At 37.7% G+C, this 144,179-nt stretch overlaps 2 protein-coding genes across 3 annotated transcripts in view; both read right to left on the minus strand.

Moving 5' to 3' along the window:
* Nucleotides 1–41,403: 41,403 nt before the first annotated feature.
* LOC139708940 (uncharacterized) lies at nucleotides 41,404–100,707 on the minus strand. Of its 2 annotated transcripts, none has more exons than XM_071620907.1 (4): nucleotides 100,450–100,707; nucleotides 49,535–50,003; nucleotides 45,440–45,629; nucleotides 41,404–44,337 (listed from the first exon to the last, which is right to left on the minus strand). In XM_071620907.1, the coding sequence occupies exons 2-3, from the start codon at nucleotides 49,874–49,876 to the stop codon at nucleotides 45,480–45,482; spliced, it is 492 nt and encodes a 163-aa protein (XP_071477008.1). In that variant the 5' UTR covers nucleotides 49,877–50,003; nucleotides 100,450–100,707; the 3' UTR covers nucleotides 41,404–44,337; nucleotides 45,440–45,479. The 2 variants fall into 2 exon arrangements, with proteins under 2 accessions (XP_071477008.1, XP_071477009.1); XM_071620908.1 differs by lacking the exon at nucleotides 100,450–100,707 and adding an exon at nucleotides 95,104–95,217.
* Nucleotides 100,708–126,176: 25,469 nt separating this feature from the next.
* Nucleotides 126,177–144,179, minus strand: part of LOC139708941 (adenylosuccinate lyase-like) — an 18,128-nt gene continuing 125 nt past the window's right edge. The window contains exons 2-10 of the mRNA XM_071620910.1: nucleotides 142,621–142,824; nucleotides 138,320–138,444; nucleotides 136,832–137,050; nucleotides 136,109–136,199; nucleotides 133,916–134,133; nucleotides 131,568–131,658; nucleotides 130,164–130,253; nucleotides 128,547–128,723; nucleotides 126,177–126,334 (exon numbers count right to left, since the gene is read on the minus strand). Coding sequence (XP_071477011.1) covers nucleotides 126,248–126,334; nucleotides 128,547–128,723; nucleotides 130,164–130,253; nucleotides 131,568–131,658; nucleotides 133,916–134,133; nucleotides 136,109–136,199; nucleotides 136,832–137,050; nucleotides 138,320–138,444; nucleotides 142,621–142,824 — 1,302 coding nt within the window. The 3' untranslated portion in view covers nucleotides 126,177–126,247. The remainder of the gene's footprint in view (nucleotides 126,335–128,546; nucleotides 128,724–130,163; nucleotides 130,254–131,567; nucleotides 131,659–133,915; nucleotides 134,134–136,108; nucleotides 136,200–136,831; nucleotides 137,051–138,319; nucleotides 138,445–142,620; nucleotides 142,825–144,179) is intronic.

A 144,179-nucleotide genomic window follows, 5' to 3' on the forward strand; every position in this document is an offset into this window, starting at 1 on the left:
ATCCGGCGTATATTTTGCATGCTTTGATCAGTTTCTAGTTTGTTTTAGTAAGCAGGCGAGAGGGGGCTGAGGGAAGCGAGAGCTAATGAAGTCGGGTTTGACATTGCAGCATTACGGTAGCCACTAAGTGCGGCCACTTAATGGAAATTAACGCGCGAAAACACGACAGAAATTGAAGATGTAGGAGGCTGCTCTTGACCATGGCAGCAGCTGATGAGCGAGGGCTACTCTCAGGTCAGAGGACAATTCTGTGATTAGGTGGTATCTGACGGCGGTTGCATCTTTTGAGATATAATCTGAATCGAGAGCGGATTCAGTGAATTAATGTTAAAAAGCTACTAGAATTTCATAACAGCTTTCTGCTAGCTCGGCTTGGGTGCTGAAAACATGTGCGTTTTGTTTAGTTTTCCATTCTGAAACCTCTTGAATTTGTATACCTTAATTGTTGTAAAAACACTCTCACTTTAAAAATCTAGAAAGGAACATTACAGTCATGATAATATTATTATAACGACACATCCCGTGTATTGGTATAGACGAGGTTTCAATGACGTCATTAAGCCATGCTCAACTTGCCGAGGGGCACAGAACTGCGTATGGCGGCCTCTCAGCTTGACGTCATCGGAACCTCGTCTATACTATTTGGACAGTACCACGTGCTAGTCAATTTTCGCTTTAGTCATAATGTAAACATCATCACTCGCCCACATATATACACACAGACATAGACCTAAAGTTGTCCAAAGTAAGAGTAACTACACTTATTGCATGAAAGCGGGGGAAAGCGGTGAACTTTTATTCACCCAAGATTTACACTCAGCAGGTTTGTCGTGGTTCGAACCATTAACCTTCTTTGTCTGAACACCCAACCAAACAATGTGGACACGAATCAGCATCATCGGTACGCTTTGGCTGACCCCTATACTTCGTGCGCTTTAAAATGTTCGGCACAAGGTATAAGTCATATATACCACCATGTGTTGTAGCTCTGTAGTCCTGTTTGAGGGATACTTTTTGTAAGACGCCCCCTACACAGGGTTGCAATAAATATTTGTGTCCTGTCTTAAAGAACTAGTCCAGGCAAAAAGGCTCTTACAATAATTGGGTCGCTTTTATCAACAACAATAAAAGCAAATAATCAATCAATAAATTCAGTTCAACTATATTATTAAAAAAAGAAAAGAAATAAAATCTATGTATTCGAGTATTACTTTTTTATGTGTCTATTGTATTTCTCTTAATGTGTGTTTTGGTTAGTTTGTTTTTTTATGTATTCATTCGACTGAATTTTACTTTTAATTTATTTAGATACTTTTGTTACGGTGGTAGCTGTGCATGAAACTTTGTTTTTCTTGTTGTCTCCACAATCTATTACATTTGTATTATCAAAATGAATTTATATATGTTTGTTCCTTTGTCTGATTTTTTTTAATCCGTTTGAATGAAATAAATACGAATTCAATTAAAAAGAAATGAAATCCCCCCCAAAAAAAAACCAACAACAATGAAAATTTGTAAAGTGGAATAAAACCATGGCGTACGTACGTCATGTAGCAAGTCTGTTTGACTCGGCCAATGAACACTCCTCATGTGTAAACAACTATTAAAACGACAAAATATGCGGCAAAAATAAAGAAAAAATGAAAAGGAATTTGTTTTGACATATAGGTAGTTCTCATAATTATAGACTTATAGCAAGAACTGTTGGAGGGTTTGCAAACCCTGCACTAATTTGCAAACCGTTTACATCGCTCATATTGATAAAGTTCTAAATATGAAATTCGATTATTTCTATGTATTTTGGTTATTACGCACTCCATACACAATTCTTATTTTCTATTATACATTGTACCACAACCTTCGAGATAGACAGGGACATTGTTATTTATGAATAATATAATGTTAGCTGTGACAAGAATTAAGTGACGTGCATGATATATGATATTTATGTGTTTCTTGGGCACATCCCTCTATCACTGACATCGTTTATCATCGTAATAAATGTAATTTTGAGCATTAGCACTCGACATAAACAAATGAGAGTGGGGGAGTTAATGCAGATGATGCCGTCCTTTTCAAATGTTGTCTTGACACCTCGGAGCGAGACATTACTAAACGCGAGGCATGAAACAATTCCAATTAATGTCAAGATGCTAAGTGAATGGCGTGTATAAGGGGCGGGTATTGATGACATATAAACTAGGCTGATTGCTGTTCGCACCGTACCAAGTACACACACGAATCAGTCTTTTAATTTCAATAATTTGTTTACATTTGCGCCCGATTTCACCCATCGCCGTGTGTCGTTAATTCTGCGCAATGAGCCGTTGGTGGATAATGAGGGTTGTCCCGAACTGATGGGAAAAGGGGACGGGACGGGAACGGCCACGGAGACCGTGTGTCCCCTGGCGAAAGCCGCGGGCTTGACTGAGGGCGTCCCCCTGGGAAGAATTTCTCATCGCTTGGGGAAAATACACGGCGGATGTTTATCATAAGATGAATTAGAGAAGGTCAAATATCACGGGCGACTTATAGCATCATAACGTGAGGGCACAAATTTAAGACGCCGAAACAGTTCATATTCATGAATAATGATTACTGCGAGACTTGAATTTATAAATCTAGAGATAACGACAGTTTTTAATTTGACTATCAAGCTTAATTTGTAGCACAGATTCAAACATTGACGATAGACAAGGGGCCAGTCAACTGAAAACTGACGTATACAATGCAACTTTGTTTTTGATAACTACACTTATATTCATTATCATTGTTACTTTAATAATCCTTATCAGGCCAGAGGAGAGGACTCATTCGCCTTCAAAGCATTTTGAAATGAATCGTGATTCTCATATCAATGAATGAATCAAAGTATTCTGATATTATGCTCAACGGTACGAAAAATATATTAAGACAGAAAGACGAGGATACAATGAGAATATAAAGTTACTTTCATAACTCTTTATCAAGCGAGAGAGCAGTTCGCTGTGGACAAGTTTTTAGATGAAGAATGATTCTTGTGTCAGCAAACGAATCAATTATTTTTGTTTCATGCTGAAGGAAATATAAGAAAAAATATGAATAATAGATTAAAGAAAACATAAAGAAAGACAAGAAGACAAGAAGAAAAGGTGAGGTGAGGAACTTTTCTTAACCTCTTCAAAAACTTACTTAACCTAACACCTAGGTCAACGTAAGCTTGTACTCATACGGTGTTTGAAACTTTACGTTTTACCATTTGACGTTACCAAAAAGTATGAGCAATCTGAAAGACGCTCATCTTAGTTTCTGCGTCATGGGAGAAAAAGCACTACAATAATACTGACTTATCTTATCCCTACCTGTCTTTATAGCACGGCTGATGGGGAAAATCCTTTGAAGGACAAAATCTTGTTCGGCGAAGTTAGTATCGTCGTCAGAGACATGCGTCTTTAAACGCCATACCCTCTTTTACCCTCCACATGAAATGATTTCTTTGTGCAGCACGATGTCTACAAGAATCGCCTTTCTTTCCTTAAGAATATACGAGAGGTGCCCATCATTCTGTCAATACATGCAGTAAAGTATGTTGCTCTGTCGGTTGGAGCGTTGGTATACGGATAGTTAGGTCGTGAGTTCGAGACCCCTGACGGTCATCTGAATCGCCTGTGACAGACTGTGAGACTGCCGCACCGGCCTACCTTTCTGCCTATTCGGGGAAACTGCTTAGATGATAAATATACAGCGGGGTTCTACAGTATCATTGCACTCGTGAAGGATCTTACCGCCTTATTCACTGAGTGACCCAGAAACCGGAATACGATCCGATCGTAGGAAGTAAGCTTACAATAAAATATTACGGAAAAGGGCTGCGTTATTTTGTGCATTGGACAAGTCCCATGTACATCGAGAAATCCCTATTTAAAGTTTGATGAAAGTGAAGGTAAACAAGTATCTCATCTCCATAGATTTCTGGTGCACGGTGACAGGAATCTATATGCAAGTGGAACAGTTTAAATGATGCAGTATTGCGCCGCGAGAATTTAAAGAATTACTCAACTTGCCGATCGCGGCCTGGCGGTGGCCAGCGGTTTCATGAATTATTGTCAAGGGGAGATCTAGGCGCGACCTCCCCTCTTCATCTCAGGGCAAATTAGCCGTGAATATTGCAGTCGCTTGTCTACAGATTGGCAGATAGTCAAAGCAACACTGTGTGGATGCGTATCAAACTAATATGTATGGACGAGGTAACTTGCTTCAATCATATCTATTCTTTTCCTGGTTACAAACAAAGAAAAAAAAAGAAAAAAAATATTTGTAGGTAATTATTCCAATTTAAACAATAATTTGTTCTTTTTGTTCTATCGTGGGGTACATTCTGAATTGATGTCATGCAGTGTAATGGCTCATGCATGTAGTAAGTGAGGATGGTAGGCGTAAATGTCGCTATCTACTGCATGGGTGATGTCCGTTATTCAGAAGGTTCCTTTTCCCGAAACATACAAATTTCCTATACCTAGATGTTCGTTAAAGGAGACCTTCGGATGATTTTTAGGCTTTTACATTCGAACAACCATAAATTGGTTATACTGGATACAGAGTTTCAGAATTTAAGAATAGTGATTGGGATGAGGAATAAGAATGTTTTCAGAATTTATAACAAATCACAATGAACAAGGATGATGACATAACAACTTCACTATAAGAATGCATGAGTGGGGGCTCAAGGAAGCAGAACGAAAGAAGAAAACATGCGTAAATTCTACACAGGTAAACCTGTTAAGCAAGCGATATTGTAATGGAATTACATTTCTTCATTTCTGAAATATGTGAGCCTCCCATATCATCATCATCCTATCGGAGAGTGTTGGTCTATCTGCTCCAAGACCGCAATAGATTCCACAAATCTATATGGCTGTATGGAGCTGTTGATTTATGTATTGGATCATGGATAATGTGAAATCATGTAAATCGTCTGGGCATCCCCTTTGAGTTAAGTGAAATCAGGTTCGATAATCCAAACAATTGTGGGACTCCTATATATTATCGTCATCGTCCTTGTTCAATGTAATTTGTTTAGGTTGTTTTTTTTTCAGAGTATCTTCCACCAATCTATACATGGGACTCTTGAATTATGTACTCGATCATGGATGATGTGAAATTATGTAAATCGTCTGGACTTCCCCTTTAATCCTTAAATGAAATCAGGTTCGACAATCCGAACAATTGTCGCGGTTTTTTTTTTTCGGAAAGTTCGTTGTTCCAAAGGTTCTTTAATCCGAAAAGATACTCTTCCAAGCAAAACAAAATGTTTCCCAAAGTTCTTTACAAAAGATTTGAATGGAATAGCGATACTGATTTCCGATCATTCGTCTCTTCTCAGACCATTCAGCTTCTAATGATCACGCTCTATTTATACTTGAGAAATCATGCATTCTGCTCTTGCAAAAGTGAAAAATTCACTATAAGCAAAAGCGATGAGGGTGAACACGTTTTTCATTAAAACGCACAAGCAGACCGAAAAAAAAACGGAATTTGTATACTCGATGAATTCAGAACACCAGTAACTAATTGTTGGTTTTCTCTGCACAGAAATCATATAGCAATAATACCATACATATTCCATTGACACATGTCGTGTTTTTTACAGCAAAAACAGATGGCTGTCCCCTCTTACTGCCAAGTTTTATGTACATTTTCAAAACATTGCTCTATGATTAAATCATAAATTAAAGAGAAAAAATGATTGAAGAAGGAAATATCAAGAATCTATATACCCCAAGATAACATTATGCTCTCAAACAGAGTGCAAGGAAACAGAAGAACCATTTCCATTTCATCGCACAAGCAATTTTCCGTCGTTTTCTCTTAGAGTGTGAAGTATGCTTTCTTGATGGAAATAGATCAACATCATGGAATTCTGAAGGGCTTGCAAAGACATCCAAAGAGACACGGCTTAACCTCAACACATAGAAGTCAGCTCAAGTTCCACAGAAACGCTTCCACCCACAACTGTCTCCCTCTATACCGAACATCTACAATCGAGACGATCAAGTGGTGACGATGCGGTGTTCCATTAAGCTAAACTTAATTATTGATTATACCGCAGTGTCAAAAAGTCTACGGCCTTCTAATGACGGGTCTGCAGCTAGGAGCAGGACGTGTTGCCAAGCCCGGCACCCTTACTAAAGACCTCATTACTCCCCCGCTCTCACCGCTCCGTCTTTCAGACCATCCAGCACGTGCCAAAATTCATTACAAACTAGCGTTATGCATATCCCAGCTTTCGCCAAACGTAATTGACCATTTGCGTGTTATCAATAAATGAATATAAACTCTTTTTATCGGCGACAAGAGAGAAATGGCGAGAAATGGAGGAGAACGGGAACGGGAACTTGCAAACCTTTCTCGCTTTTGATGTTTTCCGTGTAAGGTCGTTAGACGCATTTCTCCGCTGCATGATGTTAATTCGCTAGTTACGTTAACTTAAAACGAGACTCTCAAAGGCCACAATGCCGACAAAATCTGAATATCATCCCGTGCTAGATATTGACAATCATTGCATGAAATGAATATCTCCGCTGAAACATTAAAAAGAAATAAATTGCTTTGTGGAGGGAAAAATACCAAAAGGGTGGTTAAAGAAAAATTGAGACAGAGAGAAGAGAAAGTGAAGTGTAAAAAAAAAGAGCAGGGCCAGGAGAAAAAAGAAGTGAAAAAAAGAAATTACACGCATGAGAAGTAGTTATGACAAGGCGAAACTAGCTCTACGAAGGTGGAAAACTGTATAAGAAGAGATAAAAAAAAAACGCCTACAAAATGCACTCATTTAGCTTGACCCAAAATTGGTTGAACGGGTGATGTCTGTATCGTTAACATATTTTGCCGTCTTGATGTATTGCTGATATTTCAGTTGAAACTAATAAGCCCTGATAATTTTTGTCATCTCGCTTTATGAATATAATCTTGCAAATTCACGGGAACGAACAGTTATTTGACATGCAATTTGTCTCAAATCATCAGGTTGGTGTTTTTCATTTTCATTTTATTTTCTTATCTGTTTCCCTCCTCATATTCTGCTCTCTCTTGTTTGTCCTTTGCTGCTGAAATTGTCTGATTTGATATAACGCTGTTATCTCGACTTTGTATTATTGGAAGACACACTACGATATCATCGTTGGCATGTAATGAACGGAGAGATTGCTATATATCCAGGGCCATCGTGTATTATTATGTATTCTTTATTCATTTGGGTCGTTTTAAACAGGTCTTTCTACTTCATGTCTTATATCATTCTTTCATCTTATTACTGTCAATGCCTTCAACTGTCCTGTTATTTGCTGTTGGTTGTATAATGCTATAAATAATCTATACTTTCCTTGGTGTTAATGTTATTTCAAGTACTGAAGTGAAGTATTGGACCTTTCTGATAAATCTAATCGCTTTGAACAATTAGTGAACGGTCGTGACGAAATATTAATGTTCTTTAATATATATCTATATTTTTGTTATTCTCCGTTTTCTGACCATCCTCGTTATTTCCGTCTCTGTCTTGTGTTGTGTTTATCGCGTTCCTCTTCTTTCTCTGTAACCTTCTTGTTCTATCTTTGCTGTTTATTTTTCCCTCATCTATCTGTTTCTTTTGATATGTTGCTATACGTTAGATTTCAATATCAAAATGTGGGGGTTTTTTTGGTCGGTATTTTCCCCTCTCCATCTCGTTTGCTCATTTTCCAGTTGAAATTCTATTAAAGTCATTATTATTTGATCCATATACTCTAATATAGAAACAAGTTGTTTCAATCTTGCAATCATTAATCACCGTTCATGGTTTATTTTCCTTAACTTTTTGCAGTATTTTTAAACTCATTTTCCTGTCAAAATCGACTTCATTTCATTCAATTCACTTCAAATGAATTACGACGTGAATAAACTGAGTAAAATTCCGCATTCCCCAGAACCAAAGATGTGAGAATCTCCGTACATGTATACTGCAGTGCAACAGTTTTCAATTCTCTTTCGGTCGCTGTGGATTAAGGGATTTTCATTGCATGATTGAAGAATACATATGTGAATTTTCATCTGTGAAAGTAGAACCATGACCATTATAATGTTTCATTCTTCACACGCAAGAAATGTCATATCATGAAACTAAATTGCTCATTTCTGGGGAAAAGTAATAATTGGGCCGAAAAAGGAATAATAATTTCCAGCATGATAAACGCGTCAGATGTTCTAACCAGGTTGGTTTTATGACTGCAGTTGTTGTTGGGTTACTGCAAAAATGTCGTTGTTTAAATACAAAGAATACTTATATGTGCATGTCTGACATGTCTGATAGATGATCGAATTAAATCTCAAAGTTTAAGAAGGATGTGTTTTATCAACATATAGTGTGCAATGTTATATCCTTTTTATGGCATTTCATACTGTGTTTACGATAATTGTCCAGACTTCATTGCTTTCTACCTATAGAGAACCCGAACAAACTGTATAGCACAGACGGAGCAGATGATTTCGTCTACAGATGAACATGACTTTTAAAAAAATATGATATGGAATAGAGATTCAGTCAGTCATGGCTCAAGGATTCGGCCTTTTAACAAACTTCGCGTCGGCTGAAAACTAGAAGGGCTTTATTCACAATATTTGAGTATATTGATATATTGGTAAGATGTTGTAGGGTTCGATCTCCTCTACGTAATGGTGGTCAATTTTAAATTATTTTCTTTTTCAGTAAAATGTTAAAAATGAAAACCACAAGGCGCTATTCCCCTGTTTGGAACAATGCTTATAAATCTACTCGTCACTTTTGACTGAATAAACTTTTTATTCCATGAGAATTGATTGTTTCGTTTTGATTTACGCTCACATCTTAGAACGCGATAGCGCCCTTCTGTCATGGTTCTAAGCTGACGTTGATTGATTGAACAGACAATATCACCACACATTATAACAACCTTTCTGCACGTGCAAAGTATCTTGCTACAAAGCACCTTGAAACTGAGCCACAGAGTAATTGAAATATCAAACTTTTGAATTTTTGAAACATTATGTGAAATTTCCTATTTTAGCTGAATTATGTACATTGGTACTTATTTGTTGTTTTCTTGGCTTGTAAGTTTGCATATTATAAACAGTAGATGAATACGCAGAAAACATTAAAAAAAAACGTATATCGATACATACATGCATAATATAGTGTACATAAACACAGACCTGTGTATACGCAAATAATCATAATGTATATCCCGCGATATACTTGGTAATCACATTAAGTTTGAAATGCCTCGAGCTAATGTTTCTTTGAGACATACATATAATTCAGCTGGGTTTCTTCAAAGGTGTTTTTGGTGAGTGTGGGTGTGTGTTTACCTTTCCATGTCTCTTCTACCCCTCTCTTTCTTTCTTTCTTTTTCTCTCTCTTTCTTTCTCACTCTTTCACACACACACACACACACACACACACACACTCTCTCTTTCTTATTCTCTCCTTAATAAGCTTGTCCTGGCGTACCCATGCAGGTTGGCAAATCTCGATTTTTTTTTAACGCTGTTTTTTTCTCTCTATTTTCTTTTTTGAGATGGGTAGCAATGCATCATATTCCTTCCATGGCGAGGAACATCAATGCAAGCATCCGGTCTCTCTTCTGTCGTTTCATGTTACCGCAAGGGCGACTTTCACGTTCCAAATCTAATCTGCAGAGAAAAGAATCCCTTCTCCTTCTTTCAATCCCGCACAATTACTGATGGGCCCTGCTTGCGCGTCAAAAGCGGCTAGAATTGTCCCGGAACGCGCATCAAAAACTGAAAGCGACAATGTCATCTACTTTCTAATCCACTTATAATACAATCTGCGATCCTCAAACAGTAACTACATTTTTCCCCTTCATGCTAATGCGGGTATAAATGAATTTCGACGCGGGGGTATAAGGAGCAAAGCGCGAACAATATTGCTGACATGTCTTATGTTCGTATTTAGACTCGCGCCAATCGTGAGGGAGAGGGCAAGAAAGTGTGGGAGAAAAAATACGGAGAGAAAGATGAAGCACAGAAGAGAACTAGAGAGAGAGAGAGAGATAGCTATAGACAAGCGGAGAGATATACAAAAATAGGAGACATAGAGAAGTAGAGAGAGATAGAGATAGGGATAGACAAGCAGGGATATAAACAAAAATGAAAGAGATGGGGAGAGATGATAGAAAAAGAGGGAAGAGGAGGAAGAAGAGAGTGAAGAGAACGGAGAGGAAAGCCCGTGGGAGGTTCTCCCTCTCCGTTTCCTCATGCTAACCGTCACCTGATGTGGAGCAGGGCCGGGCAAATTCAATTACGGATGTAATTATCCCCACAATTAGGATTTGCTTGAATCGAGAATCGACTGGTGCTGACTTTCTCGTTTGAGCATTCGCCAAACACGACTCCATGCGCCGGGGCCCATTTATGAAATTACTTTTTTTTCCTTTTTCTTTTCGGAGCGGAGGGATGGCTGACAGGACAGGCGGTTTGGAGGGTGGGGTGAATGCTGGTAGCTGGTAGCTGGCTGCTGGTTGCGGTAGCTGGTTGCTGCATAGCTGGTTGCTGTTTGCTGGTTGCTGTAGCTGGTTACTGTTGCTGAAGCTGGTTGCTGGTTTGCTGGTTTGCTGGTTTGCTGGTTTGCTGGTTTACTGTTTGCTGGTAGCTGGTTGCTGGTTGCTGGTAGCTGGTTGCTGGTTGTTGTTTGCCGTAGCTGTAGCTGGTTGCTGGTTTGCTGGTTTGCTGGTTGCTGGTAGCTGGTTGCTGGTTTGCTGGTTGCTGGTTGCTGTAGCTGGTTGCTGGTTGCTGGTTGCTGGTTGCTGGTTGCTGGTAGCTGGTTGCTGGTTGTTGTTTGCCGGTTGCTGGTAGCTGGTTGCTGGTTTGCTGGTTTGCTGGTTGCTGGTTGCTGGTTGCTGGTTTGCTGGTTTGCTGGTTTGCTGTTTGCTGGTTGCTGGTTGCTGGTAGCTGATTGCTGGTTGCCGACCGGATTGGAATAGTCCAGAGAGAAATACGTGTCTCAGGAAATATCTTTACTTTGAAAAATGTACTCATAGCTACAATGAAGCAGCAATATACATGTATGATTTATGATGTAACATACATGATAAAAAATGTGTGATAATTTCACAATGATTTATCATGATATTGTTGTATTTTATCTCAAGAAACAACGTGATGGCAATTGATATCTAGTTCCGTTTTTGCCATTTTATGAGAAAAAATTAAATAACTTGTTTTCTGTTAATGTGCCCTCTCTTCTCTCCCTATCTCTCTCTGTCTCTCTCTGTCTCTCATGCTTATGCATGCTCATGCATAATTTTATATGTACATATGCACAAATATATATAAAGTTGTGTAAAATATGTGTGCATTTAATAATTACATACACAATGTGTCTATGATTAATACATAAAATATAAAATACAGAGAGGTGCGACGCGTCATAGGGGATTTACTCTCTGTGAACGATGTTTTATGTGAGACTTAACACAGGAAGGAGTTGTAACTTACTAGCTTTCAAACATGACAAACAGATTGTTTGAGATTTTTTTAGCCATTATGATATGATAAGACTGGCATTTCACTGTGAAGATCTCGAGGACTGAAGTACGATTGATTGTACTGAGCTCACTTTCTGAGAATGGTCGACATCATGCAATGATTTCTGCCACTCCTCTGAAAGAATTATGATGTCTTGAAGCCGGATGAAATAAAAAGACAAGAAATAAAAGGCATAGTTCCCTCGCCTTCCTTTAAAAGATGAGAAAGCCACCGACGGTTTGACAGAAAAAAAAACACCTAGGCATCGTCCACTTTTATTTCATTACAAACAGAAAAAAGTCCGTCTCCTATTTACCAGCGTTTCGAAGTGCTGACAATAAAATTTGCGGAATTTTTCATTTCATCTTCAATTACCGGATTAGAGCATATTTGACAAGCAAACAAGGGAGGAGAACAGATAAGACTTTAATCCTACAGGGTATAGTTACAATACCGATATAGTGGTCAAATTTCGCTCGCGTCGCTCCTGAAAAGAGCGATGGGACCAGGACAGCGGTGCGCCAAGAATGGAGGTAAGAGTGAGAGATGGATACATAGAAATAGATAGATCGAGGGAGAGATGGAGATAGATAGATAGATATATATATAGAGAGAGAGGGGGAGGGGCAGAGAGAGAAAGAAGGAGAGAGAGCGAGAGAGAGAAGAGCAACCTAGAGAGTGAGTGGGTGAAAGTGTGTGTTTATGTGTGTGTGTGTGTGTGTGTGTGGGTGTGGATGTATAGACATAGAAAGACAATTTGAGACAAGAGTAGCAAGAGAATAGAAGGCCTGTAAATGCTCGTGTGTGTGTGTGTGTGTGTGAGTGTTCGTGTGGGTATGTGTGTGCGTGTGTGTGTATGCGTGTGTGTGGGTTGGTGTGGGTGTGTGTGAGTGTGTGTGAGGCAGAGAGAGGGAGAGTGGGGAGCAAGATGGAGATGGGGAGGCAGGAAAGAGATGGTTGAAGAGCGATAGCATTGAGAAAAGAGAAGAGAGAGAGAGAGAGAGAGAGAGACAGGGAGAGAGATAAGGAGAGATGGAGAGAGATGAGAGACAATAAAATGTGAGGCAGACAGAAACAGCCTAAAAGGAGAAAGACATTCAGAGACACTGATGGAGTAACGATTAGAGAAGTCTGAAAAGGAATGAAAAAACGCCGATTCGTGACATTATTGTTTTTTTTTCTTCCTGCCATACCGTGGAATATACGATCTTCAAAATCTGAAGGCTGCTTCAGCGACACACAATGCGTGCGGCAATTAGTATAATTGCAGGGTCTTGACAGGTTAGAGCGTGTATTTTGCCATTGTCAATTTCTTGTTCTCAGATCTCCTCCTCCTCCCCCCCCCCCCCCCCTCCCGCCACTTACCCCGCTCTCCCTATTTCGCCTTGCACAATCGCGAATGAAGAAACATGAACTCGAGACTCAGCGTGGGAATTGAAACAAACATTTCAATTTTCCCGACTGACTGGATGTAAACTCTAATTCTCTGTCAGCTTCGAGTTGGCTATGCCAACGAAAGCTGTAAAATGTATTGGCGGATATAGAGGGGGCGTGACGGGGCGCGCGCCCCCGCTGATTTTTTTTTTTTTTTTTTGTTAAAACGAGAGAAATAAAAAGAAAAAATGAAATGAAACCCGGAAGTAGCACCAGAAAGATTTTTTTTTTTTTTTTTTTTTGCGCCCAACCCCTTTGTGGAATTCCTGGATCCGCCCCTGAAATGCGACGATTTTCTTTAGAGTATGAACAGCCCAGTAAAGAGTTAAAAGCCAATTGTTTCAGTGTTCCACTTTAGAAGATCAATGCACATATTATGATTTAACATCAACCCTACCTTTACCAGCTAAAATTCATACACTATTGTGAAGCGTAGCCAAGCAAGTTCCCTCTGAACCCTATAGGTATAATGTGTGTGACAAAATGTGCTGTGCACGTTCTCAGGCACTCTCATCTCCAGTACGTTTTCCTTCTTTTTTTTTAACTTTATGTGTTGGCACGCTCTATCAGATTGTTTGCCATAAGTTCATTATATCATGCTAAGTAATACATAGCCCCTTGCCAACTACATTTTAATATTTTCTGCTTTCTACGACTAATGCTAATCACTCTGAACTATCCATCCTAAGGGTAAAGTCCGGTTACCATGGATGCATCGACCCATAAAAAGAGACTGCACATGATATTTTTGTACAGTAACTGGGAATTCAAACAACGTCGCTATAATTCAGTATCATCATTGGTCATATCGTAAACATGGTCATCAGACATTATTAGAAGTCCGTAAAGTGGGGGAAAGGAATATATAATATACAGTGTATATATATATATATATTTCTGTGAGTCCTTGAGAAAGAGAAAAACATTTAGCAAGAGTGGTGGGGGAAAAAAACTCGAACGATAGTGGTCAAAACAGAGCATTTAAGGAAAGGAAGAAAGGAGAACTCTGGCGGAAAAAAGCGATGCAATACCTGCATGACTGACGGCAGACAAAAATACATCTCAATCTGCGTTTGGCGCCAATTGTTGGCAGGAAGAAACAATATTGTCTTGATGTCGTCTGCTGAGTGAATCATACCTCGCCCTCGGCCATCTTACCGTTATGATTACCCCGCCGTCCAAGCCAACATCCATATTTTCGTAAACTTCTTCTCTCTCTCCATCTCCCCCCCCCCCCTCTCTCTCTCTGCGTGGTGGACTGTGCAACAGAAGAATGAGACACAAGCGGGAAGCCTCCTTCTCGTCATAGCAACCGTCGCCTGGTCCGAGGCTGCCAACAAAGAGCAATGAAAACGACTGAATCACCTTAATTCGACGATATAAAACAAATAAAGATAAATGGATACGGCAGTTAATGAAATTGCTGCTTGAATAATGAGCAATATGTGAGTTCCTTCACCGTCTTTTCCTCTGTCTTCTACTCTTTGTTTTGAGGGGGGATTGTTTTATTATGTTTGGGCGCTCGGAAACATTAAAGATATTTTTCCTGAATGAAATGGAATATGACTTTTCTAACTGCCGTCGGGACTGCGCCGGGAATCCGAACGATAATGGCAGAAAGGCATGACTCCAATTTAGGACGCATAACGATAAAGAATGCATTTTAAGAGCCAAAATGAAGATTGATGTCTTTTCGCCGAGAGGTCGGTAGGAAGGGAAGTCAGTCAAGCGTGACGAGCTCAGCTGACGCGTCGTAATGGATTTAATCCAAGTCTGTCTCGACAAACATGACACAAAGAAGACATATAGAGGAACATCTTTTATTTCTACAGTCCATGTAAAGTACAATGGCTATATGACTCAAACATTCGTAGTCAAACATGGACGTCATTTAACTCTGGGAGTACCAACAGCTACCTGTATCTGCACCTTTAGTAAATCCATTTTGGGACGATAATACGAAGAGGGTTTAACCCTATGGATGAACAATATTATTTAAATCCTAACAAGTCGATCTTGATTTGGTCCTTCCACATTGTTGAACTAGGTGAGTGCCGTTGGAAAAATGAAAGTGTATACGCATCAGGCTTATGAGTGTTTTGTTATGCACGATGATCCTAGACAATAGACCACAAAAATAAGACGACGCAGTCATCACAACGCACAAGCACAAAGGCATGAACAAAATGATATAAAAAGGTATCCACACAATAATAAACACGCACTCGCTCGCAATCATGTTATAGTACACACTAACTAGCTGCGAACGCATCTTCTGTTTTCACATATATATGTAGCATTTATCATGACATTGTGCTGGATGAGTTTTCAGTTCCACGCTGTACAGTGGAATTGGGTGCATTTACAATATTCATACTAATCGTGGGGTCAGCATGGGAAGATATTTTGATAAAATTGATTTGAAATTTTTCACATTATACCTCAATTTCATCTACTGACAAAGTGCATTAAATTTTCCACCCACCGTATATACCATATCAATACATCTCTCAAAAACAATTAAAGCAACGTCGAATGAGCACTTTTGCAGTTTTACATTACCAAGAAAATAAGTATTTTGAAAATGAACAACCAAATTAGTTGATGATTTCTTTAGAACTGTGTAGACACATGGATGATTATCTTAATAAGTTCATCTAAGGTTATTCTTTTATTTGGAAAGCACTGTGGACTTTTGTTTGACCGGAATCAAACGCTTCAATGGATATTGATGATATTACTGGACCAATCTTGTAAAGCTATACATTGAAAAAGCCATGGACAAAAAAAAAAGAAAAAAAAAACGTATAGGAACATGATCCTATATAATTTGTCATTGTCAAGTTGAGGCAACTTTTGTTTTGGAAAATAAAAACAAGTTACAATTCACAAGATCTTAATATCCTGTGAAAGTGGAGGAGCCTTTCAGAATGTTGTTGTCATATCCGGAGGAGCAATTTTCCAACTAGAAAATAACTAAATTATATGGGCTCAGTACGTTATTCTTTTTTTTTTTTACAAAATAATCATCACTCACGCATTTATTATGCATTGATTGAATAGATGGCTGTGGGTCTGAATAATTGATCATTTATCAGTTGGATGAGTTGATTAATAAGTTTCTCTTTTTTATTTCAAAATGTGGAATTCTATCGGGGTAATGAATTTTTGACTGACGTACCGGTATGTTGAATAGGTAGATGTAAATGTCATGGCTCTATTTCTGGTACTGAACCACAGCACAATTTTTGTTTCTCTCTTCTATTTTTTTTTTCAATTTCTTAATTCTTCAAGGGACACGGAGCACAATTTTCATAAAGTACCTAATACAGTATAATAACGCAAAGTACATGCTATCACATGCGAATGATTTGGGTCTTTGTTGTCATTTTCTGGACGCAAATGAATCTTGGGTGATGAGGATACATATCCCAGACTAATTTAGGAGAGAGAAAAAACAACAACAACAACAAAATGATATATAAACTACCCAAATATGTACCACCTGAAGATTTCGACGTTTAATAGTGTCGCTGAGAGCCGATTATAATCAAACTAATGGTTTTGTGGTAAGGTTCCTCCCTTCCTCTCCCACATACCAGTCTGGTTATTCCGACGGAATTAGCTGGGTCATTTCCCTTCATTGCATGTACTGTCATTATAGTAATTGTATTTCAGATCTGAGGGCAGAAAGACACACACACACACACACACACACACACACAAACACACACACCTCATCACCTAACACACACACACAGACACACACACAGGAAGAGAGTATGGAAGACTTGTATATATAGATATACATTTCGAAATAGAGTGAGACGGGGGGGGGGGGACACAGAGAACAGGAGAGAATCACTAACGAAACAATTAGAAGTTAATTAATTACTCGTTTTCTTCCACCGACCCAAATTTGATGATTCAATAAAGTGGATCACAATGCCATCAATACAGCCATTCACCTGATTATTTCCTTCCGCTAGAGATCTCCATCTACAAAATAATCTCATGGAAACCTCAAACCGTATCGACCTTTCTTCGTTTCTTTATACGAATAAAAAGACCACTTTTTAATTTGACCAATCTAGTTGCCATATCATTGTTTTCTCTGCACTAGCTCACCAAAATGGACTGAATTGGTAAATTAATTGCACGCCAAATACTAAGGAATATCATGAACTATTAATCCTCTGAGTTAATTAGACGTTAACAGTGGAATTCTGGAATATATGGAGTGACAGATGAAACAGATGAATTGGTCCTTAGCGGGTTTTTGTTTTGTTTTTGTTTATGTTTTTGTTTTTGTTTTTGTTGTCTGGTTGAATGAAACTCATGCGGACTTTGGCTTTCATTTCATTTCATTTCATTTCATTTTATTTCATTCTTCTCCTTTTTCGAACAGAATATAACACAGTATAAATTAGGAATCATATCACAATCGTATACATATAACTTGCAAATGATATCAAATGATACAATGATAATTCATACAATGATACAATAATAATTCATTTCTTCAGATATATCTCCATGTTACCACTTTTCATTCAAGCAAAATCAAACACACACACACACACACACACACACAAACACAAACACACACACCACTCAACACCCAATGAAGAGAAATATATTTTGAAAATATGCTGGGTGATTTTTTTTCCTATTTATTCCACTCCCGTCTTATGCGTTTTTGTTTTACTTATATCAACAAAAAATGAAAGTGAAATATTTCACACAACATATAACCAAAAAAAGCGAAAATGCAATCAGAATCAGAAACTTAACGGATGGACATGGAGAAGTGGATAGAGAAAGGAAGAGAACAGAAATAGATAGAAAGAAAAAAGATAGAGCGAGAGGGAAGAGAGAGATACGCCTATTACCTGTGCACAAATCTTTACCAGAATCTCTTACCTTTCATTGACGTTCAATTTCAATTTCAATTTTAAACTATTTTCATTTTTCACAAAGAAAATTAGTCAAATATGACGAATAGACCGAAATATGTTATGGAGCTTGGATTTACAACATTACTAACATGCAATACAACTGTCAGTTTATCAAAAATTTAAATCTAAGTAAAGATGCCAGAGAAATACACTGTTATATAGGAAAAACTTTGTCCGCTCCCACAAATTATCCAAAGGTTGTAATGTAATTTTCATGCAGTCTTTTGATAAAGTTGCCAAATTTTAAAACCCACGTACTGTTTCCTAATACTGTTAATGAACGAACCAATGGTAGGATTGTTATGCAATTACGTCATCATCTTATTCAATTTGAATGCGAAGAGTTTGAATTAAAAAACCGATGCATCCATTTTTATCAATTTGAGATATTTGAGATAGAAGCTGCTGAAAAAACGAACAAAGTGATTAAGATTTACGTGATCATTTTAATAATATCTTCAAAATATTTCCGGTCATGTAACTATTGCAGTTTCATTGCAAAGATTTGATTTTCTGTACTTCAGTTTCACTTCATATCATTTGTCCACTAGTCTTGTACAAACAAAAAACAAACAAACGTAATATATTACTAACAACTTAGCCTATTAGTTACGAATTATTCGATGATGCCTTTTACTTTGAAAAAAAAAATCTTGAAAATATGGCGTTTATTTATTTTTGTATTCAAACTCTTCACTTATATGCAAACATGAATATCATAATAAGCTAAAAATATGTCAATTACCTCACCCTTCAAGGAACATAAATTCGCTACTCTGTCCGTAAGAATATACTTTCCTTTTCAAAGACAATTTGAACATTAAGTGAGATTCCCCTGAGATAGAGCTCCGTCAACATCGTTTGCCTGCCAACCTCACCCCTATGCCAATCATCAAATGGTTGCCTAGCAACCAAGCTCTGCATCACCTCGCTTAATCGTTCGGATCATTCACTTGGACAACGAGAGAATACAAAACAATGGAACTGTAATGCCTGACCTTGGAAATTACTGAAAACAATCACGTGTAATTCACAATCACGATAATGGTCCTTCTCGTTATACGCCTCATCAACAAGCGCAATGTTTGAACCAGATAAATGACACAACTTTGCCTTGAACGAATATTGATAGAATAATAAAGAATAAAGGGAGCGAAAGAAAAAGACGATGGGAAAGGAAAGTAAATATATGAGTCCTGACAAGTCCACGAGGTGAAATAGTTCTTGCGAGAGACAGGTAACGGAAGATTTTTGAGTTATTGGGGATTAAATTTGCATCACACTAATGAGATGATTAAAGATTCATGCCGGCATTATCGCGCCCCAACCGGCACAAAAATAATCGGAGAAACCGGTTCTGGGACCCACCCACACGCATGGACGCTAATTACATCCGTGGCATTGTACATGCTGACCTTTGGTGATCTGGTACATTTAGGGTAAGTGAAAATGTACAAGCCACACCCAAACACCCGTGTTCCTTCTGTTTCCCCTTTAAACCCACCCCCACCACCTCCATCTGGCTCCTCCCTGTACTGAGATGGTGCACGTAAAGTAAGGGTTGATAATTACGTCCTCAGTGACACGAGCATTCCATGGTCAAATCATATGTCAGTATACCCTTTATCATCGGGATCATTGCAGAGAATGGCGATACATATATCGTTACTGTAATGGAATGATGGAAATGCTAGGCGATATATATGCATATAAGTCTATCTTTATAAGGGCAAACAAAGGGAAACTGACCAGAAATGAATATGATTTATTAGTGAAAAATTGAGCCAAGAAGTAATGAGATTCTATTGGGATTATACATGTATATCTTTGGATTCACATTTGAAAGGCAATGTAATAATACGGTAATTTTATTGAGGAGACACTAGACATAAGGAGACAATTTCTGTCTCCTTAACGTTTTCAACTATATTCTATCTCATTCAATTCAATCCATGCTTACTGCTGATAATGTTTAGTACACATTTCCCATACGCTGGATCCCTAAAGCTGGATCATATATATATATATATAATATATATATATATATATAATATACTGTATATATATATATATATATATATATAATATATATATATATACTGTATACATATATATAATACATATATATATATATGTATATATATATATATATAGATATACTGTATGTATATATATATAATAAGTGTCCATAGTTTGACAATGTGCTGTCACGCAATCTATATAAATCTGTCATATAACAGGGGACGGCTGTAACTATACTTTGATCCTTGTTCTAACAGAAGTCAGATTTTCCTTTTAATCCTCATTCCTTCCACTCTCTCTCTCTCTCTCCCTCTGTCTCTCCTTCTATCTCATTTTTCTCTGTTCATTATGATGTGTATCATTGTGCCTATTTTAGTACTCGGGATATGAGTAAGTCTGTCTTGGAAATGTTTTTGCTTTCATCTCGTTATACCGAGCATTATGCTAACTCTGGTCTAATCCCCCTTAAATGTTCGTGCCCTATTTAAGGGCTGTCAAATTTCATATGATATCAATGTCAACTGAGACCAGTCAGCTATGACATGCGCGTCACGTTATTGTGGGCGGGGCCCCATCGGCTCCACGTAATCCCTGCGATGAAGCGGGGATATTCATTGTCGCTTGATCCATACATGCAGTATTCACTAATTAGCGATCAGCCATCCACTCGTTACTTCTCTGTAATACCGAGGTTTCGAAACTCACATGCGATTCGTCCATAATTACATCACATATACCATAACCTTCAGTCTGTGTTATTATACAACAGAAATGATATGATATTCGTCATCTCGAGCAACGCTACCATAGTCCCTTTACAGCAACCGCGTGTGCAGTCTTTTGTAAAAGAAGACCAACGGAACTCAATTGATTACAGCATCTTCATATGCTGTTTCTCTAAAGAGTAGAAGGAGATTCTTTAAAACGCATTTTTAAAAATCAAGTCCAAATTCTATGTTATGCACCTACATTAACCGTAACATATCTAGAACGATGCCAGAAGCTGACACCCACAACAAATAAGAGATTGCTTGATAACGTGACGATTACAGATAACAAGGTGAAATATCTCATCGACTGTTATGGACTATTTTACCTTAGCAATGGTATCTATTATCCATAAATTTCACTTATGTTTTGTAATGTCGATATAATTATGCACTTATGTCTTACGAAGAGAAACGTATTTAAATGTTTTGTTGGAGATGGAAAAAATGAATGAGTGAATGAGTGAACGAATACTGAAAAAAAAGTAAGCAAACAAAGTTTTATATTTTACAGTTAGGACTATGCGAAAACACGTCCTCTATCAATTGGTATAACATAGTTGTTATCTCTATAAAAACTCACATTAGATACAGGATGGCAATACGAATATGGAATTTTAATTTAGCACGAAGTTGGTCCCAAACTTGGTTCAAATCCAATCAACAGCCGAAGCAAATGCGATGCCTATACAGACGGTCACACGATGAACTATATACATCAGACGTGCCGGAAGGCTACACGAAGATGTGAATTTTATAATAAAATGAACCTTCACAAGATCTTCGGGCTGTATTTTGTTTTTCCAAATATTTTGCCGCCGCTCACGAAGTTGCTGTCGGAGCCTGACAAAATTTGTCGACGGTCATACGATGGCTTAAGATACCCTCACGAATAGCAGGAAATTTTATACGATCAGAGCCGAATTTGAACATTTCTTTTACCTCGTGTTCATCTTTGCTCAATTTCGGCACAATGTGACGTCTGTATCACGGCCGAAGCACAGCGTCTTAAAACCGAATAGGTTTATACTGTCGAAGTTCGACGCGATGTAACAGTATCTGCATTTCTTCCCAGTAGAAAAAGTTCGAAGCACATGTGACTGGAGTCAAAGGAGAGTAGACCTTATTCTCACAGGGTGTCCGTGGATGGTCATTATTTCTGAAGGTGAGAAGTAACTTGCACAAAATTTGACTTTTATAATGATGAATAATACATAATGGTTAAGTCAATTAAATGCATTTAATTTAGGTCCTGGAGTAGCATATAAGAATTTCATGCCTTGGCTTTGAAACGCTATTTATTGGTCAATTAAGCTCTAATTATAAGAATAATTTGCACATCTCTTAAGATGACATATATTCTCAGCGATGGGGAAAAAAGCCCAATGCATGTAAGCCATTAATATGATATCAACTAACAAATTTGGGAGCGTATTTACGCGATCCATTGCATTCTAATCATAACCATCGGTGCACACAGGGCGGAATGATGGAAACGACACCTCGTGGTCCGTCCCGTCTTTTAGCGAACGACTGATAATTATTCGTCACCTTCGCAAGCAAAGAGACATCCTAATAATGCTGCAAATTAGTACGAAACGAATAGTTAACTCCGTCTCTTGAGTGCCCAGATATAACGTGTCGACTTCCAGGCAAACCCCCCGTACGCAGCGGACCATGAAAATGGAAGGGGGAAAATGAGTTCAATTTCAAAACTACTTAAAGGTCTGATTTTGCCTTGATGAAGGCTTGGACAAGTACAATGACAATTCATTCATTTGAACGATTTTCCCCAATTCATGGAATTTCGTGGGAAAATAATTATATAGTGTTTTGATTTTCTCGGTCTTATTTGTCAGATATTTCTCTCAAGGGTGAGCATTACAGTATATGAAATTTGAAACTTTCTCCATTGGCATACGTTCTGTTTGGTATTGATTCGGTTTGCGATTTGAATTTCCTGGCATTCCGCTGGTATCCGATTGCCGTTTGTATACCTCATCAGTTTAAGATCTCTTCTCCAAAATAATTGACAGGTGCGCACTTTAACATATGACCTTTCGAATAGGCAGATATTCTATACAAGCACTATATAGGAATATTTATAGCTGTGAATAGTTGTCTATCAAATACTATTCCATAATATTTGTACATTACAATATAATCCACAAATGTTAGGGAACAGTAATGGCTAACACAGGACTGCGTACTCTTCTGTTAACGATGAAGTTTGCAGGGTAGAGTTAGGCAATGCCATCATAACGGCACCATAAACAATGGGCATTATACTGTCGTTTATGTGGTATTCATATCTTCGTTAGATGGTCCCTGCTGATCAATACATTTTATTTTATTCTATATTTTTTGGGGGGCAGGGGGTGCTAACAGAAAGATGTTATCAAAACAAAATACATGTCCTTCTCATCTTCGCCACGTAGATTGGGATGGGTGTTAATCAAATCTTATTCAAAATAGATCACAAGACATGACTGGTTATGCTGTGCCCATTATGATATTACAGACGAGCATGCTACCTTTAACCTGTCACCTAATCGTTGTTGTTTGTCCACTTGTTTCTTCGCATAGTTGCAATGACAAGACTTTTGCAGCCGATCTATGTCACAACGCAATGCATTTTGTGAGAGCAATGCTGAGTACCTATTTACTTTCTTATTTCTCCCGTTTTTGCTTTCATTTTCATTTTTTCTCCCTTTCAGAAAAGGTCATTATTCCGCAGTAGCCATAATTATTATCTTGTATACCATCGGTTTTGTCTGTAACGTAAGTGACCTTTGTAAAACTTTTCTTTAAAAGCGAGGAGAGGGATATAATTATTGCGATATATTATAACAGTAATATTATGATATAATAATATGATAATGATGGGGATGCTTCGTAGCTATGACTTGTATGCGGCTACAAACTCAGGCAATATTAGTAAAATGAAAAAAAAAAAGATATGTTCAACATTTTACCCGGATATCTTCATTAGTTGCTGTATTTCAAAGGTGGGAAATGAAATTGGTGAGCTACACCCGTCAACCAAACCAGTACATGTATCTCTAAGAAAAACATCAATATTTAAAAAGTATTCCACTTAAAATGGATCTCACACTCGAAGACGGTTATCATGTAGTATCCGCAATTCAGTCGTAAACATGGCGCTCATCTTTCACGATATTTGATCTATTTGCGTTTTTCTACGATCTCTATGTACTGTATAAAAATGACGTGATATTCGTTATTCCGAAGGTTCCTTAATCCAAAAATGAAGTTCAAGTTCAAGTTCAAGTTGATTTATTTCATTTCCAACAATGAAATGTTCGTATATACAGATGTCAGGAAATCAGTACAACAATGCGATAAACATAATAACATGTAATAGAGACACGGGTAAATTATCAACAGAGATACATATAAATGTTATGTCATTATGGTAAAGGCAGAAGCAAAATTGTTGGAAGTGGAGGGGACTGCCAAAAAGCAGAGCTTGTAGCATGCAGTCCCCTCATAAAAACAGAACTGAAAAAAAATCTAATTGCAAAAAAAAAAGACAATTTCCCTAAGAGATAGAAAAAAAGACAGAGTAATACACACATACATGCACACACAAGGACGCACATTAACAAACACAAGGCGGCTCTCTTGTAAGGAAGAAATGATGAGAGGATAGAAAGATAGCGAGGAAGGTAGTAAGTCCGAGGTGGACAATATAGGGGGCGGGGAGGAGAAGGAAATGGTGGGTCATAACCAGGGCACTGGAGGCACAGAAGCACGGGCTCGCTGAGGTACAAAGAGTAGTAAAATTAAACCGGAGCAACAACAATTTTGAAAATCAAAAGTAAAGAAAAGAAAGAGTAAATTACTATGTTGCATACGAAGTATTTAAATAATTCTTCAACTTTAAGGAAAAAGTAATAAAACTTAAAGCTTCTTTTATATTATTATCAACAGAATTCCAGAATTTTGGTCCAGAAAAGGAGAATAAAGATTTTGCAAAAAACCGTCCTAGTCAAAGGCAAATGATATTCATGGGATTGACGGGTTGGATATGCATGAACAGTTTCATTTTCAAAAAATATGGAATCAAACACAAAGGGGAGAGAATGATTGGTGAGTTTACATGAATTGTCCTAATTGCAAATGATATAAGTCATAAATTTTCAAAATATTATTTTCGTGAAATAAATCATTAGTATGACTTCTCCACGATTGGTGACAAATGATACGAAGAGCTTTTTTTCTGTAATAATGATATTCTTTCTATATAAGTAGAAAAAGTGTTTCCCCATGCGAGTATCCCATAATTTAAAACAGGTAGTATCAAAGTAGAGTATAACATAAATAGTATATTTATTGGAAGATAAAATTTAACTTTGTTTATAACACCTATATTCCTTGAAGTAACACGACATACAGAATCAATATGTAAATCCCAGGTGAGTTTATTGTCCAGAATCAAGCCTAGAAATTTGACGGAAGAGACTTCTTCTATGATCGTGTCTTCCAGGAAAATATTTCTCGGTAAATTTTCCAGCGAATAACTGAACATCATGCATTTAGTTTTTTTTTTTGCGTGTTTTTTTTTTTTTTTTGCAAATTAATTGACAGCTTGTTCGCTCTTATCCACTGAAGTAATTTCATTAATTCACTGTTTAAAGTATCAATTAATCGATCAGAATCAGAATCAGATTAAAACACATTAGTGTCATCCGCAAATAATAAGAAAGAGAGGATGCTCGAAGAATTTGACATATCATTGACATAAAGAATAAATAAATGAATGAATAACTGAATAAATGAATAAATGAATTAAGGTTCGTCATTCTGAAGAACACAAAGTCTGCATTCCTAGATGTTCGTTAATCCTTGCATTATTGCGGGGTTATTCCGAGGTTTCGGTAGGCCGAAGGTTCGTCAGTCCGGAAAAAAAAAAGTGTCCTGACGAAACTTCGGAATGCCGATCATTCGGAATTACGGGCCAGGTCCGTTAGAATAACGAAGAATATAAAATTACCATGTTTAGAAGTTAGAATGTGCCGTTTGTTTGAAAGCGTTCGACAATATGAATAGGAATACTAACAGGAATATTCTGCTGATATAGAAGAAAAACCTTTCAACGATGGCCATATAGTCCTTTAGTTCCGTACTATGACCCTAAGTCGGATGATCCCGAGATTGAGCCCTGTCCGGAGCTCATATCCTGGTATTATTTATCATATTTGTATGTGTGGATGTATTATCCATGACAATCTGAATTGTTGGCCCAGATATACAGAGTGGGTCCTCACGATTCTGTGGCAATAAAACAGGGCCCTCTGGAGACAAAAAAAAGCAACAACAACAACAAACAAACCACCCCTGTGCTGACACTGAGCAGGCTATCTTGGTGAATTAGATATAATTGTCATAACATCTCAACTTAAGTCATTATACATAATTATGATAATAGGAAACGAATAATATGTTGTAATTTGACAGATAAGACAGTAAGTAGAACGAGGGGGAAAGGAGACATAAAATTCATCAAAGAACAGGAACGGGTGAACATAAAAGCTTCATGCTAGCTTTTAAACCGTTTAAAGATAAAGACTTTCCTAAAGAGGTACCATTTTCAGGAAAGCTCCTGAATAACGTATTCAAGTCAAATTCAAGTTTCGTCAAATTAGTCTTAATCTGATGGGTGCTTCTCCAACAAAGTGGTCATTATCATAGCGCATATTTTGTATCGTACATTCTAATTGAAGAGGACGACAGCCAAGCATCACATCATATACCGATGAGGTTGAAGGGGCTGGAGTGTCAACTGCCTGTAATTATTGAAAGAGCTGTTTAGTTTGAATTCGTACTGTGTTTCTATTTTTTTTTTTTGCGCGCGCGCGCCCGATGTCACCACGAAATTTGGTATTTAGCGCAATCTAAACATTTACTTTAGAAGCTTCTTCTCTTTTCCTCATCTGACATTCAATTGAAACAAACAAATCGAAACCAGCGTACACATAAGACAGTACAAAAGTAACTACACTCCAATATCCAAGGAGGATGGAGCACCGTAGCTGGCGCACTATCACTATTACCCAAGAATGTGATATCCGTTTTATAGTGAGAAGACATTCAAGCAGAGCGTAAAGATGAACCATTTTGAAGGAGAAATTATTGATGAACCTGTCGTCGGCTTAATTTCTATTATTTGTTTACGAGAATCAACTGCAAAGAGAGAGAGAGGGCGAGAAGTTTTTCCTCTTGCAGTTCCATGATTGGGCGTGGCACAATGAGATAGCAAAAATAATTACTGCCAAGATCCGTTGAGAGTTACACTTGTAGGCCTACATTAATCTTGTCATGATTCATTATTTCATTATAGATTATGCTACAAACCAGTGCATTATGTTGATGTATAGCCAAATAGCTGCTTTCTGAAGTAGAGTAGCGAAATAGACACATGATTAGATTGAATTATGTTTTGGTTGTTAAATAGAGACAACTTGCTTATGATGTGTTCTGATCGTCCGTCAGATAACGACTCAAGATCAATTCACATGCACGTATCGTCTTTGACGTCCCTGGCGCGCTGCCGAAGAATGGCGATACTGTTGCTCCGTCTCTCCTCAGACGTTACCCGCGTTTCGAGTGCCACCGGAGATGAGTCACCGAAACTGTGAGGACGCTTCATGCTGAGGGGGCTACAGACGGCATTCTGCGCGGACGGTGGCGCGGAGAGATCACCCACCGGTGACAGCGCGGAGACCGCTGCTGGCAGGGACTGAGAGGGTGTTGGCATGAGTGCTGGCACGATTTTCAGCTGTGGGGGCGCTCTTAGGCTTGGCAGGACCTGATTCATTGACGGACGCAGGTCTGGGCCGATTCGTCTTGCGCGCTCTTTGTGGAAAGAAACCCCGTGTTTGAGGTACGGCTGAGGAGTGGAAACGGACGCCAGAGGGTGAGGCGCGTTTTGCAGATGATGGATGCTATGGCACTCGCCATGATCGATACTGCCGTGTGATCGTGACCTTCTCCTCCGGGAAACGCTACCTTCTTCCGTCGTTGCCATAGTCACGAGGGGTACCTTAAGGTCCCTCTTCGGAGATGTCGTGGTGTCTTCGTGTATCTGACCAGAACTCGATTTCGACTTATGCTCCACTTCTTCATTAAAACCATTTGATTTTGAGATAATCTCTGGTGGCTGCTTCTCGCTATTTTTCTCATGCTTTCGCCATTTGGCCCGACGGTTCTGGAACCACACCTGTGGTACGAAAAGAAAATGCAGCAGCACCACGACCATTATAAGTTTTCTGTATGAATATTATTTTTTGTGAAGAATGGAGACTAAGCAATAAAGTTAAGTTGAATTTCAGTTTGCCCGTCCCTGAAGCAAGTCAATATTATGACAATACAACAATTAGTATTTGACACCTTTCAATATGCAAGCAATTCAGTCTTTACCTATTTTTCACCAAGAGTTGTTAATGGTTTCAATACTTTACAAATTACCTCGTAGCATTCAATCGCCTTTCCTGTAGCAGTAGTGTCGTCATTCCTTTCAGCAAGCAGTTGTCTCAACCAGTAACACCATCGCTATTACTATTGTACAAATACTATATACTACCACCACCACCACCAACACCAATACTACCACTTCTACTTCTACTTCTACTTCTACTACTACTACCACTACTACTACTACTGCAGATACTACCGTAACTGCTATGATTGCTCGTATTCATTGCATTTGTTTCTACAAGACCGTATCCAATGAGTATAAAAAATTACTCACGCGCACACACACACACACACACACAGAAAATGTGTTACTCTAAACCTTCACCTCATTTCCATACGATCGCTAATGCTTGTAAAACTATCACTGATCTCAAAAATACTGTCTGCATTTCGTTTTGCCGATATTAATTGTGCACTATAGATTGTGTCTGGAGAATAGTATGACTGATTTATGTTTCCGTAAATTGCATCATCACGTTAAGTACAGCCGGTAAATCAAGAGTTGATGCAGTTTGCTGTACCTTCGACGGGATGACAGTATTTGCTCAATGTATTAAATTGGTCGCGAATATTATCAATCAGACAAAATGACGAGCTCGCGGGACTATGGGGGAGAGAGAAATTTCGTCGTCAGCTGTTCGTAATGCAAACCCGGCACCATGGCAACTGTGCTACGCGCTCCCGCACGGCATCGGCGTGCACAGGGAAAAGTCTAGGATCGTAGTCTATCGATGCAGACTTTTGACCAAAAATTATGCCCTACTGGTAAAGCACCGTTGTACAAATTAAAGTGCCCTACTGGCAAGCCACCGTTGTACAAATTAAAGGTCTTGCTTCGATATTCGAACTGCAGTGAAATTTCAGGCACTTCTACTCTACATGATAACTGCGACACTCTGTTTTCCAATTGTAAATATCTATTATGAATAACCCCCAAAAATGAACTTCCAGGAAATAATTATTACAGAACGGCTAGATTATTTATACAGACAATCAGGAAAACTCTGATGATTTTATGTTGCAAACTATTACTTCTATAATCATGGTGGTTTCCGATGATATAGAGAATGCCAGAAAAAAAAAGGTGGAAATAAATAAAAGAGATTATATTATCTATGGCAACATTTCTGACATGAAAGTTTATCGTTAAAGAAGAATTCAGTTAAAATCTAGTCTTAACAAAAGGTAAAATTATACGGCCAAAATTTGATCAAAATCGGACTAAAGGTAAGGAAGTTTTAAAGGTAAGGAAATTTTAAAGATTCCCTAATTTTTGTAAAATATTGTTCTCGAATTTAGCAGCTGATATGAATATAGCAAATCAATTTGCTGATGACGTCATCACCTCACATATTATTTTCATTAAGAATGTACAAAGAAAAATCCAATTTTTCTGTTATCAAAGAGTATAATAAAGCATATGTTTTTCCTGGCTGAATATCCTCAAAACAACTAATGATCAGTCAAATGTGTCAGGATTTGAGAGCGGGGCATAATTGCGTTTGAACAAAACGAAATAAACAAACAAGCAGAGAAACAAAAAGAGTCTGGAAATTGCAAGGTTCATGTGCAAATGTTAAGGCAAGTTGTAAGGCAATAACATCAACTTACTCTTTGCATATTCATATTGACTGTTCAAGAACTGTTCTGTGACTTCATAACTTCCCTAATTTTATCCGATTTTGATTAAATTTTTACTGTCGGCCTTGTAAAATTTTACCTTTTCTTTTCAGACTAATTTTAACTGGTCTGGAATTGCCATTTTAAAAGTAGTCCTACATACGACACAACAATACTGATGGTTCGTCGGTTTGCTTTGTTTTTGTTTTTTGTTCTTGACACACTACGAGCCCTCCCGGGGAGCCCTCTAAGGATTTCCCGGCAAACTACTATTGTAGAACTCATCTTTACATCATACAATTTTTTTTTCATTTTCTTTTTGCTCTTTGGTTTACGCCCTGATGAGAAAGAGCGACTTGCACTGGGTCTGCGTGCGAAGACTAGACACACGCGTCCCAAACAACCAGCTGGGTAATGCGCGATAGCGGAATGCCACACGGAGCAGGAGGGGGAAAAAGAGAAAAAGAAAACGAAAAAACGAAACTCTGCGATCCGAACGGTTTGCCCTTAATTGATTCGATTGTAAACGTTACAGTTGGTAAGAGTAGCAGGGCATACAATCAATTACACGAATTATCATCAAATTGCATAGGGGCCGTTAAGTGCTCACGATTCGATTACGGACCAATCCACGCGCTTGGGCAACGCTTAGCAGCGCAAATATTTCGTCTTTATCACTCCCTGGCTTGTCATCTTTGTACCAAGTCGTATTTTGTCGCTACTTCCTTCAAGCAGCGGGCCTTTTTCTCTGGTCATACAGTGTGCAATATGATGATCTTTGATATATATGTATAACAATTAGGGACTTCATTATAGGGACATAATTATGATACATGTATCATAGTTTTGTTCATGAAATTGCAGTCAAAATTGCTCATGAAATTGTGTACTAAGTCTTGTTATTGCAGAAGGGCATGAAAAAAAATATTTGCATTAATCTATGAAGACCGGATAGAATTTGTGCCAGTGTCATTTTACCCCTCCCCCCCCCCACATTATTCAGTTAGCTCAATATTTATCTTGTTATTTAATAAAAGGAGAAAAACTTTATCACTTTCATTAGAGTCATTGCAAAGTTAAAATGAATGAGCAACCAACTGGTATAGGGGTAGACTGGTAAGTAACTATTGAAGAAGAGTTAACGTTTACTGATTGGTTGCTGTCTTGTTTATTTTGTTTGTTTGTTTGTTTTTAAGCAACGGTTCAAATATAAAGTGTAATGTGATCGCATCATCATGTCAGCTTATTCCAACTTGTAGCTTTTCAATTAAAAGAAAAAAAAATCTTTTTTGACTTACATTGTTTTGCCTTTAAACCTATATTTTAAAGACGAATTGAGAATTTTGAGCTGTTGATACTGAGACCTAACATTAGCCACGTGTTTTGTTGCCTGTTGTTGTCTGAATGCAAAGATCGAAGATGGTCCGTCGAACAACCGAGAACGATGACTAAGTTGGGGGCTAAATTCAGTCTGGAAAATAGCATTAATATGAACGCGTGAGTGAGAAATCTACGACATGGAACAGGCTCATTCACACGGGTGAAAACAAGACGTCTGTTTCCACAGTGTTAACTCGGTTGCGCTTCTCAAACCTTACACGTACCCACGAGACATACAACTCACGAATCATACAACCCACGAGTCATAAGCCCTAGAGTCATACACCCCACGAGCTAAACACAAAGATAGGCCCACGGACACTACATCGCGGGACTTAATGTACAAAGTGTCAGTCTTAGTGGGCCTTTTTTGTCTAGTGTCGGTCTCTTGGGTCTTTTTTTTTTTGCCTACTGTCGAGCTCGTGGGCCTTCTTTGCCTGCTATCGAAATCATGGGCCTTTATTTGCCCATATAGTGTCCAGCTGGTGGGTCTGTTTTGCATAGAATCGAGCTCGTTTGTGGGCTGTATGACTCGTGGGTGTTGAGCTCTCGGGATGACCCCGTAAGCTCGACTGCGAGATTGTTTTGTTTTGTTTTGTTTCTGTTTTGTTTGTTTGTTTGTTTGTTTGTTTGTTTTGGTTTTTTTTCCATGTGTGTGTCTGTGGTCAGCTAAAATGCTCACCTGAACTCTTGCTTCCATGAGGTCGAGTCGCATAGCCAGAGCTTCCCGCATAAAGATGTCCGGGTAGTGGGTGGTGGAGAAGGCGCGCTCAAGTTCGTCCAACTGCCACGCGGTGAAATTTGTTCGTACGCGCATTCGACGAGGTTTTCGCATGGACGCGCTCGTTGGATGACCTTGAGGAGAGGACGGTATCAGCGCGTCCAATCGGTGTGACGTCACAACAGCCAAGTCTGTAGTTTCTTGTCGAAGAGAAAAAGAGAGGAGGAGAGGTATTTTACTTAATTTAAGTATTTAAGAGAGAGTATGAAATAAGATTTTTTTTTGGGGGGGGGGGGAGGGGGAGAGGTTTGTTGATTTACGTTTTGTTTTGTTTTGTTTTGTTTTACAATTTTGGAGTTACTATCTGGTGCTATATAGTGAACTGTTCCAAAAGCTGGCTGGATTTGTTCTCATCTGCCAGCGATATGTGAAAAAAAAAATCTATTTAGATCATTATCATACATAGTATTTTTTAACCGATAGAAAGATAAACACTGTTCAAGAGAGGGAGGGAGAGAGAGTGAAGTATTGTAGGAACGAAATTTAATGATCTAATTTTCTAATCTAAAGGTTCATTATTTGTCAAAGTCGCGATTTGGTAACACAGTCGTAGGGGTGGTTTTCTTGAAATCAAACTGCACTTTTCTCGTATCAACACACTATGGTAACAATGCAATACCGTGAAAGTATCCCACGTTCACCAGATAATGAGACCGTGACAGAATTATGATAATTATGATCTCAGACGATTTAAGACACTGTGTATATATCATACGTGTTCTTAGGATAGTATGTATCTCTGCAGAATATATTATATTTGTACCCATCATTCTTAAAACTTTATTTGATGCCCTAGGTTTAAGCGTTATGAAAACGATGTGCTTACCACCAAAAAACAACAACAACAACAACGAGGAGAAATGCAGCAAGTGGGTGACACTGAATGGTCATTCTCAAAAAGTATGCACTGAGAATTTATCTAGACCACAGTGTGCTGATAATGGTTACTCACTAGGAAATCACGGTACTCACGTCATTAAACTACTAGAAAATAAACTTCACTCATTGAATGATTGCACTATGAAAATAAATAATCTTGACGTATCCCTGTAAGTATTTTATAAAATACCTTTCTGTGCTTACATCACCATGCACTATGCGCACCAAATTTATTGAACGTACCCCGTAGTGCTGGTCAAAGTGTGTTATTTTAAAACACTGTTATTTTGACATTAATGCACTGTAGCAAACTCTTAAAATCAGTACTTTGGAGCCTAAATTCTACAAGCTTCTGCTTTTTAGTTGGTTCTTCATTACACGTTTTATATTCATATTTGCTTAGATAGGCCTACTGAGTATTTATTTCCCTCTCAAATTGACTATTTATGTGTTCCTTCTCTCTTAAATCAAATGGAGTGTAAAAAAGTATGAAATGTGGCATATGGAACAATATATTAAAGAAATTAAAAGAAGCACCAAATGTGTGATCATACATTTAACGTAGTATACAAACGAGCTCTCATCCCTTTGTGTCGAAACGCTTTTGACCTTTTCAACAGAGGTGAAGTTTTTAAGTCTCATATTCATACGTATGGGGGAGTAATGAGGTGGGTGGGGTCGTTAAACGTCAACTTCGCACAGCTACATAGTCATCTCAGCTTCTTGATTCATCTTGACATAATAATGATCGTCTTTTATATTATACAGAAAAAACAGCCCAAAAAAAAGAGAAAAAAAGGCCTCTCTGTTTCTCACAATTCGTAATTTGCACCAAGTCATTACGTCATAACTATAGTAACATGTTTTTAGTGTATTGTACATCAGAAAAAGTGGTATCCAGTACTTTACTCAAAATTTAGAACATCCTTTGTCTATCCTAAAATATGGTTTGTTGTTGTTGTTATTGTTGCTGTGCCCCCAATGTCCTGTACGAGAATAAAATGAACCCCAAGGATAAACTAAATTCTAGGCTTGATTCATTGGCAGATAATGATCATTGGAGTTACCTTGAACGTGGACTTTGCCCCTGAGGAGCAAATTCGGCCCCGCCTCGCCACTCCTTTTCCTGGAGGAGCCCCCATCGTGCTCCGGTAGGCTCTCTGATGCGCACTTTCCGATGCCGAGAAGTCTCTCGATGCTGAAACTTAATTTTGACGTCTCCATCCTCGGCTTCGATCACGACTTGGTGACGAAAAACAAAAATTAGTTTTTGTTCCCTAAAAATGCTGCACAATGTTTTAAAGATGACGTGTCAGAGGAGAGGAAGTATTGTCTCTTACGATTCTTGAAAATTGTTGCCATGCAGAAGGTGATATCTTCGCGCTCAAACGTCCTCAACTGACTAAAATACAAAAGTGATTTAATTGTCAACTTCCCCTTGAGAAAGAAGAAGTTAAAGGCACTGTATATAACTTAGCAGAGTGGGATAAGCGTTGTAGCTGAAAAATGAGACATCATGGACTCGCTATATCTTTGACCTCCATCCGTTTGTATGCGAGGAGAAAGTTCTGATGCTTGGTGGATCTACTGGCCTGTCTTTATAGGCGTGCATGGCGGATGATGATCACAAGTCTTGTTGCCTGGAGAACTAGGAATGTAGGCTGGCCTCGCTATGCTGAGACGAAGAGTAAGGAGTGGGGGAGGGGTGGTTTGGAGTGATGGAGGCACCATCAACTGGTGCATCTGACCACGAGTTAAGAGAACTGATGAAAAATCAGTCATCACTTGGACATTTATTTCCTTATTTCGTCAGTTCAGAAACGGGCGGTTATCAAGTATTATCAATAAACATTTCATGCTGTAGCAAAATAATAAAACAAAATAAAATAAAACAAAAATAGAGTAGGCCCTAAGGTAATAAAAAAAATGAATGAGTTGAATATATAATGTTCATTCACATGCTTCACCATACTGATGTGCAGACTGATAAATCGTACACTTGCTTTTAACACACCATTATAGATTTATCATTGTGTATTTGTTTAATGGTATCTTAAATAGTTATGATGGTTTTTGAAAGCGTGATTCGGGCGAGGGAAAGGCACTGTTCTTTCATTGAATACTGTAAACAAGTAATTGTTATTGAACGCTTTCAGCTCTTCATTTCGCTCTTAACAAGGTTCTATGAAAATCGAGACCCACGTCAATTTGTCTTATATTGAATGTGAACTATAGAGTTAGTAAAGCCTGTTAAATAAATAACTATAAATAAATATACCCAATTGCATAAAGATATCTAAGTAAATGTAATTTCACCCATGCGCAGAACACCCTGAAATAAGTAACAAATCTTCGAAATTTTGGCAGCGATTTAGAGTGGGAAGTCAGTTTGTTCAAGGTCTACAATAATAACGAGAGGAATTAATTTCTGATAAACAATCCCCCCCCCCCAAAAAAAAAGAGCACCTTGCAGAAACAAATGAAGAGAGACACTTCTAGTTTTTGTCAAAGTCGTTGGACCACTCTAGCACATGTCAATGACACTTACTGTGTGCCTCATTCTATCTCTTTTTTTTTTTTTTTTTTTGCAGTTTACTCGCCATTGAAATGTACTGTTTTTTCAACGTCATTTTTCAGCGTTTCGTTTATCATTGCTTTTGTTTCTCTTCTTGCCCAACTCCTGATCCCAACCACTCAAACTGAAATGCTAACTTCATATGTCATTTCCTGACAAAATATCTCCGGGTATAGTTCTGTGGTTGCGCCTTTCGACCACTCATCCCAACATGCCCAAGTAGAAGCATTTCGGTGATTTCATCTCGGAGGAATTTTTCGCCAAAAACCAATCAAAACAAATATGACTGTATAGTTTTGAAAGCTAAATTCGCCATCATATTTTTTCTGCTCTCCTCCTCTTTCCCTCTGTTTTTCTCTTTGTCTGTCTGTCTGTCTATCTGTCTGTCTATCTGTCCTTCTCTCTCGTATGAAATTCCTTTCCCACGGCTAATGTCGCTAATGACGTTGCGACGTTAACTTCGCCTACTGTGTGTGGCCACACGTAATCCTTTAAGTGTCATAATTTGATCTGGATAGTTGCGCTAATTGTCCATGTTCTCCCGGCAATTATTCCTCGCGCGGCAGGTGGTGAAACCCGTCACTATCTGATCTGTTTGGGCATCCGATCAGTGATGGGTGGAGCTATAAAGAGGCATGGGGACGAAGGCGCCATATTAGATTTTCCATGTTCGATAGAAACCTTTCAAGAATAGAATAAATAGATTTGATATCATACGAATGACTAATGAGAAGGTATTCTTCTCACGAATTAATTTGGGTCAATCTTTGACGGGACATTCCAAACGGGCAATTACCTGATATCATAAGAATGTCGTGTGCATACATTGCTCAGAACGCATTTTCGTTTTCTTTTTTCATTTTTTTTTTTGTTGGGGGGGGGGGGGGCATATCGGAAAAAATGTTGAATTTGATCGGTCTTTCTTTTTTTCTTTTCTTTTGTGTGTGCGTGTGTGTGTGGGGGGGGGGGATCTCAATCAAATACGAAACTATGCTGTCTATAGATTTAAAAGTAAGAGCCATTTTATCAGAAGTATCTGCAATGCCAGAGATCGTATGGATATGATATTTCATCCGTTTCTTCTTGTATGAGAAGATTAGTTCATATGCAAAACAATGCAAGACATACCATACTCTGAAAATAAATAGAACGCTGGGAAACAGTGTGCGAGCGCAAAGATGAGGGGAAGCTTTTTGTTTAGTTTTGTTCTACTAGTAGGCCCCTAAGTAGGTCGCTTTTTTAAGGAAATGCGTGTATGTGTGTATATTTGTGTGTGTGTTGTGTGTGTGTGTTTGTGTGTGTGTGTATGTGTGTGTGTGTGTGTGTGATGTGTATGAGGATGTGTGGGGGCGCGAGTGCGTACGTGCGTGGAAAAAACTTACTTTTATTAAAAAAGAAATAGCCTGTTACTTTATAAGATGTCTAGACTATAAAATCTATTCAAAAGTTTGTTTGTTATTGCTTTTTAGTTTAATTTAGACTTCATTACGGAGAAAAGAGTGTGGCATGGAGAAGTATGCTAAATACACTTTCAGGTAAGTGGTAGTTTCATACTTCAGAACAATTATGATATAGCAAAATTATTTGTAAACGTGCCTGTTTTCTATCGTAGTTATGTTACAGGCACTGCAAGATTTCGAAGATTCGCAAAGAGTTGAGGACAACATGAACCAAGTAATTTCCAAAAACGTATGTTAAATCAAAGGGGAGATGATATGTGTTGGAAATAATTAACTTTATACAGGAAGATATCTATAAATTATAACACTGCTTTGATTAAGAAGGTATTAGACCTATTGCTTACTTTCAGGGGTTGGTTTGAATAGCAGGGATATTGCCAATGTGCAGCGTATCAGTGGTTGTAGTTTGGAAAAGTATTGATGATTGGTTGATGATCAGGTCCGAAGCACTCGGAAAAGTTGCTATGTTTTGTGGTTTTCCATTGAGAAATATTTATGAATATTTCGTGATAGGTTTACAGAAAAAACGTACACTTTGCAAGTACAAGATAAGTTGGTTACTATAATTTTCAATTTGATAGAAAAGTGATCAAAGAAATCATATATATGTATATACAGTGTATATCATATATATATATATACGTATTTATATATATCATGTATATCTTATGTATTATGTATATCATATTATACATATATATATGTATATATATATATAAAGACAAGAAGTAATCATTAAGAATTCAATTGTCGAAAATGAAAACAGTGACATTTTCATGTAAATTGGTTTTTGCATATACTTGTACTTTGATAAGGTAAAGCTTGTAAGACAGGAACGTTCGATGATGTGTGTGTGTATGATATATATATATATATGTATATATATACATATATATATATATATACACACACACATATATATATATATATATATATATATATATATATATGTATATACTATGTGTGGGGGTTGTATGTGGGATGAATAGGTTAGTCTGTATCATAGTCATGTGAATACTGTGGGGGTGGATGGTGGGAGGAGTTTGACTGGTAAGACAGATTATATTTTGATTACTGATTTCATTCTTTACAAAATGGTCCTTATGTCATGAGGTATGTAAAATTTCTTTAAATGAGTAGTGATGGTACCTAAATGTTCATTTGTCTGTTTCATGCTAATTCAGAAATTAATAAATGTTTATGATTTATGCAGTGATTGTGCGTGAAAGGGAATCAAAACTGTTGAAATTTAAATCAATTTATCTTTGCAATTAATCGTTTTCCAAACAGTTGGAACCCAATGTAGTTTATCTCACCATGTTACTTTACCGTACAATTCAGAGACACAATTATGATACTCAGTGGCTATAACAGTTTTCTTCTGAGAAACTCTGAGGACACCACAGAATAAATAAAATGAGGACAAAGCTATGAGAATTAATCAATTAAGCAAAAATGTACGAAAATGAAAAAAAAACAGAAATGACGCATGCCAAATCACGGTGCGAATTAACGGGGTATGTAAGAGTCAATTTGGGAAACGCTCGATGAAATTGACAAAGACGGTTGTTCACCTAAACAGACGTTCCTTGTCTTCTAATTAACTTGCACTTATCAACTGCTTCTAGTTAGCACGCAAATAAGGTGGAATCTATTTGTCCCCATTGTTCAAAAAGAAAGTATCAAACTTGTGTAAAATCCTTTGGTTGATTCGTTATAGCTTTTTTTTTTGGAAAATTCATCACTCTTATGTCTGTTATCTACAATATCATCTGTTCCTAATGGTAGATACATTGTTTTTATTGACAAACGACTACTTTCAGGGCAATCAAGTCCTTGTTTTTAACACACACAAAAATGCATGTAAATACCATACCATCTCAACACCATAAGATAATAAAGTGAAGCATGGTACAATGCAATACAAACCAGTGCCATACCGCATGTGTTATCCAACGATGGAATGGTCTCAGAACGTTGATGGCCTGCATCCAACGTGCCTATCTGATACCATTTCGACGGACAAAAAAAAGAATATCGCAGGTGTGTCGCGAAACCGCCGCCGGGCCGCTGCACTCTCTCCAGCGGGTAATTTGTCTTGGCTGAAGGGTGTTGTCGGTCCCAGGGGGGAACCACGGGTTCACGGTCTCGCGTTGCAATGACGGCGATTCTTCAGAATAATCCGATAGTTTTCCTTTATATGACAGTTTTGGTTCTCATTTCATCTGTAAGAGATGGCTGTTTCTCATCATTCTGTCGAGGTATTTGTTCTTATTTATATATATGTATATATATATATATATATATATATATATATATATATATATATTACTTATATTCATTTTTCGTCTGTGTATAACGTAAAGCAATCTTAAAGCAAAAAGTGGTATTACCTGCCATTTAGTTTATGAGTTAATGTGATGAGTACATAGGACCTACATACAAATAATGTAAACCTGCTTGTTAGACTAATTCTAGTTTCTTTGATTGATTCAGAACGTGATGATTGTACAATTTAATGTCACTGAATAAATCACACAAAAGAGGACAATGAATACTGTATAAAACTTCTTGAGATGCTATTATAATGAAATACAACACCTTATATATACCACAAGAATTAAATCAAGTGAAATGATACACGATCATTTCGTTTGATGGTTATACTGAAGAAGGAAGCAAATTACATGAACATACCGTCTTTAAAGGGAACGCAAACCCAAAGAGCAATGTGGATTGAGTGAAAGCAGTAACATTAGTAGAACACATCAGTGATCAGTGAAGGTTTGAGGAAAATCGGGCAATTGATGCAAAAGTTATGAATTTTTAAAGTTTTGGTGTTGGAACTGCTGGGTAAGGAGACTACTAGAGGTTATGACGTATGAGTGGACCACAATACAAAGAAAATATAAAGGGAATTCAATAAAAATTCATTTTTCGTGAAAATTACTCATTCTATCAACTTGATACTGACATATGTTAGGGGTAGCACTTATTCCCCCCGCTTTCTGAAAGCGGTTAGTCAAGTACTCTTACATTTTGCTAGAAAAGTGAATTTTTGTGGAATTCCGTTTATATTTTCTTTATATTGTTGTCCACTCATACGTCATAACCTCTAGTAGTCTCCTCATCCAGCGGTTCCAACACCAACACTTAAAAAAATCATAACTTTTGCATCGATTGTCCGATTTTCCTCAAACTTTCACTGATGTGTTCTACTAATGTTAATGCTTTTACTCAATCCACATTGCTCTTTGGGTGTGCGTTCCCTTTAAGCACAAATAGATTACGTGCCCACCTCTCTACGTGTGTGTCTGTTGGTGTCTGTCTGTTTCTGTCTGTGAATAAACAACTGTTTGTGTTCTGTCCAATGCCAACAATGTGTGGGAGTGGCAGTGGACGCGTTACTGACGGAATTTTCATACATGACGTCACACAGCAGTATCGAAGCAATGTCCTCTCTTTCCCTTATCTTTCAGAGACAACATGACGTCACCTGACGTCATGCCTGAGCTATATTTGCACGGAGTTTACACGATACATGACAAAGAGACGCAAAAGAATACTTCAGAATAAATGAGGAATACGCTTATCGCCAAAACATCGTGTCGAGATTCTTTTCTTCAAGTTTCGGTACACGCCTCTCTCGTAAAATTTAGAGTGTATTATCTGAGGAAAGAAAGCAAGCCCACTCATACTGGCGATTGCGCACTTACTTTTACGACGCCAACAGCTGAACACGGTTACAATACCAAAGAAAACCCGAGCACAAATACAAATGTGGATTGAGTGAAAGCAGCAATATTAGTTGAACACATCAGTGACAGTTTGAGGAAAATAGGACAATCGATATAAAAGTTATGAATTTTTAAAGTTTCGGTGCCATCATCGCTGGAAAAAGAGACTATCACACTTCATGACGTCATTTTGGACAATAATTATAAAGAAAATATGAAAAGAATTCCCTTAAAATTTTATTTTTCATGAAAAGTACACATTCCATTGACATATTACTGACATATGTTAAGGGTAATGTTATTCCTAAAATGAGAAAGTCAAGTCTCTTATTATTCTAGAAAAGTGAAATGTTTTTTATTTCATCTATATTGTTGTCCATGACGTCATGAATTGTTGCATAGTCTCCTTGTCCAGGGATGACGGTACCGAAACTTCAATGCAAGACTTTTGAATCGATTGTCCGATTTCCCTCAAAATTCCACTGATGTTTTCCAAAAACATTGCTGCTTTCACTAAATCCACATTTATGCTGTCTGGCTTTCGGTTTCTTCAAATGTTTGTGCATCTACTCACACGTCAGCCAGACGCATCAAAAACAAAACTTTCCCACTTGCTCATACCTACAGACAAGTCAAACGCACACGTACGTCTCAAACATCCAAACGTAGCTAATTTGTGTATTCTCACAGTTAAAACTTGCTGGTAAAAATGCAGATCAGAGATATCCGAGATCTGACACGATGAGTACGGTCTTGATCCAGATTGCGGAACAGCTTTATTTGCAATATCTATGGCTATTTCAAGTTGCTCCCACGCTTTACTTTACACTTTATGCTTCCTTAAAACATCGTCTGCACCTGTAGTCTAAGTTCAAGGCATTGTCATTATCTACATTTTGCAGTGAATTGGCAAGGATGAAAGAAAAAAGAAGAAAGAAACACGTCCCAAACAGCTGACAGTTGTGAATATTCATGAGATAGAAGGGAATATGAAAACTTACGTTCGCTTTGCAGTAAAGTTTCACGACAAGTAGAATAATCAATTAGGTAAGGAAAGAACACATACTCCAAGAGGCATTCTGGAAATCTTGGCGAATCATAGTTTCCCTTTCCCTCTTTGCTGGGAAAATGTTTACTAGATAGTCACAGAATGCTAATTCCACATTTTTGCTTTATTCTTATCTCATTATTCAGCGTTAAAACATCTTGAAGCTGTGGAACAATCATTCAACGATCTCCAATGACGATGGGAAATACTAGTATTGGAACGACGAAAACTTTAACACACTTTTATTACAGCAATGAGGTACGTAAATGATAACGTTGTCTACTGAAAACAAAATTATACAGAAACTTTTTATATGTCACTCTCTAACTCCTCTTACTCACTACATCATATGTTCACATGCATGCTCTTCTTCAAGTATTATTAATCTATTTGACGAACAAATGAACAAACAAAGCGGAATAAAGTAAATGAGGACGGTCACAAATAAAGACTTTTACAAAAATAATATGATATTCGAGTCACTATGGTAGATATTTCCCTGTGCTGCTTTCCATAAAACAAACTCACCACAACACTGTTCAATTCAGTCGACATTCCTTTGTACATTATTTTCATTAAATCAACACATGGCTACGCTAAAGCAATAAACTTTGCAAATATGATAAAATAAAAACCTCATGCACTACGGCGGCATATAAATTTTTCACATACGTGATGTACATAGATGATGCAATGCTACACTCAAAAGAAAAATATTATGAATACAGTTTGAAGGCTAGAGCGAAGGAGTAATTTACACCTCTAAGATATCATTAACTTTCATCATTATTGAATACTCCAACCAACAATGAATCTAGCGATATACTGCGGCTTGCATTACACTGTATTGCTATAATCATATTCATTAACCTACAAGATAGCCATAAACTCCCGACGTTGTGTTACTGTTGAAATTCAGTGAACATTATAACGATGTTTTCAAAGACAAAGGCATTTATCACGAAAAAAAAACCACTTCAAATAAATTATGTTCATCATTAAAACTGCGCGTATACTATTTTTTTTTGTATTTTTAACTTTTCTCTTTTTGTACAGATAAGAACGGTGCATGCATATTCACACGGATTACAAAACGTGTTGAAACGAGACAGCTGACTAAAGATCAATTATCAACTATTTTTGCCTACTTTCGTTCCAAGACAATTATATTCATTTACCAAAGAGATATACAGGTATGTTCTTTTTTTTTCATCAAAGAATGAACATTATTCTTCAAGTATACGAGCATAGAAACCAGAGGAAAGATGCGGAATACGATACCCAAAAACATATCCCAGGAAGATCAAACTAGATAATATGGAAATCAATTTAATATTTATGAAATTGTCCAGAAAAATATCAGCCGGTGCATGAAGAGCTACCAAGGGCACAGATAAGGGAAGTAGAATAATTATAAGATAATTCCCGTCTTGAAATAGTCCTTCGTATTTTGCAGATAGAGGAATACAGAGGGCTATATAAAATTTAGAACATGTCAGAGATTGATGTAAGGGCACACTTCAAACAGAGAGTGATTACCATACATTATTGATAATTGATTGGTTGTCTCAGTTTTGCTCCACTCTCTCCGTTGGCTGTTTTTCTTTTTACTTCACTTTCTTTATCTCTTCGTGTTACCATGTAATAATCTTTATTTTCAATTTCAAGTGTGTGAAGTTGTCTACTTTATGTTATTATCAGGCTTTCCATCAGAGAAGCGCCTACATCTTTATGTATTTTTTACTCCCAAATTCTTTCATTCTTTCTCTATCTCGAATTTCTTTCTTTATCCTGTTCTTTTAATTCTTTCATAATCTATTATGGATGACAATGTCATGATACAAACCCCGCTACCCTATAACTAGAGAACAGACTGGATATTACACCTTACACTTTGTTAACTTTGTATCATGTACTCTTGTCTAATGAGGAGAAATTTCTCTTGCGTAGCATAAATGCTTCCCCCCCCCCCCCCGCTCTAAAATTGGCCTGTGAATTAACTAGAATTTAAACATGGCTGAACAACCGTTTGGACACTGTAAGGACATGAGTGAAAAGATAAATGTGCAAGATGCATTTTTAGAGAATGGATGAAATATGGAAAATGAGACAGATCAAAAGGTGACAAGCATTTAGTGAGAAATCGTTAACGTAACTATTGCTAAGTACATGTATTCCCACAATCTAATGTGATTTTTTTTTCTAACAATTTGAACAAAATCCAGTTGACATTATTTTGGCGATATGAGTGCCATCAAGTCTTGTGTTACTTTTAAACGTTCTAATTTGCTTAATTTTGCCCTATTTTCCCCGACATATTTCGTCTCAAATACAGATACCTATAGTTAACCTTTAAGGTAAGTCCGATTATGTTAGCCATAGATATTTCATGGAATGTAACAAACGGTTTTCAAAATTAATGTATCTTATCTTATTGTTATGCTGCAACACAGAACATCTGAAATGAGATGAAAGCTTATTCTTAGAAACGCTACGATGATCTATACTGTGTCTCCCTCGCAAAACCATCGTAGTCAGTGTGATTTAGGCTGACGTGACACTTTTCTTTTATGGTTGACAGGCGCCATCTGTTGTCCCCTGTGTTTGTATGTGTGTGTGGAACCTTGTGGTGTGGTACTGGACCCTAAAAACAAAAACGGGAATATATAGATAAGTATAGGTTAATCGAAAGATATATTATGACTGAATAATATGAATGACATATTATATACTAACCATAAATAATGATTGACAAATATAAATTCGTGTAGAAAGATAAATAGATTAAGAAAATTCAATCTAACAACTTATGATCGATGATAAGCAACGATAATAAAAATACACCATTTGATAATCATCATTCACCTCATTTGTACCATTATTATTTTTTATACATACAGCCGAAAAATCATGAATAACATTTTTTTAAACTCTTTTATGGCAGAAAAAAAAGGAAGTTTCATCTGTCTTTTGTACACCCTAAATGAAAAATTTGTTGTCAAATACTAGTATTTTCTTTGAACTGTTTGGCAAAAAATGGCTAAACTTCACAAATTCATAACTTACCCTATTTTTATCCAATCTTGATTAAATTTTCACTGTTGTGCCTATAAATATTACTCTTTCTTTACGGCCTATCTTCAACTGGTCTGGAATTCCCCTTTCAATAAAGGAAAAGTCATGGCGATTTTCATAAGTTTTCATCGTGTAGTACATAAATCGACAGCTCCATGAATAGATTTGTAGAATTCATTGTGGTCCTTGAGCAGAAAAACAAATAGTCTGAAAAGCCCAAAGTAAATTACACTGAACAAGAATAATGCCATAGCAGCTTTAACATAAGAACACATGACTGGGAGCTCACCATAAGAATGCATAAGTAGAAGGCTCACATATTTCAGGAATGTAGCAATGTAATTCTATTAAAATATGTACCGTTTGCTTTTACCAACACGGTCACCTGTATATAAAATTTATGCATGCTTTCTTCTTTTGTTCTACTTCCTTGAGCCCCCACTCATGCATTCTTGAGGTGAGGCTGTTATGTCATCATCCTTGTTCATTGTGATATTGTTATAAATTTTGAAACCGTTTTCATTCCTTATCCCAATCATTATAAATTCTGAAACTCTGTACCTAGTATAACCAATTTATAGTTGTTAAAATGTAAACGTCTGAAAATCATCCGGAGTTCTCCTTTTAACTGGCCTGGCATTAGTAGCACAATGTCCCATCAATTATTATACCTTCATGCGTTCTGGACGCTCGTTGTTGCTTAGCGCCATCTTATGGTTGGTAGAAGACATGTCCCACGGCGCTGTACTTGCATCGAGCTTGGTACTTCCTTCCCGGCCCCACGCAGTAAGTGTGTCGGTTGCACTTGCAGCGGAATGTCTGCTTGAACTTCAGCTTGCACACGCCCTCAACCTTACATGGCTGTAGAGTTTCATAAAGCAAAAAGAGCAGACGCAACGGGTTTCATAAAACAAATAGTACGTAAACTTACTACATTCCCGATTCTGATTGTGTATGTTTAACCGCTCGACCCTCGCAAATATTTTTTTTTCTTTGAAATCTTCGACTGTCTCCTATTTCCTCCTGCGAGATGCACGTATAATCCCGTTTCATCACTTTTGTAAGGTATCCTTTTCCTGTTAAGGGAAAAAGGAGAATTCCCGACAGATCTCCGGAGAGAATTCTGCCGATTTTGATATTCAAATCATCGATGTTCAGGTTCTATATTCGCAGCAGGAAGATGTGACTAATAATGCCAAAGATATGTATCATATGGACTCAAAGGAAGGGAGAGAATTAATTAGGAGAGCAATTAAGCGACAGGGGAGAAAAATACTATAAAGTCAAGTACTGGGGATAGGCCTACATGAGAGTAACACCTTCTCCGCAAGGCAGAATAATATTAAAGAAACCACAGGCACATCAAGATGAGACAACGAGAGAAGAAACACGGAATGGGGTATAGTGCAACAAGAAGGTACAGTAATGAATCGCCACGAGACCATCAAAGAAATGACGACCTCAAGAGGCGGGACAGAATGAGAAGGAATGCAGAATGTGAATAATGAGACAAAAGTACACGGCACGGGGACAGACACGAACTTACGAGGAACGACAACATCCGGGAAACGTGCACTCAACAGGCGGGAAAAAACAAACACGATAGTAACAGAAATCGCAGGGCGAGACGAAGTGACAAAAAGAAAGACTCATGCAACCGCACAAAACGTGAGAAAAATACGTGTTAGACAACTGGACAACGTAAGAAAGAACAATCATGGACGAATAATAGACCGGACGAAGTACCTGCCCAAGATTTGTCTGCGCTCGAAGCCATTTCGATAGTGGCCCTCGTTTGTATGGTATAATCATGAAGGGGTTTCCCTCGGGACAACTACTTTAATACCGCAGGTGTTATTGTCCGTCAAAGGCAGAGACAGCCAAATTGGGTATAGTAATGTTCAACATAATGACACCTGGCCAGTAATAAAACTGTCATCTGTTTATATTCGAATATATTAACATGTTTCTTTCTTTATCATACAAGCCCTTTGAAATATTTCATCACTGATTGCATTTTGGAAGGGAAAATAATGATTACACTGCAAAGTGCATTCTCATGACCCAATGAGTGAAGTGTAATGTAGCGATTGGTTGCACGTCACGCAATGTTTATTCATGAGACATCCATCTGTAGTATGTGCAGCATGACACATTCACACATAGGACCTGTACTTGCATTTCATACGCAACGTACACACACACACACACACACACACATACATGCACACACATATACGCGTACATCTGCATACTGAGTAATATGATCGCTACACAGGTATGAACATGGGTTGAAAGAGCAACAAAACAAAAAATCAAAAATAGCTGACTAGAAATGACAGATTTTTCGTACGTTTCACGTCCCTTATTCTACAAAAAAAGAAGGAGATAATTTTCAAACAAAGATTTTGCAGCTTGCGGTTACTATCTTCTTATCTGCCGTTTGAAAAATCATGTTCAGAATTTAATGAGATGCATACAATATGCACCAAAAAGACGTGGTATGCGTGGCGTGCCTTTACTTTGCTGTCGTACACGCACCAAGAGGCAAGGGCGACCGTCATGCTTGGGAGGGCTAAGCGAACCCCCAAACGCGGCGATTAAAGGCAATAATCTACCCAAATTCTCATCAAAATATTCCACCGATCTTTGCCTCATTTCTGTAAATAGCAATAGAAGTTCTGTAACAAACTGAGTATAAGGTGTGAGTATAATTGCTACAGTTTTGTTTGACAATAACAAAATTTCTATACAATTCTTATCTGGTTTGGAATGACTAGAAAACAGTTAAACTGTGACAAATTAAAAGCTAATTTGATGTCATCATTGCATTTGATTACTATAACATCACAGGTGAAGCTTACACTTGTTTCGTATATCAAAACTATGTGTTTAAAAGTGTCTTTTATGATGGTATGATTTATAACAAAAGATGTCTCAATAACAAGCATATATTTAGTAATTACATCACCTTATTGCACATATCTTTGAGCAGTTTATCTCATTAGTCCAACACCCTTTATTTTCTTTTAATCGGTGAAAATAATAAAATCAGCAGAGTATGGATGAGATGAGGTGTTACACAATTACAACGTATACATCATCACGTCAAAAATTACGGTTTTTATTTTTCAAATTTGAATCGTTATTGCATGTCCTGCCTCTGCTATTACATAATCAGTGCTACTTCTAATAATAGTGATATTATCACTTTAATGTTTTTCCTATAATCGCTGTTTTGCTCATTGTATTATTATCATTATTATTGTTATCATTATTATTATTGTTGTTGTTATTATCATAACCTTTATTTTTATTATCATTAGTGATATTATAACTATTATCATAACTATCCCAATCGTTATCATCATCAGCATCAACCTGTTTTGCCATACGATAGGAGCCTATGTGTGAACGGCGATGCCACAACAAGAAGCTCTTAGGTATAGTGCATATTATCTCTTTGCATGCGAACCCTAACGAGCAGTTGTCACTTTGAATTATTATTTCCATAAAGCTAGGTACACCTGTATTCATGGCCTGGTAGCACCTGAGGGACACGAACAGAGTGTGTTCGTAAGGTGGAATTGACGGTGTCGCGCTGGTTATGTGGAAAGAACTTCACTGAAGTGTGTAGTGCTTTAAAGGGCAATTGCGGACCAGTCAAAAGTGAGTCTGGAAAGGAGAAGTTCTAAAAAGTTTATAAGCACAATAGTCCAATTGTGAAAATTTGATGAAACCAGGGTAAAAATCAAGAAAGTTATAAAATTGTTAAGTTTCGGCAATTTTTGCCAAACAATTCTCGAACAGCTTATTAATGAGTGAGCTGATGATGTCATCATTTCACAATATATTGGTTGAATAACTTAAAATTAATGAACAGTCAGAGCTTTGAACCCCCCCCCCAAAAAAAAAAATAAAAATAAAAATAAAATAAAATCTGAAAATGTTGAGATTTTTGCACAAACTATAAATGGCACGTTGAGAGCGATGACATCTTCAACTCGCTCATTTGCATATACATACTAGATGTTCAAAAATTGTTCTGAAAATTAACGAAAGTTCATAATTTCATAACTTCCTAATTTCTTTCCAATTTCGGTCAAATTTTCACGAATGCATTTTTGTAAGACTATAGTCTGGAGTTGCCTTTCAAAGCGCGATGGCCCTCCTATTATGCACAAATTGGCTTCAGTGAAGGGATTGAAAAATCAGCCATACAGAACAATAGAAATTTTGTTTGTTTACTGTTCAGAGGGAGACTTATGAGGTCATTACATCACAATATGGCCTGATCCAATTTGAATATTTAGTTCTGACTTGAAGATCTATATCCGTTTGTAGAATTAACAAGATTTTACTAAGCTTTCGCTTAACTATGCAATTTATCAGATTATCCTTTCTATGTTCATTTGAAGTTCAATTGAAGGTAGAGATGAGTTTCACAGTAAAGCAGTCCTGTAAATATTTTAATATTTTTATTATCAGCTAGCGTTCGTTCATCTTCAAACCTCTGAAGTAAAGTTAGTGACAATAGCTCAGACTTCTTGGTTTAATGTGACGAAAACAGTCAGTGGAGCTAGGTATACGAAAAGTCTCTCAAAAATTTAGAAGATAACAAGGCGGAGACAAAGTGGTTATTTACAGTGTATTGAAATCCGTGTCATCGGAATTGCTCTGGCAAAACTAAAAGGAATTGAAGACTAGACAGAGATGACAGAATGTGAATCATATTCTTGAGATGTCACAAAAGAAGGAGTGTTTACCAGGAATGATGTGTAAGCTGTGATGGACCTGTCTAGCGAGCTGATCCCCACGAAGTTCTTGTTCCATCGCGCGCCTCTCCTGGCCCGTTCGTAGTATTCGAGGAGCCGGTCCTGCGCGCTGAGCCCATCGTCCTCGTCCTCACCTCCCTCCTGGTCGATTCCTTCTTGGCCGGCCACCATCGGGGAAGGCTCGAACATGTCCTCTAGCTCCTCCTCGGTCATGAGATTGGTCAGGTCGCCGTCGTTCTGGAAGTCTTCCTCGTCGTCGGCGAACGGGTAGCCAGACGCCAGGGCGAGAAGGGCGAGGCTGAGGCACAAGAGAAGGGCGGAGTTGGGCGCCATTTCGTCTGTTCGTATCCTGCCTAGTAGTAGCGAGTTGGAATGCTAGCTGAGTGGTACTCCCGTTGACTTTGACGAGTCTCCCGGATGACAAGCACTTTCGTGGTCTTGGATCAACCTAGATATTTCCCTGAGATCGGGATGATTTGTGCCAGAAGAGAAAAAAAATAAGGAAATACATGTTATTTAAAAAGAAAAGAGCGGAAGAAATGGAAAATAATCTTTTAAGGATAATGAGAATGCGATTCATGGAAGCACGTACGAACTATCACACACCTCCACCACCTGAAAGCAGTAACCCTATGATTTTCAAACTCTTCCCATAATCGCAAAAAGTATAATTAAACAATATGATAGCAATCCCTCATATTTGGGGTAGCCGATTCTATGTTTATAAATCCATCTCTCCGATTCCCCGGAGGGTCCTGTGCCAGTACCATTATTCCAAGATTGCCAGGTACCCATTTCATAGACCTGGGTGTGGGGTACCGTATCAGGGAAATTACCCCCCGAGGACAATTAACCCCGGCTAAATAGTGGTTTGTGGTAAGGTTAGAATAAAGATTAGGGTAAAGGTTCATTTATTTATTTATTTATTTATTTATTTATTTATTTATTTATTTATTTATTCATTTATTCAGTTTTCTTTACCCAGGGTAGCCCCATCAGTGGTTTAAACATTGTTATCCTAGGGAGCCCTGCAACAGAATGACAAAATATAACAGTTCAACAAACACAAAATAACAAATCAAGGACATTCCTTTTTACATCATAACATCAACACAATATCAATACTCTATATAAATGAAGAAATGCAAAGTTAATCCTTGACGCTAATAATACACAAACTCATATTATATGAGAAAAAAAATAATACCTTAACATTAAACAGGAATATCAAAAATACCTGAATTCTACCCCAAGTGAGATATGTATGCTCTTACGAACGCTTAGGTTTAGGGTTAGAGCAGGGAGGTGGAAGAGAGAGTTAGAGTTTGGGTTATAAGGGTTTAGGGTTAGAGTTTGGGTTAGGGTTCGGATAAGGTTCGGGATTAAGATTAAGGTCAGGGTTAGGGGAAGGGTCTGGTGTAATTGTCCAGGGGGTAATCGCCCTAGAACCTTGGGGCATATTGCGGGCTAGAAATCTTGCCTGGATATCTTGGATAAACGAACCTTGTTAAATTTTCGGATTAACAAACCTTCGGAATAACCAGCTATAAGGACCGGGCAAGATTCGAAGACATAATAGAAACGATTTTTGTTCAGAAGTATTGATCCTTATCGACTGTGTACAACAGTGTTACGACGTGATACCATATAATGTAATAATACTATTATAAGACATAACAGATGACTCCATAGAAGAAAAGCACTTCTGAATGGTCCATCACAATGTTTCCTTTTAAAGAATATCTATTTCGATTTATTCATACAGCTGTATGTGTTTGTTTCTTATTCGGCAAATAAACATAGCGGCTGTCATGAATGCGTTCTTGTACTTCTGCAAATTCTTTGACAGCCAAAGACCGGTCATCACTTGATGATTTAAAAAGTACTTTTAATCCCGTTCGTAAGTGACTATCTGATAGTAAATCGTCGCTCATTGACGCAACAGATGGGTTTTCTTACAGTATTTACGGTATCTTCCGTCATCTAAAGTTCAATTAAAGCTTTTTTCCCCCATTTTATTAGCCTATCCCCGCTCTACGCGAATTCGAGATTGGGGTTGCTAACTTGATGTTAACCTATTCTATACTCATCTCTTACAATACCTTATGCTCCATCAAGATCTAAAAATGTTACATGAACTTAATTATAGGTAAGCTTGCATCATAGGAAGCTCAAAATGACGATTTAAGCGATCAGATTGCCCCAACCATTCAGATCTTCAAGTATCACAGAGCATGTAGTTCTACGTAAATCACAAAATGGGAGTTCTTGTTCGTTTTCGCAGGGATAAAACGTTTAAAAATCTTCCAGAAGTCTTGCTTTATCCTTTCAAATTAGCTACCCACTCCAATGGGCTTAGCGACCACTTTGAGATCAGCGAATGCAAATTGCTTTTGACCAACGCAAAGCTCCTAATGACAAACGACATCCTTGTCGCTTAAACCATTAATATTTTAGAGAGAGCTTTGATGGGTCCCTTGCACTGTTAATGTGCGTGATATGATCACATGTATCCCCATTGATCGATAACCATGATTATTCAATAAATTGACCCAGAAAGTATACATCATTCTTTATTATTCTTTCTTATCATTACCAGTTCTCGTAAGCTTTCGCATGACATTTGCTCTAGAGGACAGTCGGTGAGTACGTCATTCATTCGTTCAGCGAACGACAATAAAAGGTCTGTTTTATATTCCTCCTTTCCATGAAGGTTCTGTCAAAAGGAACAAGTAGGTTACGACAACGATCGCTAAAACAAAGTTTCAAAAAAAGGGCTACGGTCTTTTTAGAGTTCCAAGCCGTCGATTCATGGACGTAACAACATTACATGCTTGAATCTATATATTGCTTAAAGAATATTTCTGGAATGATTTGTTGACAAAATTGAAGTGTCGGAGAAGTCCGGAAAGTAAACATTGTAACCATTAAACGATTGGTGGAGATAAAGAAAACTAAATGAAGACAGAGACATAGATGGAGAAATTTAGGGTGCACGTCACGAGACCGACACACACGAGTCATGCATCCCACGAGTCATACAGCCCAAGAGTCATACTACCCACGAGACATACAGCCCACGAATTATTACAAAGTTTACGACTCGTATAGCCCACGAGCTAGGCACTAAGTGAACAAGGCACGAGAGCTCGACATCAAGTAAAACAGGTCCATGAGCTGTACGGCCCATGAGCTGGACACTAGTAAAAAATGCCCACGAACTCGATATTACATCTTCTTCTTTTTTTCTATGTTGTCGAGCTCTTAGGCCTTATTTGCCCATAGTGTCTGGCTTGCTCGTGGGCCTGTTTTACTCGGTGTCTAGCTCTTGGGCTTTATGGCTCGTGGACTGTCTGAATCGTGGATGTATGAGTCATAGACCATCATTCAATGTCTTTTTCACCAATATATATAGTATCAGTAATCAACCCATAAAATTTAATATTGAACACACCAGTAATCACTTGCCATTGTATTGTAATACTCTCTTAAAGGGATTGTAAAGTTTTGGTTGAGACCCAATTTCAGGTTTCTAACATGTTTTGGTGAGATAATGAGAAACCTCTTATGAAATATGAAAGAGCATGTAATTTCATGAGGAAATAAACGTTTATTTGGTGAAAATTGGTTTTGAAATGGCTGAGATATCCAAAACAGAGCCATTCTAATAAAGTGTGGGACCCACACTTTTTTACGATCTCTTTGTTTTACTTTGTTTTTGGATGTTTCAGTCATACCAAACCCGATTTTCATCAAATAAACTTTGAATTCCTCTTAGAATGGTATGTTCTATACTATGTCATAAGTGTCTTCTTGGTATCTCGCAAAAAGTTAAAAGCCCAATTCTCATCTTCACCAATACTGTACCATCCCTTTAAACATAAATATCACTCTACTATAGTTAACCGACTTAATACCAATGTCAAAATTCCATCGCCATCGCAAAGTATAGTTTTGGTTGTGAGTAAATCCTTTCTAAGCCATTTTTGCCCAATAGAGGATCAACGAAACAGTGAACGCCACTCAATCTGTCTCGTCTCGATGCCCACGAGGAAGAAAAAAAGGGAAGGTGTGATTCTGGGCTCTAGCTTTGCACGGCATTTTGTGAGTCATACTTGCAGACGAACAGGTCCCATTATCAAAACGTATAAGTTGGAAGAGCTGTGACGTCAGCAAAAAAGAAGATAAGCCTCTTTAAAGTGTCAGTAGGAGCATGATAACAGAGACTGCCTGTGCAGGATGTGATGATGAGTAGATATACAATTCGGAAACCTCTTCGCGGAGGAACAACTGAACTTTTCCATTACCGTTGGCAACCTGTTCTCATGCATCCGGGGTCAAGAAAATTCCGGGCTAGCGGTTAAGAGAGAGTAAAGCCACATAAAAACAACAACAACAGCAGCAAATAATCATGCGCGTAGACCTGCGGAACCTACCAAAGTCAAGGCCATGTAATAAAACAGCGGAGAAAAGCTTTTATAAGAGCACTGTTAGATTGTATCACTGCGGGATTTTAGCTTTTGGAAACGACGCGCTGACAAAATACCGATACTTTCACTGAAAAGGCATCTGTCGATCGAAAGATGGGCGCACTGAGTGTTGGCGACACAGAGTGAAGTCGCTGAACCGGAAGTCGATTAGACGTACTATGAACACAGGGGTCAATCGATCGGCGTCATCACTCTACACTGACAGAGTGTTTTCTAATGTGATCCGATCTTGGTGTCCTCCCCGACAGTAATTTATATTCAGCAGACTAAATTATGAGTGGATCCCTCGTCCAGTTTACACCGCTGCTTAAACGTTCGGGATATCAATTTCTCTGTTGCGTATGTGCCACATCTGTTCCTAAAATGCGTCAGATTTAACTCTTTACGCGACACGCCGTTATATTATTGACATTCCCGCCGCGCAGTGACAGCCAAAATGAATTTTACATGTGATGAACCATTTACAAATAGTGGCAGGCAGTGCATTCTCGACCATTTTTTTCTCACCATCTATGCTTGCTTCGTCAGTTTATAATGTCCCACAACGGGTTTCCCCGAGTGACACGCAGGGAACTGATATTTCAATGACAAAGAAAAAAAAAACCAAACAAACTACACATCCCCGGAACAGACACTCTCCTAGAATCTTGAGTGTGATTAAATATTTCTGGTAGAATGCCTTTTGTATTACGTTTGTATTAGCAAATTTGCCAACAATGCATTTGTTTGTTTGTTTGTTTGTTTGTTTGTTTGTTTGTTTGTTTGTTTGTTTGTTAGTTTTTATCTCCTCCCATGAATTAGATGGTGAGATTTAAAGAGCAATGAATGTTTTCCTGAGTGACATACAGAGAATAAGAATAAATACAACGCATTTTCGGAGGACTTACACCCCATGCAGGCATTATCAGTGGTACGAAACAGCGACATCATTATCCCCACACAACAGTGGGATGGAACCACGCCCAGTGTCACTACAGATACTCCCCCCAAATATCGTACGTCTACCATAACAACACTTTTTCACCATCATTCACTATGAACATGAAGATTACATTTCTATCCTGCTCCACCAAACCACCAATCACAACCAAGAGCAAACCTCCATCACTAGACCGCCACATCATCATCATCATCATCACCACCACCACTGTCATCCACCTTGATGCCTACTTCATCACTTATCGAAATCAGCACAATCACCACTGTCACCAATGCAAAAAAAAAGTCATCATCATCATCATCATCATCAGTGCTACGGTGGTCACATTAAGCAATTCACTATCACTTCCAGTTACAAACGTGATACAGTCATGTACCACCACTTCATTATCAAATGCGGTTGCCACCACAACGACCATCACAATACCAGCACCATGTACTCTTCAATCACTGTGACCTCCCACCATCACCAACATCAACATCCTCACCACCATAGACACACACACACAACCCCTCACACAACCCCTCCCCTTTGCTGGGGGAGGCCCAAGCAAACCAAAGAAAGACATCACCACCACAGCAAGGGCTACCACTAGTTTGGCAAACATTTTTGCATTCCTGTCCTGCAATCACAATTACTAAACAATTATTAAGTACATGTACTATTTCCACGGGTCATGAAGGTCTGAATCTTACTTAATCTTGTTTGTCACCCTCGTCATTCTATGTCTTCTTAGTCCAGGCTTCTGTTTCTCTTGACTAGGGCTTTTGAGGAAAAAAAACCAAGACATTTATTTTTGTCCCTCGTTGTCACACATCAGCATTTTATTTACGTTTATGACATAGCCCTTTCACTTATGTCATGATATCAATATTGATGAGCGCTGTCCCTATGGAATCATAATGATTCCTTTTCTCTCCCTTCATCTTTATCTTTGTTTTGCATTTCTCTGTGTGTGTGTTTTTTTTTAATAAAATCATTCAATGTTAGTAGTAGGCACGATTTGGGAGAATGGTGGCTGAGAAATATCAATTGATTGTGTTCTTGATTCTCCTTGAGGCCGACGTGAGAACATTTTTCTTACATTTCGTCACTGGTCCATGCCAAGAATTTAATGCGAAGCGGCAATGGTGCAAGGAAAAGTAGGAGAATACAAATCACCCCCAATAACATATTTGAGGAGGTGACAAAAAGACACTTGTTGGTATGTCAAGGGAGCGTTGTTGAGACATGAGACGTGTTGTTGAATTTCAATTGCTAGTGCAGATGTTACTCTTGGATGAAATGATGATCTTCTGTAATGAAAATGAATGTATGAAAAGATTAAAGAAAAAACATCTTTACAAAAGTTCTTGCTCTTTATTCTGCAAAGTTCTGCTTTGATGGTAGTTGTATCAACTAATTCCTGTCATGACTTGTCCTGTCACTGGGACATGTCCCTGAATATCAAGCGACACTGCAAAGAAAAGGTCTTCATTATGAATCGTAATTAGATCGTGGAAATAGTTTGTTGTTTGCTCTTTGGGAGATCACGGGCGAAGGTTCCTCTTGTTTTAATGAAACAAGGGGGCATGTATCATAAAGGTTGTTGAGAAAAGGAGAAAGTTCGTCTCCGGAAACGGGCCTTCTTGGTCATGCAACTTTCGTTTTGTTTCGTTAATCTCTTTTGAATAATAGGAGAGATAATATTTTTCTTTAACTTGTTCTAACAGATCTGCAGAAAATTATTAGAATGAAATTAGATTCAAAATTTGTTATTATATGCCTCCATACGGCACCACACTGCATGATTTTCTGTCATTCAAACGACCTTAGGGGGATGAATTGTTTCATAATTTCTATCGAATGTGCTTTGTGTATTTCACTCTTTTCAAACTTCACAGTGAAAAATTTGCAGATTTGCATTTTTGTCTCATTGGCATGCAAGATGTCATACGGAGGAGTGATGATAAGGAAGTTCTTGAAGATTTATGAAGAATTTATCAGAAGAATTTAAAAATCAACCAGCCAAGGAATTGTCTATTTGGTCATGTCGTGTGCTTTATTTCGTCGCTTCAGGCATAAATCACATGAACCGGAAGCGAATGTCCTGTATGTGGTCATTACGTGTTGTATAACAATGCGCTCCCATATGTGCGTCAGTGGCAACGATACCATGCAAAGATACTGTGTTGTAGCTCCATGGTTCATGCGTGCCTTCATACATGCCAGTTCGCGCCATCACAGGAACCCAGCTATACAAGGTCCCTCTGCCCCTCGGAGCGACGGTCATAGAGAAACTTCGTTTGGAGCACTTCTCGCATCATTCTCCGCCACTATTGCTTTCTGTCTTTTTTTTAACAGCCTTGACATGTAACATCCTGAACACGTCGCTCTCTTCTACGCCCCTTGGGACAGTATTCACCAAAGGGGAAGTTTTCATCTACGTAAAAGTGGTGGGAAAAATACAAAAGTGTTGTGAAAAGTGCCACGAACCTCTATGACGAACATGATACATGGCATGGATGGATGGATGACGTCTGCTTTAATATTACACGGAGGATTTTGATAAAGAGCTATCTTTTTTAACGCATATTGCATATTTGTTCTACTACACCCTAGGTTATAAGAATTAAGAGAGCATGCGTAAATCTGAATAATTTCATCAAATGAGTATGGCATTGCTTCGGGTGGCTGTAGTTGTAAATTTCGTCTTGAATGCTTACCTTTAATAGCAGATCACTTTACCATCTATATTCAAATCTTCTGCATACCTTATGACAAAGGTTCTTTTTGACATGCAAAACGCTTGCCTGAGGTCATCACACATAGCACTATATAGTAATTACCTCGAAATGAATTGCGGATTCCAAAGAAGCAATTAAAATGGAACAGGTGTATTGATTAGCCGCGTTTCCAGGTCCTTGGGGGAAAAAATCCATAAGTATGAGTGCATTAATAAAAGGTCTACTGAATTAGAAGTATCTATAGTCTACTTTTCCGTTATCTTTCCGTGTGTCCGAAGTCTGCGTGGCGGTTCTCTTTAGCCTGCACAGTATTCAAAAACTGAATGAATTTGTTATTTCTTCCCTTCTTGTTGGCTGTGGTTACTTTAATGTTTCTAGCCCATCACGCGCCAAATGACAATTCTTTGACCATTAGTTGCCTGACTGTTAGTAATTATCGTGATCTTGAAGACCATAATGTACACACTGTTGAATGTATAAACAATTAAAAAAATGGAATCAAATAAAGAGGAAACTCAGTCCCGTGCCTGAGCAATCAATGATCAAGCAGTAACTTCCCTCATTGATTATGCCCGACTACCAATTAAAGAATAAAAACAAATCCCAAGGCTCATTTGCCATGCCAAATGCAATGCCTACCACTCCCTCTGGATTCATCAAAGAGTTGCTCATTCTTAACATGTTAGAACCTTTGATATCATTTTCTTTTAGACAACCATTACAAGTAGTGTGAGCTGAAATTTTTAGTAGTCAATTTTCCTCCCTTTTGACGTTGTGGCTCTAAACCCCTGGTTAATACAGCAGAGTAATCTCTTCTTTTTTTTCTTTTCTTTTCTGTAATCCTGTGCGTTGTTTGGTATTTACGTGGCACGTGCGATACTCGCCGTCGTAAGGCGCTCTCCTATACGTTTGTAACTGCAGAGTGCGCTACTGTCTTGTGCGCATGCGGAATAAAGCCAGTCTTCTATAAACCAATAGATGAATGGGGGAAAAAAGCTCCTAAAATAGTGCAAGGGACAGTGGTAATCGGCAAAGGACGAATAAGCCTCGATAAATCAAAGCTTCCGCCTAGTTCCGTAACTTTATATCGCTAGTTACTCATCAGCTGTCAATGTTTCACGAAGGGACTGCAGGGAATAGGCGACGCCTCTTTCAGATCTACACATAGGCCTACTGTACACTGTACTTTCTTACGCAAACTGCAGTTCCATCGTTAACTCGTATCAGCACAATCATGTAAGTACTATACCGTCATACTCAGTAGATGGTTTTTTCCCTTTTGTGAAGCACTGTATACATGATGTATGTTTTGCCCATTTTCTTTTTTTCCTCTTTTTAAAGGCTGTCGTATCTTCAAGCTACATGCTTATTTGACGACAGTCTTCTGCATTCACACTCCAAATACATGTGCCATAATTCAGTCAGATCATTTGATTCCCAATTGACGTGTTCTTTTATTCTTTTCTTCAATCTGTACACGTATATCTCAGTTACGTTCGGATGTACACACTGTATGTTTTATTGTCTTGAATGTAAAAAGAAATTACTGTATTTCATTTGTGATATCAATGCAGAAAATTCCCAATAAATTCATTTGAATTGAAAAAGAAAACTGCCACGCAACCTTCTACAATGAACCCTACTTGTGCTTTACTCGGCAGATAACCAAATCAGATGAAGCCGTAACGACATGGCAAATTAGTATTCATGCACAATAATATATAGCTATTTTTACGTTGCGTTGCCAAATATGACGAAAAGAATACGTGATCCCCCTCCTCCTCCCCGCAGGTGCAGAGAACGGAGAGCTCCATATTTTGGAAAATTTAATTGAGAATAGTTCGCGTCTCAAATAACCCTTGATTAACCGATGACGGATATGTGTCCAAATACGATCGGAGCTCCACACCCCATAACTGTAATAACCGAATCTCCCTGCAATTGAATCGGAGGACCATCACGATTGGGGAATACCTCATAGAGCGCAGACGACTTCCCACGTTTTCTGGGCTGCATTTGACGCGCGTATATCTGGCGAGAACGATTAGATAGTGAGAGTGAGTATCAATTGTGATGTCATCGATATATTTAGACCAGGGGGGCGAGAGTACACCCAGAACCGGTGAATGTCACGATACATTTCAGCACATTTCATCCACCGGGAGTTATAGGTTAATTAGAGCGAACGAAATGAATTCCCATTATCCCGTTTCATCTCCCTCAACCCCTGAATGTTGCACGGAAGAGGAGAAGACTAGGTCTTCCCCGAGTTAGTAATTCGACGTCTTGTCAGAAAAGCTGTCGCCCGAACACAGACAGACAGGAAAAAAAGGTGAACGGCTGAAATCATAGTTTCAAACGAATGTGACACTCTAAAACACAATAAATGGTTAATGACTGGAGTACTCTTTGACATTGATTCATATCGGCAAATATATCGAGTCATATATCTTTCTTTCTACAACATTAAATCTCTCACAGAAGGGTTAGATAAAAGAGAAGGGGAAATAGAAAGAAATGGGATAAAATACACCGATAGAGGTAATGCGGAAAAGAGAAGAAGAAACAGTAGTAACAAAAACAATTACAAGATCCACTACGAGAAAATAGGAAAATTCGATGAAGGCCGTGCAGAAGAATAGAGAAATGGATTTAACGAAATAAACGAAAGGTGAAGAAACGATTAATTAATATTTTGAAATTAGCATACAGACATTTCATAAAAGTAAAAGGATAAATAATGTGTCATTATTTCTGCAATTGAAAGTGTCAAAGACATCCATTAAAAGTTCATCGTATAACATAGACTGGGAGCCGCTGTGGGTAAGCGCATGTACAATTGTTAATGGGCAATGTCATTGTTTACTATACAGTTCGATGTCTCCACCTCCCTGGATTGTGTTAGCTCAAGGGTGTGTGTGTGTGGGGGGGGGGGGGGAGTGTGATATTATGTGAGTTCCCCCTGGAAACAAGAACCGGAAACCCATCCAGGCCCTGTAAAGTCACTCTGTCGTTTTCAGCTCGACCGGTCCGTCTCTTCTCCGCTCTCCTTCCTCATCGCTTTGACAACGTTTCTCGATCTCTGATCCAGAAATGCATTATGTCCTTGTCTCGTCGGAATTAAATACGTTTGCTCTCGTATGACATTAGGGTGCATTAGCAAGCATCAAGTGTCTGCTAACATAGATGCACTTTTCATCGCACATTCGAGACTAGAGTCTACATTTGTGAAGCAAACAAGAGCCATTCTGCTCTATCCCACGAGTATCGCGGACAAAACTCGGAAAGAAAACAAATTTAAGTGCATAAAGCAGGCGTCAACTTGTGGACAGTTATAGCCAAAACCACTTTAATTGTCATTATTTTTCTCTCTTTTTTGTTTAATACTCCGCCAAAGGCGAGATATTGTCCCTGTATCAGGTTGTATTTGCATGGTACAGTGAACGTTTGGAACACGGAAATTTGTAGTTTGATATAGGATAAGAATGAAATGTGATATACAATTATATTGCACCATTTTATATGTAGCACAACTTATTCAAAATAACGGGGGCTCAGATCTTACATGCAATGATCATCAGTCATTCTATTTTGTAAGCTATGACGTCAAAAACATAACTGCTTCGAAAAATAGAAACAATTAGCGAAGAAATGTAGCATGCCGCGTGAGTTGCCGATGAGCATTGTGTGTGCGTTGAATAATTGTTCAATGTGCATATGGATACCCATTCGCTATACACGCCAGGGACCCTCCATTTTAATCTGTTTGAATAAAAGCATTCTCGGGTTGACATCTTCCTATTATGTATATATATATATATATATATATATATATATATATATATATATATATCATATAAAGAGAGAGAGAATGAGAGAGAAAAAGGAAAATGAGAGAGAGGAAGCGTGGTGTGCAGCATAGACAAGAAAATGTAAGAATCTGCAGAACGCCAGGGATCTCACGAATTGTTCGAATAAAAGCATTCTCTCTTTGATCCCTTGCCACTCTCGTTTTGTAAAAACCTAAAGAATAAAGGTGAGGAGGGAAAGGACAGAGAGGGACCATAAGATAATAAATGCCCGTCCATATATAGCCAAGCAGTTGACCGCTCAAGACACCCTCCGAAAACACTCGAAATTAATACACCGATATGCCGCGATGATTCAAATTACCTACACCCTCGTACGCAGCAGACGACGCTCTCAATTACACGGTTGGTGATCACGTGATGTTCACCTCCGAACGTGAGCTGATGGCGCCACTGGCTGGCGAACATTTGAATGCCCTAATGAGTCCTCGGTCACGATGTAATACCGTCCGTAGCATCCATAGTGGTTTTTTTTTTCCAGCCCCTGCGCGATCCTTCGCGGTTTCCAAAGCGCCCATCCCTCCTTTTGGCTCTTCGAAGACTTGCGAATGACCGCCGCAAGTCAAAGAGATCAGCACCAATTTGACCGGAAGCCGAAGGATTTACGCCCGTGCTACGACTGGTCATTTCTCTTTCGCTGCAATTCAACGTTAAATTCTAAATGGTCCGTACCGATTAAACATGGTGTCAGTGATGTAGTATTTTGAAGTATTATGTTCAGTTTCTCAGAAGACTTGTTTCATAATTGAGTGGTTCTGTCACAATTTCTTCATCTTATTTTTTTCGGAGCCGAATTTTACGGGCGTAACTGCGAGTGTATAATGAGTTTGCTTTGGTAGTTTCCCTAGAGTATTATGTGTGTAAGACGCAGGTAAAGTCAGTCGTTAAGTATTCACGTTCTATTTATGAAAATCCTTCAATACTTTGTAATTTTGTATGGAATAGAGATCGAGTTGAAAAAAGTATTAGCTTTATAACCATTGTTAACTTGCAGCATTTGCAGTTACTATATCAGCCACGCAGCATCCAATAGGCTCTGCGCTAATGAATCATCGCCATGGTAACTACATTACTGAGCTTAATGTGGCAAATGAAAGCTCCTAAATGAGTCTTTAGATATGCTTTCTTTCAGTAGATTCTGTCATTTGCGCACATAATCAAAGACGATTTGGATATATAGTCAGTATCTATCTTATATTGTTGATTAGCTTTTATAAAAGCACCGCCTAGTTCTTACATGAGCTGAACACGACTTTATGCTGACTGTTGTTCTTAGACTAGTGTTTGTAATATGTTTTCAAAGAAAAAATTTGAGAAAAAAAGTCGTATCAGAACAAAGTAGATGAGCAAAATGGGAATAAAAACAGCCAGACACACAAAGCATCAACTTTAATGAAGTGCATTGTCGAAGAGCTTGTGAAAATACAATCATCATGATCATACCGTTTCCTCTTTTATCACATCTTCTCATTGTTTATGAATTTGAATTTCAGAATTGATCTGAACATGAGTTTCATTGCATCACGGATAATTTGTTTTTCTAGCTGGATAGGTCTAGTTAATCCTGAATAGATCGTTTCAGCACTAGCTGAGTTTTTCAAGAGTAAAACTGCTCGTTCGTGTCATTACCGCTCTGACAAGAGATCAGTTCGTCGAGGGATTGACGAAAAATGCCGGATCATACTCTTTCATATTAATGAAAGACACATTGTCGCCTTGTTCAAATAAAACACAATTAGAATCATTTCGCTGTTATTAAGCGGTGGTGCTAAATGCAAACGTGTGAATGTGGAAACGATATCGTCTGCAGAAAGTGACATTTGATCCTAATGGAAAGAGATGTATGTATACGACAACTCGGCCAAAGACAAACAAAAGCCAACTTTTTTTTTAATTAACCACCAGTTCTAATCAAGGCAGTAATCATAAAGGGTCGCGAAAGGTTCGCAATGATGAGCCTTTATCAATCTCACTCGAGTATCAGTGACGGGAAAGTGGTTTCGAAATCTCCTGAGTAATTACTGTGTACAGAGATACAGCAAATTAAAACAAAGTGCGTCATTTTATATCTCACATTATACAGCGTAATATAACGCGTTCTTTCTACCAAAGTAAAACTAGCTATGGAAAATTACTGCCATTAAAGCGGCATTTACATTTCGACTATACACAATTATAATATATATATATATATATATATATATATATATATATATATATATATATGTTCAAAGCCTTCTTAAGGTCACAACTTTAATGATTAAAACATAAATATTACCAATCAGTGCTAAGGTTTGAAGTTAACCTATTGCAAATCTGACAATCCCTCGAAATTATGTAAGAGCATTCAATTTGAAATCAATTGCATTCAATATTTCTGATAGCTCCACTGTTTTTGGACGGCATTTGTCAGTGTGTTGTGATAGCCTCTGTAGTGTCTCAGACATGACAAAGATCCCACGTATGGTATTTCCCCGTTCTGTAACTTGTGTCTGCCACTTTAAATTCATTTTCAATCCATGTCACGAGGACTAAACACGGACTAAAAACTCTCATTAGTGTTCCAGGCTTTTATTAATGTTCACTGTTCAAGGGGCAAAACAAAAGTAATTGCCAGAAAAACAGTAGCCAAAGTGACAAGCCTTTAACAATTACACGGTAAATGTAGCCCTGCCCCCTTTGGCGGGTGATTGAGACACCAAGTAAATTGAAATGAAAATGACCCTCGAATTAATCTTTTGATGCAACATCACAAGGTATGCGCAAAAAACATCAAAGGTTTAGGCTTCGGCAGGTATTACTATCAATTTCAATAATTGTCCTATCAGTAAAGCGGCACACTTGAATAGCCTGGTTTTGTTATCTTTATAGAGCAAATATTATATTCCAAATGAATTTCCTATGTTTATCATAGCTGGGTTTGAAATCTCCCAACCAACTCCATGGTTAAAAGGTTGCACTCGAAGCAATAACGTCACAGAAACAACACTTCATAAGCCTAATTGCAACTCGCCTGTGTGTATTTCGTAAGTGTAAATTGATCTTTTATGTCTTAAGGGCTTGACACAATCACAAACTAGTGTCCAGCTTTGTTAATGTTGTAGCCCTTGTGATGTACGGATAATGGATTGCTTGATCACTTTATTGCCTGCAATGGAAACTCTTCGTACACTAGATAATGAATGTATACGTCCCTGCTTTTGTTATACCTTCATACTGCATAGACCTATACACAAGTGAAGTCCTTTGCGGTCACTTATTTCTTTTTATCTAAATTTGAATCTAAGTTTTACGACGACAAAGAATGAAATAAGTCCGATCAAATGAAACGAAACATACGGTTATTTTGGGTTGTTCTGTTACAAGAATTTTGCGCCGTGGTAAAAACAAAAAACAAAACAACAACAAAACAAAGCAAAACATAACAACAACCAGTGCATCGCTTAATTTATGTTCAATTTGATGGATCAATTTCGGGGGTTGCCAGGTTTAGTCAACTGTTTGATTTTATTGGCCGACCGTGATCATTGATCACGACATGAGTTTAATTACGGCTTGGATCGGGCTGGTTATGCCTCGTAATCGCGCTGTCGAATCATATCCGTCACTTTTGAAAGACATTGCGTTCGTTCAGTATATCGTTTGGGACAGATGTTTTCTACCAAATTGAGGCATTCGTCAACCGCCAGAATCAGAGAGTGACAAACCATATAGTATTGAACATCTCTCTTCAGTTTACTCATAGTCATGAATGCGACTGTTTAGCAGTGACTGTGGATGGAAACGACTGCCAGCCAAAATATCAGCAGAATATAGTGAAAAAACCTGAAAGATGGCAAAAAGTTTCATTTAAGTTAGATGATCACAGGTTAAAGACCAGTTTGATAAACCTTCGCCGACTGAGTCCAATTATGTTATTCAAGAAAAGTTAACCTTGATCTGAAAGAACAGTGAAATTCTAAAAGAAATGTGAATATTGTAAAAGAAATCGAGCAGAGGAGAAGACTTTCATAGCACATTATAGAGTGTAACTCATCTCATCACTTTCAGCAAGTGCAAGAAAGTTTCGAACGCAGCGCTAAAGCAATAAGAATGCTATGGTTGAAAGAGTTTGAACGAAGTAAAATTGAGCAACCTACTCACAGCATCGTAACGTGTCAAACGTTTATTCTATATTACAATGTTTGATGTGCATTTAGATGTGAAGTTTCTATAGATATTTTTTTTCACAATTATTTGGCAAATAAAACGATCTGTGCGTGCCATTGACAGTTTCGATTCCTTTCAGCTAGTGCAAATTATTTGTTTCTCTACTGGTATGCAATTAAAAAAGATATCTATATTCTTTCGTCATAAAAATCCTTAAAGTTGGCACCGTCATCGGCAAACAATTTCACAGAGCATAATATATCACAATATTCGTTAAAGAAATCATATATCGTTTCCATTTATTTTCTTATTTTGTCACCTCCTTCATGTGAAATCATGCCAGTGAAAGACAAATGAGAACAAAACAAATCTAAACAAAGGATAGCTATTAATCCCAGTAAAAATAATAATAATAATAAGAATAATTTGTCTACCATTGTCTCTATAGACAGATCAAAAAGGCGTTGGCAGAGGGACAGACATACAAATGATCACACAAACACGCGCCCATTATTTCCAAGAACTTTCCTTCAGGGAAAAGAATACCCGAGACGAAAAGGATATCAGCCAAATTTATTACCAAAAAAAGATAATTTCCCTATTAGGGACGCTTTTCCTACCGAACCTGGAAAAGGCATTTTCTCTCAATGGCGCCATAAATTTCAATTAATCCCGATTTCGCTCTAATTATGGTGAGTCTGCGAAAATCATTCACCAATTCCTTCAAGTTTGAAACACGCTCTAATTTTTCCTATTTTTATCGAGAAACTGTGAAAAAGATAAGCGATTGATTATTATACATTTTGACAGGTCTTGGTAAGAAAGGCACGCTGCCTGTAATTCGTTAGATCACAATGAGTGTTCTCATTTCCCTTAATTTTTCTTTCCCCACGGACAGCAATAAACAACAACATCAGAGGAAACAGATGTGTTTCTCTTGGCTGTTTCTAAAATAAGTGCGCACATTCTTTGAGTAAACTTTAACACTTCATGCAGTAAAAACCCTTTTGAGATGGCCATAATCATGCACGCATAACGAGACATACACAAAATGACACGGGGACAATCAATTCCATATCTGAGCTATCATCGTCATTTATATAAAATAAAGCAAAGCAGCATGTCGGAAGATGTAGTTATGTCTACGAGTAAATTGAAGAAATATTTAAGAGAGCGTCATTATGACTACAGCCTAGCTTGGATGTTGGCCAAAACAGAATAAAGAGAGTATTTTCTTAAACAATGTTTTCTCATACATCTATGGAAACTGTGGTATACTTTATGTTACAAGTTTTATTTGTAGTATTATGTTATTATTTTGTAAATTTAAAATTGGGAGCTGAGAAGGGTTGAAGTAGTTTGATTTATATAGGGTTATAAAGAATTGATATATTGTATATGTGTTATTAATTTGTAAGGTGTTGTTTGTTTTCATTTTGCTTATCATAGACGTAATTATGTAATTGTGATGTAAACTATGTGTACTGTTACGATCATTTTGTTGCAATGCAATGCCAGTGGAAGCCAAATTTCTATGTCTGACATAGACCAATAAAGAAATTAAATGAAATGAAATGTTATACATGTATAACATGATAATATATGATATAATATTATATCATTTTATATCGTATCATATCAAATTATCATATTATGTTATGTCATATTAGTTTAGTTAAGAAAAGGGGCAAAGGAGTATGTGCGAAGGATTATACTCGCTTGGTTGCGGAGTCATTTTGGAAGATGATATGTGTCTATGTACACATTAAGATGCGGGTGTGTGTGCATGTGTGTGTGTTTGTTTGTGTGTGTGTGTCTGATCTTATGCGTGTGTGTCAATCGTGCAAAATGATGTAAAGGATTATATCGATGCGATATTTTGTGTACATAGGGGTTAAGATGTCTGTTTATGGCGGATCTTTATGTATATCAGGAGAGTGAAGATTGTTACTCATTGCATGCAAAATTAATTATGCAAAAATCTTTAAGTAAACACACAAAGAACACTATAAGTTGCCCTTTGCTATCATGATCAAAGTTTGCAAGATATTCTCAGGATTTTATGAGTGGGGAAAATCTTTGATGGCTACACAAGATGTAATGAATAAGTCCAGACTATACAGACTTACGATCAGAATACTTGTGGTGCGTACATGCTCGGACAAAATGGATAGCTAGTACTACTACTTGGTTCAGTGATATAATGGCATTGCAGCGGTACTACCGAAGATGTTGCCCTGCTTAACCAGGAGACCATTATTTTCGTTGTAAGCGCTTCTCAAAATCATGCAGCATTATCTATTTTTTTTCGAGACAAGGAGCACCTCATACTGACAAAGGGAAAAATCATATGACACAGCCTCAACTTTCCCACTCAATTTAAACACTAACCGGATCAGACGCTGCTTGCATTCACCTGCCAGGGAGGTGAGAGTCTCATCTCCCTGCCTTCACTGGTCGAACAAGTACATTTGACGTGGCTTGACAGCAGATTTCAGAAAGATACTTCATCTCTCCAACAAGAAGAAAAATGGTGCCGCAGCGGTAAACATGTGTACACGTGTATTTTCAATGTGAGAACATTGATGGATTATCACTTTCAAGGTTGCCAATGACATCGTATATATCGCGCATTATCTCTCAACTTTTATCCTATTAGTCCTTCTAGATGAAAACAACATGTCATGCACTTCATTCATTAGATATATTGCCTTTCCACCTTTCACCCATTCCATACCTAATACCAGTCTGCATAATTAGTTCAGAAAATGGCGGCTTTTTCTATTTTACTCCTTTGAGGGAAGAGCCCATTTAGGAATGCTTTTTGTATCCTCTGCTCATTACGGAACTGTTCTTACCAATCGATATAAGCAATATCGTGGATACGACTTTTCTAATTTTACCGCAAATAGTCGTTTTTCAAGAGCATGCTCACTTCAAATTACCGATATGACCTTGACGCTTATCGCCAGTCTATTGCAGGCGATACATTTTCTAGATGTACAAGGTTATAATTATAGAACCGGACTGTATAGCAGAGAGTTTGCGCTCTATCGCGAAGGATGAGTACTGTCCCTTGGGTGTTGCCGTATAGAACAGTTGCCATGTTTGTGGTAACCATTGTGTTATGTATAGATTCCAATACCAGTATGATGTAATACAAAACAATTACTCTTTTCCGCGAGAGTTCGCTTTCGGTCTGCCAAAAAAAGGGTAAGATATATCACTATGAAAGGAATACGAAAATACTTGACATTAAAGCAATTGGTTGTCAAAAGTAACCCTTCCTGTGCGAATGAGTAAGATGTAAACTGATTTCACACATAGACCGATGAACAGGTAATAAACGTGGCACACCGCAGAGGATCAATGCATCTGCTCGTAGGACCAAAGGGGCTCACTTGGGGTCACCTGTCATGAATGAATAGGACAGGGTGTTGTTTCGTCACCGCAGGAAAATTAGTACAATTAGAAAGTATGGAATTTGCAATTAATAAATCATTCAACAAGGTTTGTGTGTGTGTGTGTGTGTGTGTGTGTGTGTGTGTGTGTGTGTTCTTTTTTTTCTTTTCTTTTTTTGTCGAGAAACATCAACCAGTGTAAGTTAAACTTTGGGTTCCTGGAATACGAAAAAGTGCCGAATTAACGGAATTACATTTCATGTCCAAACACATCACACAGGGCAGACAGAAAAAAAAAATCACAAGATTACAGGGCAGCATTTTTATTGAATTGACACAGACAAATTGGGAGTTAAAGCTCTTAAGCAATAGTTGTTTTCCACTAAATAGTTATATTGAACAAAATCACATAAACGCATTCCATACGGCAGACCCATTCACTCATACGTAAAAAAAAAATAAAAACTCTTTTCTCATATTTGTTTTAAAGTCCTACTTTAATGGGATTTTACCTGCTTGAGTTTTTTATATTCCGCCATCATTTAAAGTTAAGCTGACAACGGAATTTATTGGTTTTCTCAGTTGAGTCCTTTTACAATCTTTTCAATCTATTACAACGACTTCAAGTTGTCTAACAGAAATTTATGAGTGCTTCTCTTAGATGAGCAATATCATACCATAAATATATCATAGTAAATGTCTTACATGTATGTTAGATGAAGATCGATTACTGGTCGCTTTGAACCAAATTTTGCCCTGTTGTCACGGTAGGTTCAAATGAGTATACCCTTCGTCCACCTGCACTTTCAAGGTAGTGATATCATATTGTTGAAACATATCAAAATAGTGTCCTGGTTTGGGGGTTTTTTCTTGGTTTTGTTTTTGTTTTTCTTTATTATAAGAGAAAGATTTGATAGCAAGGAGATGTGCTACATCTGAAAAAAAAAAGGCCAGGGATATCAATGTTAAACTTCAAACACTGAACCAAATGGTAATTAGAATCATTTTTAATCTGTACACCTTATAAGTAAGTAAAAATATATGAATAAACATGGTTGAATTTTACTTGGTGATATCTTGATCTTGATGATGATATGATTTTACTCGATGATGACTAATTACATAGATTGACAATGATTGTAGCATTTCGAATTCTAATGTTAGCATGAATAAAGATGTCTATGATAGCAGTATAATATCTCCGAATATATTCGTGCGATGTTTATAAACGTAAACAGCGGTGAAGTAAACAGTGCGTTTTCTAGGAGAAATTTATAAGTGCTTCTCTTAGAAAAGCAATATTATACCATGAATGATAGGAAATGTTTTTACATATGTGAGATGAAGATTTATTACTGGTCGCTTTGAACCAAATTTTGCCCTGTCTTCACGGTAGTAAGAAACTCGTCATGATACAGTGTCTATTCAAATGAGTATACCCTTTGTCCACCTGCACTTTCAAGGCAGGGATATTATATTGCTGAAACATATCAAAAAAGTGTCCTGGTTTGGGCGTTTTTTCTTGTTTTTATTTTTGTTTTTCTTTACTATAAGAGAGAGATTTGATAGCAAGGACATGTGCCACATTAAAAAGAAAAAGACCAGGGATATCAATATTAAACTTCAAACACTGAAGCAAATGGTAATTAGAATCATTCTTAATCTGTACACCTTATAATTAAGTAAAAATATATGAATAAATATGGCTGAATTTTACTTGGTGATATTTTGATCTTGACGATGATATGATTTTACTTGATGATGACTAATTACATAGATTGACAATGATTGTAGCATTTCGAATTCTAATGTTAGCATGAATAAAGACGTCTATGATAGCAGTATAATATCTCCGAATTATATTCGTGCGATGTTTATGAACGTTAACAGCGGGGAAGTAAACAGTGCGGTTTGTCACAAAGAGCCAACCAGGTTCATATACAAGTATCGATCGCAACCTTGGAGCGAGCGAGGAATCTCGTACAATAAACATGACAGAGCGATGTCGACGCTGTTTTGAATTATTATCAACTTAAAAATGACAATCGTATCTTAAGTGACATTTGCCGATGCCAGATTTGATTTGAATCCTTGCTCACCTCTGCATGTGCCAAACATCATTCAAAATGTCGTCGGTTTTACAGTGGTTGTGATATGATTTCTCAACCAAACATCGGTGTTGGCAGGCAGCGATATCTTATTGCAATCTGCTCATCAAAGCAGAAAAGGGTGGTGGTGAACAGCAATTCTACAATAGTAGGTAACAGTCTGGGTGTTGTTTTGATATGTAATAAGGCGTAATGTTTTACTGATCTCGTTCGTCAAAATGTAACTTAGAGGCGACGAACACTGCACGGAAGACAGCTCCTAGAATAGAATCGTGAATATGTATACGGTCCAAAAGAGACCTGGCAGTGCCTGAAAGTGATGAAGACAGAACAGGAAAGAACATCACCAACAAAACTGGTCGGCTGACAATAAGTATCAGCGAGTTGAATAGATAAGGGTGACCAGACAAGATTGGAATCAACATATGAATTTTTCTTCTTTTTGTTTGCCAATCATTGTATACTTGAAAATACATTTACAGTGTCGCCTGGGCTCGGCTGGAAGTGCAGCCGTGAAGTCAGAAAGAAAGCGTGGCCCATCAATGACAGTAATCCTTGGCAAGTCGAGAAATATGAAAATAAATTGAATTGAATTGAATTGAATTGAATTGAATTGAATTGAAGTCCCTTACAAATTACACCAATAAATTTGTATCAATGACTGAAACAGCAACGACTTTGTCATCTGGTCTGATTTCTCTCCTCCCAACAAAAAGGAGCAAATAATTATGCTCCATGTAATTGCGGAATGTATTTTAAAATAGGATAACTGACTGCCTGATCAAGGCCTGTAGGTATTATAATGCCATCATTGCAGGTTGCTGTCATTTTCACGTTTTGGGGCAACCTATACGAATTCAAAGCAAGGTAACTGATTGACTAAGTAATGGATAAAACCGATGTTTCGTAGTCCCCTTGATATTTGATCAATGAGCATATAGGAAACTCATAAATCTCTATTATACCCCATGCCCCTCAGGTAAGTTTTGTTAAGTTTCCAAACATTTTTCTCTTGCACCGTCAATCACGCGTACCCACGCAACGTTAATTCGAACACAAGCAGTACAATTCGTGAAGCAGTGGAATTGACTTCTTAAAGATGTAACGCCTCCTGTTTCTACTGAACATTATTATGTTGTACACGTTTACAAATTTTGAAATGTACTTTTTTTTTGCAAGTTGTTCAGGTTGTTCTATTTATGTCGGTTAGCTTGTAGCCATGGTAACATAGCGGCTTTCTTAACGTGTCTGTAGAAATGATAGTTGAATTGACGGAATTATGGAAAAAGATAAAGAAAAAGGGAACCGGCAAATATTGGCTGGCCGACTTATGATTTTTTCGTCATGAAAGAGGTTGAAAACAGAAACACGAGCCAAGCATTATCCTTGTTGTCCCCTGTGACAGATGACCATGATAAATGAAAAAAAAAATTGAAGCGCTTTAGAGAGCAATACTTAATCATTCATAGTGATGTGTGTCATTCATTTCTATTATGCCGGCTTGATGGACAAACGACAAGGAAATTACGTGCTACTTTGCCTTGCTCTTTAAATACATTCTGCTTTATTGAAGTGTATCACGATATTTCCTTCACAGTACATCATTTACACAGAGATGTACTGGCTTTGGTTATTTCTCAAAATTCTTTCTCAAAAGTTCTTTCTCATTATTGTTTTCACTGATGATGTATGCTGTACTTCAACAATCTGTAATTTCCGTAAAACATTATACAGCGTTATAATACGCAGTGAGATTTATTTAATGTACCAGTACTTAGGGTTTAGGGTTAGGTTTGAGAGAGAGGTACATCAGTTAAGATGTCATTATCACAATGTATGTGGTATGAGATGCTCATCACCTTCCGTTGCTAAATGATTTGCCTTTGATATATCGTTTCATTTGAAATGAGATCATTTGTTCTGACACTGTGTGTGATGACGAAGTTAGAGAATTAGTCAGAATTAGCCGGGTTTTTTTAAAAAGAATGTTTTCTTTTTTATTTGTGAAAGGAATAAACCGCCTTTATAGTAAGTTTTATTCTTTTGTTCTTTCCCAACAAATGAGTACTAGTATTCACATGAACCATGACGATGTGCAACTGTTGTGAATAACGGCTAGAATTTGTAAGCATTTTGGAGAAAAAAAAATCAGGAACGTGACGCAAGTTGTCGTGAAAGGTCATTAGACATACCCTGTTGTTGATTAGAGTGACACGCTGTAAAGAGGTAATCAATAGGTGACGTGGTGTATAGCCGAAGTGGAGTAGAACAGTTTCAGAAGAGTGGCATAGAATATCTGTTAGTTACCTTGTCATCAGTAACAATGACCCACACACAGAAATCTTTTTTCTTTCCCCTGCCCTAATTTTGCTCCTGTAATATTATCGATGTCGAATTTCCTGCCTTCAAGAACTCTGCCTTAATTCATGAAAAATGTATCGCAAAAAAAAAAAATCAAATCAAAACTTCGGCCTTGTCAAGCTGATTATATAGCATCGGAGATGCTATGCCATGGTACAGTGCCATACCGTGTCATATCTATACTTACTACCAGTAGTATGATGGGTAAACGCTTCTGTTCATACATTAATCATGTAATGAAGTGAATTGGTATTTCACGGATGGACCTTCATGTCTGTGCACACCGGCTATCAGTTTGCATTTGTACATTTCGTCAGTGTTTAACAAAATGGAAGAAATGAGTTTGTTATCTACTGAAGATATGGAAGCATTCGTTAGGCCATATTGGGATCGTATCGAAGACTAGTGGTGAAAGTATTGTTGGCTGCCACAAAATTAAATTTTCGGAACTTATTTTTCTCATCAACAGAATGCGGGCGGGCGCTGGCATGGACGCGTGCGCACACACACTCACATACACTAATTTCATGGGGCATTCACATACGCACGCCCCACACATAATTTGAACCATGGAGTATATGATTTCTTCCCTTCTGGCAATCATGAGAACACTTTGAATCAGAAATACACATCGATAAAACTGTATGTAAACTCAAAATGACGCCGTGATCAAGACCCTGTAGAAAAAAAAAAGTTTCACTCGTGTTGGGCTGATTTGCTCAAACAAGACTTTATAAAGGTGATGATATGAAATGGAGACGAGCTGACAGTTTAACTCGAAAAGGAAACGGTATAGGAATCCCTTCCGCAATGGCACCAGGAAAGTTAAAACCGATATCCCTGTACTCCTCTAACTTCATCGTGAGCCCGTCATCAACCCAAATCACTGATTCGTAAAAATCGTGTCATAACCATCTGTCACCGACCCTCCCATACTTAGCTGATGTCAAAAAAGCAATTAGATTTAAGGTAGCAGTCTATACGCAGTATGGGGCGCAACTGCACGTATACAAAGTATCATACGTAGATACTCCATGATGCCCTTTCTATACATATCACTGTAAATCGTCTTATGATGGTACTTTAATGTATTCTTGACTGCTTGCATCGAAGGAATTGCTTTGAAATAGTTGACGCAGTCACAACTTTGATACTAACAGTGCACACATCAGTGGCGGATCGGGGAGAGGGGTGACGCACTAGGCGCGCGTCCCTTTAGTATTTGTTAGAGTAAATGATTTTTTTTTAAATGAAAATGGGTGTGTGCCGCCCCCCTTTAATTTTGTGCGCTGAATTGTCAGCAGATGAAACCCGCACAAAAATTGCATGGGGGAGCCTTTATTTATTTCATTTTTTTTTTGCTTGTCGGCCGAGGAAACCCGAAAATGGCACCAGAAATATTTTTGTGCCCCACCCCCTTCCTGGATCCGCCCCTGGATCCGCCCCTGGTGATTTGCATCAATGTTTTATGTCATATTACGTCGATTGCTACCGCTATATTCCACCTGGCGTCGAGCCAATGTCGCTCTCTATATAAGCACTAAAAGTTTTGCTTTGCTTTCGTTGTTGTAGTTGTTGTAAGTTGAAGACCTTGTATGATTCATGAGGTTGATAAAAGGATGTCGCGATGTGCCCCCTGATATCGATGTAGTCAATCAGGTGGTATCTTTGCAATGTATACACTATCAATCAACCGTTCCGCCTACTCTGGTACAAAAACAGAACAAGCAACCAACAACAAAACAGCACAAAAAACAACCATTTTGTCCGTTTCTTTGTCAAACATTAATAAGGTTCAATAATTGAAGTGAAAGTAATTGGCTTGCCCGCTGAGGAAGAGGCGTCTCAGGAGACATTGATAGCCAAGTGTACAGGACGTTCGCTTCTAATTGAATTGCGCTCAATTGTTTATGCCATTGCATCCCTCTTTAAGAGTGTGAATACACGGCAGCTGTTTAGATTATTAAGAGTGTCGTCATCACACTCCAACCTGTGAAAATGAACTTGAAAATCATTCTCTTCTCACGCAATGTATCAGATTTGAGAGATAATTGAAGACTTTTATATAAAACAACGACAAACAAGACTTTCCAAAATATGCAACTAGCAACTGAACGGAATGAAGTCAAACACATTAAACAGCTTACCAAAATGGTGCAACTTTATTAAAAAACAAGAAGAAGAAGAGCGTTTGTACCATGTACTCCTGTGATAAAAGACAAAGGCTAACATGGTATGACTACAAAGGGTATATCACCAAGGAAATTCTACGACTCATGGAGTATAGCCCATACTCTGACGTAAACTTGGAAAGTTCCGCACATCCGACCACCGGCGAAGGTCTTGAATTTTATCTCTTTTACAATACTGCAATATTGATTGCAGCGATGTGACCTTGCACGGCGAGGGGACGGTCTGACATTGTTATACAAAGATTCTCAATTGCCACTGTGGAACAGAGCCAAATGCACGTCAATCCATGATGAATTGTTCATGACAACAAATGCATTGTCTGTGTCAAACGATTTGTGTAATGGCGTACTGATGCATTAGGCATTTAGCAATTATCATTATTACTGTCTCAGTATACACCTAACAAACAGCTTTGCAGATTTCAAACTTGGTAAAGAAAAAAAAAGGGAAAGTAAAAAATAAAACAATGAGCGGATTCAGTATCATGACATTTTCACGATGATGATATGACTTTCAATATCGTATCAGGGCTGGATTGTCCATTGTCAATCTATCTCTCTATCAGTCTTTCTATTAATCTTTCTGTCCATCGCATTCTCCTGGTGGATTCGGACCGTTGGATAGTGTGCTGTCACGCCTCGCCGCGTACCAAGTCACCCGCTGCGAGCAAAACTTTGAATGATCAAAAATTCAGGCGCCGAATTCAGCGCTGCACATTCACACAGCAAGGGATGGAAGCGCGTTGCGAAATTACGGTATAATCTGCTTTCATGTGGAAGTGCACGGTGACCCAAAGGAGCGAGGCATCATATACTGATAACGTAATATCCGTGAAAGAAGAAACACACATATTTTTGGGCACATTGCTCCAAAGATAAAAGCTGCGGATTAACCTGAAAGCTGTTGGCGTCCCAAACTGGGAGAATGGGGTCACGTGGTCTCAGTTGATTTACACCACCGAGACCTAAATGCGCTATGGCATAAACAGGGTCCAACACCAAAAGTAAAGACTTTGTATCTTCTTTTTTCTGTCTCCCTTCACATTGAAACACATACAAGTAGACACACACACGCACACGTAATGTATTGCTTCCATTTTTGTGCCTGAAATGATGGCGTCGGAGATAGGGGGAAAAAACGAAACAAACATGGAGATCTGAGAAAATAAGGGATGGAGGAGGGAATTGTTTGGGAGATAAGAGATAAGAAGATTAGAATCAAGAAAAACTTACAGTACATGCACTCCTACATGGAATGATTTCTTTATCCATTGCGTTCACTGAATACCGGAAGTGTATGAGCTGAATCAATAAATTCCTTCTCCTCCAGGAATTTTATGGGAAATAGCGAGGTCTCTCAAATAGGATAATGCTCTATATGCTACTAACTTTACCTATAATATATAAGTCGTTTCTAATCACATATTCGTTTTGAATAATCTACCTTTCAGTAGACGTCTTTTGTATATCTAAAGGGGGTGTTGCCAGAAAGTTTCAATTCATTGCAACTCCCCAAACATTATCGCAAATCCTGCAATTGATTGCAGTTGATATTGCAAAGTTTGCAATAGATATTTTGCAATTGATTGCAACTCGACTTTCTTGCAACAACCCATAGGTATGTTTGTTTATCACTCTCTCCTTCTTTCTCTCTCTCTCTCTCTCTCTCTATGTATATACACGTGTGTGTGTGTGTGCGTGCGCGCGCGCGCTTAAGATTGTAGACATTTATAAGTGTGTGTGAGACTAATCTTTCCTACAGTTGTAAATGAATAGTTTAACCATATAGATAATCATGTATTATCAATCAATCAATCTTTTATCCCTCCATTCCGAGCTACAAACGTGTGCCTCTAGCACGCACAATCTCTCGATATTTTGTCGCTTGCAGATTGCTATTCAATCACCTCAGTATTCTAAATTCGTTTCATTTTACTGTTTCATTTCTAACAGAAATGCCGTAATGCCACACCATGCGCCAGATCGGAGCAAGATCTCGATATACTCGTCATTTCCTGGAGGAGCCGTAAAAGAGCGAGGGAATCGGTGGAGCGAGGCGCCATAATCCGTTCAACTTCCAGCAATGACTGCTTATAGCAACCGAGCTACAGTGCAAGAGCACTTTTTCCTCTTCTATACACTCCCAGTCATCACAACGAGTGACCTCCCAGTGAAGAGAGCCCTACTTTACAGAAGGTGGACAAGTGGCTTTCTGTAGGTCCACCCAATCTATCCATCAGGAAACATACACTTGGTCTCCAATCTAAGAATCTCCAAAAATCCCCAAAGTTTCATTTTTACAAAAAGATGATAATAGCCACTGTCTCAGTAAAACGTATTTTAAAATCAAATCCAGCCCTCCTTCCGGGTAATCACAAAGTTTTCATTCGTTTCACGTGTCAATATAGTAAATTAGTTCAAAGGGCGTGAGCTTTGTTGTAAATACATCATAGTAGTTCAAAGGGCGTAAATGTTTAAAATTTTAATAAATATCGTTTTATCTGCAAACATTTTTTTTTGTCTTTTAAAAACAATTTTAAAAAGTTCTTTATGAAACAAAAATTCAAATCATCTTCAGAGACGGAGAAAAGAGTCATATTGACCAATCAAACACACCACAGCCTCGCAACAATCAGAAGTAGTCCTGAGACTCAATTGCACACAGCTCCCTGGTTTACGGTTCAATCCATGTCCTAGTTCTCCCTTTGTGCGGCGAGTCTATACTTAGTCCGCTTCGAACTTGTGGATGCAAATCACGTTCCTACAGACAAGAGAATCCTTCATCCCCAGGCTCATCATCTCCCCCCCCCCTCCCCTCTCTATCCATCCATATATCCATCCATCCATCCATGCATCCATCCATCTATCTATCTATATATCTATCTATCTATCTATCTATTATCTATCTATCTATCTATCTATCTATCTATCTATCTATCTATCTATTTATCTTCTTATCTATCTATATAATTATGTGTTTGTGAGTATTGTTTCAAATTCAAAGAATCAGTTACGTCACGGTTCAACCTTGCATTTACACATCCGACGTAGTAACGGCCTCATGATTGAAATAAAAAAAATCCTCGAAATCATTATCCAGTGACCAATCTCGAAGTTTCTACCCCGTCTGTTCGGCTGGAACTTGCATGCAACTCACATGCTGGTGTACCCAGAGAGCTCGTATAATATACCACTCAGGAGCAGTTGGTTGCATTCTGGGCGATATCGCGGAGTTATGGGGAGATCTGTGATTCTGTGAGTGTCGTGTACCAAAAGTGCACACCGCTAACCACCAGGTCGCCCTGACGGAAATGGAAGATGACTGCCCATCAAAGAGGGGGAAATGGACGAGGAGCATTTTGATAAGTTATGATGGTAGTAATGGAACAGAACGGGAGCTTTCAATCACTGTAGCATAAAGGATGGCATATACTTCCTTTACTTGTCCACATTACGACAAAAAAATGTAGAAGACAGACGACAATCACGAGTTAGTAAGAAGTGGTAAAAGAGACAGGATAACTCAAACTGGAAACGAAAATGGAATTTTGAAAATGCGCGCGTCCAATGTTAACGATTAAAACTTCAAAAGAATCTAAACAGACCTCGTCACTTGAAGCATTAGTTTCTTTGTCGATTTGTGCAATACTTCTTCTGCAGGTACATTTATGACATGGGACGTGACTCTTGAAGGGGGAGGAAGTCTGGAGTCTCTACCCCCCCCCCCCCCTCCCCCACACACACATCTTGGGTTCTCAAAATTCAAGATACAAATAAGAGTACATTCAAAAACGAAAGGAAAGACAGTTCTAAAAAAAAAAGAAGACAAAAAAGAACCAACCTACCACTTTCTACTACTATTCATGTCAAAGCGGGGAAGGGGAGGATTGGGAGGGTTTTACCCTTGGCTTAACACCACCCTCCTTCACACACACACGCACGCACATACACACACACACACACACACACACACACACACGCACACATAAAGAAAAAAAAAAACGTTCCGCGGTCCTTGCCTTGTACCGGCATCCTGTGCCTCTGACAATAATTAGTCTTGAATTATGTCAACAACATTCCACTTTTGTATGTTCTATGCAGGTCAGTAACCAATACCGCATCTTCCACTTAGAAGAGTGCAAAGAGGACAGGTCACCATTTTGCTTCATTGAGCGGACGAACTTTAAATGGGGAGGGACTAGCAGAAGACCCCTTGGCTGTTATTATTCTTTTACTGCGGCATCATATAGGTATAGATCACAGCGAGAAAAGTTTTGCAGTTCAGTAAGCATGTTTACTTTCTGAGAAATCGCATCTTTACAGGCAGCCGGAAAGAGAGAAGATATCGATATGCCCCTCTGCTTCCGTTAAACAAGAACTTGGCGTATTACTGAAATAGAGTAATACGTTAAATCTACACTCCCTGACATAAGTGAATGTGATATAATTATGTATAGGCCCTAGAGAGGGATAGAGAGAGAGAGAGAGAGAGAGAGAGAGAGAGAGAAAGGGAGAGAAGAGAGATATACATGTGGTAGGCCTTAGATACATATAGAGAGATAATAATAAATATAGTTCTGGACCGTCCGATATTTTCATATGAATTGAAACCATCATAATATATCATCACCAACACGATCATCAATATCTTCATCATCATCATCAATGTTAGAAAGACTGACATCATGATTATACATAGTGTGTAACTAAATGGGCAGTTACGTCTTTCATCTATCTTGAGCAAAATCTTTTCCTCCTTCTGCTCCTTATCAGCAACAACATTGCAACCAGCATTAACTAAAATATTACTAAACAAATAACGGAACCGCATCTATGTGTATAAAACTATCGTCAAAAAAAAAAGAAGAATCACCATCCATCATTTTACTACCAACAGGAACATGTTATACCACTATCATTTAGGACATGAACCTTTATCATTCACAGGTGCACTGGCAGCAGCATCAAAACCATTACTGTCGTCATCATACAGCAAGAGAATATTGTCATATTGTCAATAAAGCACGATTCATGTAAGGCATCATCGTTTTATTGGGGTTTTTTGTCCAATACACTGCTGTTCAGTTTTAGCTTGTCCTCCCCTTGGGTCCTCCAACAAAGTTTTTGATCTTTAGATTTTGTCCAACGACTTCCATCTAAACAGAAAACGAGAGAGATCTCATTAAGTTTTGATTGTTACCCGAGGGTTCCGAGGTGAGTTCGCAACTGTGACATTGTTAAACACTGCCTATAGCTTCTCGAAGAACGCCTCTTTTCTTTTCTTTTTCTCCTAGAAGTAGTGTCCTCTAACTTCTGGTTCCCTTGGTCCGCATCCGATTAACAGCTTCTTGTAGATTTTTGGTTTCAGTCAAAGATACTCATCGTTCCGTCAATGTTTGTTTTCTCTCCAACTAATCTCGTCCTCACGTCTTTTCTTCCGCTCTTTAATGACCAATCATCACGCGTTCTACACACGGTACCTCTCTTGTTCGGCCTCCACGACACATGCTGTACGACACATTATATTGTTCGAAAGCTAAAAAACTACAGAGATAGACAAATTTGGAGGTATATTATGACTAAAATCGGAGAAGTCTTGTTATCATAATCCAGTTCAATCAATAACGTCGGCATGTCGCAATCATTTACCGTAATAATGATTTTGCGTTTTAACCACGAGACAAGACCTTTTCCATCATCCGGGAGTTAAACGGATTAAATTGAGCATTTTCCAGTCAAGATTGTCGAGGGGGGGGGGGGGGGGTCTTTTCTTCATATTAAGGTAATTTGTTTGTGGACGCATGAGACACTGGAGAAAAATATTCCTTGTTCACTACAGGGGGCCTTTTCCATTGATGGCAGATTGTTTTCTTTAAATCATTGTTTGTCCTATACTAAAGGACTCGCACTAAAAGCCTAGCCGGAGGAGGTGGGTGGAATGGGGAGTTTAGGGTGGGGGAGGCATGATGATAGGGGAGGGATCCATTCGTTTATTACCGTTTTATTATGTGTTTACTTTCTTGTTTTTGCACCCAGATGTTTCAGTTGTCTCTGATGATCGTCACTCATAATTGCATTGCAGATAATCTGATAAATCTCTTTACTCCACGGTATTGTTATTACATTTAGATTCAATAAAGACGTCCTAGGTCACTCAGACATACTCAGAAAGATATTGCAGATCTTGCAGTGCCATTCCCATGACGGATCAAATTGCGGTGTACAAGGCACTGATTACCATTTCGGAATTATTTTTTGCAATCAAAATACTGCCCAGTCAAGGTGGTTCGGCTCTGAAAAATGAAAAGTGATAGATAAGCTTTCGTAACATAATATTTTCGCTCATGTAGCCCTGAGACTTGGATTTTGTCGTGAATTCCCGAAGTGAAAGAAATGCAGAAGATGAGCCAACTGTTTGGATGAATGAGAATTCGAATGCTCATGTGGACAAAATCAGCTTTCATGGGTCTTAAAAACCTCGTAATTCCATGTCTAGACGTTTATTAGAATATGTTATAACCTTTATGGAAATTTCAACTTTCAAAATTAGTCTCCAAAGGCTTAAAAAGGCAAAATACATATTATCAGCCAAATGAACATTGCGTGAAATTTATGAGAATGATAAAAGGATGGGATGAAAGAGTGTGATTGCTCGCGTATATTTTGTCTGTTTCACAGGAGTTACGCCTGCCTCGACTTTATCAATAAATATATTGAATCATGATAGAAAAAGAAAAAGCAAGGACATTTAGCTTACCTTGTTGATCTCTTATTTAGCTTACTCTCTTCTGTGGTAGAGAGATTGACATTCAACTTTATATCCTGTGCATGGTTGTCTATACACGAAAATACAAGTAAAATCCTATTTTCCAATTCAAATTGGAAGATGCTTTCACTTTAGAATTCAGAACAAACGTAGTAGCACCGCTTGATGGCACTCTGTGTTTCTTAAACGTTACTCCGTGATATACTTTCCCTTTCCATTTTCTTACCATTACTCTAAAGTATACTGTCCTTTTTCATTCCTTAAACCACTAAAAAGACAAGGTCATTCTCGTAGATAGCTGAAGTATAGTCCTACAACACACCTGGCTTTCTTGAGGAATGGGTTAAAAGAAAAAAACAGTCGTATAATGGTAAAAAAAAAGTGCAATCTGGTGGTTCAAAGAGGAGGAGTAGATTGATGGGAGGGAAAGCTCTCCAGTTTCACCGCAATAGTAAGACGTCATGGCAGCCAGCGACAGAGGCTTGAATGCAGATATGGGTCGCCAGAAACGTGAGCAGTTTGCTTGATCGAACAGGTATCTTTCCATTTTATTTTTGTTTTGCTCTTTTTTTGCTCTTTTTTTCTTTGTCTTTCAAAGTAGGATATGATTCACTTTTGTCTTTCACAACACGCTTCGATGGGCGATTACGAACCTTCTGATAATTGTTTCACTTCACATTCAAGATTTTACCCCAGAAAGCGGCAGACTCTTATAATTAAGAGCGATAAGAGTTGAGACATTCTATCAATTATGTATGTACAGTTTTACAAGCCATATAAAGGCATTCTCATGTACAATCCATTCTTCATCATTCATTGTCAGCATGTCAGGTGTATCATTGTGTAGTTTATACTGATATGTATAGTAGCAATGATTTTGTGTTATCATCGTTTTGATCTGCATGTGGTACATACGTTTATATCAAAGTTTATTTTTATTTTTCTCGAATGACGGAAATAAATAAAGTGAACTTAAATGAAATTTAAAATATGAAAAAAAAAGGAAATCACAACTCTTGAGAAAAGGAAGAAGAGGATCAATTTCATGCACGTCAAGGAGAAAAAGCCGTGTATGTACTCGATCAGTATATACAATAATTAAAGCGTTTCACAAGAAGGACTGCCATGTGTTGGAGAATCTTTATGTTTTTTTATCTATTCCCTGTATAAGTATTGATAACCACAACTCATCTGAAATGAATTGTGGGATCCAATGATAACAAACTTGATGAATGAATATATTGCTTTAAAAATCGTAGACATCATGCGCTGATTGCCATTTTAAAGTATGACTTTCGTACCTATGTAAACATAAAGTTACAGGGGAAACAGGAAAAAAAAAGTACCGGTATGGTATATTAATCAAATCAAATGATTAGATTCAAAAAACAAATTTGGCTGCTTTGTGAAAACATGCAGTACTCTATGATTTGTTTTTATCCTGGGTCCGTTTCTGTGAAGCCCCTTGCATTCGCTTTCTTTGACCTTACTTCTTAAAAGTAAGTATCGTGTGATGTTTAATAATCAACTTTAAATGTATGGATGCTATGCATTATATACATTTGGGTTTTTTTATATTCATACTTATATTCAAATGTTGTTAAAGCTAGTGTTGTTGTTGCTGTTGTTGTTGGTGGTGGTGGTGGTAGTGTGTGTGTGTGTAACCATTGTCACCGACGCTTCTTTTTATGAAGAAATTTGCCTAGTATGGCTATAGCACCTATAGATCGCTGGTCGTGCAATTCGAGGTAATAGATACCGCCTTGAATGAAAGCTAATTCTTATGCCAAGCCTGTTGCTTTAATTTGATAGACGAATAAAGTAGATTAATCCCGGATTAATAAGGTGGGTAACTTTATTCATTAAACAGCCCAGGCCACATCGGGCTTTGTCTGAAACCCTATTTTAGACTTTGCAAATAGGATTGCAACTCAAGAACGATATGATTCAACCAGCGAATAATCAACTTTGACTGGCTCTCCTCAGTCAGTACTTAATTAATATCATCAGCAAACCCGAGGTTAATTCTTCCAATTGTACCCCATTTATCTTTCCCGATGAGCTATTAAAGTGGTCCTCGCGACACAGAAATCGATTGTTTATCTTTTACTTCGTAGAAATCTGTGCTCCTTGCTCGAAAGAATTCCTCTTCCTCGCAGATCTGATCTGGAAAAGAATGAAACTATAAGTTTGTTAACTTACATAAACTTTTCATTGAAACGAGGTTTAGAGTGTTACTGTACTTTGGTTTTTATTTTATATATCCACTATTCATTTTGGGGATTACTCTTATGATTCAAGAACTCTATGAAGTGTTGGGCTGTAGTTTTCAGTGCAAGCAAGAAAATAAAAACGGCGAAATTTATTGTGAAAGGTAAACCTTCGGAAATCGACTCCAGTTCCTAGTCGTTATCAGTCTAATTGTTCATTCTTTAAGATTTTTGTGATTAATGAAGGAAGCAGCATATTCTGTTTCAATTTTCGACTCTTATAGAATTTATGTCATTCATTTTTTATCATCAAATTTGTTATTTGAGATTTGAAACAACATCAAGATTAAAAGTGTGTGATAACGATGTGTTGGCTCAGTGAGTAGAGCGGCTGCCCTCACAATCGGGAGGTCGTGGGTTCAAACCCCGGCCGCGTCATACCAAAAGACGTTAAAAGATGGGAGTTGCTGCTACCTTGTTTGCCGTTCAACAGTTGAAAAGGTTAGAGCAACGTCGATCTGGCGCTGCTCAGTGGCTGCCGGGCCCACGATCAATTGGGCAAAAAGAATTTCCATTCTCGGACAATAAAATTTGGAGTTTATATCCAAAGTAATAATAATAATTATTATTATTATTATTATCATTAACGTATAGATGTTGATATAAGAGAGTAGAAATTATACTTTCTTGTGAGATTTGACTTTGTATCTCTTAATCGGTGTTACCCATGTTAAAATGGACGTTACATGCGCCCTTCATCTAAAAAGAACTTGTCATTATTGGATATTTATCTCGAAAATATACTCCCAAAAAAAAAAAATCGAGTAAAAATATTCACTCCTTAAGGAGTGAATACAAAAAAAGAGTGAATTTAGAGTGAAATTGGAGTGAATATTGAGTGGATATGTTCATTATCACTCGTTTTAGAGTGATCTCAGGGATCACTCCAAAATCTTCGAGTGATCCCTGAGGTCACTCCAAAATGAGTGAATATGAACATTTTCACTCAAAATTCACTCCAGTTTCACTCTAAATTCACTCTTTTTTGTATTCACTCCTTTAAGAGTGAATATTTTCACTCGATTTTTTTTAGAGAGAAGGAATAGATTGAAATCTCAATAATTTATATCTATTCTCTCAGAAAAGATGTTTGAAGCCTTGTAATTTAACAATACATGCCCTGTTCCATTAAGAATTTATATTTTATGGGTTTTTTTCCGATGTGACTGATTGCAAGTCATGCTCTGGTGCCAGCCATTATTTTGATGAGCACTTTCTCAATATACATATATCCAATCAAGGTCTTTTTCCCTACCTAAATTATTTGAATACCTATCAAGGTTATTTTTGTCTAGTATTTCACTTCGTGTTTTGGTGCTAAAGTGTAGACATTTTTGGTAATTGTTGTCTTTATGTTATTGATTTCAATGGAAAATATAACTACGCACAGCCCTGTCGCTGTACAGAAGTAAGCACGGCGTCTGATCGGGCTGTATGTAAAATACTCGTCTAAAATGTGTCTCGCTTGTTACTGATAAGCCGCTTTGAAGCACATTAAAAAGCTCCCCAAAACGTTCATCTGTTGTTATTGTGCATTATATTATGTTATTGATATAGGTATAAGGGCAAATCTAAATCAAAGTATTTATCTTGAAAGCTACTTTTCTCTCGTCTGTTAATGTCTCAGCTCCATCTTTCTGACGTGAAAGTCATTTCGAGAGAAGTGATTGTGATATCATGATAAAATGAAAATGATGTTATTGCAGAAAGATTCTAACTATAAAAAAAAAACACACAAACAATTTGTGTCGATGATAAAGCACGGAATCCGTTAACTATCAACATCTTGAAACATGCTAAAACGCTTCTAAGATTGTATGATTATGATGACATTTACGAATTGAATTTAATGGCAAATTGAAATGTGTGTGACATGAAAGCAAAGACCGCAGTGTGCACCCATTAAAGCACTATGTTCATTATGGTTCGTATCCCCTCTCTCCACACATGCCGTGCCCCCGGTCCCGAGATATGTCACCTTGGAATTTCTTCCCTATGGCGGGTGTGATTATTGACCATCCCTATCGATCAACCACACGGTCATCATTTAAGAGCACTACCCGTGCCAAAATTTGATTGAACCGGTATCCAGTGTCTTACTTCATTTTTAACAGTATTGCAATGAGCATCAAGATTCTCAGATTTTGTCTTTTGAGGGTTAGTCGATTAATCTCACTTGCCATACTTGCTGTTCAAAATGATGATATTTGCAGAACTTGAGATATGATTTATAGCGACATAAGTATTCAACGGCTCAACATAAATGGTATAGATTGCGTTTAATTGATGGAAAATGTCTACACATTTGAAAAGTGTAGTGTTTAAGCACAAGAAAGCGCGCACACACACATAACCACGAATGTCACACATGTTATGGCATGTTTGCAACTTCAGAGTTAACCTTAAGAAAATAGCACTGGCAAAGTACCTTTACACCTATCACTGTCTCATTCTTAATGTTATTTCATTAATGTACAGGAACACAAACAAAAGGAATGACGTTGATACTTTTAATTGTTGACATACTTTATAATCATTTTTTTATAAAGGTCAATTTCACAGTGCAATATCTAAGATTGATATAATTATTATCTGTCTTTCTTTTCTATTTTTTTCTCTATGCATCTTTACAGGGCTCGACACTAACGGTGGCCCCGTGGCCCGGGGCCACCCAAAATGAAAGTCGGGCCACCAAATTTCAAAAAAAGGCAAATTTGGTGGCCCGCCTCGGGCCACCAATTTTTTTTAAAAGTATGTCAATAAATTTGTAACTTTTTGCGCCGGAAATTAGCAGTTAAATTTGTTTAAAGGATGGATAAAAAGGACTAAATGAGTGCCTGAGAGTGAGTGTTGCGACTTTGTTGAGGCTTATTTATGAGTAGATATGTCAAACTTCCAGTTCTTACTATGATAAAACTTGAATATTTGACTCATTTAAAAAAAAAAGGACTTTCAATACTTTTTTTTCGGGCCACCAGATTATTCTCTCGGGCCACCAAAACTTTGAAATTGAGGATTTTGGTGGCCACATCGGGCCACCAAACAAAAAAGTTAGTGTGGAGCCCTGATATATTATATATATATATATATATATATATATATATATATATATATATATATACATATTTCAATATTCTCATACAGACTCATGCAAAACGTCTGCAATTCAGCCTGCGGGCTGCTGTGGATATTACCCAATAAAAATACCTTTTCATTCATTCATTCCTTTGGAACGGAAGATTTTGTCGAACGTGAGAGTATGTCTCATATACGTGAATCATCTTTTAGATTCACGACTACTACATGTTAAGTGACATTCTCGTAGATCTGAAGTCCCCTCCATTATGCCAACCCATGCGATTGATGGCCGAAATATGAATATTATAATAGAAATGTCATTTTTTCAGTCAGAGAGCAAACAGAAGGCTCAAAGCACTTAACTGCTTAAAATGAAATTATCTAGAATGGATCCTGGGAACAGATTCTATTGCACTGAAGTTCACCGGCTATGGGAAAAGAAGGTGAAGGGGTGGATATGCATTAATAATTATTGTTAGGTTGTAGTGATTTTGTATTATTGGGATATGGAAAATAAATGAAATGAAAATAGAGTGGAAATGAAAAGTTATGATAACAAAAAGGGGAAAAGCCATTACTTTGATGTGATTTGCGACCTTTTGGCAAAGGTTTGTTGATGTCTCGAGTACAGTGTACGAACACTTTAAGAATGAGCGACTGCAAGCATTTTTCTTCTTTTTTTTTTTGCTTCCTTCGCCATTGAAAATCGTCAAAATATACGTGAAGCAAGGCAAATTTCTTCTGGTTCAGGAATCTACTTGACCCCTTCAACACCAGTCGCTTTTTGATGTGCAAATAAAAGGCGAGGTGTAAGGTGTGGCTGGACTTGACTCCCCTACTAGGAATTTCAAATCATTACACCCAGCAAGCCTATTAAGAAGTTCCACTGGCTTTCACCCAATATACGCCAGTGACTGGCCAGTCTGTGTTTTCACAAACATGGTGACATGACACAGCTCACCAGAAAGTAGCAAATTGGGAAGGAGTTAACAAAGATTGGGTTTCAGAGAAATACATGCGAGCACTGGTCGTTATGGGCAATGGTACTTCGCATTCTGTGAGTTTTGTTATGCTTCATGGAACTTAAAACCTTTTACATAATATTGCTCGACTTAGACCAGGAATTGCCAGCGACAGAATTTTCCTTGTTTTCTGAAAGAATTAAGTCATTATGTTAGAAAAGTGTGTATGCATGACGTCACGATAATGCTGTAGTCTTCTTATCCAGCGATGGCGGCAGAGAAATTTTTGAAAATGTTTAACTTTTCAACGAATTCTTTGTCCTCAAACTTCGCTGATATGTTCTACTGATATTACAGCATTTCCTTCGACACTTAGGTTTCATTCTCCTTTAATTGTATGTTTATCCATGCTTTATCAATGGAGTAACAATAAGTAGATGTGCATAAGAAGAGACGTAGCACAAAGACACATTGTAAAAAAAAATTACAACACAGATGTCTGGCTGTTATATGTTGTTGTTTTTTCTTCAAAAACTTGAAAACTTATGGAGTATAAGAACACTAGCGTGAGACGGGATCAAAGCTTTATTACCTCTAGAAAAACAATCAGATATGTATCTTAGTGATGACTGAACGCATTATTAGTGCAGACTTATTGCAATTCCATTATTACAAAATAAGGCATAGTTAATAATAAACTTTGGTGACAGCAATGCTTGAAATCATGTCACTTTGAAGATTCCTTCCACCAAGCTTGCCCAAGGTGCTGCAGTGTCTTCTGTGTTCCGGTTAGGTGGATTATTTGCGTAAGGTGTGACTTAAGTAAGCTGCCGACCTAATTGGCCTCACTTTCCCTTAACAACGTCCTCTGTCACCGCGACAGACATCTGTCTATTCATTCAACTCTCTCTCTCTTCCGCCAAACCTATAAAGAAATAGAATAGGATCTAACGCTGACAAGAAGCAAAACACCTTATAACATACGGTGTAGGTGGGAGGCGTCTCCGGATTACAGGGTCCAAGGGACTTGACTATGTAGAACCTAGAATGTGTGGGCTCTGGAAATTGAAGATTTGTATCGGCGACAAAGAAAATGCGATTGATTGATTGCACTGCTGATTATAGGCATAGCAACCAGCGGATTAGTCTGTGCTAGATCCTATGCGAGGGGGGGGGGGGGTGGATTTTTATTCTGTGCTTAAATTTCGAGTGAACAACATAGTCGCCAGTTTTGTCAGGCTATAGATAATAAATGTTGTAGATATATGGTAAAGAGAGCTTCTCATGAGAAACTAATAAGATTTTCCCTTGATTCAGGTAACGTTAAGTGAAAAGAAGACGTATTCACCTTTATTACAAAGAAAATGAACATTGTCCCTAAGAATAAGGCAGCTTATGAATTGATTACAAACATGAAGAGATACGCCATTGAAACAGAAGTCATCGTCAGATCTAAAACCCGGGTAGAAAACAAAATCACGCCCTTTTCCTAACTCTTCTTGGTTCTGCTTTAACGCTTTTCTCTCTCGCGGTGGACAAATTGGATACAAACCGAGACGCATTCCACAACTCATTTCACGTGTGAAGTACCATTTGATTGAAAGATAATAACACCCAGACGGAGTACTTGGATTCTTACTTAAAGACGAGGAAAATGATAGTCTTTATCATGTCTATAGTTATGCCTACTAAGAGAGATATGTATAGAACGGAAGAACAAAGAGGGAAACACACAACCAGTTCACTTGCTCTCGTTTCTAGATGCGACAGTTGATATAATTCAGAGTACTTAATATGCGAAGACCATTCACTTCACAACGTCCACAAAATGTATCGTAAACATCTTGTATGACCATGTTTTGCATTAAAACAGACCCTAACTTTAATTTAACTGTTTGTACGTTGGTTAGTAAATATTTATGTATTTGTGCGTGCGCCACTACGCAATTTGCCTCTTGGAGCATATAAGATATTATGAGAAAGCTATATTCCCATTAAGCTTTAAAGATTCAGAAACAAACTTAATTAGAACATTTACCAGCGAAAAAAAGGTGTATGCCATAGGTCAATATGTGTAACGTTGTACGTGTGTGCTTGTGTGTGTAAAATCGATATGTGAAATTAATGATGTGTATGCGTGTATTAGGACGTAGAAAATCGTCCTGAGGGAGGTGGGTAAGTCAAAAGCAAAGTGCTTATATGATTCGATATCAGATGTTTTGATCTTCGATGATTATGATGATTATAAAGCTTTGTCTACGCGGCCACGCTAGATCTCTTTTACCCATCTTTATGATTATAATATATCTTCTCGTTATCAATTAACCTTATATCCGGCTAGATAATTCACTGGCGCCCATTCACCATTATTCTATTATACACCTATGGATATGTATACATTCCAATTTATGTCTTACTCTTCACTACTTCTCTTTTGTTCTTCTTATACAATACAAATACATGATAATAGCTGAACAACTTTGGAAGCAGTATAGGTGCAGCATGTATGTCCTTTTCAATGGCATTGATTTGAGGAAATGATGCTCTTCAGAATTAAGTGAAAATGCTGAAACTCTGACCATGTAATCTTAAATTCATCCCAGCAGAAGCACTGTCTTGAATAGATAGATAGATAGATAGATAGATAGATAGATAGATAGATAGATAGATTGATTGATTGAATGATTGATTGATTGATTGATTGATTGATTGATTGATTGATTGATTGATGGATAGATAGATAGATTGATTGATTGATTGATTGATTAATTGATGAATGCTCGCTAAACAATAGTAGACTGATCAGTAGATGCTATTGTTGGAAAATCGGTTGATTGAATTAAGTATTGGTACTAAGACCACTTGATCGATGGATTGTATTGGAAGGTATATACTATACTCCATGCAATGAACCATGAGCACAATAATTTTGCATATACAGCATGGATCGAAGGATAGCTATTGACACAGGATTAGAAAGACCAGAAGAGACGGTGCTTTAAGAACGGCAGCCGATAAGGAGGTGGGAAAACGCATAAAAGTCAACGATTTTTGGCGCCACGCATGAGGTGCTGGTTGCCGCCAAAACGAGCAGGTAATAACGCGGCGGCCATCTGGAGGCCTTTACCCCAGCGCAGGGAGGTGTGAACGCGAAAACAAAAACGGAGGCCACGTCGGTGTAATTCCTAACATTGACGCTTCGTCATTTTGGTATAGTGTTGGTATCACACAATGTTATTCAAAATCAAATGAAATCCCTACAGAAAGATAGATATTTGTCCGTATCGTCTGCCGCTTGTACACTACCACTGACTCCTGAATAAGCATAAACTCGAGACTATTGAATTCGCTGGCACATGCTGACCGGACTATTGATCGGCGCGCCGCGTCACCAAGTACTGTAATGTTTGGATTTCAATCATTCATGTACAAGTGTCTCGCCGTAGGATTGACGACACGTTTAGCGTAACGAGCTTTGTCGTTGCTCCTTTTTTTTTTCTAGTACAAAAGTTATGACATGACCTCCGATGCATCCTTACAATGTGTTAGTTTGGGTTATCAAAGGCTTTAAGGCAAATTTCATGCGACACTTTAAACCGTAATGAAAAGACATTCTGACGACTCGTTTATTTTCAAATGTCTCATCCATTGTAGACATGTGTCATTTTCTTCTATTGCAAGGATACACATTTCTGACTGCATAATATAAAGAGGGGTCCGGACATTAAATATCATTACAAGCAATTCCTCTATCTTTAGTGCGTGCAAAAATCGCAAGTGATTGCAACGATGTTGCCAGAAATTATTGATGTAAGCGTATAGTTTTGTCTTTTTTTTTTTGCAGACATAGTTTATGACACTTATAAACTGCTAAGAAATATTATAATTCGATGTTAGATGAAGACGTAATTCTTGCTGTTCTTTTCATGCACTCATGAACACGCTCAAATACTCGATTATGTGCACGCGCACACTGACATGACTGAGACGTACACACTTTACAGGTGCAAGCTCTCATGCACTTGCATACATACACATTCATGAACAGTAATTAGTCGGTTGGCGGTAATTCGGATAAAGCAATCCTGATAAGTACCAATTATGTTAACGAAAGGAGCGGGGTATATGTCAATTAATGATCAGGATATTATTCTAATGTGAGTCGTTGTGCTTTTCAGTGTTCTAGGCACTCTTCATTAAATAGTCAATTTCGAAATTAAAGGTGACATGGTAATGAACCAATAAAAGTAGTGTTTCGGCTTCGTTGTTCATTTAACGTCTTTTATTTTTTTGTGCGCTATTCAACGCTATCAATCATCGCATTCCACACTACACTCTAAAAAATAAAATGGTAAATCAAAATTTTAAATGTTTTCACTCAGGACCTCCAAACTTTTGTAAAATGTTAAATTCAACACATTACATCATTTACAAACAGGTTGGAGGAGTGGCAACATTTAAAAATGTTGATTCACCATTTGTTTTTTTAGAGTGTATAATATATCATGCAAAATTTTTATATCATATATCATGATTATCATATTATTGTAATTACATCATATGACATTGCAATATCATATCACTGCATTTTATACTACTGTGGTCGACACGTGGAGGGTGTCGCAGAAAGACAATAAATTATCATGTCATAATTATATCATAATCACTACATCTTATACTATACTGTGGTCGACACGTGGAGGGTGTCGCAGAAGGACAATAAATTATCATATCATAATTACGCCATAATCACTGCATTTTATACTACTGTGGTCGACACGTGGAGGGTGTCGCAGGAAGACAATAAATTATCATATCATAATTACGCCATAATCACTGCATTTTATACTACTGTGGTCGACACGTGGAGGGTGTCGCAGGAAGACAATAAAGAAATAATAGGAGTAAAGGAGAGGAAACGCAGAAGTACGAGGAAGAAGAGAGCTACCGTAAGTCTCGTATGTATCAACAGCATAATACATTATCACAGCTAATAATAATAATTGACAGTACTTATATAGCGCATAACACATAGTGATAATGTCCCTATGCACTCAAAAAATGAAAAGATTGTAACAAGAACATATAATTCCAATTACAGTGATGGTACCGAGCTTCATTTTTGCTTACACTGTAAACAAATGCGTTTTCAAGGCAGACTTGAATCTATTCATATCAGTGATTTGTCTCAATTTCTGAGGTAAATTATTCCATAAAACAGGGTCATTAAATGCAAATGTTCGTTCTCCGTAAAATTTGGTTTTTCTGTTTGGAATAACAAACAAATCTTTACTTTTTGATCGTAGGTTTCTTTCTGGTGTGTAACATAGATTTGAAGTAGCTCCCTTAAATAATGTGGAGCAATCATATAGAAACATTCAAATGCTAATAACAGTATCTTAAACTGAATCTGATTTTTCACTGGAAGCCAGTGTAAGCTTCTTAAAACTGGTGAGATTTGTTCATGTTTCTTGATTTTGGATACCACTCGTGCAGCAGAGTTTTGTATTTTTGTCACAAGCTATCAGAGAGCATTGATGTTCCAGAGATCTCACTGAAAGAGCACATATTGCTGAAGAGAAATAAACACAAAGAGGGCATTAATTTGACCCTCCTTCTCATTATTAATGAATAGATTGTTCTTTTTTTTTTTAAATGGACAATCAAAAAATTATCTCATGATTAACCTTACTAAAAAGAATGAAAAATATCTTCTTCATAATTGATTTGTTTTTTATTCGATTTTATTTATTAATAAAATGCATCCATATACATACTTACCTATACCTATTAATACCATCACCATCAAAATATCAAATAGATATGATAATCAGGAACATAATTATTTGAATGATAATCAACTGATTCCAGTAGTTTTAGTATGCAAGGTGAACATAGGCCGTTTTCGTAATTCGTCATCATCTACGTATCAACGTTATTAGTGTTAAAACTGAAGAAAAAGTGGGAAAGTGAGCAATACCTTGCTTCGTATACCAGCAGAAACTTCAATAATGAGCTCATACAACAAAGAAGGTCATCACAGAAACTATTAATACCATCACCAGCAAGATATGAAATAGATATGACAATCAGGAACATAATTATTTCAATCATAATCAACTGATTCCAGTAGTTTTAGTATGCAAGGTAAATATCATTAATATGTCGTTTTCGTAATTCGTCAACATCTATACGTATCGACGGTATTAGTGTTAAAACTGAAGAAAAAGTGGGAAAGTGAGCAATACCTTGCTTCGTATACCAGCAGAATACCATATGGTATGTGGCGTGTCGAACCACCCAGCTCTTACGTGTTCCGTCCTGAATCACTTCACCGGTATAATGCTATACTACTTCATACTCTATAGTTTATTCCTGGACCCTGATAGCGACAGAAGGACTGGAATATAATTATCGCTTGCGTGGGTGTAGGAGGCAGTAGTTGGATGTGACAGCGACATTAAAAGTGATTTGAGCTTAAGCTTCAGTTCGTGTCAGTCTCGCCCCACCAATGTTTCTTAGCACACATGCAGCACAAATAATGGGAAAGGGATGAGAAATACATCTCACATCTGACATAAATACCGGAAAATGTTTTCGTTGACGGCGACAAAAAAAAAAAAAAAAAAAAATGGAATGAAATGAAATCCCTATTCTCACAGATGAATAAAGAAGTGGGAAAAATATAATGGCGCTAAGGTGTAAAGATTGTCTGGGACTGACGTAAAATTCACTCCGGACTGCAGGTGAACCATGTTGGAGGTTTAATGATGAAAGCTGGTGAAAAGTCAATACGTTGCCAATTTTGATTGACCGGATAGTATCTACCAGAAACTTGACGCCGGAAACAAACATTCCTGAGTCCGCCTCAAATTTGATGACACACCGTCAATTTAAGTCGGGAAACTAGCATAATAGCATCGATAAGAATTCCTAATATGACTCGGGTAAGAATCAAAGGTTAGAGAAAAGGTTTTTATGACGTGAACTTTCATCACACATAAATCTCCTTTTACGTCTTACAAGAAGGTCACATGAGGACTTCATTTTTCTCTGAATTGTTCGCGGGTGTGAGGTATCATAAGAAAAAAAACCACACAACTCTTTTATAGCATCACTCAATGTGACCTGTCACAGCTGAAAACTTCATCAGTGCAGAAAAAGCACTCTCAAAAAGATCTTTCGACGATTGATTACTGTAAACTGCATGGTATATCCCTTGCTGAAACAGCAATACTCAGGCAATATCTTCTTATGATAAAGATTGCCTTCTGGAATGTCTTTCCTGTCGTACATGAATCTGAAGTGTTTGAACTAAAATGTGTCCCATAATCAGCAAGACAAAGTGAAGAATACAGCATTAGACATTCAAATTTGTAATGCACTATGAGATAGCAGTGGGCTGCTCAAAACATACACAAAAGTACTCAAATAAGAGAGAGGAGACCGTGCGACAGCATGGCAAACAAAAAACAACAAACAAACATTTGAAAGGGTAAACTTATATTTCTTTTTTTCTCGCGAAGCCTGTCTCTAATTCATTTTCCATATGTTCTCACCAATTCATGTCTCCATCTATTTACACACCATAACTCTGTATTTACCAGATTTATACATCACTCAAACAGAATCATACTTAACGATATAACTTAAATTAGAACTTGTATATTATGGATGAATAAATGAGTAAATATATATAATATATCATAGAATATGATATATAGTATATGTTATATATGAAATGATATATATGTATATATATATATATATATATAACACATATTTATAAAGAGTTTGTTTACAAAAACTTTTAACATTTTAAATTAAGTCTGTCGTCAAACAGAGCAAAATAAAACCTTTCTCGCGATATCTCACTTGTGAAATAACAGTTAATATTCTTGAATTTATGGTTACAAAATCACACATTTTCTTATCGTTTTCTTCTTTTATTTAGTAGCTTTAATTGCAAATATCTGAACTTAACAAGAATTGGTATGCTTCTTATCCCATCCCTAACTCTATACATTTGCCTGTGTATACGATAGTATGTGTGTGTGTGTGTGTGTGTTATTCATATAAATGACTCTATTACATATTTATGTCCACTCTAAAAATGAGATGGTTTAGCAACATTTTAAATGTCGTCACTCCTCCAACCTTTTGTTAAAATGTTAAATTTAACACTCAAGATGTTGAACTATCATTTCAGAAATGGTAAATCCAGCATTTTGAGTTTTAGATTGAACATTTACGAAAAGGTTGAAGGAGTGACATTCAAAATGTTGTGTGTATTACATTATTATATATATATATATATATATATATATATATATATATATATACATATATATATATATATATATATATATGCGTATATTCACATCATGGTCTAACCGTTCAATGTATAATACGGCAAACTCGTATTTCTTCTCTATGCATGAGGAGCATCTGCACCAGATTGACGGGTTACTCCTGAGCGATGATTGAAGAACATGATTATTACATCTACTTTAACCCATACCACCACAGTTTTAAGCTACGGTCACAAAGCTTCGTACGAATGTAACTGTTCGTACGAATTCTGGAGTTCGTAGAGATTCATAGAGATGGGGCACAGACTCTACAAGGTCTTAAGTTGTTCTTGCGAATTAAAAAGCGTTCGTACGAAATTCGTAAGAAGGCCGTAAGAATCTGTGTCCGATCTACGAATCTCTACGAATTCCAGAATTCCTAAGAACAGTAACATTCGCATCATTCGTACAAAGCTTTGTGACCGTAGCTTTATTCTTTCGTTAGACTTACGGCCATCTTATGAAAGACGTAAGAGCCCTCTATGAACAACTTAAGACGTTCTTACAATCATCGTAAGAATTTAAGGCTTCTAGAATTGTCTCTCGATCCTACAAAATCTTGCGTAGTTCTTACAATGTTCGTACGACGTTCCTACTCCCGCCTTACGAAGAGAGGGTTTCGTACGAAGTTTTAAAAAAATCTTGGACAAGACCATCGACCAGGCTACGAACTTACGAACGGTCTACGAACGCTGGTTTCGTACGGCCTTCTTAAGAAGATGTCACGAAATTGTCTAAAAATCGTTCGTACGGCGTTCGTAGCAGTTCGTAAAGGCATTTGTGACCGAGCCTTTAGCCTTAACGCCTATCCTGTCACTATCATGAACATAATAAACACCATACTCATAGTCGGCTTGTAATAGGTTCGATGCGTTTATACTGATTAATGTTATTGTAAGCGAGGACAGTTACTAATGGTAATCTTTCATTTTCTTCCTTTTGACATACTGATAATCATAATTCACCATATCTTTATTAGTATCTATGCACTAGAATATAAAACATAATGCATTTATATGTTCAGTAGTATTTTACTAAATAAAATATGTTTATATGTATGTAGGCAGGTTTCCTGGGCTGCCACGTGTTCAAGCATCAGCTTATAGTGGCAGTCCTTCCGCATAATTTCTCTGGTAATAATTTGGAAATTTGTTAATACGATATATATTAATTTGTAAATGGGATTAATTCACACATGTATTTTCCTTCTTCGAATCATGTATAATTATTGTCATCTGTATACCGATATTCTATATATTGTAATATTATACTGAAAAGAATCTTGATTTATGTACGAAATTATGTTGGAGGAGAAATAAATCAAACACTCATATTCAGGAGTTACAATTGAAGAGGTACTTCTAAAATTCCCATATAGGACAGTATAAAGTATAGCGCATATAATAATCATCAACTATTTAGTTCTATCAAGACTGTACACAAGTAACTTGCTGCTTTTGGCGATTGCGCTAACCCCATGCAGCTAACAATAATATGGAAACGTGATACCCAGAGTAATACAAATAAAATTTTCTTGCATAGTGCAGAATTTGATTGTACGTGAAAATGCGCATTTTACTCATCTCATGAGTTGTTATCTCCTCCCACATACCTCGCTTGACTAGGATTTTTTGATATTACGCCAAAGTGTATATCGCAGTCCTGAACATAATTAATACTTGCTGCTTTCACCACGCTTTGTTGACAACCTTTCGTGGTTGGATGGACAAGAGACGTTACGGTTCTTTGCTTATGAAGCAAATACCAGAATATCAAATCAAAATCGGAGAGGAGAGATGACATACACATACACGCACACACACACACACACACACAAAGGGCTCATGTGCCTAACGGTTCTTTCTCAGAGGCAGCATTAGCATTGTTTCAAACCTGCAGTGCTAATGTAGTGATTACGGAAAGATTGCAGCCATTATTTTAGGTGCTCTCCATTGATGATTGAAAGGTGATATTAACATCAGACCGATGCCAATATCTCCAGATTAAAGATCGCATCTAAAACAAAACAAAATAAATAAATAAAGAATACATCGATGCGCTGCCTCATGTAAGGCATTTAGTATTCACCGCCATCTTGTTTTCACTGCTATCTTATACAGTAACCACATGAAGGATTGTCAGGAAAATAAACACGCAAGATGGAAAGGATGTGGGTAACATTATTGTTTGGTTAATTTCATCACTGATGACATGAAAACAAACAAACAAAAATAATATCCCATAATGTATTAATGCAACAGGAATTCTTGACAGAAACATATCATTTTAATGTTTGATTTAATTTCGGTTATAGTTAATCGTTAGTCGTAAAGTGGTGAAAAGATTTTTTTGCAATATTTTTCCAACATTTTTTTCTAGCCCTCGTTATTGTGTAAACACCAAGTGACGTCAGAAGTTTGTGAACAGGAAACGTTAGACTAAATATGTTTCATAATGTCGTTAAATATATGTATTTTTAAATTACCACTAACAGTGACTTACATCGCTGGCGACTTTTACTTTGCGGTACACTCATTGATAATAAAGAGAAAATGCTGACAAATCAAACATTATGAGGCAATCACTGTGATTTATGACTGGTAATTGGTTTTGTCATGCAGTATTGAGAAGACGTCATTACGATGCTTTGAAGGTTCAACTGCGGATGATATAATGTACGCTTTGGCCAAACCGCTGAACCTACTCCAACGTGTCGTGTGCAAAACGAGACATTGAAAGTTGTACCGGCACTTTGTTTCCTCGTGCATGTCAACTATTGATTGGAAATTATAACAAAATTGCAATTGTCAAACTCTTTATCAATCAGCCTCTGGTAAGTGGAAGTAATTGATATCGATATTGCTTCATCTTTTTTTATATCCAAATTCATCTAATAACTATTTTGAAATAGTTCAGTAGGTTCCACATATTTATGCCTTGGCTGTACGAGGCAATGATATTGCTACCCACTAGAGCCTATACTCTAGTGGCGCCACACGGGGTTACACGAATCATACGAGGCATTTTACCAGATGCATTCGAGTCGTCATATAACTTTATTAGTCTCAATAATATGATGTAATAAAACTGTCAAGCATAGAAAACATGGACAAATCATGCATTATCCAATCAAACTAGCGCACAAACAAACAATAATGCTCCAGACATGATAGTTTTGAAAGAAGTCTCGACTTTGTAAACTGAAACTCAATGAAACAGCTGCACAAAAGAAACCATTATTACCTGCAGGTGAGATCAAACCGACATCCGCCGCGGCAAAAAAATCACCTCGTTTGACGGCACCTGAGTTTGCAGCTGCTTGTAATGCCACAGATGATATCGCGAACAAGATGGGAGGGAATCCGATTATGTACCAATATTGATGGGCTTTCCTTCTTCCTCCCTTTTGCTTTTCTTTTTCTTCGTTTGTTGAGAGCCTCTTGAACGGCGCCGGGGGAAAAAAAAAGTCGTCGTCACTTTGCGCTGGGGCGAGCTCACTCTTCGGTGCATACCAGGGACACGCAAGATTGCACGCGCTGGTTTTATATACGCCACACACCACGAACCACACAGTCAAAAAGCATCCATCTTCGAGCATGTGTGTGTTGGGGCCCAGCGCCATGCGTGACGTCATAATACTGCTGATAGCAATTCCTTGCCCGATTGGTGGAGCGGTCGATTGCAGGTGTACATCTGTTTGCATTGTGAAAGTCTTTGATTGGTTGCTACTGTATGACGTTTATTCTTCTGAGCTAAACGTCGAAATTGATCGTACCCCTGTCATTGAATCTTGATGATAACAATTAAATGTCATACAGGAAGGACACGTGATCGAAGGGGGGGGGGGGCGTGAGGAGAAGGAAACAGAGAGAGAAAGAGAGAGAGGGGGGGGGGAGGGATTATCTCCCGTTTCTCAGTACACATTTTATTGGTTGTTTAATATTCATGGCGGAAATGTCCGCCGCTCAATCGTCTTCACGTTGACAATTAAAATGCATTTTGTGAAACAAGACCAACCGTTATGAAATCCCTCAGACGTCATAGGCAAAGATCCCTCAACAATTCCACAGTCAATATTGAAACTGAGAAAGATCTGACACCAGATATTTTGCACCAGTCAGAAGTCAGCAAAATGTGTCCATACCATAATCAAAATTGAAGGTCTGTTGACATCATGCAAACATAACACTGACACCAATATTTGGAACTAAAGATCTAAATAAAACGTAGCTATAGGCACATTTTAACAACATGCGATCATAGAGTAAATTTTCTGTACCAATATTCATGCAGTTTTATGCCAATTGAAGTAGATGGTGAAAGACTTTAAGGAAACATTCTGTCCCCAGCTTCGCCATTTACATTTTCCACATTAATTCATTTTGTAAATTTGTTCATCATTCCGTAAATAGTAACATATAGTAACCACTACCAAGTGACTGCTGGATAAGGTCAAAATGTCTACATGCAATGTCAGAAAAAGGCCTAAACAAGTCAGTCATAACCAGAGATTTATAGAATACTACTGTATACCTAAGTAAAGAACAAAGTTCTCATGTTGCAGACCTCTAATTACTGCAAGTTTCTCTGTTACAATCAAAGTTTTAATGAAAAAGAAGATGCTGAGACGAGAGGTAGGTACATAAGAATAATTATGAGTAAATTGGAAGAAAAGTAAAGAAAATGGAGAGACGCAAAGGTACATACAAATGTGAGCAAAGTTGAGTAAAATGAGAGTGTGGAAAGGGGAATGATCAAGCTAAAAGGGAGATGGAAGTGGGACGCAATGACGCAATATGGGCGTAATTCATGAAACACAATCATGAACAATACGAGTGAATTGTAAAAAAAATTTATTTGCGTTTGAGCCTGTGTGTGTGTGCGTGCGTGTGCGTGTGCGTGCGTGTGTGTTAAATTCTTATAAAATATATGATTATTTCATTAGACAACTTTAGGAAGATCACAATTTACAAATACGACATGGGTGTAATCAATATAACTTTGGTAGGGAAGAAATCAAGGAAATATTTTTGAGAATAAGACGTACAGTAATTTGTCGTAAGTACAGTGAATTTCAATATAAGTTACTTCATGGTGCTTTATACATTAAAGAGCACCTTTATGGATTTGGATTTGTATCTGATGAATTATGTTCTTTTTGTAAAAAGGAGGACGAGACGTATCCACATATATTTCTGTTTTGTGAACAAGTTCAAGAACTTGGCAGGAAATTATAGATAGATTAGATTTGAGGGAAATAGATATTAGTGACTGGAATTTAATCTCTATGGGGATTCAAGGAAACCCTCATAGAATCAAAATGTGTAATTCCATTATTTTCATTACAAAATATATCATATATTTTTCCAGATCAAAAGGAGTGATTCCTTCAACGAATGAAAATTTAATGATGATTACAGATTATACAGATCAGGAAAAGGAAAAGGCTCAACACTATGGCCCACGGGTTCGACATTACATTATGGGGCTTAATGTGTCGGTCTCGTGGGCCTTGTTTGCTTAGTGTCGAACTCGTGGGCCTTGTTTGCCTATAGTGTCGTGGGTTGTATAACTCGTGGGCTGTATGACTCATGGGCTGTATGACTCGTGGGCTGTATGATTCGTGGATGTCGAACTCATGACGTGCACCAGAGCACATTCCTTGTGAAGAAAAACAAATCCTGAAAAGTTGCCAAGTTTATTAAATTCCATACATTTATCTTTTTCCTATCGGACGAACAACTGCTTCATAAAAGCTGGTACATTTTTCACTTCGTTTGTTACTGTTTTCATCATCCGTTTTGTCTTGTTGATTCCCATCAGAGTGGGTTGGTTGTCAATGAGAGTCATATTATGTAAATATTGGTTGTACACTGTATATATTATATATATATGTATATATTATATATATAATGGTTTCATCTCTTTGTATCAAAGGCTATCTGTTTATGTATGATTTACATAATAGTACAGTACATTTGATTTTTTTTTTCTTCTTTCTATTGTCTGGTAATGACAAGTTAACGCATTTCCATGATACAAAGTGACTGAAAGAAAAATAGAAAGAACTCGATTACAGTCGGGTCTAGCAGCAAAAGCAAAATTACGTCATCAACTAGCTGAGTGACATCGTATTTGCCATCAATCGTCATTCTCATGAAATTACGTCGAGCTTGCAACGATGTTGAACATGTTGAAGAACGCTTAAGTGCATAAAACAGAGGCATAGCGGCAAATGGCAACAGCCCTTGATTATCATTCGCGTATTTTTCAAAACTTGACTCTCGACTGCTCCATCGGGCTCCCGAGTGGATTGTCTCACCCGGAGATGAGGCTGGCCGTCGGATGAAGTAGATGCTTGCATGAGGGGGTGGGGGTGATAAAAAGAGCATCGGGCGTACTATTAGCTCGGTTCAATATGGATTGTGTGACGGTCCGAGTAAACGAAACTTCCCCTTTTTCGTCTATCATGTGACCTGACCGGATAATCATACAATAACCCTAGCTGAAGCCCTTGAGCAAGAAAACATTCAATACGTCAGGGATTACATTCAATCCAAAAGCAGACAACAGACTGAGCAATTCAGGAATACTTCGAAGTCATTATAATCCAAATGGATGATCATTGTCAGCTTCGAACAATCTGTTCTGTTGTTGTTGTTATTTTTTCAGTGGACCGCCAATTAATCTATCTATTCACATCTCTATCTGCCCTCCTATCACATAGATAGTAAAAGTATTTTCACAATTCCGTTATTGCTTCTGCTGATGAGGGAAAAAATGAAGATATCGAACTTCGCCATTTTTAACACCGTCTTTGCATGGTTTTATTGCTTGATTTTCATCGTTTTCCGCAGATGTTGGACATTATTTAGTATCACATTTCACAAAAACGAAGCAGCTATTAGGCCCAACTAAAAGAAAAACAGAAAGCAGCAATGAAAGAAGAACGATACTCAAAAGAAGAGGATATACTGTTATGAAAATGAAGAAGGGAAAGAAGAAAAAGACGAGCGTGACCATGAAAAAAAAAAGTGAACGGTATAGATGATATCAATTTTCCATCCATATAGAGCCATCTCATTTCCTGAGCGGGTGATTTCCCGCTTCGGAATCAAAGTACGTGTTGGAAAGAGGGGAGCGAGAATGGGGGGGGGGGGGTACAGGCGTTGAGGGTAGGGTAACCACGGGAGAGGTACTCTCACCTCCCTGGTAAAGGGAAGCGAGGGTATAGCGAATGTAGGACAGAGAAACCAAGGGAAGGAAAATACAGTAATAAAAAAGAAAAGGGGAGGATGGCCAATTTTGGGAGGGTCTCAAAGGGAGGTGAATTATGTAACAAAGAGGATAGAGTGTATCCAAGGGAGACAGCGTCATCACTGGAGAGACGGGGAGCTGGGGTGTCAAGGGAGATGAGAGCATAGTATTATGAAGGAGTACAGTGTAACCACGGGAGGGGCGAGTATATAACCAAGGGAATGGAGGGTTACCGTAAGGGATGGAAGAGTTTCGAACAGACGGGGCAATGTCCTAACAGAAGGGGGGGGGACACAGGGGATGGGAAAACTGGAAGTGAAGTGCAATGAAAAAGAATGTGCCAAAGGAGGGACGGGTATCGGAGGGAAGAGAGGGAATTAAAGAACAGGTTCACCCTAATATACTTGTGGAATGAGTGAATGCACCAATATTTGTAGAACACAGTGAAAATTCTAAGAAAATCAGACATCAATCTGTTCAAAACTTAGGAATTTTTAAAAGTCCCTGTGCAGTCATTTATATCTTGTGATTTAACGAAAATATAAAGAAAATTACACAAAGTTTCATTCTTTGAAAAAGTACACATTCACTGACGTATGTTAAGGGTAATATTATGTCCCCTGCCCTCTAAAAGATTCAAGTCAAGTGCTCGTTTATTATGCGCGAAAAGTGAAAATATGTTGAATTTTCTTATGTTTTCTTTATATCGTTCGACACAATTTGAGTCAACACAAGTTGTTATAGTAATGTTCTCATCCAGCGATGGTGGCACTGAATCGAAAGTTCAAAAATTCACAATTTTTGAACAGATTGTCCGATATTCCTCAAATTTTCACTGATTGTGTTCTATTAACATTGCTGCATTCTCTCAATTCACATGAATATGAAGTTGAACTCCCTCGTCCTTTAAGGATAGGGAGGCTCCCACTGAGGCGACCACATCGCAGCCATCGTTGGAGGAAGGGGTCTGATATAGATTCAAACTCATTGAAAATGGCGTGTATTTCTGCCCAATAATACGTGCCTTGGGGAAATTACGTGGAGATCACCGGGGAAATAAGAAAGTTGAAAACGTGCGCAAATTAGCTCTGAGGGTGTCAAACGGCGCCCGGCAGTTGCCCGCATTGGTTCTGTGTCTGTCACCGGTGTCTCGCTAGCTGGGGAGTTCATAGACTGAGTAGACGTATGTACCATGAATTAAAAACAAACAAACAAACAAACCAAGAAACACATAAAAAACAGAGCGCTGACAGGGAAAAAAATCTCACGCGAGAAAAAAAAAGATTTAAGAGCACTGAAGGCATAATTACAGCAATATTATGTACAATATAATGCTGTGATGACTATAACCTTGAAGAGTGTGATCTTTCCCTTCATAATCATTGCACATAATCTATATTCCAACTTTCTCTTTTAAAGGACTACATTCTAGTGCAGTATAAAGATACATAATTACACACACAAATCTAAACGTAAATTTACACATTATATAATGCATGCCACCGTAGAAAATTTCACCAATTTTGATGAGAAAGATAAGAAACATATTGCTGTTTTTCAATTCAACAGTCAAATGTTATCTCAACTGAATCGCTCTTCGAGATAAGAAACAAAAAACTATAATACATTATTTGTTTACGGAAACACAGTCAAACATGCTAACCTATACATCCGCCAAGAGAAACCAAAGATATCATTCGAAGACGGAACGCATGCCTTGCTAGAACCATACCCATTCCTTGAAAAAAAAAAAAAACAAACAAACAAACATTTATATAGAAACAAGATTGGGGAAACATCCCGCTGAGTACTTTTCGTTTTCTGCCTGAATGATAAAAACAAGAGCCCTTTTTGCTTCTTTTGACCGAGTGAATTTTATAGCTTCTGAAAGAGCCTTTTTTGACGAGCACTTTGAATCTCAGAAATCGTCTTCCAGACCATGACACGCCAAAGTGCACTCAACGCAAGTCTGCGTCACGACCTGTCACCCATCCCTGATGACTGAACAAAGACAGCGCACGTAGTATTCTGTTTGTCCCTTTTTGAAATCGTCATCCGAATTTCCCATACAGGCGAACAATCCTGATTCTTATCAACCTCTTTCTATCTTCTTTCATTTACTTCTGTATATCATGTCTGTCTTGCCTCTCACCAACTGTTCCTCTTTGTTGCTTCCATATAATAAGAAAAAAAACCTATGAGGATAATAATAATGATAATAATACTACTAATAATAATAATAACAATAATGATAATGATGATGATAATAATAATAATAATAATAATAATAATAATAATAATAATAATAATAATAATAATAACCTATTATTATTATCATTACCATTGTTATCATTATCATCATCATTATTATTATTACAATAACAACCATAGCTACAATAATAATGATAATGGCATGACGGTAACAATGAAAATGATATCAGTAGCAACAATAACTATATCATAGTGAATCTTATAGCCGTTATGACATAAAAGCGTTTATTTGATCGGTGTTCCCTACGCGCTTTGCAACTGTTGTCTATTTTACACAAACAAACATAATCATTAGTAGTCATCAATTACATTAAAGATGACAACAGATATAAATCTTGTATACCTATACCCTATAGATTATGTATTATCTTATATTTTCATCAGTATATCACAGAACGGTTCAATTCGATTATCTTCCAAAATGGTGATTTCCATCAAATGATTTTGACATTATTTACTTAAATTACGAATGGAGGTGTATCATGCTGTCATGATGTCAAACATGACGATGAAATGAATGAATGAATGAATGAATGAATGAATGAATGAATGAATGAATGAATAGACGGATGGATGAATGAATGAATGAATGAATGGAATGAATGAATGAATGAATGAATGAATGAATGAATGAATGAATGAATGAATGAAATAATTAATTAATCAATTAATTACTATACGTCATTAGCTGGTGAAAGAGTAAGAAGTGAATGAGGACTCAAACACGTGAGGGATCAAAATACAAGAAAAGTAATGAACGCATATGATTTAAAGAGTACACGCGTGTAATGTGGTTATCAAGAATAATAAAAGAAACAGAAACCTATTATGACATCATACAACAATGCCTTTGTATTGTGGTATTTTAAAAGTATGAGACAACAAAACACAAACATGATAGCCCTAACGAAAGTAGGAATGCCTGAATACTACAATAGTGGACTATATTGCCATTGTGATGCCTGTCGAGTTTTTCCATCCCCTCACATCGTTCAAGTTATTATCTAGTGGAAAGAGCTGTATGTGTTTCTGTGTCTACATTATTTTGTCCGTGTGTGATTCTAAATACATGTACATGTGTATTTACATGATATCAACACGACGTGTTCCATCATCTTGCCAGCTAGCTATCTTTCTTGCTTCCTGTCATTCTGCGTGTTTATGTTTATTATTATTCATTCTTAAATTCGTGTCCCATTCCTCCTTTCCGTTTGTCTCACGACTGCTCTAAGCATTTTTTCGGTGTTTTCTTTATACCTCTTGTCTCTTTCATCTTTGTCTCGTATAGGGCCCCCTTTTAATCTCTCAATTTCTTCTCTTTCTTTGTCTATGTCTGGTTTTTGTTTCATCGTATAGGATGAATAATGTATACAGATGATTCGACACCACCAAACATGGCAAGAAGTATTACTCCGCATACGTTTAAACAGATTAAGCTATGCAATGTACCATGCTGATCTCACAATTCAAAGGTATTGGTGTCATCAGCGGTCTCTAAATTTCAGATAATTACGATTGATATTTGACGTGAACGTTTTGAAATTGATAGTGGACATTACATGCATTTGGGTCAAGCAACTCTTTACTGTCAATAGCATACCTCATTTCACCTCTGGACAATAGAACAAGAAAAAAAAAATTATCCACATCGCAAGCAGCCCCTAGCCATCCCTTTAACCTTATTTCTTCAGGCTGGTGCTTGTAAATGGCTATTGGATTGACATAATAGCTGTCAAATTTGACGCGGCTAGGACGTGACCACTGCGAGACGAATCACCGCGTTTTATGGTTTTCTTGGGGCATAATGCCGCTGGTCAAGTGTAGACTTGTGTGGAAGTGGCCACTGGCTGCATGCAGTGCCGTACAAGAACAAAACTTAAGCCGCAGCTCATCAAATGAAAAATCGAGCAGGGGCATGTTTGGTGAAAGTATCACGGGAAAATGAAATAATGGGGTCGTAGAGGATGGAGTAATTTAGAAAAGCGAGAAAGTCACGCCGTCTCCGAGCCGACTCTTCAATGTAAAAGCATTGCAGTTTGATCGTTGTGTACCTCTCTGTCTGATGCCGCGCGTGATATAAACATAGCGCGCCCGTATGGCAAGCCTTTTTTACATTTAAAGTTAATTTCTGATATCACAAATTCCATTTTGTGATGTCATAAAATCAAATTTTTGATATCAAGAATTCAATTTATGATATCAAGAATCAAATTTGTGATATCACAAATTCCCGTAAGTGTAGCACATGAACTTAATTTGTGATATCAAGAAATCGAATTTGTGATATCACAAAATCCATTCTTGATATCACAAATTCAATTTGTGATATCAGAAATTCGAATTAGTGATATCTAAAATTCAATTTGAGATATCACTAAATGAATTTGTGATATCAGAAATTCGAATTCTTGATATCAAAAATAGGTTTCACGTGAAAAACCAATGGTGATTCGTGATATCACAAAATTATTTTTTGATATCACAAATTCGAATTTGTGATATCACGAAATAAATTTGTGATATCACTAATTTGAATTTGTGATATCAACAATTCTTATTTGTGATATCACGAATGCGAATTTCTGATATCACAAATTTTATTTTGTGATATCACGAATTGAATTATTGATATCACAAAATCGAATTTGTGATATCAGTAATTCACAGGGAATTCGAGCGTTAGTTTTGCGCTGAAATTCAACTGTGAATTCGAGCGTTAGTTTAGCGCAGAAATACACGGGGAATTCGAGCGTTAGTTCAGTGCAGTAAATCCCTGTGAATTCGAGCGTTAGTTGAGCGCAGAAATACAAAGTGAATTCGAGCGTTAGTTTTGCGCTGAAAATCAACTGTGAATTCGAGCGTTAGTTGAGCGCAGAAACACAAAGTGAATTCGAGCGTTAGTTTTGCGTTGAAATTCAACTGTGAATTCGAGCGTTAGTTGAGCGCAGAAATACACAGGGATTTCGAGCGTTAGTTCAGTGCAGTAAATCCCTGTGAATTCGAGCGTTAGTTGAGCGCAGAAATACAAAGTGAATTCGAGCGTTAGTTTTGCGCTGAAATTCAACTGTGAATTCGAGCGTTAGTTGAGCGCAGAAATACACAGGGATTTCGAGCGTTAGTTCAGTGCAGAAAATCGCTGTGAATTCGAGCATTAGTTTAGCGCAGAAATACAAAGTGAATTCGAACGCTAGTTTTGCGCTGAAATTCACCTGTTAATTCGAGCGTTAGTTGAGCGCTGAAATACACAGGGAGTTCGAGCGTCAGTTCAGTGCAGAAAATCGCTGTGAATTCGAGCATTCGTTTAGCGCAGAAATACAAAGGGAATTCGATAGTTAGTTTTGCCCTTGAATTCAACTGTGAATTCGAGCGGTTTTTTTTTCTTTTTTAGCGCAGAATACACAGGGAATTGGAACATTACTTTTGAGCTGATATTCAGATGGAAGGTATATTATACTGCTAACTTTTTTTTTAGAACAATGTTCAAAATACAAACTATATATGAGAGATTTACACATCCATCATTCCCTAAATGATCATCAAGGTATATTCGCTGAATTATTGATACAAATCAATTATTGTTTTGCAACATGTTATCATGAATTCAATGATACTATGTTCACTTAGGGCCTACATTTAATTCATCGTTTTGGTCCTCAAATTGTCATCTATTACTGCATTATTGTTAATCATTATACATCCCCCCCCCCCCATTTTTCATGTGGTAATCCCCTTTATATACAATAAGACTCTTCCACCAAATCGATGATAATTATGTGTGGTTGTATGTGTATGTGTGTTATAAAAGCATACCATGTGTTTGTATTGCGGAGGACCGACCGAGGGCAATCACCCCTCTGGTCTGTGTATGTCAGCAGCGGAGAATAAGATAGAGAGACTGTGAGTCATGCAGGGTGCGAGAGGGAGTCGTAAACTTGTCAAATGTCCACCACTGGTGTCGGCTGGTGGTCACATAAAGCAACGTGTTTCTCCTAAAGACATTTTCTCACTCCTCAAAATCAGTCCTCCAGAACAAAGGGGTGTATCCATTAAGACCAATAGTGTTGGGTGTACAGTTTGCCTGCCCCAATATGTTAATGATTTTGCAAAATAATTTTAAGTGTAATTATATAGGCAAGTTTATTCAAGAACCAAAACCGGGGAGAACAAAACTGGAATGCACAAGCCCAAAAGTCTTCAGACCAGATCAAGAAGAGTGAAGATATCCAGATCTTATGAGGATTTTATGCAGCAGTATGCATGGCAAACAAACAGTTAGAATTTGTAGTAAGAAAAAAGCAGTGGTACGAAGGACTTCAATTTTGTTAATCTGCGCAATGAGAAATCTCTCTTATTAACTCGGAGGAGTAACAGGAGGAGGTCGGGAGAGAGTATCTTTCACATGACAGAGTAAAGAGAAACGCAAACAAAAGTTGTAAGTCAACCAGTCTCTGCCAAATCAGTGGCGAGAAATGGAGAAAAATAAGAATATAATAATGACTTTGAAGTAATTGACAACATATCAATAATGGCATTTTAGATATGTTGCTAAACGATTTATTTTCATCGATTCTTTTAAAACCAATTCCTAATCACTTTAAATGAAGACGAGTTGCCAAAACTCTTCATTTAGGGTTTTTTGTAACTATCGTTATATACTATGTAAAGATAACACCTGAAATTCCATAGGAATATCTGCGCTAAACTAATGCTCGAATTCACAGTGTATTTCTGCGCTCAACTAACGCTCGAATTCACAGTTAAATTTCAGCGCAAAACTAATGCTCGAATTCCTTGTGTATTTCTACGCTCAACTAACGCTCGAATTCACAGTTGGATTTCAGCGCAAAACTAATGCTCGAATTCGCTGTGTATTTCTGCGCTCAACTAACGCTCGAATTCACAGTTGAATTTCAGCGCAAAACTAATGCTCGAATTCGCTGTGTGTTTCTGCGGTCAACTAACGCTCGAATTCACAGCTGAATTTCAGCGCAAAACTAATGCTCGAATTCCCTGTGTGTTTCTGCGCTCAACTAACGCTCGAATTCACAGCTGAATTTCAGCGCAAAACTAATGCTCGAATTCCCTGTGTATTTCTGCGCTCAACTAACGCTCGAATTCACAGTTGAATTTCAGCGCAAAACTAATGCTCGAATTCACTTTGTATTTCTGCGCTCAACTAACGCTCAAATTCAAGTTGGTTTTCTGCACTGAACTAAAGCTCGAATTCCCTGTGTATTTCTGCCCTCAACTAACGCTAGAATTTACGGTTGAATTTCAGCGCAAAACTAATGCTCGAAATCAGATTATTTCTTTGCGAAAGATATGTGCTGAAATTCCATGTAAATTAACGATATCACAAATTGGAATTAGTGATATCACAAAATGTATTTCTTGATATCAAGAATGTGAATTCGTGATATCTCTAATTGAATTCGTGATATCACGAATTGAATTTGTGATATCACTAATTCGATTTCGTGATATCAAAAATTGGTTTTACGTGATAAACCAATGGGTATTTGTGATATCAAAAATTGAATTTGTGATATCAGAAATTCGAATTTTTGATATCACGAAAGGGAATTCGTGATATCAGAAAATCTTTTTTAAAAGTAATATGGCTTGCCATACGCCCGCCCGGAGCGCGAGCGTATGGCAAGCCATATTACTTTTTAAAAAGATTTTCTGATATCACGAATTCCCTTTCGTGATATCAAAAATTCGACTTTCTGATATCACAAATTCAATTTTTGATATCACAAATACCCATCGGTTTATCACGTAAAACCAATTTTTGATATCACGAAATCGAATTAGTGATATCACAAATTCAATTCGTGATATCATGAATTCAATTCGAGATATCACGAATTCACATTCTTGATATCAAGAAATACATTTTGTGATATCACTAATTCCAATTTGTGATATCATTAATTTACATGGAATTTCAGCACATATCTGTCGCAAAGAAATCATTTGATTTCGAGCATTAGTTTTGCGCTGAAATTCAACCGTAAATTCTAGCGTTAGTTGAGGGCAGAAATACACAGGGAATTCGAGCTTTAGTTCAGTGCAGAAAACCAACGGGAATTTGAGCTTTAGTTGAGCGCAGAAATACACAGGGAATTCGAGCATTAGTTTTGCGCTGAAATTCAACTGTGAATTCGAGCGTTAGTTGAGCGCAGAAATACAAAGTGAATTCGAGCATTAGTTTTGCGCTGAAATTCAACTGTGAATTCGAGCGTTAGTTGAGCGCAGAAATACAAAGTGAATTCGAGCATTAGTTTTGCGCTGAAATTCAACTGTGAATTCGAGCGTTAGTTGAGCGCAGAAATACACAGGGAATTCGAGCATTAGTTTTGCGCTGAAATTCAACTGTGAATTCGAGCGTTAGTTGAGCGCAGAAATACACAGGGAATTCGAGCATTAGTTTTGCGCTGCAATTCAACTGAATTCGAGCGTTAGTTGAGCGCAGAAATACACAGGGAATTCGAGCATTAGTTTTGCGCTGAAATTCAGCTGTGAATTCGAGCGTTAGTTGAGCGCAGAAATACACTGTGAATTCGAGCAATAGTTTAGCGCAGATATTCCTGTGGAATTTAAGGTGTTATCTTTACATAGTATATAACGATAGTTTAAAAAAAAAACTAAATGAAGAGTTTTGGCAACTCGTCTTCATTTAAAGTGATTAGGAATTGGTTTTAAAAGAATCGATAAAAATAAATCGTTTGGCAACATATCGAAAATGCCATTATTGATAATGTTGTCAATTACTTCAAAGTCACAAGGATTATATTCTTATTTTTTTCCATTTCTCGCCACTGATTTGGCAGAGACAGGTTGACTTACAACTTTTGTTTGCGTTTCTCTTTACTCTGTCACGTGAAAGATACTCTCTCCCGACCTCCCCCTGTTACTCCTCCGAGTTAATAAGAGAAATTTCTCACTGCGCAGATTAACAAAATTGAAGTCCTTCGTACCACTGCTTTTTTCTTACTACAAATTCTAACTGTTTGTTTGCCATGCATACTGCTGCATAAACTCCTCATAAGATCTGGATATCTTCACTCTTCTTGATCTAGTCTGAAGACTTTTGGGCTTGTGCATTCCAGTTTTGTTCTCCCCGGTTTTGCTTCTTGAATAAACTTGCCTATATAATTGCACTTTAAATTATTTCACAAAATCATAAACATATTGGGGCAGGTAAACTGTACACCCAACACTATTGGTCTTAATGGAAACACCCCTTTGTTCTGGAGGACTGATTTTGAGGAGTGAGAAAATGTCTTTAGGAGAAACACGTTGCTTTATGTGACCACCAGCCGACACCAGTTGTGGACATTTTGGCAAGTTTACGACTCCCTCTCGCACCCTGCATGACTCACAGTCTCTCTATCTTATTCTCCGCTGCTGACATACACAGACCAGAGGGGAGATTGCCCTTGGTCGGTCCTCCGCAATACAAACACATGTTATGCTTTTATAACACACATACACATATAACACAACCACTCGTCGATTTGATGGAAGAGTCTTACTGTAAAGGGGATTACCACATGAAAAATGAATTATAATTAACAATAATGTAGTAATAGATGACAATTTGAGGACGAAACGATGAATTAAATGTAGGCCCTAAGTGAACAAAGTATCATTGAATTCATGATAACATGTTGCAAAACAATTGATGTGTATCAATAATTCATCGAATATACCTTGATGATCATTTAGGGAATGATGATGTGTAAATCTCTCATATATAGTTATTTGTATGTTGAACATTGTTCTAAAAAAAAGTTAGTAGTAGTATACATTCCATCTGAATATCAGCTCAAAAGTAATGTTCCAATTCCCTGTGTATTTCTGCGCAAAAAAAAAGACCGCTCGAATTCACAGTTGAATTCGAGCATAAAACTATCACTCGAATTCCCTTTGTATGTCTGTGCTAAACTAATGCTCAAATTCACAGCGATTTTCTGCACTGAACTGACGCTCGAAGTCCCTGTGTATTTCAGCGCTCAACTAACGCTCGAATTCACAGTTGAATTTCAGCGCAAAACTAATGCTCGAATTCACTTTGTATTTCTGCGCTCAACTAACGCTCGAATTCACAGGGATTTACTGCACTGAACTAACGCTCGAAATCCCTGTGTATTTCTGCGCTCAACTAACGGTCGAATTCACAGTTGAATTTCAGCGCAAAACTAACGCTCGAATTCACTTTGTATTTCTGCGCTCAACTAACGCTCGAATTCACAGGGATTTACTGCACTGAACTAACGCTCGAAATCCCTATGTATTTCTGCGCTCAACTAACGGTCGAATTCACAGTTGAATTTCAGCGCAAAACTAACGCTCGAATTCACTTTGTATTTCTGCGCTCAACTAACGCTCGAATTCACAGGGATTTACTGCACTGAACTAACGCTCGAATTCCCTGTGTATTTCTGCGCTCAACTAACGCTCGAATTCACAGTTGAATTTCAGCGCAAAACTAACGCTCGAATTCACTTTGTATTTCTGCGCTCAACTAACGCTCGAATTCACAGGGATTTACTGCACTGAACTAACGCTCGAATTCCCCGTGTATTTCTGCGCTCAACTAACGCTCGAATTCACAGTTGAATTTCAGCGCAAAACTAACGCTCGAATTCCCTGTAAATTACTGATATCACAAAATCGATTTTGTGATATCAATAATTCAATTCGTGATATCACAAAATGGAATTTGTGATATCAGAAATTCGCATTTGTGATATCACAAATAAAAATTCTTGATATCACAAATTCAAATTAGTGATATCACAAATTTATTTCGTGATATCACAAATTCGAATTTGTGATATCAAAAAATCATTTTGTGATATCACGAATTACCATTGGTTTTTCACGTGAAACCTATTTTTGATATCACTAATTCGAATTTCTGATATCACAAATCCATTTAGTGATATCTCAAATTGAATTTTAGATATCACAAATTCGAATTTCTGATATCACAAATTGAATTTGTGATATCAAAAATGGATTTTGTGATATCACAAATTCGATTTCTTGATATCACAAATTAAGTCCATGTGCTACACTTACGGGAATTTGTGATATCACAAATTTAATACTTGATATCACAAATTGAATTCTTGATATCAAAAATTTGATTTTTTGATATCACAAAATGGAATTTGTGATATCAGAAATTAACTTTAAATGTAAAAAAGGCTTGCCATACGAGCGTGCGAATGCGATTAAAAGCTCTCCCACTACTGTACATCAGCTTCTTCGCACATCTCGTCCCGGTTCACCTTTGGCGCCTTCGGACCTCGCAGCTTGGCGTATTGGAGAATTTCACACACCATCGATCTGCATTTTGGCCAACGGTGGATAGTACGGTGCATCGTGATTGAAAAAACACGAGGAAATCACATGAAACTCTCCCCACACCTTCAAAAGACATCAATATTACGGTGACGCCACCTGGCCACGTGTAATTTCTGCACCGGTGTTTGCGTGTGTGTGCGCGTGTACGTTTGTATATAGTGTATCAATAATCATTGTTCGCAACGACAGAATATCATGGTAGGCCTACTTTAAGTTTGTCGTCTAAAATGAATACATGTAGGCCTATAACTTGTAAGTGTAAGTAGCTCATCTTGACATGTGTGTAAATGATTTCCAGCAGTAATATTCGGAGTAGGCCTAAAAATAACTTTCTGATCGGCACTTCCGTGATTAATTATTGTTCATCTTCGGTTTATTACTGGTTTGGTCTTCAATGACATAGCAAATATCAATAATCCATCATATTGATTTTTACTGACACCACTGTAATGTACATGTTTTTATAAAAGGGAACAGAGAGGCGTTTTCCCGGCGATAAAGTTAAACGTTCATGAAAAAGATAATGACGAAGAACCCGCGACACATTATTTTCCATGTTCAAACGGCACGGGCTTTTCTATGGAACGACATGTCTTGAAAAGTTAACTAAAAAGATGCCCTCAAATTTAGAAAACAAAATATTAAAACAGGAGTCAATGTTTATCGAATAAAATTGATATTGATATGTAGGCCCTACTTGTACAATGTATTATAGGTTTCCCCGCCCAATTTCATCAGATTTGCATTCGAATTGATGAAAAGGCGTTCAAATTCAAGCGATTTTGGCCACTGTTCTACTCTCACGGTTCATTTTAATTCTTAGAGCATTCAATTTCATTTCATGTCATTCCTTTTAGATTTTATTTCATTCAATTTAGAGAGAAATTCATTCATTATTTAACGACTCAAAGTTGGCATTCAGTTTCGCGCCAGCTGGAAAGACGTTCAAATTCGTTGCAAATACTAGTTTCAATTTCATTTATAGGAACACAACTTCGCGCTTTGAACGTTCGAATTTAATCAACATACACAACTTCTACGGGCCTTTTTTCACTGTTATACGATTGGGTGATACAATTTCATTTTCATTTCAAAGTCTCATTTGATTATCTTAATTGTTACAGTATTACATGTATATCTTTCCTGTTGACCTTTCTGTCACTTTCAATACATCCCTAACAGTATGGATGTAACATTTAGGAAATAGCCATATCCCAGAATATCTTAGTAGTCCTATTGTACGTCCAAATCCATATTGATCCATTTTGATTCCATTCCTTAGTTCCCCGTGTCCATATCATAAGTTGCCGCAATTTGATCAGCTGTAGATAGACCTATTTCACCAAAGGGTTATATCGCCAGTTTTGCTGGTTGTCAAGGTCATGCTTCATCGACTAATTCTGTCCGTATTCGAGATGTTCACGCATACTCTGTAATGTAGCAGCGGATAAAATCGTGCATGAACAAAGTGTAAATGTATGCAATGTTTGGAAGTGGGTTTACACGAGTTATTAGCTAGTATGATTCATAAATCACATTTCAATGTATATATTGAGTTTGCATATTCATACAGCTGAGTAACTACAAAGAATAAAAGCAACAACGAAAGAGACTGTCCATACTTTGTAGTTGTTTGCCTTATCGTGAATTTGAATTCTTATGGCACAGTACTGGTGGAGATGAAAATTGGGCTTTTAACTTTTTGCGATACACCAAGAAAACACCTATGATAATTATAGTACAACACATACCATTTCAAGAGGAATTCAAAGATTATTTAATGAAAATCGGGTTTGGACTGACTGGAACATCCAAAAACAAAGTAGAACAAAGCGATCGTAATAATGTGGGTCCCACACTTTATTAGAATCGCTCTGTTTTGGATATCTCAGCCATTTCAAAACCAATTTTTATCAAAAGAAACGTTGAATTCCTCATGAAATTACATGCTCTTTCATATTTCATAAGAGATATCTCATTATCTCACCAAAAATGTTAGAAACCTGAAATTAGGTCTCAATCAAGACCATACGATCCCTTTAACGCTCTCACGGCGGTGCTGATGTGAATTTGAATGCGTTGCACTTGCATTTTTAATTTGAATGCCCTTTTTACACCCTTGTGTGAAAAACCCATGAAATCGCATGCTGATGAAATTAAACTGGATGAACTATATCTGCATTTACCTTTTCGAATGTCTATCTCGGTGATCATTCAAATTCACTCGAACTTGAATGACCGCGTCGTTAAATCGAATGCAAATCTGATAAAATTGGGCGGGAAAACCTATAACATAACTTTCATAACAATTCAAAAAGACGCAGACAAGCACGTTTTTCAAACATAAGTATGTCACATAACATTACGGGAAGGTGCACTCTGCCTTTCTTCCACGCTGATCGATCTCGGACGATGCAAGGAATTAATATTCATGGCAACAGCGAAGTATCCAATATTGCAAAAACACACAAAATATTAATCATGTCCGCGACGTCTTCTCAATTCTCAATCAGTCATAAGTTTTCTTATTAATTTCTTTGCTGCGTTTACGTGACTTTCCTAATACACAGAAACGACGAAGGATTCATCGGAATACACGACAACACTGGAGGTCGCATTTCCTATGTATCACCGCACATTGAACTTTCATTTCCAGTCATTTTCCTCTCTCTTTCGCTCTCCCTCTCCCTCAACCCCTTTCTCCTCCCCCATCCCCTCCCTTCCTCTTACTTTTTTTCCCCGGTAGAAACGACTTTAGTCGTTAGTGGCACTCTAAAGTGCATGCACTTGACAGCGAAGGTTACCACAGGGGCGCGAAAACAGCGGACATCGCGCAGTCTCATTTTGATATACCAAAGAAATCCAAGTTATGCCCCCAATCTGCCTAAATCTCCGCACAATATGCGCATGGCGTCCCATTGATGCATACCGACCAAACCAAAATTGCTTTCTACTTTTGCTTGGGCGAATAACGGCGTCAAGGCTCAAAACCCGAAAGCATCGGATGACTATAAAAGTGAGTCCAACCACGGACTTTTTCAAACTGCATGTCGTGTCCTTACACCCCACCCCCAATCAAGTAAAATCTTTTCTCCGATGAATATGCACAAAATTCTTTTACATCGTCCCGAAAAATCTGAAAATGAGTTTTCGACCTGCAGAAACGGTCTAAATAATCTACTTTCTTCTTTTCGGACATATTTCTTTGACACGTCCCACAAGGACAGAAAAGCAATCACAGATGATACTATGTGGGTGAGAGCCATATCTACAAAGCCCCATTATATACAGTTCATTTTTCCTATCCCTTCTTCTTTGAGATTCGCGTTTGAGATGCCGTGTGGAGTGCGAGCAGTCTTCTATTGTGCCCATTGGAGGATTTGCGCAGGGACTATTCTGAGCTTTCACGAGTCACATCGGTGGAGGTCAATTTTAAAGTTGTTTCTGATCCTGGATGATTGCCTCTACATTCTCCATCTATTTATATCATTTAAGTGCAATTCTTAGATATTTATCATCACAGTGAGTAAAACAAACAAACAAACAAACAAACAAACAAAAAACATATTCGAATGACTTCAATAAACAGAGTCAAATCAGACGAAAAGATTTGACAAAATTTTGTCCATATCGAACTATCGAGGTGAGAAATTCTTGGAATTTGAAGGTCGTATACATTTTCATCAAGTTGTGATACCATTCGCAGCCATGCACTTATGCATATTAGCTGGAATGATGTCAACTCACAACCTCCCCATTGGCATGCTTTTCCTTTCATGTCAGATGGAAACTTAAGTAAAGATTTGTGTGTATAGGTCACTGAGAGAATGTCTTGTGGTGTCGTAAAAATCATAACCTCATTTAAACTTCATTACCCGTGGTTACTATACTAGTACATACACGTACTATTTCATACACACGCATACAATTTGAAATTCCGTTACTTTCTTATACCACACTTAGGTTCGATTTTGATAAACCCTCTGCCTTATTATACTCTATTTACTGCTGCCAGTTGTACATGGTGTGAACTACTCGTATAATGTTTCATGATTTTAAAAAAAAACCCCAAAAACCTTCAATTAATTCTTGTGCTGATTTGGAGGGGCGCCAGCAAGCGATCGCATGCAGACAACAAACGCATGGCGAGATCACAAAATCGGCAAAAACAATTCCTCTTTTACAGCAATAAGACCCTTTCATGTTTGAGTCCTTCCAAAATACAAGTGTAAAAACAGTCACAAATTACACTTCGATGATAATAAAATTGCGTGACAACTTCCATCAGGTATAATCATAATGACATGAATGAAATTGCAAAAATACGTTTTCGATCTCTTTATCTCTTTATTACCTCTAACAAAATCAAAGTGGGAAACTAAAGGGGGAAAATAAGAATTTTCTGTCAACTCAAACTTCAAATGACATAGGTAGTAATAAGCATAGATTAAGATGATAAAACGACTAGAATTTCTTTATTTCTTTTAATCTAGTAATTTAAGAATTCATAAGACAAATTCAAGAACCAAACATTACTTACAATTTCCTAATTTAAAAAAACCCTCAAATCTCTTATTTCATTTGAATTTAGATTTTTACAGAAGATTCTTTCTTTTTTTCCTCCATTGTTTTTAGCCTTCATTGATCTTTTGGGCTTCAGAAGATATCATAAAAGATCATAGGTTTATTTTTGCAACTTAATTCATGTTTCTTTTTGTGTGAAATTAGTTGTTTGTTCTTATTGTTAAATGGAAGAGCACACAATTATATCACGCATGAATGACAACGTCAGTTTTGCAATTTTTACTTTTGTGCCCTGGAAGAAAAAAACAAACAAAGGTGTTCAATCATGCGTAAAGTTTCCCTTTTTGTTGACCTTGGTTATACCAGGATTATAGCTAATTGAGACTATATGGTATGTAATGCATTAATTTTTAGCCAAATATTTTGAGAAATTTAAACTTTCAAAGCATTTACTTTCTATTTTTTTTTCTTTTTCGCCGAGTGTATATTGAATCTTGAACTAAATTGTACGTAGTACATAGTACATTCTATATACACGAGTTTCGCGTCTGTATAGCATGTATAGTATGCAACGTATACTAACGATTTCTGCACGGGGTTTGATGTGGTCAAAACTCAGGATGAAACTGATTTCTAGACTTCATGTACATTGTATGATTTGCGGATGATGCTTCCACCCCCGTATGGGTGGAATGAATCTCAGTTTGTCATCGGAAACGAGTGGAACTTCCTCGATCCCTGCCCCCCCCCCCCCCTCCCCCCCCCCCCCCCCCCCCCCCTCTCTCTCTCTCTCTCTCTCTCTCTCCACGCGGTGTTTACACTCGCAAACACACACATTGAATATTCCTAGTAAATACAGTAATCGGGAGGTTTCACTGTGTACAAGGGGCAGAAGAACTCTCCCACATCCCTACTGCGAGTTTCCAAATTTACTTTCCAAATACATGTACTCCGTTATTTGACACAAACAATGTATGCCAACAAGACGACTGTCTCACCTGCAAGAGGTGTTTACTGTGTTGAAACCGTCTGTAGGCCTACATCTGTAAATCGAGCGAGATCGACTTAAGCGAGGTCGACTGTATTTTATGAGGGAAACCTATGGGCATCCGTTCTAACGAGACTTCGTTATACATGCAACGAGAATAATATTCTTGCGGTCCAGAGTATCTCGTTATAACGGGGTTTGCCTGTACAATAGTACTGGAGTACCCGTATGTCTAAGTGATTGTTCATGGGCAATGTCGTTGATGGTGCAATTGTACAGTGTAAAAATGTTACCCATATGTCATATCACGAGTAGGTCCATACTTACTACATGTATGTTCTTTATAGTTTGTCGACAACTTTGTTTATACATAAGAGATACTGACACAGATCATACAATGTTGGTTATCATTGTTCTTTTTTATTTTCACAGCCGTTTTTATTCCAAAGGAAAATTACATATTCAAAATAGCACTGGAGCCTTCACATTTCAACACGCCTTTAAGAATGTCCATACAGGCAGGTGTGCATTTTAGCAAAACAATTCAGGAACATGCTGATATTCCCACAAGAAAAGAACAGCACCTGGTGTAGAGCATTTGAATCACACCAGAAAAGATACACATGTCACACTTATCACATTTGATTGGAAAATCAACAGGAGATCATACAATTATCTAAAGAAATGAACAAATTTGATGCATTTTACTGGCAATTTCTGTTCTCATTTTCATATAGGAAGGTACTTTACACATCAGTGGAGGATCCAGAGGGGGGCGCAACCGGCACATGCTCCCCCCCTCCCCTTTATTTTTCATTAATAACAAAAGAAATAAAAAGAAAAAAATGAAATGAAACCCCGAAGTGGCACCAGAAATATTAGTTGCGCCCCCCACACCCCTTACAGAATTCCTGGATCCGCCCCTGCACATCGACACACTTTTCAGATGCTACCTTTTAAGCAATATCTGTCACAATTAAGATAAGCCTCTACGTGGATCTATGATGAAAGTTAATGTAACACCCTCCCCCGACAAGATGTACAGTATTTCAATGTTTCTAATTTTTGCATGCTATTTGCACAAAAGTGAATATCTGCTCCAACTCATTTCAGACACTGAATATCAGTTTACACACATATCTGATGAGTATCAATGGCTACACTCATAACAAAACCAATACAGGTGATTGACATGTGTAAATATCACGAAGCATGATTAAACCATAATTACTGATGATAATATCCTCCTGAATGAACACTACATGCTGTCATTACGAAATACAGCAAAAATTAGTTACAATGACCATCTCTCAAGTCTGACATCTTGTATCATTGTATTTTGCTTGTTTTGTTTATCTGCTACCACTTGTATTGTCTTCAAAATGCCAAATAAATAATAATTATAATAATAATAATAAATGATAATAATAGTTTAACTTTTTTTTTAAATTTTTGATCATTCAGTAGCTCGGTAACATATACAATTGAATATGATAATGACCTTTTATTACACCTTCAAGTCAACAACACGATCACTCATACAGCTTGGAGGGCGGCTATAGAGATATCTAATGCTGAATCAAGTGTTCAACTGGCTCACTTTGTCAAATACATGTATGATAACGATGTGTATATTATTATTTGTCGTACAGATGTGATCAATTTTTCTTTGACTCATAATCTATATTTTCCTAATACAACGGGTGATTTCAAGTTTAATGCTAGAGTTACTTTTGGTCCTATAATATCAACAACGCCACCAACAATAATCCTTAACTTGATATCGTAGGTGCTAGCAGATTGACATCAAAACTGGGAAATTGTTTTGGTAGCTGGTGTTGAATGTCATCTGCTGAACTGAGCTCCACATTTCTTATTGGCCAATTACGTGATTATTCCTTATTAACTACCACCAGCAAAGTTGTCATTTCAAGTTTGGTGTTATTGTTAGCATTGCTATACGCACAAGACCCACATTCACGTCCATGGATGCACTTCGTCCCCACTCACATCAAATATGTGCATAGTCTACGCAACTGCAATAATCACCCGTGGAAAGTATATGAACACTCTGGACATGGCCACATAAATTTAGGCCCCGGAGCAAAATTCAGATCATTGTGTTTTTGAGAAGTTCAAAAAATATTAACGGCATTTTAACTATGCTTCCACATCACTTGTCTTATACTAAGCATTCATGGCTGCGTCTTTCTATATTTGACTTGAAACACATGTAATTACTTTTTTCTTTCACTGTGCAATTCTTGCATGACTTTTGATATTTGGGAGATAACATCAGAATCAGCAGTAGCAATGAACTTAAAATCACCCAGTGTATTAGAGTATAAAACAATTTTTGTTCTTTTATTTTTGTGCAGTATGCATGTGTATATACATAAATAATATAATACCCAGAAATCTTTCAGTCCCAAGCAAACATAATGATGGAGTGCATAGACACACAACCTAGAATGAAATGCCTCCTACACCCTGACAGCAGAGGTGTAAAGAATTAATGTCCAGTATTTGTCAGCCATGCTGATGTCATTTTGTTTCTTTCCCCACAAACCAAATGCACAGCCAAAAATGGATGTCAGGCTTAAGGTTCGATGGCATGGTATCGTAACATGCTGAGGTTTTATATCACTCTCAAAAAAAAAAAAAAAAAAAAAAAAAAAAATGGTAACTGGTAGTACATAAAACTCACTTGCATTGTCCAATTTTGAAATCATATTCTATAGAAAGCAAAGACTTCACTAAAAGCTTTTAGCAATACAGCAGTGTAACCTTTGCTGAGCTCCCAAGAAAAAATACTTGAATGAGCTCACTGAAATGCAGAAAAAGACAATAGGGCAAAAAATGGAGATGGTTCTTTTTCATCTTTCCATCACAGTTACACTCCTGGCTCATATATTTTACTACATGTACTTCCAAAGTCTTACTTACTAGTACATTGTATTATGATACACAGATTACACAAAAACAATGATGACTTTGTGTAAATGAGAGTTTCCTCTCTTTTTGTGCGATACAATTCAACCACAGGCAAACTTGTACACAAGACTACTGTATCATGTACTCCCACTTCATAGCTTACCTATGGAGAAAATAAATAAATGACTACAGACAGCGACTGTTAACCTGTTGAAGACGAGTCCCAAGTATAGTCGGGCAAGCTTCTATGGGAAATGCGTGTTGTAGCAAATCAAACGATCCTCACAGCCAAGGAAACAAATGGCTGTGGACCAACTTCAATATATAGATGATGACTGGCGGGGGAGGGAACATACCGAATGTTCCACCCGAAGGGTTTGAAATGCTATTGAGGGAGGTTATAAGTCCCGAGACGAAGTCGAGGGACTTATAGCCTCCCGAAATAGCATTTCAAACCCTGAGGGTGAACATTTGGTACATGTTCCCGACAACAAAAGTCATCATCTGTTATATTATATGGGTTAGTCAAATACAAATTGTACGTCAAATACTCAGTACGTCAACGTCACCCACCGACCAGCAGCACACGTACCATGCAATGATCGCTCGCTCGCGCAGACCCAAATTCACTGTGCGTGCGCGGCGGTCCTCGGCCTTCTGCCATTTGTTACGTGAAAATGTTTTCCCATGGGAGAACATTACGAAGAATGTTCGCCCATGGGCGAACATAGCGAATGTACCTCCATCACGTGACTGTGTTTAGCCAATTACTAACTGGTATTTGACTAACCCATTTAATATTGCATTTCGTACCACATAGTCTTGTCAATATGCATGGCCTGACTTGTTGGCAACCTCCCTCACTTGGCAGGACATGAGCATCAAGTATCACAGACAAGACAATATGACAAAAATATGTGAGTACAACATGTGTAAACACAAGTATATGCAAATGCAATTAAATACGTACCATGCTGATTAGAAACTTAATAGCAACATAACTCACTGATAGTAAAAGCTACAAATTCAACATGAAACAGATTAACTTTGGGACAAGCAATGTCCATAATATAAAACACAGCACCAGACCGCAACGAATGATGGGAAGGCATTAAAGAGAGCCACGGTAATATCACCCACTGAAGAATTGATGCATATATGTAAGAATGTGCATAAGTTCAAAGGTCAGCCACCAATTTCTCTCCATGTGCTTACTTGAGCACATCTATGTAATCATTTCATAGGATCATGATCCAGTGTTTTACTCCTAAATAAAGGTGAAATCACAGGGGAACATGCAATTCTGTAGAAGTGGCAATTTTTCCACATTACCCTCAACATGACACTTAAGTAGTGCGAAAATAATAATGTACAAATTTTTTGCATTCTATATGATTGTATATCTTTGATTTTGCGCTATAAAAATTATGCTGCATGCCCGAGCACATAAAATTACTCGAGTAAACATTTCCACTTTTACAAAACAGGGATTTATAGGCAAAACCTAGTCATTTTCAGTCTCATGATGAAAAAAGTTTGAATCCTAGGGGGACTGAGGTGCTTGCTAATATACACCAGTACTGGTGGGAAACAAATAAACTCACTGCTCCTGAGATTCTTGATAACAGCCTAGAGGAAAAGAAAAATAACAAAACAGACCCTGAAGTGTACGTTGGATGACAAAATTCACACATTTAACTCTGCCATTGTGTCCAGGACATCTTTGAATGGAGCCAGAGCTGGTTCTACTTCCTCTTTCAGGAATCGAGTTACCTGAAAAGAATATTAAAAAAAGGCAAAATCATGGATGATGATACTCGAACTTCAAAATGGCCAAATAATAGATCACACAAGGAAGCAATGTGTCTTTCCCATCCTACGTATTCAGTGGGCTGAAAAAGCATATTATATATATATTTTTACCTCTCCTATCATAGTCATGTGTGGTAATAGAATTTGGATCTAACAATGTCGCTATGGCGACTGGGTATGCCTCCGCCATATAGCATTATTCTCCCATAGGTCTGTTTTAACCCTAAAAAGACTGGGCTATTTTGGTAGCTCGAAAGACTGGGGGGGGGGGGGCCTAAAGGGCCCCCCCCCCTTAAGATCTCGGCCGTGGATCGCGCGATCGCCGTGGAAATTTGCACAAAGGTAGTGTGCGATGTAATCTACAAGATTATGTATTTCAATTTTCCAAAACAGTCTTCTTTTATTTTATTTCAATTAGGCTAATTTATGCGAGAAATCAGACTCTTTGATCTAAATCAGTAAATAAAGCTCCAAAAGTGCTCATTTTTGGTCTAATTATTCTTTGTGGCATTCTTAGCAAATGTACTTGAAAAAAAAATCGGTATCAAAACTAATTTACTTATTTTATTGTTTTATGAATTTCTTATGTATTTCCATGTTTTTTCGACCTTTTGTCTTTGTTTTTTTTTTAACAAAATTTGTGGCAGACACTTTTTGAAGCATAATACTCCTAAAACAAATTAATTTTAGCCATTGAGAGTAAAAATAAGCATATTTATATGAATCATGTGAAAAAAACTCAATTTGCATTGACTTTGTACACAAAATCACATTTTTGAGCCATTTTCGGCCTCACGTGCATGTACAAAAAGTTACGTAACTTCAGAACCGAACCCCCGGGCGTCACAAATTTGGTGTCAAAATGTGCGGGAAACTCGAAATAAAAAAGTCATAGAGCATCGCGGCGAGAGCACTGCGTGTTGCAGAGTAATCGCGCGAAATGTCAAGGAGGGGCCTTTTAGGCCCCCCCCCCCCCCCCCCCCAGTCTTTTTAGGGTTAAGTATTGACAAAATTGAGACGCAACAGCTTCACATGACTTGTGAAAAATTGAAATGACATGTTTGAAAGTTTCATGGCACAACCCCAAATATGTTTTGTGCTCATAAATTCCTTGAACCAGATTTTATTTGGATGGCTGGATTGTTTCAGAGAAGAGTTATTTGAAATTTTGAACATTTTCACTTGACTTTTGACCCCATTGCAGACATTTTTCATTAAATAATCAATAACTGGTAATATCCAATTTTCAGGACAATACTTTGAGCCTTTTTCAACATTCAACTTTTTTTTTCAACATGATCATTCAACCTTTGACCCCATGGCCCAAATCTTTCCTTACAGAATCATTGTGCAGTAGTACATGTACAACATATGCACATGTAACTAGTTAAATTAAGTGTACATGCACTGAGTAACTGTCACGGTATGGAAAAAATAGTGTGATTTCAGCAATAATTAGCAGATTTTTTTATTTTCACCTGATCTCTGACCCTTGACCTTTAACCCCATGACCACGAAATTATCATGATAATCACTGTCAGGCAGAACATGCATTTATACTATGTTTCATGAAGATAACACCTGCTGTCTCCAAGATATGGAGAGAAAAAAAAAAGTGAAATTTTAGCATTTTCACTTGACCTTTGATCTTTTGAATAAAGAATATTTACCTGGTTATACTTCGATATGCTGCTTTTCATGAAAATACCCTCTGGCATTACAAAGACATGGAAAATGGCAAAATTTTGAAGAATTTGACCTTGACCCTTGACCTTCAACCTCGGGCATGTGGACCTAAAAGTTGATAGGCACAACTTCGCTCACTCATACATACATATGCCAAATTTCATTTGGATACCTCGAACAGTTTTCTAGTTTCCCTGTCCACACAACTGATTAAGGACGGAAAGATATACAGACGGATGGACGGACAGATGGACGACCCCAAAACACAATGCCTCAGGTGTCACTTCATGGCAGAGGCATAAAAACAGTATTTTTTTGGCAGTACAAAATACTGTAAAAAAAAAAAAAAAATTATGACACCATAGGCTTATGAATGTTACATATCTCAGCAGAGAAGCTGGTGAGAGTTATGAGGGCTTCTCATCTCTTGGCAAATCTATCAACAATTTTATCACATGATCATTTTCACTGTACATTAATATCTCACCTGTTCTGGTGCCCTCCCAATGAAGGTAGCAGGGTTCAGTAATTCTGTCAGCCTGTTGTGAATGGGTGCAAAGTAGGGCGTGGCTTTGATCCTTTCCACGAGGTCATTGTCCCCACCCTGTTCCTTGACCACTGCAGCAGCTTCCTGGGATAACTGCCGTATATGTTCATGGCACACCTAAAAACCAGTAGAAAAACAAAAGAAAACTGCATGTAGCATATCATGACAACACAAATTTCATAGTATTCAGGGGTTTTAGTATGGGGTCCAGTTTAGGCCAAAATCCTAGGGTTCATTAGTGAAAACAAGCAAAAGGAAGGGCATTTCAACCTGACTTTATTAGCAAATTTACTTGCAAAGCAAAATAATGTATTTCACACAATGCACTGTATAGGTATAGGAATCTGTGAAGGTGGTTACTTTTTACATATTTTTATTCCTTTCCTATTTTAAAGATAATAAAAAGTTTTGGTACCTCAAAAGCTTCCCTGAATTTCCTTGTCTTGGTTTGTGTTTCAGGTTAAAGTACGTTGTCTGTGAGAATTACTCGCCCCAAAGTGCTCTCATGTCTTAGTAATCATGCAATAATGGTTTCGTACCAGAGCCGTCGCGGTACCGCGTTGATAACTATTGTACAAAACAACTGACTGCGACCAGAAGCGTGCAGCCCATTGTACGCATAGCTAACTGCGACCAGCAGCCCCATACGCATAGCGTAATGATGCTTCGCATTGTAGCATTCAGGATCATGACAGAATTAGTATCGCGGGTAAATGTCAACTTAAAATCCAAAAATTTCTTCGATTTGAAGACTTACCAATTAAGTTGAAGTATTGAAAACAGGCTTCGAACAACGTTTGGTTCTGCCAATAGTCCCTTTCTGTTCGAATTGATGACTGAATGTGACTCGGTCGAGAGGACCTTGGGAGAGCTACATACACTGACTACTACGGCCAGCGCATGCGCACACAAACATCTTATCCCTTCATGGATTTGAAATTTGTGCGCATGTGATGTGTTTGCATGCACTGGCTGTAGTATTCATGATCTGTCATGATCCTGAATGCTACAATGCCAAGCCCGATTACGCTATGCGTATGGGACTGCTGGTCGCTATGCGTATGGGGCTGCTGGTCGCAGTTAATTGCATGATTACTAAGACATGAGAGCACTTTGGGGCGAGTAAGTCTCACAGTGTTAGTTATATGAAAGGTACTTTAACCTGAAACACAAACTAAGACAAGGAAATTCAAGGAAACTTTTGAGGTACCAAAACTTTTTATTATCTTTAAGTCATTTCATTTTATTCATCTATTTTCTTTCTCTCTCTCTCTCTCTCTCTCTCTCTCTCTCTCTCTTTTTTTTTTTTTGGGGGGGGGGGGGGGGGGGGTTAGGTGAATAAAGGGTTCCCACACATCATTCTCTTTTGTGCACCACCAACCCTGTCATCACATTATCACAGTGAAGATTTAGTTTTGGTTGTCTCCTCTATAGGGCATAATACGATATCATATAATCCTCATACATTACAAGTGATTTTTTCACTCTTCTTTTCACTCTACACAGTATCCTTCTCATAAACACCCGAAAACTACTTTGCAAGTTGACGCCACTTACCTGTCTATTCCCTCCTTCTTTCACCATGGCAACAATGATATTCTCTGATGCCATGAACGGAAGCTCCTGAAGAATGTGACGCTCTATGACCTAGGGGTGAAATTAAAGGTTTCCAAGTAAAAATTTGGAATGCAATGAAGCAATGCCAGGCTAGCAAGCTTGAATACAAAGAAACCATATTTCAGCGGTCTATGGTTGAAGCTGCATATCAAAACTTGATTAGTCATTTGAGCTCTACAATCATTCATTCACCATTATATGAAGTACAACTGATCCTTAAAGTGGCGACCTATTTGGGAGACGAAATGTTCCTCTCATCTCTACAAAGTTAGCAACTGCATATCAAAGTTCTTTCTGATTTTGTAACATAAAGTGAATTCAAACAGTTCCATCCGATTTTACTCCAATATGAGATGTGCAGTAAAATTCAGATTTGCCTATTAAAGGACAAGTTCACCTTCATAAACATAAGGATTGAGAGAATGCAACAATATTAGTAGAACACATCAGTGAAAGTTTGAGGAAAATTGGACAATCGATGCAAAAGTTATGAATTTTTAAAATTTTTGTGTTGGAACCGCTGGATGAGGAGACTACTACAGCTTGTGAGTCATATGCGTACAACAGTATAAAGAAAATGTAAAGAAAATTCAACATATTTTCACTTTTTTCGCATAATAAAAGAGCACTTGACTTGCCTCTTTCTAAAGGCAGGGGGAATGATATTACCCATAACATTTGTCGGCAACGAGTCGGGGGAATGCGTACTTTTTTCAAAAGATGAAATTTTGTGAAATTCTCTTTATATTTTCCTTATATTGTTGTACGCATGTGACATATAAGTTATTCACACACTGCAGTAGTCTTCTCATCCAGCGGTTACTGCACAAAAACTTCAAAAATTCATAACTTTTGAACGGATTGTCCGATTTCCCTCAAACTTTCAATGATGTGTTCTACTAATATTGCTACATTCTCTCAATCCTTATGTTTATGAAGGTGAACTTGTCCTTTAACTGATGACAATATGGTAACTTCTGCAGCAAATTGAGGGGATAAATTGGAGTTGTCTCATTCAAAAATTGACTAATAAAGAAAGTTACATCAGTGTCCACTAAAGACCAGAAGTTGCTTCATGATAAAATTTTCCTTTGTTTTGAGCAGTTTATGGGCTTTTTTTTTTTTTTTTGCTAACTCATGACTTCATATTGATAGACCCTTTCATTTTTCTAAATTGTCACAGAAATACTGTTCTAAAAGAAAACCAAGGAATTACAAATGCCTGGGACTAGGCCTTCACTACTGTGAACACTCTCTAAAGAATGCTGATACTTCGGATCTAGTTGTCACAAGCATTTGCCCAGGTTCTGGCATCCCAGAGTTACCACTTCAATTCACACATACCTTAGGATAGACCACAGTTCCTTCCGCAATGTTCTGGAGAGTGTTTAGTAGGACATCAGCAGTAAGAAACGCCTCGGCGATACAGATTCTCCTGAAATGAAATCATGCATGACTTGTCAGTTTAACCCGTTGAGGATGAGTCCGGAGTATACTCGGGCAAGTTTCTATGGGAAATGACTGCTGTAGCAAAATCTGCCCGTCCTCAGCGGGTTAATAGTTAGAAGTGGGAGCACAGAAATTATGTTGACATGAAAGTTGCTAATTATGTGGAATTAGCCATACCTTGAATGTTAAGTTTAATTACTGAATGTGGCATGAGCATGAAGTAGTGCTGGAACAGTGAGATACATTGCTTTAGGATTCTTCATGCAGAACAATACATGTGCAATGCTATGAGGAGGTTTTAACCTTTGACTTCTTGACAATTTTTCACAAAATCTGGCCACACATTGATTTCCAAAACATGCATCATTTAGCAGACAGAGCTTGGAAAAAACAAACAAACAAACAAAAAAACTGACATTAAAGGGACTGTACAGTACTGGTTGAGGTGGGGATTCATATTTTGAACATTACTAAGCAAGATAATGAGAAACCTCTTAGGAAATATGAAAGGACATGTAATTTTAAGAAGGATTCAACGCTTATTTGATGAAAATTCGTTTTCAAATCGCTGAGATATCAAAAAAAGTGATAATAATAAAAGGCAACAGGCCTCGCCTTTTATTAGTATCTCTTTGTTTCACCTTGTTTTTGGATATCTCAGTCATTTCAAAACCGATTTTCATCAAATAAACTTTTGATACCCCTTAGAATTACATGCTCTTTGACATCTCATAGAGTGGTTTCTGAATATGTCGCAAAACATTAAAAGCTAAATCCTCACCTCAACCAGAACTGTACACACCCTTTAAAAACAGCAGTATTCAACTGAGTCAGCAAAAGCTTTCTTCACATCTAGATACTGTAAAATGAAGAATGTTCCTGTGCATTTTGATTTCACGCAATTCGCGAGAGCCGAGTTTCGTGAAATTAAAAAGCATGCTAAAGTTCTTGTCTACACTATATGAACTGAATGTTAGAGGCAACTTGCAAAAATTTCATGCTGCAAATAAGGCCGTCGGCTTCCATTAAAATTTCATACCTAGAAAATATTGTGTTTTACAGTACGCTAAGTGAACATGAACACTGCTGGAGCTGGCACATTCTTCATGAAGTCTTGGAAATTTCACAAAACAGTTCAAGAAGCCTAGTGACCATGAGGATATGGTATGACATCACAAAAACAAATGCAATTGTCAACATCAACCATCATTGAAACTGAAATGAGTTCTTGTAGCAGCAATAGCGTAAAACCGGTAGACATACAAAGACTGTACATAAATTGGAGGGGGAGCAAGAGCCATCCCTCCTCACCCACCCTGAACTCCTAGGTTCTCACATCCTTGCATGGCAGTACCCATCAAATTGATGTCAAAAGCAAACTTGAAATATCACCATGTCAACTGGGATGCCTCCGCGATAAAGCATGGTTCTCCCAGTAGGTCTATGGTACATCTTGACAATGTTTCACCTAACTGGCAAAAAATTAAAATGACATGTTTGTCACAAATGTGTTGAGTGTTCACTTTCCTTGAACTAGGTTTAACAGGATGAATGGCTGTAATGTTTAAGAGAGTAGGTATTTGGGGATTTGATATTTACTTGACCTTTGACTTTTTACCAGTTAATACATTGAGTAATCTATAAGATATGGAGAAAAAGTGTAATTCAAACATTAAATAGTAAAATTTTAGCATTTTAAGCTGGCCTTAGACCCTTGACCTTTGATCCCATGGCCCTAGAACTGCCAAGAATTGCCAATTGTCAGGCAGTACATGCATACATATGTACTATGTTTCATGATGATACCTCGAGCCACTTCCGAGGTATTAAGGAAGAAGTGAAATTTAGCGTTTTCACTTGACCTTTGACCTTTTGGTCACAAACTTTCCCAGAGATTCTCTATCGGATAATACATGTATACACTAAGTTTCAAGAAAATACCTTCAGGCATAGCATAGATATGAGGGAAATAGTGAAATTTTGAGCATTTCATCATGACCTTTAGCCTTGAGCATGTGCACCCAAAACGCACCCAAAATGCACCCAAAGGTTGATAGGCACATCTTTATCTACTCATAGATACACATGCTAAGTTTCATTAGGATACCTCAAAACTTTTTTAGTTACGCTCTCCACAAAATTTATTACAGACGGAAGGACAGGCAGACGGACAACCCGAAAACATAATGCCTCCAGCGACACTTCGTGGCAGAGGCATAAAAACTGCCAACAGCATTGCTCACCTGTTTGCACTGTCATCGAGGGTGCGTTCAAACCACTGCACAGAGTGCGTCTGGAGGGGGTCCATGACGAGGGTGGTGAGGTGGCGGGCCAGGGAACAGCAGCGCTCGCTTCTCATCGGGTTCCTCTTGTAGGGCATGGCGCTGGAACCGATCTGGTCCTTCTCAAAGGGCTCCTCCACCTCCTTCAAGTTGGCCAAGAGTCGTATGTCTGTGCAAATCTGTTGGACAAGGAGGCAAGCATCCCATAAATAACACACACCGGCCAACATGGTTACATTATACCAGTAGGTTTATGCAGAGTTCACTATCTTCAAAGTGTTTTCCCATCCAGGGTTATACCAGGAGACAGACGACTGTACATGAGTAACACAAATGCTGTTTCTTTTCAGAGATTTATAGATTATTGAGCTGTGAGGGAATAAAAAATAAAAAAAAATCAATAAAATTATCATTATTTTCATCATCACTATGAATGATGCCATCAAAGTTTACAATCCTGACAAATGCATATATATGACAGCTGTTGCACACTGTCAAATAAAGTATTCCTTTATGCACTCATTCATCTATTAAATTGCAATTTTTGTCCCCGCCGAACAAGTTCGAGCAGGGGACTATGAAACGGGCTCCGTACGTGTGTGTGTCTGTGTGTCCGTGTGTGCGTCCGTGTGTGATCAAAATGTTCAATTTGCTACTTCTCTGTCATTTATGAGCCAATTTTGATCCTGTTTGCTTAATAAGATAGCACTACATGGGAGTTTTGAAACTTCTACACAGAATTTCAGTTGTGACCTTTGACCTTGACCTTTGACCTATATTGTACATTTTGCTACAAAATGCTACTCCTTCGCCATTTCTAACCCGATTTCGATTCCGTTTGCTTTATGTGATGGCACTAGGTGAGGGCTTCAAAACTTCTACACAGAATTTTGACCTTTGACTTCTTTGACCTTTGACCTTGATTTTTTACCTGTATTGTACATTTTGCTACAAAATGCTACTCCTTCGCCATTTCTAACCCGATTTCGATTCCGTTTGCTTTATGTGATGGCACTAGGTGAGGGTTTCAAAACTTCTACACAGAATTGTGACCTTTGACTTCTTTGACTTTTGACCTATATTGTACATTGGCTACAAAATGCTACTCCTTCGCCATTTCTAACCCGATTTCGATTCCATTTGCTTTATGTAATGGCACTAGGTGAGGGCTTAAAAACTTCTATACAGAATTGTGACCTTTGACTTCTTTGACCTTTGACCTTGATTTTTTACCTATATTGTACATTGGCTACAAAATGCTACTCCTTCACCATTTCTATCCCGATTTTGATTCCGTTTGCTTTAGGTGATGGCACTACGTGAGGGCTTCAAAACTTCTACACAGAATTGTGACCTTTGACTTCTTTGACCTTTGACCTTGATTTTTTACCTATATTTTACATTTTGCTACAAAATGCTGCTCCTTCGCCATTTCTAACCCGATTTCGATTCCGTTTGCTTTATGTGATGGCACTAGGTGAGGGCTTCAAAACTTCTACACAGAATTTTGACCTTTGACTTCTTTGACCTTTGACCTTGATTTTTTACCTGTATTGTACATTTTGCTACAAAATGCTACTCCTTCGCCATTTCTAACCCAATTTCGATTCCGTTTGCTTTATGTGATGGCACTAGGTGAGGGCTTCAAAACTTCTACACAGAATTGTGACCTTTGACTTCTTTGACTTTTGACCTATATTGTACATTGGCTACAAAATGCTACTCCTTCGCCATTTCTAACCCGATTTCGATTCCCTTTGCTTTATGTGATGGCACTAGGTGAGGGCTTCAAAACTTCTACACAGAATTTTGATCTTTGACTTCTTTGACCTTTGACCTTGATTTTTGACCTATATTGTACATTTTGCTACAAAATGCTACTTCCGGCGGGGACATATATTACGCACCGTGTAATTTCTACTTTTCCTTGTAAAAGCATGTAAAAGATTTCAAGGTCAAAAGACATGGAATTTGTTTTACACTAATGTGAAAAGTGTCGCAAACTCTTCAAAGTGGTTTCTATGGGATTAAATATCATGTAAGGGAATATTTGTGACTGTCAATACATTTTAACCAGTTTCCACCACCTTCTCCATATTAGCAATTGATGCTACTATTAAGCTGGCACTGACAATAAACTTGATGTTACTTCACCTTATGAACTGATGATCCAAGGCTTGCCAGAGCACATAGTACATCCACGTCAACTTTCCGGCTGTACGTCTGACCCGTGACTAGAAAAGATCTGTAATGGGCAACGTGTTTACAAGCAAAACACAAAACTATGGAGTATGGTAACAAGTTCTCATGAACACAACCTTGACACAGCCTTAATCTGGTGTGAAACCAATCAGAGCAACTGACACCACAAGTTACAAAAGCTCTACAATTTTTAATAACATCCTAGACATGGTTGATATTCTATTTGCAATGTCAGTTAGCAAATCCATAGTTATGCCCTACATTTTCCTATCAGGGCCAGACCCGGATAAAAACTGGTATGATGATGCTGACATTTGAAACACAAGTTCTCATAACAGACCTTCCACAGTTGTAAAACACAAAGGATGAGACAGACAGGAAGACCCTCGTGTTTATAAATCAAGGCAAAAAGAAAGAAAGAAAGAAAGAAAATCAACAGTGAGGATAACATTATTTCACATCCTCATAGTTCATTTTCACTATCAAAACACATGCAAGGCTTTTGGTAGCTTTTACAAACCATACCTGATCCTACAGCCAGCTTCAAATCTTTATCATCGAATCATGCCCACAACCTGTGTTTTGACCTCATAGCAATCCCTTGTTAGGACAGGTACACATTTCTTCATACATCTTCACACAACACCCCCACCCCCACCCCCTTTTAATACTCACTTTTTGAATCCTGCCTGTTTTGTGACAAAGTCATCTAGCCGGTCAACTTTCTCGCCATCTCCGTCAAATAGTGCAAGGAAACTGGCCTGCGTTCCTGTGGTCCCCTTCACACCCCGAAACCTGAGGTCATCCCTTGCCCTTGACAGGTTACGCAGGTCCATCAAGAGGTCAGAGATCCACAGGGAGGCTCTCTTACCGACAGTTGTCAGCTGGGCAGGCCTACGCAGAAAGGACCAACAAACTCATTAGAACTTGGCATGAGATAAACTGACAACAGCACTGAAATATATTCAAGATAGCACTGCATGACATGTCTCCATTACTAAGTACAAATGAAACAGATATCATGAGAACCAGATGTATCCAAAATCATTGAAAAAAAAAACAATTTTATGAGGGAGATCATTTTGATTTCCAAATACTTCTTAAAAATGTACTATGCCTCTTTACCAAGCTGCAAAATAAAGCAAACTGTATAAACTTGAGGCAAGTATCGCATGAGACTTGTGCAATATGAAGGCCCAACTTAGATAATAGTGAGTTTCAGATCTGCGACATGAACGCCAAGGCAATGCTAATTAGGCCCAAAATGGTGTTCTGCACATGCACAAGACAGCTGATTGCATTGTCCAACGCGGTAGGCTGCGTCGTCTTAGCATTTGCGTCGCAGATCTAAGGCTCGCTAAAAGTTTCAGGGTCTAAGAAACAAGGCCATCCAATGTAGCAGTGTCAGAAATTACATGATTTATCCCTGTCAGAACTGGATCTCATTCTTCATTGTTGAACATGTTACAATCAGCCACTGCATGTCTGTATGTGTCTGTGCATGGGCTAGCAACGCTATGGCCATGCAGTGAGAATGCACATAACATGTTATGCATGCATACAAATGGTATTTCTTGCAGTCTAGCAGGGACTACAGGCAAAAGGCTGTCATTCATTATCGTTGAATACTTGAGCATGTTGGTTGTTCGCACTTTAGACACCACACATATGCTCTGATACATGTATCGGACACTGAATTACCACAGTCAAGCTCGCACAAGCAAAACATTGGCTACATCAAAGAAATATTCTACCCCATATGGATATAAACATGTTTAATTCTATTAGAAGAATAAGTCAAAATTCATGTCAGTTGAAAGAATTCTTTTTTTCTGGTCCTGTTGGATTCAACTTAGGCAAAATTGACTATACATTACTCTTTGGGAAAGAACAGCACTCTCGATACAATGCGTATTTGGATGCACTGTCATTCAGACAAACCAAAGGCACTAAACACACATTTGTATTGTTGAGATAAACTGCACAATATGAATGACAACACAAAAAAAATACAATATTCATTATTTGATCAATTTTCCTCATTTCATCACACTCATGGTTATTATCTGTGTTTGTCAATTCTTTACTTGCTTCAAAATTTTCATGAATATAGATAAACATTACCCTAATTTTTTCAGCTCATCATCACTTGTAATAACTTACTGATAGTGAGTGAATCCAAGAGTTGGCAAACTCTTGAACTTGTCAGCAAAGTCGGACAGCTTGCGAATGCAACGGACCAGTCTCGGTAATATGATGTCCAAGGCGTCACGCATCACGATCAGGTCCTATAGGAAAGGAAATGCAGAAGAACACTAATTGAGGACGATCTCACAGCAGAAAATCGCCTGTTGACCAAAGCAAAAGAAGAAGTAGAAAAAAATGACAAACTCTGTGCAGCGTGGTCCAGTGATGGCAGAGTCATTGTGCTGATCAAAGCAACCAATGGATCCACTGTGAGAAAGAGAATATGGTCAGTCAGTGAATTGAAAAAGCTTTAAACAAAATGTGTTGTTTTCATAAACTGATATCTATGCATATGATATGTAAAACCAATCAAATTTCCTTGATACTTATCAGATGGCATTGCAGTTTGTGTTTTAAAAGGAGTTATTAATTGTGAACCTCTAAGTGCAATATTTAATAAGTGTTTAGATGCTGGTGTTTTTCCTGATAAATTGAAAATAGCACGTGTAATACCCGTATTTAAAAAAGGTTCACAAGAGATTTTAAGTATTTACCGTCTGATATCTGTTTTGTCTCTTTTTCAAAGATTTTTGATCAAGAAATGTATTTACGTTCGTTTATTATCCTTTATCAAAGAGTGCAATATATTCACTTCGAACCAATATGGTTTTAGGGAGAGGCACTCCACTCCTCATGCCTTAATAAATTTTATTCAAAATGTGATGTGTGCAATAGAAAACGAGCAAATTTTAATCGGCATATTTTTGGATTTGAGAAAGGATTTTGATACCCTTGATCATGATATTTTACTTAATAAGATGTAGTTGTATGGTATAAGAGGAGTTGTTTTAGATTTATTCCGTAGTTATTTATCTAAGAGAGTGCAGTATGTTGTTGTAGATGGTATTCAATCTAAAACTAAAGAATTGAAGTGTGGAGTGCCCCAAGGGTCAATCTTGGGACCTCTTTTATTTCTTTTGTATATGAATGACTTACGTAATACGTCTGAGGTTTTTAGATATTGTTTGCTGATGACACCACTATTTTTATGTCTCATAATGATCCCCAAACATTACGAATGATAGTCAATAATGAACTTACTGTAATTTCTGAATGGTTATAATCATATGAATAAACTATCAGTAAACATAAGTAAAACACATTTTATGATATTCACCAACAGAAATGTTGATGTGAAGGATATAACTATATATTTTGCTGGAATGGAAATTGAACAGGTGTCTGAAATTTTTAGGAATCACAATTGATAATACATGGATTTGGAAAGATTACATAAATATCATGCAATAAGATTTCAAAAAATATTGGGATACTTTTTTGACTTAAATCTCTACTCGACGTTGTTCTTAAAATGATTTATACGATGCAATTATTGCACCATTTTTAGAATATAGTCTTTCTGTTTGGCGTTGTGCTGCAAATATATATTTAGACACACTTTTATAAACAACTTCTAGTTCGCCGGCCGGCCTTTGTTGTGTGCACAACATGTGTGGCGTACGTATACTCTTATACTTATATGTGCGGGATTTCCGAGTGCGACATGCAATGTTTGGGACGAACATCTTCGAGCGAGTGCTACATGTGGCTGACTGGTATTGACCCATAAAGGTACCAGTACGTGAAAAATGCTGTTACAGTGTAGATTTTGACCCATTTTATAAAACAAATGATGCACAGGATTATTTCGTGGCGTTAGTGGAGATGCAGCTCACTTTCGGGTATTTACAATTGTGAAACATGCACGAGCAATGCGCTACATCTCCACTAACGCACTCTATCCTGTGCATCATTTGTATAATACAATCAAAGGGGGAAATATTAATGCCAAGCTTTTCATAGCAGACATAAACCATAGTAACGAGATTAAATTTGATAATTTTGTTATTGCAGACACAGAGTGAAATGTAGGACAGTGTGGGTTCTTCTAATTTATGAACAGCTGTACATTGCATAACTATTGCATTAATGCACATTTCTGACTCATGTCGAATTGGAAAGAATGTAGTTTGGCTGTAAACATGGCAAACCAAAGAAAATGGGCATGGAGGAAATATGTACTGTTAAACTTCCTCTGGCTTTGTTATTATTTAATTTCAGAGTGAGATAAGAGTCCATGTGTAAAATATCATATGCTTGCATATTGTGTGTGTTTAAGACACTCATGTGTACTAGGTTACCATGACAACATTGCCTCGTAATCTTGGGCACAATGATCCATCAGATGGACTCGATGATTTTCCAATGAACAGCAGTGACCTTTTCTGTTGTTGTTTCTTTTCATGCAGAGCATCAAAAAGAAAAATCTAATTTAGATGGGGGGGGGGGGGGGGGTGGTGGACGTGCCTGTTAACCTGTTGAGGACAAGTTCAGAGTATACTCGGGCATGCGTCTATGGGAAATGCGGGTTGTATCAAAATCAAACCGTCCTCAATGGGTTAATATGAGAGAAAGATATATGGATATTTAACTGTTAACAGACCAGGGGTTGTGTGAGTGATGCCTGTTTCGGAGACAATGCATACAACTGCTGGCCTGAAGTACAATGTAGTATCCCAACAAATGAATTGTGTGGGAAAGGACAGAGATGCTTAAGAAGATGTCAAGGCAGATGTCAAGGGCAAAGGTCACGCAGGGGGCACTGCCCATTTCCCAGAATTCAGCCTAATGTTCAGGGCTGCCAAATCTCACACAGTCACAGTCAGCACAGAGAGTGTCTAGACTAGAGTCGAATGCAATTCACTCAATTCTAACCACTGGCACTGCTCACTCAGTCAACTGTCTCACTATCTGATAAACTAATGTCAGCCAACAATGAATAGGATCTGGGGGGTCTAGATTTTGTTCATCAGATAATACTCCAGAGGCGAGCCTAGACTAACATTAAAGTTTAGAAGTAAACTTAGTCTTGACTGCTTATAAGTGGTGTGGGATTAGTGAAAAAAAAAAAAAGTTTTCGTACATTTTGTACAATTTTCGTACCTTTTGTCCCAGCGCAAGAAACAGCCACAACTTTCTCCAGGTCGAAAATTTTTTCGCTTCACTGAAATTATATGCCATTTCTTTGCTAGTATAGTGGGAAACTAACGGTGAATGGTATTTCAGCACAGACTGCAGGTCAGAGTGATGGATCCTGTCGAGTACCGAAGTAGAAGAAGCATTATTACTCTCCGAAGGCAGCCTTGATGTAGCCATAGAAGTAAAAATCACCCGATAGTTAGGGCTATTACAAATTAACCCCAAATTAAAAGGTCATATAATGTGGCAAAGCACTTTTAAACTTTAGACAAACCAGTGAGGATCCAAGAATAAACCCTCAGATTTATTCCCCCCCCAAAAAAAACAAAAACAAAAACCAACAACAACAACAAAAAACAACAAAAAACAACAAAAAAAGTGCTTAGGAAAGAGCACACAGTGGGCATTTGTGATTTGTGTACTGTGAAAAGTGGTAGGATATCTGTGTAGGCAGATTACAATGTGCTCCCAGAAGTGCTGGTTATCAGTTCAGGGAAATGGTACAGGAAACATTTTCTGTTTAAGATAATGACCAGGTTATAACATATGCAATTGCATGCAGGAAGTGGTGGGGTAACTCAAAGAAGCTTAGATGTACTTCAACAGTAAATATCTTGGAAATAGCTAAAGCATCTACAGCAGCTCTGTATTTATGCAAATGCATGCAACTGAACATCCCTGTTTTGCAACTAAATCACACACATACAAATTCATGCTGTTTGTCTGTAGCCACAAATTGTATTCAAAGGTTCTAGGGCAATTACCCCCTGGACAATTACCCCAGACCCTTCCCCTTCCCCTAACCCTAATCCTAAATTAATCCTAACCCTAATCCAAACTCTAACCATAACTGGGGGGGGGGGGGGGGGGTTAATTGCCCTGACATGCACTCAAAACATTACAGCACTACTTCCATTGGTGACAAGAGGTCGACACTGCAAGAAACTTCTCAGTGCTTAGGCAAGGCAGGTCAACCTAACAAATTAGGAGTTTCTGCAGTAATTTATGAAACTTTTAAATCAACAAGGTTTTACAAATACCACATGTTCAGAGTTTACAACCCTCTCCGTGTGGTTTTTCTTCCTCTTTCTCTACCGACTACATCGAAGTAAATCTAGTATGTGTGTATTTGTAGCTTGGTTTACCTTTTATTCTACAATGCTCATAAATATAAAATAATTTGGCAAGCTCCACCCACACAAAAACTTTGGAAGAGCCTTGCAGAAAATAAGTTTTACCGTGTTATCCCCTACATAACAGGATGTTGCCCCTAGGTGGATGATGGGGGCGCTCTTTGGGCACTTTTGCCCAAAAGTGTAGACATGTGCCATTACATCATGCCGTCTTTTCTTTTCCTCTTCTGCGGCCATCTTGTAGTCGATGTTTTCCAGGTTCTCTTCCATCTCCTTGATCTGCTCATCACTGATGTTCAGGCCAAGTGCCTAATATGAGAGAAAAACACAAGTGAGACAAGATATTAAAGTATGGAAATGGAGAAAGAGGTAACTTTGCAATGACGGTGAACCTGAAAGTAAAAGCAAATCAGGCTTTATGTACAGATCAACTCTCAAAACTGTGCAGCAGTAAAATGTGTCCAAAGAAAAATGAACTGTAGTGTAATGAGAATGTGTACACTAATTATTCGTTGGTGCAGCATGGGGCAGAATACACCAAAGGTACACTGAGTAAACAACATCTTATATGTCACCTGAGCTACAATATATATCCTACACATAATTCATCTCACATCTGTTTAATTAAAACACATTTTTGTGATGAGCTGCAGACATGCTCAAACTTGCCTATGCACCAAGGCAACTTGTTCAAACTTGGCTTTGAATTGACAGGGTGACTTGTCGAGACTTGCCTTTGGGGGGGCAAAGGTGATGTGGTTCAAACTCGCCCAACAATTACAGGCACCAAGCTCAGACTCAGAGCATTATCATTTTCAATGTCAAACTCACCTGGCTCCGCACCAAGGTCAGAGTCAAGATTCGCCCAAACTTGCCTCGGCACCAATTAGCAGACTTGTCAATAATTTGCCTAAGCACCATATCAACTTGTTCAAACTTGCCTTGATGAGTGCCGATTTTGACTTGAAAAAACTACAGTGTAGCCCGACCAGACGCCGTGTGAAGCAAGTTAGGACAGCGATAGGGCTGTGTATAGACTAGTTAATTTTACTGAAAAATATATAGGCACCAAAAAAGGACAACAGGTTAGTATAAGGCCATAGAACACAACGATAACTTTGCTTTGAATGCCCATTAAAATGTGTGTTTTAATGGGCGCTCTGCATCGGTTGATTAAAACTCGATTTTTGAAAAAAAAAAACAGATAGGATTTTTTCTTCTTTTCATCATGGATAGTGGACATGTGTGTGTAACAAAAAATCACCGTGCAAAGTTGCGACAATTTATACATCAGATGTGAGATGAATAGAAATGAAAAGGGGGGCCTCATGAGGCGTTCCCCCCGGGCCTCATGAGGCATGGGGGCGGTCCTCATGAGGCGGGGCAGTCCTCGTACGCGGGAGCGGTCCTCATGATTGGGTTTCCCGGACTGATACTAGTACTAGTCTAGTAGATCTACTACTCCAGAGCTTGTGTTAGACTTACTGCGACCAGCCCCATACACATAGTATGCGTATGGGGCTGCTGGTCGAAGTTTAATAGTGTTAGACTAAAGTTCAGAAGTAGCCTAAACTAAGTTATTCTTGATGGCAGCTTAGTGGTGTGGGATTACTGAAAAAAAAAAACAGTTTTAGTACATTTTGTACTTTTGTAGAATATAACCG

Source organism: Diadema antillarum, unplaced genomic scaffold (genome assembly GCF_040938485.1).
Source record: "Diadema antillarum isolate AM-2024a unplaced genomic scaffold, OU_Dant_1.0 seq00001390_RagTag, whole genome shotgun sequence".
In the NCBI taxonomy this organism is placed as follows: Eukaryota; Metazoa; Echinodermata; class Echinoidea; order Diadematoida; family Diadematidae; genus Diadema; species Diadema antillarum.

Excerpts from the sequence above, each read along its gene's own strand:
- LOC139708940 (XM_071620907.1), bottom strand. The coding sequence starts at position 49,876 with ATGGCGCCCAACTCCGCCCTTCTCTTGTGCCTCAGCCTCGCCCTTCTC. Across the intron at positions 45,630-49,534 it reads CAGCTTACACATCATTCCTG|CCATGTAAGGTTGAGGGCGT; the intron begins GTAAACACTCCT and ends GAAACTCTACAG.